This window comes from Heteronotia binoei, chromosome 19 (genome assembly GCF_032191835.1).
Source record: "Heteronotia binoei isolate CCM8104 ecotype False Entrance Well chromosome 19, APGP_CSIRO_Hbin_v1, whole genome shotgun sequence".
In the NCBI taxonomy this organism is placed as follows: domain Eukaryota; kingdom Metazoa; phylum Chordata; class Lepidosauria; order Squamata; family Gekkonidae; genus Heteronotia; species Heteronotia binoei.
The window spans coordinates 479,148-612,561 of record NC_083241.1 but is presented as its reverse complement, the minus strand read 5'-3'; the positions used below and the strand labels follow the sequence as shown (position 1 = coordinate 612,561).

Here is a 133,414-nt window from a genome sequence, read left to right as displayed (position 1 = left end):
TTAGATCAGGATAAGGTGTGAGCCCCCCTTCCTCCTCTCCCCAGGGCAGCCCCAGAGCAAAGTGTCCAGGGTGCAGTGCTTACTCACCTGGAGGGTGCCATGGCTGACGCTCCGGCCTCCTTTCCCATCTGGACTGCAAGCTCCCGTGGCTGGGGCAGAGTGGCCAGCTCTCTGGTGCAATTTCCAGATCGGTCACAAGGCCAGGGCTCTTTCGAAATCTTCCAAAGAAAGGGCAGGCCCAGCCCTCCTCTTCCTCCCCATCTTAACCCCTGGGCTGCTGGCCCCGCCAGAGACAGGCCCTGGACTCAGGAGGTGCTGGACTACAGGACGCCACTGGGACGCCCAGGGGAAGGAGGCCAAAACCGAGCAGCCCGCTGCGCCTTTGGGCCATCGCAGGCTCAGCCACTGGCTGGGCCTTCGGTGCTCTCTCTCTCTCATGTGCACACACCGACCTGGAAGGGCCGGATCCACCCACAGAGGCAGCAGCTGCCAGGGCAGCACATCTGGAAAGCATTTGGGGCGGAGGCTCAGCGGTGCACAGAGGACAGGCCTGGGAGAGGAAGGGGGAGGTGGGCCTGGCAGTCTCCAAGCCCCGAGCAAGCCTACCTCCCTGTGCTTGAGAGAGAGAGAGAGGCCGCCCCGTAGCAGCCCCAGATGCACATCTGGCTTCTCTCCTGCCCTGCTGGCACCCTTCTGCAGGACGCCCCAAGAGAGAAACGAGTCAGCAGGGCCTTCCGGTCAATCAGGGGAACAACCAAGCGGGCACCGTTCCTTGCCTGCACCAGACGAACTCTTGTCTGCGCTCCGTTGTTTCCGAATGTCCAGGGGCAGGTGCGTGAGAGGACTGCGGCTGCAGTGAAAGGCAGGTGTGTGGGGAAGAGAGGCTGTTACGCTGCTGCTCGCTGTAGGGATGATCTCCTTTGTGCTGCACTGGTTTGAAGTGGCTGTAATCCAAGGGCTGCCTTCTTCGCAGCCTATCTTGCCCGGTTTTCCTTATCCAGTTGTTTATTCTGATTTTGTAATCCAGTTGGCATCTCAGCCAGGAAGGGAGTCCAGGAGCACAATAGACAAAGAACAACCGTAACTCCAGACAGAGCAGCCGTCCTGGCAGGGAGGCAACCGAGGAGGCCGCTGCTGCCTCCACGCTCTCCAGGAGACACAGGCCGAGGAGTCGGGGGTCTTTGCCTTCCCTCTGCTCTGCAGCTTTGAGCCAGGAATCAGCCTCAGCCTCGGTGGCATCCATCCCCCGCCCCCAATAATCCTCTCCAGACTCTCTGTGGGGACATTTCTGAGGAGGAGCAGCAGTTGCAGCTTCAGCCCCGGGATCTCCCACAGCTGGGCCAGTTGGCTAAGCCCCCCCCCCCCATAGGTGTTCCTCAGTCCAGCCTCCCAAGCACCCTTGTCCCTCGGCTGGCAGCGCACCCGTGGGCTCCTCCATGACTGGGGACTCCCGCAGGTGGGCCTGGGCTCTCTGTCCATGGGCAGAAGCAGCTCTCTGCTAGTCTGGAGAGCCAGCAGTGGAAGGGTTAGTCTCCAGCCTCCGCAGGCAAGAGGACACGGAAGAGAAATTCCTTCCACACAGCGTCATGCCAGAACTGCAAGCAGGATGAGCCCCTGGAGGGAGGTCTCTGGCCTCTACGGCCAAGGCAGAAGGGGAGGCAAGGGGAAGAGAGGGGAGATGGGGACAGGGGGTGGCACGGACCAGGGCTCCCTTCCCAAAGACAAGGCCAGCAGGAGAGAAAAAGAGCAGCAGCAGCAGCACCCTGGGCTTGGGCCAAATGGGCCAGCACTTGGAGAAGCCTCTTGCCAGAAAAGGCCTTTTGAGGTTGCCAAGCCTCCAGGGGGTGCCTGAAGATCTCCTGGGATTACAGCTGAGCTGCAGGTGACAGAGGTCAGCTCCCTGGGAGAAAGTGGCCACCCTGAAGGTGCCCCACTGAAACCCCTTCCTCCCCACCCCCTGTCCTCCTCAGGTCCCACACCCCAGGCTCCTTTCCAGCCCTGGAGCTGGCCACCTAAGCCACCCTCTGCCGAAAGAGGCCAGGGGCCCCTCACGACTCCATCGACCAGCGGGATGAGCTGCCCAAGACCGAGGGTTGCCAGGCTGGGGACTTTGGGGGTGGGGCCAGGAGCTGGGTTGTGACAAGCATCAATGAACTCCAACGGGAGTTCTGGCCTTCACATTGAAAGAGACCGCACGCATTATTTCCTCCATTGGGAATAATGAAGGATAGGGGCACCTTCTTTTGGGGCTCATAGAATTGGACCCCCTGGTCCAATCCTTTTGAAACTTGGAGGGTATTTTGAGGAGAGGCACTGGATGCTATGCTGAAACTTTGGTGCATCTACAGCCCCACCAGAGCCCCAGATACCCGCAGATCAATTCTCCATTCATTATATCCTATGGGAATCGGTCTCCATAGGGAATAATGGAGTGTTCAGCAGAGATTTCTCTCCCTCCTCCCCGGTTTCTGATGACCCTGAAGTGGGAGGAGGACCTCCACACTGGGGATCTCCTGCCTCCACCTGGGGATTGGCAACCCTACCAAGACCTGGCGGGCAGCCACGAGCACTTCCAGGAAGGGAAGGGTCTCGTCCATGAATAAGAGCTGAAGGGACGAAGAAATGCCCCCCCCCCTCTGCTGAGCGAAAGGAGGCCGAAGTCCTCCGGTTCCAAGGGGCGAGGAAGGGGTGAAGGGCCCAAGGACCTTTGAGAGGCCCCAGTTTCCATCTGAGTTGGCCCAGGCAGGGAAGAAGGCCTCCGCTTCTGGGGCATTTGGCCAGGCTCAGCTGGGGATTCGGCCACTCACACCTGAGCAAGGAGAATTCATGGACAGTCTGACTGTGCTAAATGGAGACCCCATGTGGACTCTTCTGCTTCCTGCCCTTTGTGAGTGAGCAGCCAGGGACATCTTGCGGGTTGTAGCCAGAGAAGGAGAAACCTGAGCCCACTCTAGCTGGGCACCTCTGGCGCTCTCACATGCCTTTTGGTGCCATGGCTAGGTGTGCGGAGAGCCAGTTTGGTGTGGTGATTAAGTGTGCAGCCTCTTATCTGGGAGAACCAAGTTTGATTCCCCACTCCTCCACCTGCAGCTGCTGGAATGGCCTTGGGTCAGCCGTAGCTCTCACAGGAGTTGTCCTTGAAAGGGCAGCTTCTGTCAGAGCTCTCTCAACCCCACCTGCCTCACAGGGTGTCCGTTGTGGGGGGAGAAGATATTGGAGATTGTAAGCTACTCTGAGACTCCTTTGGGTAGTAAAGGGCAGGATATAGACCCAATCTCTTTCTCCTCCTCCTCTTCTTCTTCTGCAACAGGCAAAGTGGGCAGAACCTAATCAAAGGTCTGGGAGGATGCTGCGTTGCTTGGCAACAGCCCAGGGTGGAGGTCTGCAGGGGATAGGCCTTCCTCTGCGGGGGCAGGGCAGGGCAGCAGGAGCTTCGCCTTGTTCTCTAGCCCAGCTGGACAACTCCCAGGCAGCCCTTTGGAACTCTGGCAACGGAGGACTTTACCGTGACTGTGCATTTCCCATCCCCAGCTGCTGGCCCGTCTTGCGATGTGTGCCTGCTTTTTCGGAAGCATCACGGTTGGCATTCCTCTATTTCCAGTGCTCAGTTCACTGGTTCTCTCTCGTGTTGGTAATCCTCCCCCCACCACCTTGGCAGGCCTAGCAAAGTCCATCTTGGAGGGGGGGAGGAGAAGCCAGTTGGGTGCTGCTGAGCAGCTAAGGGGAGAGCCGGGTCAGGGCAAGCTCCCTCCCCCACCCCCACCCCCACTGGCACCACGGGGGCTTACCAGGGTCCGCCAGGATCCTCCCAAACTGATTCCAACTTGGGCCTCCAGACCTCGGCTCTGTCTCCGGGAGCTGCCTCCTTGGAGGGGACTCTGGCTTCACAACGGAGACTTTGCAAGCTGTGACAGGCAGACTCATCCAGGAGGGTGTTTAGCAGCGCCAGCTAATTTTTAATTACGTATTGTTTTTACTGCCATTGCAACCTGCCCTGGGTCTTGTTTTGCAGGTGGGTGGCCTGGAAACGGTATCAGTGGATAAATGAAGAAACATGCCGCTTACAGGGCAGCTTTTGGGGTTGCCACCGTAGAACTCCAAGAATGCCCCCAAAGAGGGGGAGAGGCCTTCTTTGTGCAGCAGGAACTCCTTTGCATATTAAGCCACACACCTCGATGTAACCAACCCTCCTGGAGCTTCCAGTGGGCCCTGAACTAAGAGCCCTCTAAGCTCCAGGAGGATTGGCTACGTCAGGGGTGTGTGGCCTAAGATGCAAAGGAGTTCCTGCTACAAAAAGCCCCGCCCACAACCTTAACCCACATCTGGTCCACATTGGCATCCTTTTGACCCCGTTACCATGATGGATGCCCAGGCTAGCCGGAGCTTGCAGGATCCTGGAAGCAAAGCAGGGTCGGCCTTGTCAGCAGTTGGATGGGGAACCCATCCCCCCCCTGGAAGTCCCGGGCTGCTCTGCCCAGGACTCGTCTTGGAGGTCGGTCGCCAGGCGTGACAGGTGGTGCTTCCTACCCCCCCTGGTGGATGCCCACACCATTGATCTCAAGGGCTGTGAAAGGCCTCCCTTGCAACTTGGACCCTTCCCTGCCCCGGCTACAGAGCAGGCAAAGAAGCCCCTGCTGCCCTTTCTACACCAAATGCTGCCCAGCCTTCTTCCTTGGCAGTCATTCGCCCCTCACATGGGGCCAGAGAACAGCCAGGTGGTGTTAAGAGTGCCTCTTGCCATGAATTGGGGGGGGGGGGGGACAGAATTACGCTTGTATGTAACCTGTAGTAACCTTTGGATCCTGCTTGCCTGCTGTCTCCTTCCTTCCTCTCCCACACTGGCCTGTCATGTCTGCAGCATCTCCTGTACCCATTTCCACCACTACTCACAGAGTGCCTCTGAGGCCAAGGGCGTTATCCAGCTCCCAGAGACTCTCATGGTTTTGCTTCTGCTTGATTAGGGGGGCTTGGACTGCTTATGAAATGAAGGAGGGCTGATTGATGAAGAATGTGCAGGACCTGACAGGCGGCTGACAAGTGTCTGGTCTCCAATCCGTCCAGCTCCTTTCTGGGCGAGGCAATGGAGGGAGTGGCGAATGAGACACCGGAGGTCTCCCTGGATGAGCAGGTCGTCCTGCTCTGGAGCCGCCAATCAGGCTTCAGGCCAGGCTGTGGGGCAGAGATGGGGCTGCTGCTGCTGCCGCCTTTAACTGATGAACTCCGTGTAAATGTTGAGGAGAGCAGTTCTTCTTTGCTGATATTGGCTCTATCAGGGCAAACAATTGGGTCATTCAACATCAGAGACTGTCAGGCTGCAATAATGCCAAGCAGGAAGTACGCAACAATTAAAGCTCCAAAGATACAATATCATAAAATAAAACATCGATTTAAAACTTCTAAAGTCTCTGCATCATTTCTTTTGTGTTTATGCAACCATTATCAAGTAAACTAGTTCAACAGATGCAGTCATAGAATTAGAGTTGGAAGGGACCTCCAGGGTCATCCAGTCCAACCCCCTGCACAATGCAGGAAACTCACAAACACCTCCCCCTAAATCCACAGGATCTTCATTACTGTCAGATGACCATCTAGCCTCTGTTTAAAACCTCCAAGGAAGGAGAGCCCACCACCTCCTGAGGAGGAAGCCTGTTCCACTGAGGAACCGCTCTAACCCTCAGGAAGTTCTTCATGTTGAGCCAGAAACTCTTTTGATTTAATTCTGACCCATTGGTTCTGGTCCTACCTTCTAGTGCCCTACCTTCAGTCTTTTGACGTTGGACTGGATCTGTTGAACTAGTGCCTGTGAGCATATGAACATATATATGAACCTATGAAGCTGCCTTCTACTGAATCAGACCCTCGGTCCATCAAAGTCAATATTGTCTACTCAGACTGGCAGCGGCTCTCCAGGGTCTCAAGCTGAGGATTTTCACACCGATTTGCCTGGACCCTTTTTTTTTTGGAGATGCCGGGGATTGAACCTGGGACCTTCTGCTTACCAAGCAGATGCTCTACCACTGAGCCACCGTCCCTCCCCAAGCACATCAAGTGTAGTTATGTTGTTAGTGTGGTCCAACGAGTTTGAATTATTTTAGAGTGCCTGCCTGCACCTAACGACAAAAGACTATATCTGTTGATCTAGAGCCTGCGGCACGTCCCTGTGACCTCTGACTCCTTATTTTCGTGTGTGGGGGTCAGTGAGTTCACTTGACATAGAGACTTTAGTAGTATTAAATCAGTGTTTTATTTTATGACGCAGAGAATCTTTGGAGCATTCGTGGTGACGGTCCCTTCCTTCCTGCTGGGTGTCACTTATTGGCTTTACCAGCAGCCTCATGAAGACCTGAAGCGGCCTTTGACTGAATCAGGCTCTCCGTCCATCGAAGTCAATCTTGCCTACTCGGACTGGCAGAGAAAGGTCTTTCCCATCCCCTCCTGCCTGGCCCTTTCACTGGAGGTGCTGCTGGGAATTGAACCTGGGACCTTCTGCATGCTGAGCCACGGCCCTTCACAGCCTCTGATATGGTGGGCCATGCGATGGCTGGAGTAGATCTAATGGGCTGTGCCCCAAACGGACTTCCTCATGGATCAGGCGGAGGGGAGGGCCCAAGCAGAAGTGACAGTTGCACCTACGGACACGGCCACCAGTCTAAAGCCTAATGAGGCAATCTGGAAATGCTGTGAGAAACCAGTCCTGACTGGGCCTGCAGGGTGGTGGAATGAGGCTCTTTTTTCACTACCCCCCCCCTTTCCAAGTGCCAAAAGGAGTGTGTTTCTGTCGTCACTTCTGGCCCTTGTGGCGTTTTGACCCCCCCCCCCAGGCTTTAAGGTTGCTGCGGCGTCTCTGGGTCACACAACACCGCCACATCCACGTTGGCAGTCCGAGGGAGGCTCCCGGCGATCCGATGTCACCTGTGCGGGTTCTTCAGGTTCTCCAGGTTCTACGAGGCTTTGTTCTCTCTGCCAGCCGTGTTGCTTCAGATAAATGTGAGGCCTTGGGGGAGATCACTTGCGGCTGGCTCCGGTGCTGCTGGGTGTCATCAAAATGCCAATGACACTCGTTGTGGCCCTCTTCCTCTAAACCACCAAGGGCTGGCTCCAGCCCCCGGGCTCAGCTGCTGCAGTGAAAGAGCTGAGGGCAGACAAGCTGCAACTGCAACCCAGGCCGGACAGAGGGAAACGACACCACGGGGGGGGGGGGGGGCTTGCCTCTCACAAGCCCATCCCAAGCAGGGCTCCTCAAGACCCAAGACGGGTCACTGCAGGGGAAATCCCTCCCCCCTCCTTCCCAGGACAAGGGCTGAGTCCAGCCACGCACCTGAAGACCAACGAAGGTTCATTCTGGGCAGAAGCTTTTCTGGGCATGCACAAAGCACCCAGAATTCAACTGTTGTTGGCTTTCAAGGGGCCTGGCTGGACTCAACTTTGTTCCGTTGCTTCAGACCAACATGGCTCCTGTTGCCGCCCTGGATCTCCCCCAGGCAGAGGGCCAGGAGAGCCACCTCCCTAAGCGAGGGGGGCTGGGGAAGAAAAGGTGGGGCACAGGAAGCGGTGGGGGCCTCCTCAGGTGGTGGCGGGGCGGGTGGGCCTCTCTCCAGCCCTGAAGGCACAAAGGCAACCCAGAAAGGACCATGATGTCAGCTATGCTTTCCACAGCTTTTGTGAGCAACTGAAGCCTGCAAACTGTATTCAAGGGGCACGCCATGTAATGTGCATGAAAGAATCTAACCTGGAGGTGACCAGGGCGGAATCCCACATTGCTCTGAGAAAGACCACAGAAAGAAGGGGATGACCCCCCAGCGGAAGCTCCTGCAGTCTTTCAGAGAGGCCGCCTCCTCCTCCTCCCCTTGAGGAATCCAGGCACTGTGGATCCATGTTTGCAAGGGCAGGGGGGCTTAGTCAGATAGGGGGCAGCTGGTCCCGGAAGAGCTCTCTGCCCTCCAACCCAGCAGGCCTGGAAGGAGGAACCCAAAGTGCTTTCCTGATTGAGGGGTCCACTTGAGGGAGGTGATTTCCTCCCCCTCCCCAGACCCCCAGGTGGGCCACCCAGGAAAGGAGGCGGAAGGGTCGGATCTCTGGAGTAGGCAGGCAGGCAGCCCCTGGGGTTCTGTGGGCAGGCAGGGCACCTGATGGGGCACCCCAAAAGCAGCCCAGACCGGAGCCTGCCTGCCATAGGGCCTTACCTGGCCTCGCCCAGGGCTGCGGCTGCCAACTCGGCCTGGAGATGGGGGGGTGGCAGAGGTGGGGAAGGGCGGAGGGCTCAGTGGGCGTGTGGCGGCCTACAGCCTGTCCTATCGCTACAACCCCAAGTGGGGGGGGGGGGGAGTCCGGGAGAACTGGAGTCTGTAACCCAAAGAAAGTAGAAAGCAGAGCAGGAAACGAAAGCTCCAAAGAGTCCCATGCAGCAGGGCGAGGCGCGCCATAAAAGGGGCCAAGGACTACCGGGGCGTGCCGGGGAAACAGCTGCCCTTCGAGCCCAGGGCTGTCGGGGCAGGGCGGGCTGCCAGGCGAGAGCAAGCGAGCGAGGGGGAGAGAGAGAGAGAGAGAGACAGCAACAGCGGCCGCTGCCGGCCGGGAAGGGAAGGGGCGAGGCGCCCTGCCCTGCCCTCTCCTCGCCTGGGCTCCGCCTTCGGGCCGCCCCAGCGCCTGGCCTCGCCGCCGTGAAGAGCCGCTGCTCGTGCCCCGAAGGGGAGGAGACCCCGGGACAGCAAGGGGGGGGGGGGGCGGGAGAACAAGGCAGCCGCGGGACTCGCCCCCGCCAGGCTGCATAGAGCCGGGGCCAGGGCGAGCGAGAGGCTGCGGGCTGCGGCGAGGAAGAGGAGGCGGCCGCGGGCTTGACGGGCTCGCCCGGAGCCTCCTGGATCGACGGCGCCACCACCCCCGACGCGCCTCCACCAGGGGATGCCTCCCCAGAGGAGAAAGGCGGCAGCCAAGGCCCGGAGGGCTGGGCCAGCTGGAACCCAAGGAAGCGGCCCCCCCCCCCGCCCCGCCCTGCCCAGCCCAGCCGACCTGCGTCTGGGACTTCCGACGGGGAGTCCTGCCCTTGCACCTCGCATCCTCAGGATCAGCAGGACCAAAGAGGAGGCAGGATGGGCGGCCCCTGTTCCCTGCAAGCTGAGTGTGAGCTAGCCCACAGTGTTTTAGCCTCAGGCTCACACAGGTTTGTCTCAGCTCAGGAAGAAGGGCCCCAGAGCACCTAATGGATGGGTGCAGCAGCTCCCCACTTCCATGCCAGGAGCTCACCAGACTCCACAGCCTGGAGGGAGCATCACCGCTGGCAACAGATTCATCCCCCCCTTCCCGAGCTTACCTGGATGTGAAGCAGCGCCTCCCCAGGCAGAGGGCCGGAGCGGAGCTGGCTGTCCCGTGGCCTCTGGCCCCTGTGATCCTCTGCTTGGGGGTGCAGCAGGAGACCGACCTGCTCAGCTGGTTCTGGATGAGGTCTGGCAGGGCAGGGAGCTGATAGGCCCAAGTGGTGCCAGATTAAGCGCACATGACAGGGCTTGTCAAAATAAGGCCTCCCCCACTCCCCTGCTGGGAAGGAGGGGTGGAGAAGGGCTCTGCCCAGAGGAGCCTGCAGTTCCTTCCCATGGGAGGCGATAAGACCCCTCCCCCGCCTTGCAGGGGCTGCTGCCACGGAGCAAAGTTTGGCAGTTGTGGCACCTGCCCTGTGGGAGCACACCCAGCCTGCCAGAGCGCAGCTCATTTGCAAGATCATTATAAAAAAGTTTGCAGGACCTGCGCAGCCGGCTGAGAGGAATGCCTGTTGACAACTCGAACGTGGGAGCACCCAGTGCAGTGCCTTGAGTCCCTGTGCCCCCCCCAAGCCCTGCTCAAAACACTTGGGGGCTTTGGGGCTCACCCCCAAGCTCCAGAAACAGCTGCAGGGCCTCCTGGGGCCGGCTACTTGAGGGACTGCAGCAGTTGTCCCAGGAGATCAGTTGACAGAGAGGGTGGCCTGAGGACTTCCATCCAGCATTCTTAGAAATCCCCCCCCCCCCGCTTCAAGGGAGGAAGCAAGTCTCCCCCCACCCCAGGGGTCAGGCCGTTCCAGGGAGACCGAAAGCCTGGGGGCCTCTGGCTGCAGCAGCTCCCACCTCATGGCACTTTAGCGTGGTCTCAAGGACGTGTCCCCTTGGCACTTTGCATTTCCTTCATTTAGGCACCCCCCTCCCCGCCCCGCTTCTCCCCAGGGAAGACCCAACGCGGCTTGTCTCCCTCTGCTCTCCTCCATTCTGTCTTCACAACTGGCCTGAGGCTGAGCATGTGTGACTGGCTGCCTGAGGAAGAATTTGAACCCGGGTCTCCCAGATTCTAGCCCAGTGCTCTAACCACTATGTGTTGCTGGCTGTCGAACAGGCAGCCTCCTAATCTCTGGCCACAGCAACCAACCACCTGCCAGAGGAGCAGATGGCAGGGCAGGGCCGGATGGCAGGGCAGGGAAAGGCAGAAATGGATGGTTTGTGGGCAGTAGTGTTTCATTCACAGCAGCCAGCCTCCTCTTCCACACAGTGGCCAACCAGCTGCCCTGGAGGGCCACCGGAGAAGGGAGAGAGGTCAAGGCCTTCCCTGAGGCACTGTTGCCTCCTACCTCTGGTATTCCGGGGCTGACTGCTCCTGACTGTGGAGGTTCCCTTCACTTACCCTGGTTGGTAGTCGCTGAGAGACTTCTCCTCTGGGAATCTGCCTACATCGTCTTTATAACCATGGCCACCACCCTTCCTCCACGGGCAGAAAATCCTTGACGTTACTCTTCAAGTAAAGTACGACTTCCTTCGGTCTGGTTGGAATCCTTCCATTTCATTGGCTACGCCTGCTCTGGTATGATAAGAAAACTCTCCCTGCTCCTTTTTGCCACTCATCCATCATGTGACGGATGCCTTGCCCATCCCCCTTAGTCATCTTCTAGACTGGAGACTCCCGGACTCATCAGCCTTTCCTCACAGGACGTAGATCCAGATGGGTGGCCCTGGGAGTCTGTCTGCAGCAGCACAGAAGAGCCAGAGCCCAGCAGCGCCTTCCAGACGAACACCATGGGTGGCTGCAGGGGAGGAGTTTTCAGGAATCACGGTCACGCCTTCAGCTACAGCTAGAATGTGAGCCCAGCTATATATTGGAAAGCAGAGTGATTTCAGATGCTAAATGACATTAGTAGGTAAATGACAATAACAGACACGATTGGATTAGGTGTGACACGCAGGGGGGTTGCAGGCATGGAGAAAGCAGCATTGGGAATGAGACAGGAAACCCAGGTCTCAATTCAGTCCAGGTGGATGCCTTGTTTTGAGCTTTGTTACCAGCTGTGATTCAGCAGTCTCTCTTTCTAATTTCCCTTTGAAATTCCTTTGTAAATGAACTAGCTACTCTTAGGTCAGCAACTGGATGTCCCTGGGAGGTTAAAATCCCCCCCATTGGTTTTTGAATGCTGCGGTTTCCACTGTCCAGTCATTCTTCATTGAATGGACTGGCCTGTTTGTCCAGTGTAGAGGGCGGAAGTGCATTGCTGACATGTGATGACATAAACCACATGGGAGCAGGAACCTGGGATGGTCTGGCTGATGTTGCTGGGTCCTTGGATGATGTTGCTAGGAGCTCTCAGTACCTGGGCTGGGACCAGAGTCCATGTGACTGTGAAGTCGTTTATCATTGCAGGTGAGAAGCTGCCTTAGGTGAGCAGGCGGTCTGTAAGAAAGACAAAGTCTCCCCCTCCCCTCCCCCCCACCCCGTGCCTGTGAGAAGGAAGGGTCGCTATCCAGCATGGGTGGTGGGTCATTCGTGGTGCTTCCAACTGACTTGGGAGCTGGAGGAGACCAGCAGTGGTGTTCTGTCGCCATTTTCTTTGGGCTAGTCCTTTAGTGAGCAGGCCCTGGGGGTCACTCTGGCCAAGAAGCACAACATTCAAAAACCTTCCAGGACATTCAGTTGCTGACCTCGGAGTGGCAGATGCTAATCTGGAGAACAGGGTTTGATTCCCCCCCTCCTCCTCCATACAGCCAGCTGGGGGACCTTGGGTCAGGCACAGTTCTCTCCAAACACTCTCAGCCCAACCTACCTCAAAGGGAGAGGAAGGCAGCCGTGAGCCGCTCTGAGTTTCCTTAAGGTAAAGGACAGCAGGACATAAAAGCCAGCTCTTCTACTACGAATTTGATCCTGCCTTTCTTCTGCAAAGCAGGACTGAGGATAGCTCACAGCAGGAAGACCACACTGACCAAACCATACTATACGCTAGAGCAGGGGTGTCAAACATGCAGCCCGGGGGTTGAATCAGGCCCCCAGAGGACTCCTATCAGGCCCCTGAGCAACTGGTCTGATAGGAGCAACTGGCTGTGGTCTGCTTCCTTCTCCCTCTCTCTTGCTTCCTTCTGCATCTCAGCTTGCTTTGCAAGGCTTGCTCAATTGCACAGCAGCTATGGAGCAAAGCCTCTAATCTCTCCAGTGACTAAGGCTCCTCTTTTGGGGAGGGAGGGGGAAGGAATAGCTTGCTTTGCCAGGCTATCTCAATTGCACAGCAGAGCTACTGAGCCAAGCCTCTCTTCTATTGGCTGAGGCTCCCCCCTGGTCCCCTGGGGAAGGAAGGAAAGAGCCAGAGCTTCCTTTGCCCAGTTCCCTGGATCCATGGGAGAAATGGGAGGGACGGTGGCTCAGCGGGTAGAACATCTGCTTGGGAAGCAGAAGGTCCCAGGTTCAATCCCTGGCATCTCCAAAAAAGGGTCCAGGCAAATAGGTGTGAAAAACCTCAGCTGGAGACCCTGGAGAGCTGCTGCCAGTCGGAGAAGACAATACTGACTTTGATGGACCAAGGGTCTGATTCAGTATAAGGCAGCTTCATATGTTCAAATACAAAGAAAGCACCTTTATGACCAACAAGTGCTAGTGTTTAAGCATGCTTTATTTTAAGGTTGTTTATAAAAAAAACTTTAGTCGTGTTTCTCTGTGTCCTTTAAAAAGTTTATATCTCTGCTACCTAATCTCAAATAGGTACACAAGGTCCCACTTATGTCAGATCCGGCCCTCATAACAGATGAGTTTGACAGCCCCCACTAGAGAACACCAGAAATCTCTTGTGACATGGATCCAGCGGATCCGCAGCCTTTCCCCCAGACAAAGGTTTCTTCCAGGGCTCAAACACAGAGGAGCACAAGGCTGAAGGAGCCGATCCCTCTCTATGCCGCCCCCCCCCCCTCAGCTTGAGATCCTGGAACTGGAATTGCAAGGGGTTTCCCCAAATAAGGAGCACTTGGTTGTCTTCCTTTCCTCCTAATCTCTGGAATAGAGTTTGCCCTTTTTACCTCACACCCTGAGGTGGCCTTTTATTCCACTACAGCCTCAAGACTTCCTTCCGTCCCTTTCAGTCGCTGCCAATTCAGACCACCTCAGCAAATATTTTAAAACTGGGCATTTTTGTTCCTGGGTGCATCGCCTTGCGTTTAATCTAAATCCACCTTCATTTACTATGTTGTTGCCAGATAGATTCAGGCGGGGAGCTGCGTTGGTCTGAAGCAACAGAACAAAGCTTGAGTCCAGAGGCAGCTTGAAGACCAACCAAGTTTAATTTGGGGAAAGTGTGCATTGCATACAAAAACTTATACCGAGAATTCAGCATGGTTGGTCTTAAAGGACCCCTGGACTGGAACTTGGTTGCCGGAAGCTCCCTCATCTCTTCACACTCAGCCAGCATCCTGAATCATTCAACTGCAATGCTGCTCACCCCAGTTCCAGATCATTCGTGAACAAATTCAACAGCAGATCTCTGCAGGGTTCCACTCCCCACCAGCTGCAAATCTGGCCCTGTGGCGGCTGCTTCACCCCTACGGGAAGCCAGTTTCCAGCAGCCTGAGGGGGCAGGGAAATTATCCAGGAAGGACCCTCTGGGAAGTCAACCAGTATTCCGGGAGAACTCTGGGTCTCCCCCAAGGGTTTGGGGCTCCTGTGTATTGGTAAAAGGTATAACATTAGCAGTGTCTCTGTCTCTGAAGGGCTTTGGATGGCACGTAAGCCCTCTGAGGGTACATTAGGGATGCTTGCATTGCCATCCTAAGCCCCGTCTCTGAGGGCTTTGGATCACAGAATCATAGAGTTGGAAGGGACCTGCAGGGTCATCTAGTTCAACCCCCCAGGGCAAGGCAGGGACTTCACAAATACCTCCCCCTCCCAGTACATATCCCCAATGGCCCCTGCAGGCCTCCACACCCAGGAGATGGCAAAACAACCCTCCAGGATCGCTGGCCAAAGGGGCCTGGAGAAAATTGCTTCCTGATCCCAGAGCGGCGATCAGCATTTCCCTGGGCGTGGCCAGAACGGCTGCCTTCTTTCTCAAGACCGGCCCAAGTTCACACAACAGCAAGGATACACCAGGGTGGGGCTGCGTGTCTAGGGCCGAGCAGGGCCGTGTGGGGTGTGTCGTGGGCAATGCTCCATCTAAACTGTGGAGTCTTGGGAGCAAAAATCCTACTTTGCCAGCTACTGGCTTTAAAGTTGTGAGCTGCTGCGTCCATTAGCTTGTTCTGGGGCCATCCATCCTGAGCTAAGACAAAAAGGTGTGAGCTGGAGGCTGCAGCACCTGGGAGCTAGCTCAGCTGAGGGGGAACACGCCCCCCCCGCAGGTTTCCGAGGGGCATTTGGAGCTCAGCGGAGGTGTGCTCCCCCCCGCCACCGCCACGCTTTCCTCCTCCTTCCCCCCCCCAGCAGAAGAGGAGCGGGGGGGGAGGGAGGCAGTCTCTGCAGCCGCCTTCTGCTCGGCCGTCTGGGCCCGACGGCTCCCCCCCGCCGCAAGGCAGCTCTGTCTCCTGCAGGGGGACTCGCTTCCCGGGCCCTGGCGCCCACAGCCCCCTGCCTGCCGCCCCGCACAAGGGCCGCCAGTCACGGGACGGCGCCAAGAAGCCCGGGCGGGTGCAGCCAGGAGGGTCGCCTCTGAGCACATGCAGAGTTCCCACTCGCGGGGAGGGGGCGGGGCCGTCGCAGGCCGGGCGGGGGGCGGGGCCGGACGAATCCCTGCGCTCGCGCTGATTGGCGGGCGCGGAAGAGGCGGGGCATGGCGGCAGCCGGCGGGCCAGCGGGGACTTGTGCGCGTGCGCGGCTGGCTGCACGACGGCCCCGCGAGGGAGGCCAGGCGGCGGAAGGGACGGGGCGGGCGGGCGCCCCAAGCACTTGGAGCCCTCGGGCCGCGGAAGCCGAGCAGCAGCAGGGCCTGGGAGGAGGAAGGGAGACTGCCGGCCGGGAATCCCCGCAGTGGGGAGGGCGAAGCAGGCACCCACGCAACACGCACCATTCGCACACACACAAAGCGGGGTTGCTGAAGAATAAAAACCAGTTGGAAGCTTTTCCGCTTGAAGACCAAAGAGGACATGGCAGACCCCTCCCTCTCCCTCCTGCTGCCCCTCCCGCCGAGCGACGGGAGACGCCCGGGGGGCACCCAGGTTCAGGTGCTTCTGGGGCTCCCTTTCCTCCCCCCCAAAAAAAAATCTCCAGGGATTTCCCAGCCCAGAGCTGGTAGCCCTAGATGACTCCCTTCGACTTGGCGTGGCTCCCCCTCCCCTTCACTAGAGATGCCAGAGACTGGACTGGGCGTCTTCTGGATGCGAGAGGGATGCTCTGCTGCTGAGCTTGGGGGCGGGGGGGGGGCTCCTCACACATAATGGCCCCCCAGGACATCACCAGGGGGCTGAAGCCCCCGATTCCCTGTGACCAAAGGCTTCCCTTCAGGAAAATACCAGAGAGGGAGAGATGCCTATTTTTTCCTCTCTCTTCCTCCCTGCTTCCCCCCACCCCACCCCACCCCCCAATACCCCAAGCTGACCAAAAGAAAAAATGTCTCATGGGAAGTCCACAGTAAGAACATAAGAGAAGCCATGTTGGATCAGGCCAATGGCCCATTCTGTCCAACATTCTGTGTCACATAGTGGCCAATATGTGTGTGTGTGTATGTATACACACACACACACACACACATATATATATACACTGTGGCTAATAGCCACTGATGGACTTCTCCATATTTTTATCCAATCCCCTCTTAAAGCTGGCTATGCTTGTAGCCGCCACCACCTCCTGTGGCAGTGAATTCCACATGTCAATCACCCTTTGGGTGAAGTACTTCCTTTTATCTGCTCAGCAATTTCATTAAATGCTCATGAGTTTTTGTATTGTGAGAAAGGGAGAAAAGTACGGTATTTCTTTCTCTCCTTTCTCCATCCCATGCATAATCTTGTAAACCTCTATCATGTCACCCAGCAGTCAACGTTTCTCCAAGCTAAATAGCCCCAAGCGTTTTAAACTTTCTTCATAGGAAAAGTATTCCAAACCTTTAATCATTCTAGTTGCCCTTTTCTGCACTTTTTCCAGTGCTATAATATCCTTTTTTGAAGTGCGGTGACCAGAATTGCATAGTACTCCAAATGAGACCGCACCATCGATTTATAAAGGGGCATTATGATACTGGCTTTGTTTTCAATTCCCTTCCTAATAATTCCCAGCATGGTGTTGGCCTTTTTTATTGCAATCGCACACTGTCTTGACATTTTCAGTGAGTTATCTACCACGACCCCAAGATCTTGGTCAGTCTCTGCAAGTTCACAACCCATCAACTTGTATTTGTAGCTGGGATTCTTGGCCCCAATGTGCATTACTTTGCACTTGGCCACACTGAACCTCATCTGCCACGTTGACGCCCACTCACCCAGCCTCAACAGATCCCTTTGGAGTGCCTCACAATCCTGTCTGATTCTCACCAACCTGCACAATTTAGTGTCATCTGCAAACTTGACCACTTCACTGCTTACTTCCAACTCCAGATCATTAATGAACAAATTAAAGAGCATGGGACCCAGTACTGACCCCTTCAGCACCCCATTGCTTACCGTCTTCCACTGTGAAGACTGCCCATTTATACTCATCTCCGCTTCCTATTCATTAGCCAGTTTTTGATCCACAAGAGGACCTGTCCTTTTAGTCCATGACTCTCGAGCTTACTAAGGAGCCTTTGATGAGTAACTTGTATTGTGGAAGCTTTCTGGAAGTCAAGGTAACATCTATTGGGTCCCCTTTGTCCACATGCTTGTTCACCCCCCCCCCCCAAAGAACTGTAACAGGTTAGTGAGGCAAGATCTTCCCTTACAGAACCAATGCTGAGTCTTCCTAAATAACTTGTGTTAATCAATGTGCCTATTCATTCTGTCCTTGATAATGGTTTCTACCAACTTTCCTGGTATTGAAGTTAGACTGACTGGCCTGTAATTTCCTGGATCTCCTCTGGAACCCTTTTTAAAGATGGGGGTGACATTTGCTACCTTCCAGTCCTCAGGAACAAAGGCAGATTTCAATGAAAGATTGCAGATTTTTGTCAGGAGATCCACAAGTTCAACTTTGAGTTCTTTCAGAACTCTTGGATGTATGCCATCTGGACCTGGTGACTTATTAGTTTTTAATTCATCAATCAGTTGTAGGACCTCCTCTCTTGTCACCTCAGTCTGACTCAGGTCTTTCAACACCCCTTCCAAAATTAGTGGTTCTGGAGCAGGCAAACACTTCTCATCTTCCACAGTGAAGACGGAGGCAAAAAATGCATTCAGCTTCTCAGCCATTTCCCTATCTTCCTTCAGTAATCATTTGACCCCTTGGTCATCCAAGGGCCCCACTGCCTCCCTGGCTGGTTTCCTGCTTCTAATATATTTGAAGAAATTTTTATTGTTGGTCTTTATGTTTTTTGCAGTATGCTCCTCATTGTCCCTTTTTGCCTGCCTGATCACAGTCTTGCATTTGATTTGCTACAGCCTGTGTTCCCTTTTATTAATCACACTTGGACTAGCTTTCCACCACTTTTACAGCTTCCATTACTATGTTCCTCATAGTCCCTTTTTGCCTGCCTGATCACAGTCTTGCATTTGATTTGCCACAGCCTGTGTTCCCTTTTATTCATCTCACTTGGATTAGCTTTCCACCGTTTTTACAGTTTCCATTACTTTGTTTGTTAACTATGCAGGCCTTCTCTTATACCTGTTTGTGCCTTTCCTAACTTGTGGTATATATTTTATCTGAGCTTCTAGGATTGTAGTTTTAAATAGCCTCCAAGCTTCCCCAAGGGTTTTGACTGTATTTACCTTTCCTTTCAGTTTCCTCTTCACATGCCTCCTCATCTCAGAGAATTTACCCCTTTTAAAGTTAAACGTGGTTGTGCTGATCTTTTGGGGCAACTCCCTATTTATACAAATGGTGAAATCAATAACGTTATGGTCACTGCTCCCAAGCGGTGCGATCTCTTTTACATCGCTCACCAAGTCTTGGGCATTACTTAGGACCAAATCCAGGATCGCCCCACCCCTGGTAGGTTCAGAGACCATCTGCTCTATAGCACAGTCATTGAGAGCATCTAGAAACTCAATCTCTTTCTCTCGACCTGAACACATACTGACCCAATCAATCTGCGGGTAGTTAAAATCACCTATTACGACACAGTTTTTACGTTTAGCCGCTATCTTTAAGGCTTCCATCATATTACAATCGTCCTCTCTCTTTTGATTTGGTGGGCGATAACAAACTCCCATAGTTAAATTTCCTTTTGGGCCCTCTATTTCGACCCAAAGCATTTCTAGAAGGGAATCTAATTCTTTGACCTCAGTCTTACGGGACTGTATACCCTCTCTGACATACAGAGCCACCCCACCTCCAACCCTTCCCTATCCTTCCAATATAATTTATATCCAGGAATCACCGTGTCCCACTGATTCTCCTCATTCCACCAAGTTTCTGAAATTCCCACAATGTCTATATTTCCCCCCAACACTAAACATTCCAACTCACCAATTTTACTTCAAACACTTCTAGTATTTGCATACAAACATCTATAATTTCCCAGACAAATTAGGCCCGCAACCTTCCTCCTGCTGCCTCGAGACTTTGGCAGACACTCCATACTGTTTGTCACCATCTCAGTGGACAACTGATCCATTACCCGGTAGAAAAGTAACAGCTAACCCTTCATCTCTTTGAGATGAGTCCTCCCGAACCAGAGACATTTCATCTCCTGTCGACTTTCCCCCAAGATTTAGTTTAAAAACTGCTCCGCCACCTTTTTGATTTTAAGCGCCAGCAGCTTGGTTCCATCTGGGGTCAAGTGGAGACCATCTCTTTTGTACAGCTCCCGCTTGTTCCAGAAAGCATCCCAGTGCCTAACAAACTTAAACCCTTCCTCCGTACACCATCGTCTCATCCACACATTGAGACTTCTAATTTGTGCCTGTCTCTCCAGGCCTGCACGTGGAACAGGTAGCACTTCTGAAAGGGTCTTAAGTCTCCTGCCTAGCAGCGTAAATTTTTCCTCCAGGACCTCACGACTGCATTTCCCCACATCACACTGTTAGTGCCAACATGCACCACGACCACTGGCTCCTCCCCAGTATTCCCACAGTATTCTAGTGTATTTCTCTTTTAGAATAGTGCATCAGAATAATTTTTTTTTGTATTGACATTCTCAAATAAGGGATATCTTATTACATATATGAACCGATATTTTAATGTATTCTTTTTTTCTAATTACAAACTAGAATGATGTTTATACCTGTGTTACATGTTTAAATTAAACCTTTGAGAAACTTATGCCTGCTTTTTAACCCAGAGCTAACATTACAACAGACTCTTATTTATTTGCAGGTCACAGGATACCTAATGACATAGACATCAATCTGCTATTCTGACCTATATTGCCTTGTTTTTGTTGCTTTAGCCCAGTCAACCCAAAACTAGCAATCACCAGACCCCAAGCTGTGATTCTTTTAATCTGCTAAAAAAACATTTCCACGATTTTGTGTACTAATTCACTGCCCTCTTTCTCTATATTAAAGACTGCTTGCCATTCCATCCTATTGTCTGAAGTGTACTTAGAGCACACGAAAGCTTCCATTGTGAATAAAACTTTGTTGGTCTTAAAGGCGCTCCTTGACTCCTGCTTTGTTCAACTGCTTCAGACCTGGATCTATCTGCAAGAAACCTTGCAGGCGACGTCTGTAGGAAGTCACCCGGCAGCAGCGCCCAAAGAAAGCCCGTGCATGCCAGAGAGCGACGTGGGAGTCCAGCCCGGTTTCGCTCTCGGCGGAAGGAGGCTTCCGCGCGCCCGCCCGCCCACTCCTCCCCGCCCGGCATGGAACTGGGTCGCTGCACTCCCGCGCCGCCCAAGGAGGCCCTGAAAGGTGGGTGCCGGGCGCAGGTCCCCCCTCTGGCCCCCAGGGGGCAGCAGCGCGCCCTCGCCCGGGCAGGCCCGTGACGTCACGGCGAGTCACATGACAGGAGCTGGAGTTGGGCCGGGGAGGGGCGGCGGCGGCGGCGAGCCAAGGGTTAATCCCGTGCAGGACCCCCCCCCCCCCCCCCATTGCAGCCCCTGCAGAAAGAGGCCCCTGGCGTCGTGCAGCCCAGGCACACTAGTTGGCCCTGGTGCAAAGCCCATTCAGAGCACGGGCCCGGCTGGGCTCCCGGCAAGAGGCACTGGGGAGAAAGGGCTCTCTCTTTCCCTTGTGCCGGAGCAGCGCTGCCCCCGCGGGAAGGAAAGGGCGCCCCCCTGCCCGACCTCGCTGTGCAAGGGGCAGGCTGCCCGGGGGGGGGAGGGAGGAAGTGGCGGGACAAAAGCGCCCGGATAAAAGGGCTGCGGCGCCTTCGCTTGCTCTCCCTCCCGCTCCCGCTCCCTTGTTCCTGCTGGCGCGAGGAGGGGCTGTTTTGCATCCCTTCGCGTCAGCCCTGCCTCGTTCCCTTCTTCCTGCCTGCCAGAGCGAGCGAGAGCGAGGAGGGAGGGAGGGAGCGCGCCCAGCCCAGCCCAGCCCACGCCGGCCTCCCCCTCCCCGGCCCTCCCCGACGGAGAGGCGCGCGGCCCCCTGGCCTGGCCGGGCCGGGCCCGCTGGCAGCACGGTGAGTGGGGCGGGCCGGGGCGCACGCAGAGGGGCGGCAGGGAGCGCCGTGGCGGCGGGGAGGGGGGGGCGGCCGGAGCGACTCGCGAGCCTGGCGGGCACGTGGGGGCGGCTGGAGGGGGCGAGGCCGACTTTCCCGGGGCAGGCGAGGGGAGGGGAGGGGAGGCAGCCCGACCGACGAGCCCCTGCAGCCGGCGGAGCGGGGTGTGCGCGGCGCGTCCGAGGGCGCCGGCGGGGGAAGGAGGCGCGGGGCTTGCCCGAGAGAGCGGCGGGGAGGCGGCCCAGCCTCCCTGCCTCCCTCCCTCCGGCGCGGAAGGGCCGCTTGTCTTCGGTGCTCGGCGCTGGCCCTTTGGCCTGCTTGGCGGCGTGCAGGCTTCCGAAGGCAGGAGGCGGCTGGAGCCTGGCCTGCTCTTTGCAGAGGGAGCCCCCCGCAGGCTGGCCCCCACCTCCGGCCTCTCCCGCGCAGGGCAACTCGCATGGCTCCCGAGAAGGGCTGCGATGGGAGAACCCCCCAGGAACACACACTGCTCATCCTCTCTTGCCCTGAGAAGCCGCCGCTGGGCCTGGCTGGGGTTGCAGTGCTGTTCGCTTAAGGCTTCCCCTTGGACTAGTGTGTCCCCACCACGCCTGCCTTGCTGCTCCTTTGGGGGTTCCCTCCCACCTGGCAGTCAAGCAGAGAGTGGCTGCAGTCCTTTCAGGTGGGAAGAGATGAGGCTGTGGGTTTGTTAGACCTGAAAATGTGTTTCTCTCTCTGTCTGAAGTCTACAAAGTGCTGTGAGCATAGTCATGCATAGTGCAGAGGGTGTCTGCGAGAGAGATGGGTCCCAAGCGGGGGGGGGGGGGGGGCATGAAAGGCTGGGGCATGGCCAGAGCAGGAGTGCTGCGGCAGCGGTGGGAACTGCCCCATTGACTGGGAGTAGCAGAGAGAGCAGTGGAAGCTACCCGGAACACCCTCTCCCCTTCCTGCCTCCTTTCCTGGATGGATGTGGGGAGGGGGGGAGCTGGAAGTGGCCCCTTTCTGACCTCAGCCTGCCAGGCCAAGTGGCCGGCATGCTTCTGTGCTTGGCTGCTGGACAGGTAGACGGTTGGGGAGGGAGGAACTGCCACAGCCAGAGGGGGAAAGTAGTTGCCATCGGTCTGGGCCTGGTGCCCTCTTGCCCTTCCTGTGTGACTTAGAGAGAGAGGGAAGCAGATGATGGAGTGGCCAGATTCAAGCTTGGCATGAAGCAGCAGAAACAAGTTTGAGGCGTCCAGTCAGTTGCCTTCAAGACCAACAAAATTTTATTCAAGGTATAAGCTTTCATGTGCATGCACGCGCCTGTATCTGAAGAAGTGTGTGTGTGCGCGTGCGCACACCAAAGCTTATACCTTGGATAAAACTTTGTTGGTCTTGAAGGTGCCTGACTGGACTTAACCCTGGTGGCCAGAGAGTTAATTGTGGCAGTCCCAGTGTGGGAGGCAGGAAACGAGGAAGGAAGGGCCTTGCATTTCTTTCCTCAAGGAAGGCATCTACTGACTGTGTGTTTTTTCTTCCGGTTTGCACAAGAAGAGGGTGGGGAGAATTCATTTCTTTTTAAATATTGTTTATTCTTTACATATAATTAACACAAATCTCCTCCAGCTGCTTCTTTCCTTCAATAGGAAGCTCATGTTTCCTGCTTTCAGCTTTTCCGGCCCCCTCCCCCCCTGCAGTTGGGATACATCCTCTGGGAATCCCCCCCCCCTTCCCATCATCTCCCAAAACCTCTCCCCTGCTTAGCTCCAGGCAGGCAGGACGGAGGAAGCTGCCCCTTCTGCCCAGGGAGGTGGGAGTGACCCTGCAGTCCTTTCTGATGATCTGGGGAGGGGGGGGAGAGGGAGGGAGGGAGTCTGTTTGCAAGTAAAAACAGAGCCCAGGTAAAGGGGGGCCACCCCCCCCCCCGCCATGCCAGTCTGCACTGTCAGAGTCAACAAGGCTAAGAGGCGGGAGGGGGGCAGGGCCTAGTTCCTTTTGCTCCATCCTTGTGTCACAACAGGCTGTTCACACACACACCATGAATGGAAAGACTGGTGCATAAACCCCCAAAGATTGGGCCCGTCTTCCCCTGTCCCGCAGAAGTCTGAGATTCCACATTGGTCTCCCATATAGAGAGATCTTAGATCTCCTTCACAGATCTCTCCTGCTGCCTCCTTTGGTTTGGCCCTTCTTTTTGTTTGAAGGGTTGAGGGGCTGGAGGTGTCCCGTCTCCTCTTGGGAGGTCCACCCGGGAAGGGGGCGGGGAGAAGGTGGCAGAGGCACCAGGCCTCCTTTCGTATGGGGGGCAGGAGGAGTTGGCATTCTCTGAGGAGGCCATGGAAGAACTCGTCCAGAGACCCCTGCAAGGGCCCTGGAAGCTAAAGGGAGAGGCGCTCCTTGCCCCCTGTCCACGTGTAGCCCTGTCAGCCCAGCATACCCAAGCTGAAGCCCCCCCCCACACACACACACACCAGGAGGCTTCATGTCTGAGAGTCCTGCGGAGGGCAGGATCGGGGAGGGCTGCAGGTCGCTTCTCCTCCCTCACCCCCAGCTCTCTCCCTGCCATTTGCTCTCCTGAGTGGGTCTGCCTAGTTCCTGTTGGCACTAAAGAGACAAGAGGGCTTCCCCTCCCTCCCTCCCGCTGGTCTGTAGCCTCTTGCCTGCTGCCTGCCTTCTAGGGGGCACCAGCAAAAGCGGGGCCTCAAGCGAAGTGTCCCCTCTGACAGGTACAGAGCTGCAAACAGAATATCAAGTAAACCCTGTTTCCTTTTGCTTGTGCAGAGTCAAGAAGGATGCTGCCCCCAAACTAGTGGGAGAAAGTGGCATTGCTGCCCATTGGGGCAATTCTCTTTGGTGGAGACATTGGCAAACTTCTCCGGTTGCAGGGTCCTCCTGTATCAGGTAGATGATCCAGGGGGTCTCCTGCCCCCCAAAAGCCCTTCCTTTGTGCAACAGTGAAAGCAGATGCTGAAACATGGGAACAATATCCAGCCCAAAGATTTCTAGAAATTACCTATTGCTGTTACTTATTTTTAGTGATTTCATTTGGTCTAGGCAAGGGAGGTTTACACAATTCCAACTTGCTTTAGCTGATATTTGGATGTGCGTCGCTGTTCTTTAAAGCTGGAAAAATAGATCCGGAGTTCAGAACGTAGAAGGTTTGCAATGCGTGTCGAGGGTCTTGCGGTAACTGGGAAGTGTGTGAAACTGCAGCTGCCCTTCTGGCCTCCCCAGCAAAATGTCCAGAATGCCCCTCCGGTCCCTCCCTCCCTGTGACCGAAGGAACCAGGCGGCAGTGGCCACCCCAGGCCATCAGAAGCCAAACTGCAGAGGGGAGGAAGGCGCTAGAAGGAGGGAAGGAAGGCTGCTTGCCTGTTCTCATTTTATCTTCCCTGCTCCGCTCTGCCCCTGTGTCCTCTATGAAGGGCAGTTTCTGCAGGTGCCTCTCCTCTGATCCTTTGCAGCGTTACCCCCCCCCCGCCCCTCCCACCAAATGTGTCCGCTGCCTTCTTGTCTTTTGTGCTTGTTGGTCAGCCGCCCCCTTTGCAGCCCTCCTGCTCCTTCTGGACCTTCCGCTTGGCCTGAGGGGGTGGGGTGATACCTATTGTGGGGGGTGGTAAGACGTTTGGAGCAGGACTCCTTCCTGGGAACTGTAGGGCAGCTTTGGGGTGGGGGAGAGACGCTTGGGGTTCTTCTGTGTTTTCCTGGGGACATCAGTGAAATTAAGAGGAGGACGGAGAAGGACCAAAAAGAGCAGTCTCTCCTTTGTGCTGCTTTCTTTCTCTCGGAGGCTGAGAGAGGGATGTTCTCTCCTCTTTCAGACTCAGCCCTCGTTTGTTCACTGTGTTCTGCAGTCCCTTTTGCAAAGGTTTCTTTCCCTAAGAATGTCCCCAGCTAATCTGTGAGTGGCAAATATTGGCCAGAGGGTGTCTCAACTCAAGCAGTGGCTGGCTGGCAGGCTCTCAGTTGGGTGCAGGTTGTCCTTCCATTTGGATTATCTTGGTTCTCACCTGTAAAGGGGGAAGGTGAGACAAGCCAGTGATGCTTTGTTCTACATGTTTAACAGTCCAGGGTGGTTCTGTCTGATGGAGCTGCTTTTCTTCCAGCTGCTCAGGCAGCAACGATGGTGAGGGGTCTGGAGACCAAGTCCTAGGAGAAAAGGTTGAAAGAGCTGGGCATGTTTAGCCTGGAGAGGAGGCGGCTGAGAGGTGATACGATCACCATCTTCAAGTACTTGAAGGGCTGTCCTAGAGAGAGAGAGGGGATGGGGCAGAGTTGTTTTCGGTGGCCCCAGAAGGTCAGATCAGAACCAACAGGTTGAAATTAAAAGAGTTTTCAACTAAACAGTCGGAAGAGCTTCCTGACACTTAAAGGCAGTGCTCCTTCTGAGCTGTGGAGTCTTGTAAACAGAAGTTCATTACATTTATACCCCGCCCTCCCCACCGAGGCAGGCTTGCTCAGGGCGGCTTCCTGAGCTACTAGCATTAAAGTTGTGAGTGTCCTCTGGGGCCATCCTTCCTGAGCCAGGACAAAAATGTGCGAGCCAGAGGCTAAAAACTGAACTAGCTCACACTAACTCAGCTTAGAGGGAACACTGGCTAGAGTGGTTCCTCAGTGGAGCAGGCTGACTGGGGAGATAGTGGTCTCTCGTTCCTTGGAGGTTTTTAAGCAGAGGCTGGATGGCCACCTGACAGCAAGGCTGATTCTGTGAACGGAGGCAGGTCATGAGAGGGAGGGCAGCATCCGGGCTTAGTTCTCAGGGCCCCTTTCTTACACACCCAGGGGAACAGTGTTTGCTGCTCTGCGGTCAGGCAGCAATTTTTCTCCAGCCCAGTTTTGCCAGGAATCCTGGAGAGGGGTTTTTTTGCCATCTTCTGGTCATGGAGCCTGCAGAGGTCTCTGTGTGTGTGTGTTTCCTGCATTGTGCAGAGGGTTGGACTAGATGACTCTGGAAGACCCTTCCAACTCTATGATTGTATAGTCCTTTGTTCTGTCTGCGCAAAGGTGAAGTCTTTCCTGTATGAGCTGTGATTTATTTATTCGTTTTTGCAGAGATGCTCTGGTGAACGTCTCAGGCACTTTTTTTGACAATGAGACGAGGTCATTCGGCTTTAAGCCTGAAAACCAGATTTCATGGTCTTTGCAAACTTCTAGATAAACATGACTTATGGAAGCCTGAACTTCCACCTTCCACTGTGATAGGAGCCAAGAGATTCCATTGCCTCCATGTCCTCTCTCCTACCTCTCAGCGATTAGACCTTATGTCTGTATTGGGTGTGGCACTGGCGAAGAGGCATTTTGAGGAGGGAAGTTCAGGATTTAGAAATGGATCTCCTTGGGTGGGGTGGGGGAAGAGGCTTTGTCTTGGCTGGCCTCAGGCATTTCTGGGTGGTGGGCTCCGCTTCTGGGACTTCTAATGCTGCCTCAAAGAATACTCTGGAAACATGAAGCCCAAGCAGCGCAAAAGACCAACAGACGTGAGCCTCATGGAATCAGGTTGTGTTGTGTTGGATCAGCTGTGTTGCTCTGAAGCAGGAGAGCAAGGTTTGAGTCCTGTTTAGGCACCTTAAAGACCAACCAAGTTTAAAGCACAGAAAAGCTCCCCAGAATGAAGCTTTGTGGGTTTTCAGGGTGGCTGACGGAAGCTCTGTTCTGTGGCCATGATGGAACAAAGTGAGCCAGATGTGATCCTTGCTAGAGCCAGCCCTCCTTTGGCGCAGGAGCTCACAGGGGCATTGTTTTGTGCTCTTTCTTTCTTACCCAAAAATACTTGCTTCTGGGCTCCGTTGTTCAACCCTCCTGTGAGAATTTTGCCGAACTCTTAAGATTTGACAAACTTTCTAATATTTTTCCCCACAAAAAAAGGGAAAATAACCAAAACATAGAAAGCAGACAGATGGAATTCTTCCTGATGCAACTGGGGCCACAGAGGAGAAAGTAATTTTAGAAGTATGATGGGAGTGAGGCCCTATCATATTATGATAATTCTAATTCGAGAAGCATTTTACGGGAGATGCTGAGCTGATATAATTTAGTATACCTTCTGGTGATGTCAGGTGGGTGTGGCGTTTGCAAATGAATGGTGCTAATGAGCTCTGGCACCTCTTTTTCTACAAAACGACCTCTTAGGTTATCCAAAGACCAGCGCCGCGCCCCCCCCCCCGTGGTTGCTTGGTGAGGCTTCATATTTGCCATTCAGACCAGCATGGGATGGGCGTGCAGGAGTGGAGGGGTAGCATCTGCTTGGTTCTGCTGCAAAAGGAAGGGGGTCTCACTCGCTCTGAGCGCCTTGAGGTGTATCCCTCTTGGCCAGTTATCTCACCCTCCTCTGAGATTTCTGTCCCACCTCCATTCCGCACAAGGCGGGTATTGCAGAATTCTGGCCTTTTTTGCCTCAGAGGCAGGCTGGGTGGGCTTTTGTTCTGGAGGTGACCCTGCTGGCCCACGTCATCGGACCGACCGGGGCTTCTCCAGCAGCCTCCTGAAGTCCGTGGGCCAAGGCTGGAGCCAGGGAGCGGCTCCACCAAGAGGTTCTCAAAGATGGCTGTGGAACAGCGGAGGGAGGGGAGAGGCGGAACAGAGGCTGGAGCCCCCCTGAAATGCAGCAGAGGCAGAAAGAGGCCAGAGAAGAAGAAGACTGCAGATTTATACCCCGCCCATCTCCCTGAATCAGAGTCTCAGAGTGGTCACAATCTCCTTTATCTTCTCCCCCACAACAGACACCTAGTGAGGTGGGTGGGGTTGAGAGAGCTCTTACAGCAGCTGCCCTTTCAAGGACAACTCTGCGAGAGGTATGGCTGACCCAAGGCCCTTCCAGCAGCTGCAGGTGGAGGAGTGGGGAATCAAATCCAGATCTCCCAGATAAGAGTCCGCCCACTTCACCACTGCACCAAACTGGCTCTGGTAGCCCTGGAAAACTGACCTGTCCATCCTGAGGGGGCAGGGAGCAAAACAGAAAACTTGGCCTAGAATAGAATGGATGTCCTGCTCTGTGTAAGGAATAATGGACCAGTATGTTATAAATAAGTGTGTGTGTGTGTGTGTGTGCTGTAGTGTAGGCAGACATTTGTAAAATAGTTTGTAAACTGTCCAGCATTTTATAAGCAATTTCATTTCAAGACAATCCCTGGTTTTCTCAAAGGCAAATGTATTGATTTAAAATATCCGTTAGCCCTCTTTCTCCCTTGCAGAACTCAAGGCAGCTTACAATATAAATAAAATGTTTTCAAAATAAATTGAAAACCATAATAAAACAGCAACTACAATAGTCCAATAAAAAGTTTTAAAGCTCCAGTTAAAAAACTCTAACTGAAATGGAGTCCTAAACAGAACACTGCATGTTCTGAATCCGTGTCGTCCTCCTGCCCCCCCACTCCCAAGTCAGTGGGACTCTCCCCAAAGCACTCTGTATGGAGGTGCCTTGGGCAGGGCACCAGCTCTCCTTTGCAGCCTAGCCCCCCTTGGAGGGGTCCAAAGGATTCAGGGCAGCAGCCTTCTTACCCCGCCCCCCTTGATCTGGTGCCCTGGCATCACCCCCCCTCCCAATTCACTAAGCCCTCTGTAGAGCACCAGAAGTCTTTCCTGAAGGTAGAGAGGACCTGAGAGGGGGGTGGGGGCTGCTGAGCCATTTATGGGGGTGGAACTTTTTCTTTCTTGCTTGTGTGAGTCCTTTTCTGGGGGGGGGGGTCATCAGGCAGAGGCCTCCCCCTTCTGACTGGGGAGTTCCAGGGGAAGCAGCCTGCTCTGAGCTCACCTAGATGTTTCTTTGATCCTTGAATCTCTGCCCAACTGTTTGTAAAGACAGAGCATTTCCCACAATTGGGAGCGAAGCTGTGTCCATTAAAGAAGCTTTTGTGGGGGGGGGTGTTATTCCCCTGTGATGAGGGTCCTTAAAAATGGCTTCCTCTCTCCTTTGGCCAGATTTATTTCCCTCCCTCCTTCTCCCCTTTTCTTCCTCCTCCCTCCCTGGAAAAAGAGGGGGAACGTAAGAAATAAGAAAGGGGGTTGAAAGAGTGGGGGGGTGGTGATTGGCAGACCCTGTGAGAGGCAGGGGTCACTGTGTGGGGCTGCTTGATCTTTTCAAGGGCTCTCCCTCCCTCGGTACAGGCTGGGAGCTTTCTTTCTTTCTTCCTTTCTTCCTTCCTTCCTTTCTTTTCAGAGCTGTTCTGCAGCTCTCTCCTTCTCTCCCTTCCCCCTCTCCCTTTATTTCTCATCCCTTTTCATTCTGTCTCTCTCCACCCCCTCCAGGCTCCAGCTCTCTCTCTTTCCTTGTTCCTCTATTCAGTTCCTCCCCCCCCCCCCTTTTGAATAGCTTTTCTATTTTCAGAGCGGACAGGGAATGAGAAGGAAGAGAAGTCATTTATGCAAGGGGGAACTTGAAGGTCTCTCTTTCTCTCTCTCTACCCCTTTCTTCCCATTTATTTCAGCAAAAAAAAAATCCTTTTTCAAGGCAAAGAACAAGCAGTCTTTGAGCAGAACCCTGCAAGATGGCAAAGGCCCTCTGCTCTCCTGCAGCTCCCCTCAAGGCAAACAGCAGCTCTGAGGGCGTTTACCCTGGGGGGGGAGAGTTCTGCCCCCCTCCCCACCACCTCCCCGACCCAATCCCATTGGGATCCGGTCAACCCCTTCTTCCATTGCTTTTCACAAATAAACTGCCACAAGTCCCATTTGTGGCTCTCTGTGCTGCCCTCCAAGTCGTCTCTTCCCCCAAATGGGGCTGCTTCTTGCAGCCGCTGCAGTGGGCCCTACACACACACACACACACCCCTCCACTTGCCCACTTCCTCTGCAGAACGCACGGGAGGAGGGGGAGGGGCTATCTTCAGGTTCCTTGGATGTCACAGTAGGTGTGGGGGTGTGTGGATGGTGGCATCGGAAGGGTGGGGGGGCACCAGCACTACAGAAAGTTGCCCTTTGAGCCTGCAGGATTTGTGATGTGTGTTGCAGAAAGGGCTGACTAGTCCTAGTTATTCCTCTTAATTAGAATTTAGTAATTAGGCAGTCTCTGGCAGAAAGCCACGATCTGTTATTTACAGGGACTACTTCTCAGCCAGTTCCCAGGGTTTGGATGTGTTCAACTTTTAGGGATGAGCAAAGTTTTGCCGTGTGCGCGTGGCCCGTCGGGGTGACAACCTCTGGGCCCGGTGCTGCCCGAGTCTCACCCGTGGCAAGTGGCTGCTTCGACCACCCGCCCTGCTCCCAAGCGTGTCCTTTGTGGCTCTTGGGCCCTTCACAAACACGCCAGCCCTTTGCTCCTGGGAGGGCTGCTCTGCTCAGCCAGCCAAAGCTGCTAAAGGGAGAGCCGTCTGGTCCCTGAGCCCACCCCCACCCCGGGGAGCATTGGAGAGGGCCAGGCCAGCAGGGTGGGGGCCACTCAGAGGTGCTGCTGTGGTGGTTGATGTGCAGCCCCCCCCCCCCCAGTGCTGTTGGGCACCCTTGCAGAGGCCTGTGGCTGGGGGGTGGGTGCTGTAAAACCAGCCCCAAGGGAAAAGTGCTTAAGTGAAGAAGGTGGGGCTACCCTGGGAGGTGGGAATGTGTTTGTGATGGGAGGCAGGAGGTAGGCAGTGGAGGTTTGGGGGATCAAAGGAGGCCCCGGCCCCATGCTGCCAGGAGACGGGGAGGGAAGGACGGCTTTCCTCTAGAGTAAGGGAGAAGAAGGGAGAGCCACGTGGTGAGGGAGGGAGAGAAGAGGCAGAGAGAAGGAGAGAACCACCCAGCAGAGGGGGGGGGGTTGCCAGGGAAACAGGAAGAATGAGAGAGGCAGGGAAGCGAAGGAGAGTGAAGGCTGGAGGGGGGGCCTCCGAGACAGAGTGTTTGGCGGGGGGGGGGGGGGCTGAGTCCGCTGGGGGCCAGGTTGATCTTTGGTTGGCTGCTGGGGTGGTGGTTTTCCTCTGCCAGGTGAGCTGTCTTGGGATAGGTGGGGGGTGGGGCTGTGCTTCCTGCCCTCTTTGTAGGAGGGGATCAGAGCCCCCCTGCCCTGCAGAGGTCCCAGGGCAAGGAGGGCAGGCCATGCCCCCCCCCCCCCCGCTGGTCCCCAGGGTGGCAGAGGGTGGCACCAGGGGGGGGGACGGGGGTGCTGCCACCATGAGCCCCAGGGTAGAGGCTCGGCTCCTTGGGGGTGGGAGTTGGGGGTTGACTAGCAGTCGCAACCCCCCTGTCAGCAATGTGCCTGTTTCAGCAGCTACCTGAAGTTCTCACCTGGAGCTGTGGGCTGGCTTGCTGGCTCACTTAGTGGCCACTGGAAGTTTTTCCTTCTGGGCCTTCTTGAGGGCTGGAAACTTGATGGGAAAAGCCAGAGGTTCTTGGGAGTAAGGTGGCTTCTGTAGGAGCCCAGCAGCAGCTGGAGTGGGTGGCCTTTATAGGAGGGCTTCTTTTTAGGAGAGGCCTTTGCTGGGGGGCAGATGAGGCCCCCCCTCAGGGTGGTGGTGGGTCAGACCCCAGCCACGCCCTGCCCAGCTCTGCCACCTAAGAGTTCCCCTTTTTCAAGGCCACGATCCTTGAAGTGATCCCATGTAAACTTAGCACTAATTCCTCAACCACAGGACACCACGAGATCGGAGGAAACTGAAGCGGGGGGGGGGGGAGGGCTTGGTGGTTTCCAGAAGGCCGTCAGGAGCAGAGCCATCTCTGACATTGGCTAGCCTAAAGATGGTCTGCTGCAGGTGGTTGGAGAAATGTCGACTGAGGGGTGACATGATAGATAAGATTATGCATGGGATAGAACAGGTAGAGGAAGAAGGACTTTTCTCCATTTCTCACATTACGAGAACTTGTGGACATTCAATGAAATTGAAGAAGACTTCAGATTTATACCCCGACCTTTTCTCTGAATCAGAGACTCAGAGCGGCTTACAATCTCCTATTGCTAAGCAGTCGGGTTAGAACGGATAAAAGGAAGTCCTTCACCCAAAGGGTGATTAACATGTGGAATTCACTGCCACAGGAGGTGGTGGTGGCTACAGGCATAGACAGCTTCAAGAGGGGACTGGATAAGCATATGGAGCAGAGGTCCATCAGTGGCTCTTAGCCACAGCTTATTGTTGGAACTCTCTGTCAGGGGCAGTGATGCTCTGTATTCTTGGTGCTTGGTGGGGGGGCAACGGTGGGAGGGCTTCTAGTGTCCTGGCCCCACTGATGGACCTGATGGCACCTGGTTTTTTGGCCATTGTGTGACACTGTGAGTGTTGGACTGGACGGGCCAGCATGGTTCCTCCTATGTGGTTCCGAGGGCCTGGTGAGAGGGTTTTCCTGAAGGCTGCACTTTGGGCTCTTCCATCATGCCTGGAAATCACACACACACTTTTAAAAGACTCTTTTGGGACCAAAGATGAGTTCTGGAGAACTCAAAGCTGGCTCGTGATTGGAAGTCTTTTTGTTGGCCTTCAAAAGGCCGGACTTTTAGGGTTTCAGAAGCTTCCCTGGGGGATTTGTGGTTTAACAATGCCTTCTTTGAAGCCCCTTTGGTGAGTGAGCCTGAGGCGAGTGTGGCCCAGGATGGGGCTCCAGCGAGAGGCTGACGGCTTCCCTTTCTCTGTTGTGCAGGAGCAGGAGCGGTGCTGGATGGTGTGCGAGATGGACCGGTTTGCTGACTCCGGGACGCAGACGGAGGCGGTGGTGGTCTTGTCGCTGGCCCAAGCCGCGGTCCTGGGCTTGGTGTCTGAGAATGAGCTGCTGGGGGCCACTGTGACTCCGGGAGGGTTTTTCCCGGGCCTGGCCGGGGAGCTGGAGGAGACGGCAGTGGTGGCTCCGGAGCAGCCGGGCGGAGAGTGTCCCCAGGAGAGCGAGGGCCGTGGCCAGGCGGAAGGGCCCGAGGAAGAGGGCTTGGAGGTGGAGGTGCTCTTTGGGAAGCACGCCCGCCGGAGGAAGCGGCCCCCCGTGAGGCTGGTGCCCAAGGTGAAGCATGAGAAGGGGGAGGGGGAGCAGAGCGAGGCGGAGGTGGCTGCCCTGAGCGAAGACCGGGGAGGAGAAGAGCAGCCCCCTTGCACTCCCCCAGCCCCACACATGGAGGAAGAGCCCAGCCCTGACCAGGCTGTCCAGAGCAGCGCCACCAAAATGATCGACCTCAGCGTGTTCAGCCGGAAGCCGCGGCGCCTCCGGCACCTGCGAAGGCCCCCCCGCCATGAACTCTCCCCCGGGGAGCCCAAGGAGAGCCTCCCCAGCCCCCCCGCAGAGAGCGTGGAGGCCCTGCCCGGCGACTACAACGGCTTCCCTGCTCCCGGCCCGGCCTCCTTGAGCCACGTGGAGCAGCACCTGCCAGACTCGCCCCCCGACCCAGACCAGAGCCAGGCGGCCTTTGGGTGGCCGGAGGCCCTGGATGCCGAGGGGGAGGCCCTGGGCGAGCACAGCAAGAAAGCCCAGCTGGACCGGCTGGACATCAACGTGCAGATCGACGACTCGTACCTGGTGGAGAAGCGCTGGCAGTGCCGCCTATGCGAGAAGTCCTACACCTCCAAGTACAACCTGGTGACCCACATCCTGGGCCACAACGGCGTCAAGCCCCACTCGTGCCCCCACTGCAACAAGCTCTTCAAGCAGCCCAGCCACCTGCAGACCCACCTGCTCACCCACCAGGGCACTCGGCCCCACAAATGCCAGGTGTGCCACAAGGCCTTCACCCAGACCAGCCACCTCAAGCGCCACATGCTCCTCCACTCCGACGTCAAGCCCTACAGCTGCCGCTTCTGCGGCCGGGGCTTCGCCTACCCCAGCGAGCTGAAGGCCCACGAGGGCAAGCACGAGAGCGGGCGCTGCCACGTCTGCGTGGAGTGCGGCCTGGACTTCTCCACCCTGCCCCAGCTCAAGCGCCACCTGGCCACCCACCAGGGGCCCACCCTCTACCCCTGCCCCGAGTGCAGCAGGGCCTTCCACTACCGCAGCCAGCTCCAGAACCACATGCTCAAGCACCAGAACGTGCGCCCCTTCGTCTGCACCGAGTGCGGCATGGAGTTCAGCCAGATCCACCACCTCAAGCAGCACTCGCTGACCCACAAGGTAGGCAGGCAGTGGCGGGGGGGGGGGGGCGCTGCATGGGAGGTGAGAGAGCTGGGGCAGCTTGGGAGAGTTGGGCAAAGCGCACCTCTGGCTTCATGTGTCGGGGAATGCTGGCTTTAGGGCCTGAGGTGTTCCTGGCTGCCCCATGGAAGTGCAGGAGGGCTGGAACAGGAGCCCTAGAGAAGGCAGAGCATCGGGGTCCTGAGTTCCCAGAAGGGCAGCAGCAGCAGCATCCCAAGCACAGTTGGCCATTTGGCGAAAGAGCTGCTCTTTGGAGCTGTGCCTCGAGCTGCCGTGGGGGGGCGACGTCTGCAGGGCTCCTGCTCTCTTCCTGCCGTGGGGCAGAGGCCAGCTTCTGTCTGTCGCCGCTTGCAGGGGGTGAAAGAGTTCAAGTGCGAGGTGTGCGGCCGAGAGTTCACCCTGCAGGCCAACATGAAGCGCCACATGCTGATCCACACCAGCGTTCGCCCCTACCAGTGCCACATCTGCTTCAAGACCTTCGTGCAGAAGCAGACCCTCAAGACCCACATGATTGTGCATTCGCCCGTCAAGCCCTTCAAGTGCAAGGTGGGGCTGGGCTGCCCTGGCCAGAAGGCCGGGAGGGAGGGAGGAGGACCATGACGGGCATATCCCACCTGCAGCCCTCGGTCTTGGGATCTCACCAGGGCTCAGACTGGCAGCGGAGGAGCCTCCTGGTGTGCTTCAGAGGCCAGCCTGGGCTCTCCTCTTCCGTTCTTCCCTCCCTCCCTCCCCCCTTGCAGGTGTGTGGGAAATCTTTCAACCGCATGTACAACCTCCTGGGCCACATGCACCTCCACGCGGGCAGCAAGCCCTTCAAGTGCCCTTACTGCTCCAGCAAGTTCAACCTGAAGGGCAACCTCAGTCGGCACATGAAGGTCAAGCACGGGGTGATGGACGTCAGCCTGGACAGCCAAGGTAGGCGGCCAGAGAGAGAGGGGAGGGGAGGGCCGGTGCCGCTGTGCTGCTGCTCCCCCTGCAGGCCATCCGGGGACTTGCCAGCCCAAGGCTAGCCGGGTTGTTGGGACTTCAAGCCCAGCTGCTGCCCCATAGCCTTTATATCCCTCCCCCCCCCCCTCCACAGATCCCATGCTAGAGCTGACCAGCGGTGGTGACCACACAGACCTGGACGGGCCGCAGGAGATAGACGACTACGAGGAGGAGGAGGAGAATCCGTATGAGTACGGAGGGGTCGGGGGGAACCCCCCAACCGAGTCGGCCTTGACGGAGCAGGCCATGAAGGAAATGGCCTACTACAGCATGCTGTAGGTGGAGGGGGCTGGGCGTGGCAGGAGCCACAAGTGCCCCCCCCCGTGTTGGCTTTGTTGAGCGGGGAGAGGGCTCCTGGGGGGGGGGGAGACACTGCCTATCTGGCTCCTGCTCTGCACAGCCCTTCCCCCCCCCCCAGGCTGTGTTCCAGGGGGCTCCTGGGGGGTCTTTTCTCCAGCTGGAAAGGGCCTCCTTTGTCCTGCAGGGAGCAGCCAGGACTCCCCTCTCCAGCTCCCCCCTTATAAACTACCTCTGCCCCACACCAAAAAAACCCAAACTTTATAATGGCAGGGGGCCTGCCCCAAAGACTTGTGGGGTGAGAGAGCGCCCCCCCATCCCTTTGCTGGCAGAACAGCCAAGGTGGCACAATTGCTCAGTTAAATTCCAGCGTTGTCTCCACAGAGTGGACTCTCTCTCCCCCCCCCCCCCACTGTGTGCATAGATCTACTGTGTTTATTTTTCCTGTTCTGAAGAAGTTCAGCAATAAATGAATATTCTTTGGCTGATGCGAGTGCCTGGGGTGGGGGGGGGGGCGGTGGAAGCGCTGCAGGACACAACGAAGGCATGAGGACTAGTTTTTAATGGCTACCACAGGGCCCAACAGACAGTACATAAATTACAGCACAAAACCATCCCCTTCATCACTGTCCAGCAATTGGGGCAGCCAGCCCTGAGCCCCCCCTTCCCTTGTCAGTAGCAGCAAGAGGCGTGTATGGGGAGGGGTCTTCTTGGGACAGCAACGATGGGTTTTTAAAAACGACCAAAACTAATGTTTTCCTGGTCGAAGGTCAGAGCGGCAGCAGCCAGAGCTGGTTCTGTTCAGAATGAGGTAAATGGCCTTCCTCTGTCGTGCCCCCCCTGCCCTGCACACGCTGGGAGTGTGCCCCCTACTGCTTGCCCAGGGCTTTGTCCAGGTTGTTCTTGATGGCGTCCAGGAAGTCTGTGGTGTTCACAAAGTGCTCGTTCAGCTTCACGCTGGAAGGACACAGAGGACAGGAGTGTTTGTCCGGGAGTGAGCGGACGAGCACTCCTCTGCCCCACAGCACCTCCCCCCTCTCTCCCCACACTCTTACTTGCTCAGTCCATGGATGCAGCCGGCCAAGTCCTTGGTCATGGACCCTGACTCCACCGTCTGAACGCAGACCTTCTCCAGGGTTTGGGCAAACCTAAGGAAAGGACAGGATCACCCATTGCTGGGATGGAAAGGGCTGTCCCCACACACAGTGGGCAACTGCTGCTCTCGGCAACTGGGCAGCTCTGGGCCCCCTCCTGCCTTCCTCTTCTGCTCCAGATGGCCAGAGAACTGCACAGTTCAGGTGTGGTTCTGTCCCGCTGCGGCATTTTGGTTCCTGCAAACCACACCACCCCCACCCCGCCCCTTCCTACAGCAAGCCTGCGCTCTGCTGGATCGCAGCTGTTCTTACTTCATGAGATCAGGATTGCTGTCCAGTTTGCCTCTGTGCTCCAGGCCCCGGGTCCAGGCAAAGATGCTGGCGATGGGGTTGGTGCTGGTGGGGTTGCCCTGCAACGAGAGAGAATCGGGCCTGAGTGCCTGGACAGCATCTCCTTCGTGGACCATCCGGCCCAACCGAGCAGAGCAGAAACAGGCAGTCTCCTGCTCGGCCACAATAGAAGATGATGATGATATCGGATTTATATCCCGCCCTCCACTCCAAAGAGTCTCAGAGCGGCTCACAATCTCCTTTCCCTTCCTCCCCCACAACAAACACCCTGTGAAGTGGGTGGGGCTGAGAGGGCTCTCACAGCAGCTGCCCTTTCAAGGACAACCTCTGCCAGAGCTCTGGCTGACCCAAGGCCATGCCAGCAGGTGCAAGTGGAAGAGTGGGGAATCAAACCCGGTTCTCCCAGATAAAGAGTCCGCACACTTAACCACTACACCAAACTGGCTCTCAATACACAGCACAAGCCCCTCTTTCCCCTCCCCTGCCTCAAGCTGCCCCTCAGCTCCCCCCCCCACCTTCTGGTGCTCCCGGTAATGGCGAGTGACTGTGCCGTGGGCAGCCTCTGCTTCAATGGTCTTTCCGTCCGGGCAGACAAGCACAGAAGTCATCAGGCCCAGCGAGCCAAATCCTAGGAAGAAAACCAGATTCTTTTGAGAGAACCCCACAACCCCGCTCTCCCCAGGGATCAGAAGCTCCTCAGCAGACAGGCTCACACCCACCCCACAGGCCAGCTCTCTTCCAAGCAAAAGCCAAATGTCTGCCCTGGGAAGTTACTGCATTCACTCTCCAGCATTGGTCACGAGGGAGCCACACAAGAACTCCACCTGGAGGAGGGGGTTATCAGTGGCTACTAGCCATGGTGGCCGAGGAGAACACCATCAGGGGCACTAAACCTCTGAATCCCCGACAGAGCAAGGAGGCAACGTCAGGGGAAGGCCTCAGCCTCTCTGCCCTTATTGGCCATGTGGAGGAACTGGCTGGCCACTGTGTGAGACAGGAGGCTGGACTAGATGGACCCTCCCTGATCTGATCCAGCAGGGCTCTTCTGATGCTCTTCTCAGGGGAAGGCCTCAGCCTCTCTGCCCTGTTGCTGGAACTCTAGAGGAACTGGTTGGCCCGTGTGAGACAGGAGGCTGGACTAGATGGACCCTCCCTTGTCTGATCCAGCAGGGCTCTTCTGATGTTCTTCTCAGGGGAAGGCCTCAGCCTCTCTGCCCTGTTGTTGGCCCTCCAGAGGAACTGGCTGGCCCTTGTGTGAGACAGGAGGCTGGACTAGATGGACCCTCCTTGGTCTGATCCAGCAAGGCTCTTCTGATGTTCTTCTCAGGGGAAGGCCTCAGCCTCTCTGCCCTGTTGTTGGCCCTCCAGAGGAACTGGCTGGCCCTTGTGTGAGACAGGAGGCTGGACTAGATGGACCCTCACTGGTCTGATCCAGCAGGGCTCTTCTGATGTTCTTCCCAGGGGAAGGCCTCAGCCTCTCTGCCCTGTTGTTGGCCCTCCAGAGGAACTGGCTGGCCCTTGTGTGAGACAGGAGGCTGGACTAGATGGACCCTCCCTGGTCTGACCCAGCAGGGCTCTTCTGATGTTCTTCTCAGGGGAAGGCCTCAGCCTCTCTGCCCTGTTGTTGGCCCTCCAGAGGAACTGGCTGGCCCTTGTGTGAGACAGGAGGCTGGACTAGATGGACCCTCCTTGGTCTGATCCAGCAAGGCTCTTCTGATGTTCTTCTCAGGGGAAGGCCTCAGCCTCTCTGCCCTGTTGTTGGCCCTCCAGAGGAACTGGCTGGCCCTTGTGTGAGACAGGAGGCTGGACTAGATGGACCCTCACTGGTCTGATCCAGCAGGGCTCTTCTGATGTTCTTCCCAGGGGAAGGCCTCAGCCTCTCTGCCCTGTTGTTGGCCCTCCAGAGGAACTGGTTGGTCACTGTGTGAGACAGGAGGCTGGACTAGATGGACCCTCCCTGGTCTGACTCAGCAGAGCTCTTCTGATGCTCTTCTCAGCGGAAGGCCTCGGCCTCTCTGCCCTGTTGTTGGCCCTCCAGAGGAACTGGTTGGCTGCTGTGTGAGACAGGAGGCTGGACTAGATGGACCCTCCCTGGTCTGACTCAGCAGAGCTCTTCTGATGCTCTTCTCAGCAGGGCTCTTCTGAGGTTCTTAATTGAGGAAGACTGAACACCAACTCCCTTTTGCTGAATTGGACCATCCAGGTCAGTTTGGTGTCGTGGTTAAGTGCACAGACTCTTATCTGGGAGAACCAGATTTTCCACTCTTCCAGCTGCACCTGCTGGTATGACCTTGGGTCAGCCACAAGTTCTCTCAGAGCTGTACTCTCAAGAGCAGTTTTCTGTCAGAGCTCTCTCAGCGCCACCTGCCTCACAGGATGTCTTGTGTGGAAGGGGAAAGAAAGGAGATTGTAAGCTGCTCTGAGATAAGGGTGGGAGATAGATCTAGTCTCTTTCTCTTGTCCCCTCAGAGGGGCAGCTGCTCTCTCTCCAGGGTCTCAGGCAGAAAGGTCTTTCAACATCCCCTCCTGCCTGGTCCTTTAAGCTGGAGGTGCTGCTGGGGATTGAACCAGGGACCTCCTGCATGCCAAGCAGAGGCTCCGCCCCTGAGCCACGGCCCCTCCCAAGATTCTCCAAGAGAAGACAACAAGGGGATCCTCTCCTTGGATGCTGCGGGAAGGGGCCACGTTGGTGTGGGAGGGGGAGGAAGATCTCTTGCATTGCATGAGGCACACATGTCATCCCCCCTTGGGGAAGGAAGCTGGGCTTACTCACTCGTCAGGGAGTTCTGGAATCGGACAGAGGGCGACGTGCTGCTAAGCCCCTGCCCTGGCAACAGCCCCCCCATCCACCCCTCCTCCCTCCTTCCAGAAGGGGGTCCCTCCAGCATCGTACCTTGGGCCAAAATATCGGACTGGACGTCCCCGTCGTAGTTCTTGCAAGCCCAGACAAAGCCCCCCACTGACTTCAGCACCTGGGCCACCATGTCATCGATCAGCCGGTGCTCGTACCAGATCCGCAGCTTGTCAAAGTCGGTCTTGTAATGCCTGCCGGGAGGAGGAAGGGAGGGAGAGGTTGGCTCCCAGGAATTCTGCCTTGCAGGCTTTCGGGCCTTACTTTTTGGCTTGTTTTATTGCAACCCGCCTGGAGTCCTTCCCAGGCAAGGTGTTGAATCGATACTGGGAGACTGGAAGGAAAGGGCGGGCCCAACCCCGCAGCAAGAGAAGGCGGGGGGAGTCCAGAAGCGCTCACTTGTCAAAGATCTCCTGGAAGATGTCCTTGAAGCGCCCGTCATAGGCCTTGAGGATGGTGTTCTTGGTGCTCATGTACAGCGGCCACTTCTTCTGGATGGCATACTGGAAGCAGCTGTGCGCAAAGCCTGCAATGGACTGCAAGGGGCAGGCGGGCAGAGCCTCAGTGCCAGAGGCTCCGAAAGCCAGGCAGCCCCTCCCAACTCAGAGCGGAGGGCCCCAGGGGGACGATTCCTCCCTTGTGCTCCTGAGTGGGGAAGAAGAAGCCCCCAACGCAAGACTCGGGTATGCTCCCCCCTCCCCGAAGGCCAGACATTTCATCGGGGGCCTCACCTCGTCAGTATTGTACATTCCCATGCCGACACCCCCACCAGGGAAGTTGTACACCTCCCACTCCTTCACTCCGCTGCCATCCTTGGGGGTGAACACCATCTTAAAGGCCCCAGGCCTGTCCACAACAAAGTCTGTGGCTTTGTACTGCAAAGTAAAGCCCCAAAGATTAGGAAAACCCACCCAGTCCAGAGGGCTCCGTCTACCCCAGCCCACCCCCCACAATAGAGCCAGTTTGGTGTAGTGGTTAAGTGGGCAGACTCCTATCTGGGAGAACCGGGTTTGATTCCCCACTCCTCCACTTGCACCTGCTGGAAGGGCCTTGGGTCAGCCAGAGCTCTCTTATCTGGGAGAACCGGGTTTGATTCCCCACTCCTCCACTTGCAGCTGCTGGAATGGCCTTGGGTCAGCCAGAGCTCTCTTATCTGGGAGAACCAGGTTGGATTCCCCACTCCTCCACTTGCACCTTCTGGAATGGCCTTGGGTCAGCCAGAGCTCTCTTATCTGGGAGAACCGGGTTTGATTCCCCACTCCTCCACTTGCAGCTGCTGGAATGGCCTTGGGTCAGCCAGAGCTCTCTTATCTGGGAGAACCGGGTTTGATTCCCCACTCCTCCACTTGCAGCTGCTGGAATGGCCTCGGGTCAGCCAGAGCTCTCTTATCTGGGAGAACCGGGTTTGATTCCCCACTCCTCCACTTGCAGCTGCTGGAATGGCCTTGGGTCAGCCAGAGCTCTCTTATCTGGGAGAACCGGGTTTGATTCCCCACTCCTCCACTTGCAGCTGCTGGAATGGCCTTGGGTCAGCCAGAGCTCTCTTATCTGGGAGAACCGGGTTTGATTCCCCACTCCTCCACTTGCACCTAATGGAATGGCCTCGGGTCAGCCAGAGCTCTCTTATCTGGGAGAACCGGGTTTGATTCCCCACTCCTCCACTTGCACCTAATGGAATGGCCTTGGGTCAGCCATAGCTCTGGCAGAGGTTGTCCTTGAAAGGGCAGCTGCTGTGAGAGCCCTCTCAGCCCCACCCACCTCACAGGGTGTCTGTTGTGGGGGAGGAAGGGAAAGGAGATTGTGAGCCGCTCTGAGACTCTTCGGAGTGGAGGGCGGGATATAAATCCAATATCTTCTAAATATCTTCTAATAGCCCCGTGGCTTGTTTTCTACGACCCCCCCCCCATCACTGCCCACCCCCCAAAAACTGTCTTCAGACCCAGAACTGATTCTCTTCTCCTTAGTCCTCCTGGGATATTGTGCTGAATGTGCGTGACCCTCAGATAATCTATCTCTGGGTCTATTAGACCACAAACCAGTCTCCGGCCTACACAGGTTTCTGCCCAGCCTCGCGGCCACCCCCCAGGCCGGATTGCAGCCGCTTTTCTTACCCTGCCAGCATTAATTCCAGTCCACCCCCCACCCCCTCCATCAGATGGTGCACAGGGAAGGTGGGAATGCCTTCTCACTCCATATCCCACCCTGTTCCCACTCAGGTATCAGCTGTCTCTGATAAACCACCCATCGTGGGCTCGCCCAGAGCAGAGGCTGCACTTTCCACCATTATGGGCGCTTCCCCTCCCCTCCTCCACCCACCTGGTCGCCATGGGCGTGTCTGCCAATGGTGATCGGCTTCCTCCAACCTGGGACCAGGCGAGGGATGTTCTTGCAGATGATTGGCTCTCTGAAGACGGTCCCGCCCAGGATGTTCCTGATGGTGCCGTTAGGGCTCTTCCACATCTTCTTCAGCTTGAACTCTGGGGGGAGAGGAGGGATGAGGAAGTGAGGCCAGAGGGAGTGAGGTTCCCTCACTCTGGAACCAGCCCTGGGTGGTCAGCAGCAGCAGCAGCAGCAGCAGCCGCCGCCCAACTCCGGTCCACTCTCTAGAGAACGCAGGAGCCTTTTTGCCAGCTCCAGGGAAGATGGCGCCTGCGTCCTTGAGAGGTCAGAGCTCTCCAAGCACCAGCACCACCACCACTTCGCTTTCTCTAGACTAGCTGGATCGCCCTGCTCTCTGGAGGGGTTGGCCAGGGCCCGGCTCTGCCTTCACCTACCTTCCACTCGTGCCTCGTCGGGGGTGATGGTGGCGCACTTGACGGCCACACTGTACTTCTGAGTGGCCAGGGCAGAGTCGATGGTGACTTGGTCGTCGGTCTGGTCCCGGTGGGGCAGGCCCAGGTCAAAGTACTTCAGCTGGACATCCACGTTGGGCAGGATCAACTGCAAGGGGAGCCGGAAGAGGCCCTCTGAGGATGAGGAGAAAGCGGCAGGCAGGCAGCCACCCACCCACGGCAGGGAGCGCTCACAGACCCACCGGTCTCAGGCCCTGTGACCGCACAGACGCCGCCCTGGACATTCCTGCCTGCCCCATCAGTTTGCCTACACAACAAGCGACTGGTGTGGATTTCTTGCACGATTCACACATTCCTTCCCCCGCCCCCTTAAGACGGCCTTTCTGTTGCAGGGTCTCAGGCAGAGCCCTCCCCCATTGCCTGCCCCACCAGGGCGCTCCTGCCGGGGATTGAACCCGACCCCTTCCGCATGCAAAGCAGAGGCTCTTCCACTGAGCTGCATGGAGAAAGGTGGCAATCAAGCTCCAGCACCACACAGTGGTTGGGGAGGCCACAGGGGGGCTGCACCTCTTCGATGTTCTGAAACGGCAACAAAAAAGCCCTTCTGCTTTCCCTCAAAGTGACCCTTCTCCTTCCCCAAACCTAGAGGGCACATTTTAAAGACTGCCACATTGTTAATTCTGTGCACTATCCCATGCAGGAGAAGAGATCTTGGAGTGTAGTGGCTAGCTCGGGGGGGGGGGGGGGGGGGCGGCGGCGGAAGAGCCACATAGAATAAATGTCAGATGTTTGAGAGGAGGAAGGAAGGAAGGAAGGAAGGAAGGAAGGAAGGAAGGAAGGAAATAGATAGGAGGAAGGAGAGGTAGAAAGAAAACAACTTTAACTTCAAATGCATTCTCCAACCTGCTGGCAGGCTTGCAGAAGTGCTTTAATGAGACAAATGTCTTCTCCAAGCTGGTTGAGGGGGTGGGGGGGCATCAAGAGTCGCACAATATGCCTGAAAGAGCCACATGCGTGGCCAGTTGGTGCAGGGTGGCCATGGCCACAGTTAGTTTCCAAAGACTGCTTCAGAGAGGGGAGGGTCCAGCCATGGTGGCTCAAGGGAATCTCCGAGGGAGGGAGAGAGAGAGAGCACAAGCCCTCTGCTTCCCTCCCAGCACTAGGCGGCAGCAGCAGCCGAAGGCCTTGCCCTCTGGGCCCTGTTTGTTTGACCCTCTGAGGTGGCTGATTGCAAAACTGCCGCCAGGCTGGATGGGCCTCTGGCTCTTCTCACAGTCGGGCTGTTTGTTTCCAGTCCCTCCTGGACTGAGCTAAGAGCCTCCCCCCCCCCCCAGTACCTTCTCCTTGATGAAAGCCCAAATGATGCGGGTCATCTCGTCGCCATCCATCTCCACCACCGGGTTGGAAACCTTGATCCTTTTATCGGCATCTGCGGAAGGAAGGAGATTCAGGGGGCTGAACTAGGAGGCCCCTCACCAGCCCCTGCTTCTTTGGAGCTTCCCCCAGCCGCTCAGAGCACCTTCTGCAAGGGGGGGGGGGTGAGATCAGAGTGCACAGCAACTTGGGGAGGGATGGTGGCTCAGTGGTAGAGCATCTGCTTGGTAAGCAGAAGGTCCCAGGTTCAATCCTTGGCATCTCCAACTAAAAACCTCAGCTGGTGACCCTGGAGAGCCGCTGCCAGTCTGAGCAGACAAGACTGACTTGGATGGATCCAGGGGGTCTGATTCTGGATAAGGCAGCTTCATACGTTCATAAATGTTCATATGTCTAAAGGGAGGGATGGTGGCTCAGTGGTAAGCAGAAGGTCCCAGGTTCAATCCCCGGCATCTCCAACTAAAAAGGGTCCAGGCAAGGAGGCCTGAGAAACCTCAGCTGGAGACCCTGGAGAGCCGCTGCTAGTCTGAGCAGACAAGACTGACTTTGATGGACCCAGGGGGTCTGATTCAGTAGAAGGCAGCTTCATATGTGGGAGGGGTGGTGGCTCAGTGGTAAGCCGAATGTCCCAGGTTCAATCCCCGGCATCTCCAGCTCAAAAGGGTCCAGGCAAGGAGGCATGGAAAACTTCAGCTGGAGACTGACTTTGATGGACTAAAGAGGGTCTGATTCAGTCGAAGGCAGCTTCAGAGGTTCCCAGGCAAACTTCCGGGGGGGGGGGCAACCGCCAGCCCCCCCTCCCCGCTTTTCCTTCCTAGGCTCCCCCCCCCCCCGCGCCCGGCCAGAAGTGCCTGAGCCAGGCCAGCCAGGCGGCGGGAGGCTTGTGCCCCCGGCCGGACTGCGGAGGTTTGCGGTGCCGCGGGCTGGCCAGGAGGGCAGGCGCAGGAAGGGCCAAGCGGCGGCCGGGGAGGGCCTCGCCTGGGCTGGCCAAGGTCACGTTAGAGGTCAGTGGGGGCGCCGGGCAGGACAGGCAGCGGCCTCCTTCCCCGCCACGACGCGCGGGCCGGCCGGCGCCTGGGAGCGGGGGGGGGGAGGGGGGTGGTCGCAGAGCCTCGCCTGCCGCAGCCCCCCCCTCGCCTCTCCCCTCCCCTCCCCTCCGCGGCCTGCGGGCTGGCGGGCTGGCGGGCGGACTCACAGTGGCGGCGGGGGGGCTGCAGGGGCGCGGGGGGCGGCGGGAGGAGCGGCTGCAGGGCGGCGGGCGAGCGGGCCCAGGCGGGCAGGAGCGCGGTGGCGCCGAGGCGGAGAGCCATGGTGGCGCGGCTGGCTGGCTGGCTGGCGGAGGAAGAGGCAGGCGAGCGCGCCGGCTGCAGGAGGAGGAGGAGGCGGCGCCGGGCGGGCGGGGGAGCCGGCCTGCCTGCCTGCCTCCTGCACGCTCCCCGCGCCCTCGGCCCTCCCCGGGGCGGAGCCGAGCCGAGCCCCGCGGGCCGGGGTGGGCAGCCGGGAGGAAGGCGGGCCGGGGGCGGCCACGTGCGCCTTTGTTCCCGGGCAGCCCCCTCCTGCCTGCCTGCCTGCCTGGCGCAGAGGTCCCGCCGCAGGGTTTGCGCAGCAGCAGCCGCCGCAGGGGCCGGAGCGAGGCAGGGCCAAGGCCGCCGCTGATAAGAAGCGGCGTCAAGCAAAGGGCAGCGGCCCCCGCGCTACTCCCCAGAGGAGGGAGGGGGGGGGCAGCCTCTGCAGGCCCTGCTTCAGCTCCCCGTGGATGCTTCGCGCATAGGGCGGCTGGCCTAGTGACTGTCGTCATATCTGTCTGGCAGATGGGTCACCGGGTGAGTCAGCCTCAGCAGGAGAAAAGAGACGGAGCTTTCCAGAGAGGAGAGCGGGGAGTGATTCCCCCAAGCCTCTTCCCCCCTGCCCCAGTTGTGCTGCTGCTGGCCTGACTCTCGGGGACCCCTGCAGGGCCCAGGCACAAAGCCCGGGAGCAATAGGGGCGGGGGGGGAGGGGCAGCAGGTCCCCGGTGTGGCTGGGGGCCTCCAGGTTTTCCATGCTGCTCAGGGCTTGGGGCATTTTGTGCACCTGCAGATCACAGGGCTTTGCCCTCCTGCCGTTGCTGCTGCCACCGCTGGTGCTGTGCCATGGGATGGCAGCCAGTGGGGTTGGGAGTCACACCTGAGTGAGTTGAATGCCCGCTGGCCGAGGGATGGCCGGGGTGCCCAAATCCATGTGCCCACTGGAGCAAAGGCAACCGTTCTCTTCTCCTGGGAGCTCTGGGTTGGGAAGGGAGAGCTTCCCCTTCAGTGGGCCTGTTCCAGCCCTCTGCCCCCCAGGCTACAGAGGACCCCTGGGCACAAAGCTCCATGTGGCTGAGGAGGGGATTCTGGGCACACACACACACCCCTTCACACACACACACACACACCCCACAGGCAGAAACTGACTGGGTGGAAGTTCACAGAGAGAAAAGCAGTTGTAAAACAGTTAGGTTTTAACAGATGCCTTTCAGTTTGCAGGGCCTCAGGGTGTGGAGTTGGAGGGATGACCCACCATCTCCGCTTGTCCTGAGAATCCACTTTCCTGCCCGAGGAGGAGGAGGCAGCTACCAGTGTGCAAGACCTCCTGGAGCAGAGACCCATCCTCGCCTCCGGTTTTGGAGGAGGACCGTGCTGTGCCCTAGTTTAAGAAGGCAGCTTTCTGTCTCTTTGCTTTCTACACGTACAGTCTGATTTGTTTCTGAAACAAACTGCTTGCAAGATTGGCAGGTTTTCCACCTCCAGGTATTTATGGATAAACTACGTTATCTCTGGATGGTTTTCTGTCTGGCCTCTGACCGAGTTCCAGCACAGAAAGGCCCTTTAGCTCCCTGCTGAAGAACCTGTGTGGGTCAAGTCACATTAGTGCCTCCCAGCTGATATCTCTGAAGCCTCCACACACACACCTGTCCCCCCCCCCAGTTGTTAATCCAGCTTCATATTAAACTAGGAGCCTTTGCCACTGGCAGGAGTCCCCACCCCGCCCCCGGACACTAGAGTGAGGGGCGCCCTTGGCTTTTGGAGCCCCTGGAGAGCATCTGTGCGGAGCTCCCACCCTGGCTGGGGGCCATTGACTCCAGCTTTTACTCTGCCCACCCCCTCTGCTCCCCACCTTGACCTGATCCGGCTCCTGGGCAGAACTCCAGCCGTTGCCAGCCTGAGGAGACCACCCTGGTTTCCCAGCAGCATCTCGTACCTCTGTCACCCTTCGTGACTCCATCCCTTTGTCAAGGCTCCCTGCCACAGCTACCAGGTCCGACCCCCCCCCCCCCATGGCAGAACAGAGCAGGCCCACAACTGTTCTCATGAGCCTTTGCCTCCATAAGGACAGAAGAGGAGCCCTGTTGGATCAGGCCAGTGGCCCCTCCAGTCCAACACTCTATGTCACATGGTGGCCAAAAAACCCAGGTTCCATCAGGAGGTCCACCAGTGGGGTCAGGACACTAAAAGTCGTCCTACTGTTACCCCCCAAGGACCAAGAAAACAGAGCATCACTGCCTCAGACAAAATCATAAGAGAAGCCCTGTTGGATCAGGCCAGTGGCCCCTCCAGTCCAACACTCTGTGTCACACGGTGGCCAAAAAACCCAGGTTCCATCAGGAGGTCCACCAGTGGGGTCAGGACACTAAAAGCCGTCCTGCTGTTGCCCCCCAAGGACCAAGAAGACAGAGCATCACTGTCTCAGACATAAAATCGTAAGAGAAGCCATGTTGGATCAGGCCAGTGGCCCATCCAGTCCAACACTCTGCGTCACACAGTGGCCAAAAAACCCAAGTGCCATCAAGAGGTCTACCAGTGGGGCCAGGACACTAGAAGCCCTCCCACTGTGCCCCCCTCAGCACCAAGAATACAGAGCATCACTGCCCCAGACAGAGAGTTCCATCTATACCCTGTGGCTAATAGCCACTGATGGACTCTGCTCCAGATGTTGATCCAATCCCCTCTTGAAGCTGGCTATGCTTGTAGCCACCACCACCTCCTGTGGCAGAGAATTCCATGTGCTAATCCCCCTTTGGGTGAAGGACTTCCTTTTATCACTTCTAACTTGACTGCTCAGCAATTTCATTGAATGTCCATGAGTTCTCGTATTGTGAGAAAGGGAGAAAAGGACTTCTTTCTCGACCTCCTCCCGCACAGCCTTAGCAGGTATTTTCACACTCTCCAAAACGCCATTTCAAGTTTTTACTCTGTGTCCGAACTGCAGCCCCAGCCAGGCCGCTGCCCACCTGCTGCCATAACGACAGGTGCATGGAACTCACCCTGCAGACCTCCTGCCTCTGCAGCTGCTCCCCCCCCCCCCCGTTGGATGAAACCCCTTCCCCTTCCTTTCGACCCTGGAGCTTCGTCTCTAGAAGACCTGCGTTTCATGTCCTGTCCCCAGACCAGACTCTTGGCCCTCCTGTCTGTTTTCTTCTTGCCCTTTATGCCCCCAAAGGCCTGCGGCTTGCCTCAACTGCTGGCCGGTCTCCTTCCCCCCCCCCCCCCAATTGACAACATCTCTCAGCCAGGTGGGCTCATGCAAAGGTTTCCTTATTGTATCCAGCTGTTCTGCCGTTTGCAGTTCAGTTTCCCACTCCATATGTTGTGGGGAGGGAATGAAGATTTTCCTTCTTTGCACTCTCGTTATTTTGGAGCACTGCCCGGGTGCCGAGCGGATGCCTCCTCTTTGCAGACCAGGTGCCGGCAGGCAGGGCCCTCTGGCCCAGAAGAACTCCAGGAACCATTGCTGTAGTCATGGCAGCAGCAGGAGGGCACGGCATTGGGAAGGGCCATTCCAAACGATGAGAAGGTGAGACAGCCAGTCTGCTCAGCATCCCAGCTTTTGTGCCTTTCAGGGCAGACTCCCCGCCCCCCCCCCCCCAGCCTGCCTGCCTGCCGCCTTCTGGCCCAAAGTGAGCTCTGCCATCTTGCTAGCCCCCCCCCCCCCAAAAAAAGTGGAAGCTGAGCCCCCAGAAGGCCTCCCCACAGGCAGGGCTCCTGGTGACCTGCTGGGGCAAGAGGGGGACTCCTGAAGCCTTCCCTTGTCTCTGGCCTGGGGCCTCCATCCGCCTTGCCTGGCAGGAGGCCAGCACTGCCCCCCATCTGAAGGGGGGAGGGGGACCGCCTCCTCACCTCATCTGTGCCTGGCGCTCAGCCTCCCTGCCCCTGTGTCAGCAGAGAGCCTCTTCTTCTGGCCTCCCAGGCAGAGGGGCTCGGCTGCTTGGATCTCCTGGCTGCGCCTCTCCTGATTTGGGCTTTTTCCTTTCTTCTGGCAGAGCCAGAGGTGTCGGGTGCCTCCTCCTCCCACGGCCTGTGGCCCTATCCCCCTTGTGGTGAGTGAGCCCACGTCAGCATCTGGAAAGCCAGCTGTGCACTCACACCGGGGGGGGGCATCCTGCAAAAACGTCCTGCTGCGGTGCCCCAGGCTCTGCCATAAAGGGTCCTGGCATGGCTGGGGTGCTGGTGCCCACCTTGCTGCCTGTGGGTCCTTTCACTGAAGGTGGTATCCTTGGACCGCTGCTTATGGACTTCCCACCATTCTGCTCACAACTGAGGGGGCTCTCTGCCAGCCACAGAATGGGGCAGGGTGTCCTTTCAGAAGTGGCGGAACCGCTGTGGTTTTCAGGCTGGCCCAGAAGACGCTTCGGGTTTGGCATCCAGGATAGAAGACGGGCTCCTTTGCACTTTCCGTAGCAGGTTTGAAAGGGGGGGCTAGTTTTGTTTTATATGGCAGGACTGCTTGCAAATAGCACTTCTCTGACCCAAGTCTCGGTGTGGGGGGAGGGGGCATGGCCTTCACTGGTGGCACAGGACAGCCTTTTCTGGGCTCCATCACATACCCTGGCGTTGCCACCTTTTTCGAAGCTGGCACACAGGTCTTGTAATTCCTATGGGGTCCCACTTGTTTAAAGACCTGGAAGGCTCCGTAGAGATGCTGTCGGCTTCCAGCCGTGGCCAGCTGAAGACAGACACTGGCACTGTTTCTTCTATGTTTAAAAGTTAGAATGCAGACATTTGGCAAGGACAGCAGTCTCTGAAAGGTTGTTGCAGCCCACACGATCCAAAAGACAATGAGGAAACGGGGCTGTCCAAGGGAGGGGCAAACTGTTTGTGCTTCTAGGACAGCGTTGAAGGAGAGGGTGGAGCCGCTCCTCGGAGCTTGCTTAGCTGCTGCTCTTGTGGTTCTGTCAGGTGCTTGCTGATGCGGCATGTCACTTCCTCTTCTGCTTACAGACAGATTGCAAGATATGAGAACGCTTGAGTCTTGCAGCAAGATTCCCAGGACAGAAGAAGATGGGCGGGTTTGTATACCCAGGACCGGCCCTAGACTCTCTTGCACCGTAGGCAAGGCTGACTTCTGTCACCCTCCCTGCACTGATAAGGTCACCGAGTCACATGCAGGGTGCCCAATTTGGAGACCCCAAAAGGCCAGCACCCTAGGCAGTCACCAAGTTTGCCTACTGGCAGAGCTGGCCCTGTGTGTACCCCACTTTTCTTTACCTGAAGGAGTTGCAAAGCGGCTTACAATCGCCTTTCCCTTCCTCTCCCCACAAGAGGCACCTTGAGAGGCAGGTGGGGCTGAGGGAGCTCAGAGAGAACCAGGACTGGCCCATCAGGGCATGTGGAGGAGGGGGGGGGGGAAGCAGCCCCCGTGAGAGTCTGCCGCTCTTAGCCATGATGCCACACTGGATCTCAACATCCCTTCAGCTGATCTGTTGCATCAGAGTTCTGGTCCCTAGTCAAGAATGCCGTCCTGAACAATTCTGTTTTTCACATTTTGTGAAATGAAGAAACGTGAGGGGCGGGGCTTCCTAACAGCCTCAGGAAGACCATCCCATAATGTGGGAGCCACCACAGCACTGTGTGAACTGCTGGGGTTACCTGTTTGGGAGGAGGGGAACCTTCAGAAGGTTTTGCTCTGATGAGTGCAGTTGTTACAGTGGAACACGCTGTTGGATATTGGCCCTCTGCACACAAGAGGATCCGGGAGGGAAAGGGTGAAGAGAATTCTCTCTCTCTCTCTCTCTTGGGTACACTTGGCCCCGCCCTCTCATCGGTTAGATTTTGGGCCTCTTTGCCCCTCATTTGTCTTTTTATTTCATCTTCCATAGGCCCTCCCTTCTCTCTCTTTCTGTGCTTGGAGCTGTAGCAAGTGAACCTTTCACAAATTAATCTGTTCACAATAAGTTAACCCATGTTCCTACATTAATATGTTTTGTAACATGTACTTCTATTTTTGTAAGTAAAATTTCTTTCTCTTGTTCCCACTGGAGTCAGATCATCAGCATCTTCCCCCTTCCCTGGGAAACATGGAGGATCGGGGATACTGTGGAAAGGTTCTGTGCTTCCAAGGCAAACTGTCTTTTTTCTTTTTTACATTTAACCCAGTCCATACCGGAAGAGGTACCTGGGGCTTCAGTGCCATGAGGGGCTTTGCATGTCCCCTCCCCAGCTACACAGAGTTGCTAGAACTTTTTTTGGGGAGGAGCTCCAAGCTTGCTTCTCTAGTAATAAAGTTGGACCCCGAATCACCCTAAGCCCTTAAGGGAGTCAATGCAAGACAGCTGGGCCCTCTCAAAAGGGGAGCCCCCTGCCCCTCCCAATCAACCCAACGCCTGCCTTGTCAACAGTCAGTTTCAGCTGGTTTGCCCTTGAGCCATTCAGCTACAGCAGTCGGGTTCAGAGGCTCTCTGGCGTCTGCAGGCAATCTGGATAAATGAGAATTTGTCTTAGTGTTAAGAGTTAAAGAACTCTAAAGAGCGTGAACAAACATGTGGACGAGTGACCCAGTGGATGTTGTTTACCTAGACTTCCAGAAAGCTCCGATAAAGTCTGTCATCAAAGGCTCCTGAGTAAACTCTGCAGTCGGGATGAGGAGACGGGTCCTCTGGTGGATGAAAAGCTGGTTAAAGAAAGCAAACTCTTGGATACAGCAGGCCCAAGGGGTGGGCCATTGGCCTGATCCAACACATTGTATCTGAAGCAGTGACCGCAGGGACTCATGAAAACTCCTCCCTTGTGGCCACCAACTGTGTTCATCTTGAAAGTGCTGCTGAGGCTCCTTTCTGCTGCTACAGACCAGGGGTCCCCAAACCCCAGGCTGTGGACCGGTACTGGTCCATGATCTGTTAGCAATCGTAATTATTTCATTATACATTACAGTGTAGTAATAAGAAGAATAAGAATAAGACATTGGATTTACATCCTGCCTTCCACTCCGAATTTCAGAGTGGCTCACAATCTCCTTTACCTTCCTCTCCCACAGCAAACACCCTGTGAGAGGGGTGGAGCTGAGAGAGAAGAAGAAGATAGAAGAAGATATTGGATTTATATCCCGCCCTCCACTCCGAAGAGTCTCAGAGCGGCTCACAATCTCCTTTACCTTCCTCCCCCACAACAGACACCCTGTGAGGTGGGTGGGGCTGGAGAGGGCTCTCACAGCAGCTGCCCTTTCAAGGACAACCTCTGTCAGAGCTATGGCTGACCCAAGGCCATGCTAGCAGGTGAAAGTGGAGGAGTGGGGAATCAAACCCGGTTCTCCCAGATAAGAGTCCGCACACTTAACCACTACACCAAACTGGCTCTCTCCCAGAAGCTGCCCTTTCAAAGACAGCTCTGCGATAGCTATGGCTGACCCAAGGCCATTCCAGCAGCTGCAAGTGGAGGAGTGGGGAATCCAACCCCGTTCTCCCAAATAAGAGTCTGCACACTTCACCACCACACCAAACACTTTAGAAATAAAGTACACAATTGTATCATCTTGTACCATCACACACACCCCCACCCCCCAGTCCATGGAAGAATTGTCTTCCACAAAACCAGTCCCTGGCGCCAGAAAGGTTGGGGACTGCTGCTATAGACAGACTATTATGGTTCCCCATCTTGACCTATGAGGAGGGGCATGAGAAATTAGGGCTCTTTGGCTTGGAGAAATGACAACTGAGGAGTGAAATGACAGAGGTTTGCAAAATGGGATAGAGAAGGTAGAACAAGAAGTACTTTTCTCCCTTTCTCACAATCCAAAAACTTGAGACCACTCAATGAAATTAGTGAACAGTAGATTTAGATCAAAGGAAGGCCTCCTTCAGCCTAGAGCTGTTAACTGGTGGAATTCGCTGCTGCAGGAAGTGGTGGCAGCCTTGAGCACAAACAGCTGCAAGAGGAGATCTGAAACATCTGGAGCAGAGGTCCCAGAGTGGCTGTTAGCCATCAGGTATAAAGGGAACGCACTATGTCGAGGACACTGATGCTCTGTCTTCTTGGCAACATAAATATATAAATATAATAAGCATAAAATTGTTTGTGTATATTTTTGAGCTTTGTTTTATTGGTATATTATTGAGCCATTGCTGTATTTTAACTGTTTCATTACGACTGTGATCAGCCCTGAGCCCATATGGGAAAGGGCGGAATATAAATCAACTGAATAAATAAAACAAAACAGTGGGAGGGCTTCTGGAGTTCTGGCTCCGCTGGTGGACCTCCTGATGGCCCACCTGGGTTTTGGCCCGCAGGCAACACAAGAGGGTGGACTGGAGGGCCCAGCTTGGCTTCTCTTCCGTTCTTCAGTGCAGAGCTGGGTGTCCTCAGCATATTGATGGCACCCCATCTGAAAGCTTCACACAGAGCCTAAACAACACGAAGGCACCAGGCAGGCCCTGCCCCACCCCACAGGAAACCTGTCCCCTTTCTGAGTCCTGCCCCCAGGGACTGGCACCACAGGCTTCTATTTGGGGTCCCCCGGGAACCCTAATATTCCTTTCCTCCGCCCCCCACTCAACAGCTCTCCCACCTCCTTATTCAGAGCATCTTCTCAACATAAAGCTACAGTCTTGCGGGGGGGGGGGGGGGGAGGCTGAACAGAACCTCTAAGGGCCGGAGGCAGTACAGGCCTCTTTGTTGGGAGCCGCCCTGAGCCACTTGTGGGAAGGGCGGGATACAAATCATAAATAAATAAATAATAAATACCGTAAATTTGTAAGGGGGGAAATGGTGGGGGTGGGATTTGGACTGCTTCAAGGCTTTGGGGGGGGGGGGGAGCAGATCGTTTCTTGAGCGGCCCCTCTCCTGGGGAGTCCAGCACTGAGGCTTCGGACCCTGCAGGGCAGAGACCTCTGGATGTGGGGGGTGCACGACTTGTGAGCCCCCACCCACAGCTTACATTGCGGTGCAGCGCTCTTATGTAGCGGAGGCTCTTCCACACGGGCGGCTGGCTGGGAAGCCCGCCCTCCCCCCAGCCCGGGAGACGCCGCTTGCACCTCGCCAGCCAGCCCGCGCCACCCGCTGCTGCCTGGCCGGCCAGCTGACTCTCGGGGCCCGGGGGCGGGGAGGCAGGGCAGGGCCGCCCTCTGGCCAAGCGAAGCCCGCGGGGCTGGGCTCCGGCGTTTCGCAGCTGAGCCGGGAGGGGGCGCTCGAGGAAAGAAAGAAGGAAGGAAAGGCTGCTGCGGTGCTGAGGGCAGGGCCTGGGCGGTGTTGGCGCCGGAGGAGAGGCTCGTTCTCGCAGGGGCTGCTGCTCCTTGGGGGCCCTCTTCTCACCGCCCAGCCGGTCGAGTTTGCTGCAGAGAGGATGGCGCCAAGGCTAAGGCCGGCAGCAGCCTGGAGAAAAACGCCCTGCCCTAATAATGGGGGGGGGGGGCTTCCGGGGATGATCTTTCTGGCCTTCAGGGGCCCCTTCGTGTGCCTGGGAGAGCCTGCTAGCAACCCCAGGTGCCCCCTCTCCAGGTGAAAGCAGCTCCCCCCACCCCGGACTCAGAAAGGTGCTGAAGGGGAGCTTGGGGGGAGGGGTTTCCAAGGCCATGCCAAATGCAGGGGAAGCTACAGCATATGACAAGGGGCTGTGAAGAGGGTCTGCAGAGCATGTGTGGCCAGCAGCCTGGCAGCTGCAGTGGCTGAGAGGGCCAGCTGGTTGGGACGCGGGGAGGCTGCGGCTCCCAGAAATGGCCTTTGAAGAAGATATTGGCTTTATAGCCTGCCCTATACTCAGAATCTCAGTGCCTCAGAGCAGTCACGATCTCCTTTTCCTTCCCCTCCCACAACAGGCACCCTGTGAGGTGGGTGGGGCTGAGAGAGCTTTTACAGCAGCTGCCCTTTCAAGGACAACTCTGTGAGAGGTATGGCTGACCCAAGCCCATTCCAGCAGCTGCAAGCGGAGGAGTGGGGAATCCAACCCGGTTCTCCCAGATAAGAGAGCTGTGGCTGACCCAAGTCCATTCCAGCAGCTGCAAGCGGAGGAGTGGGGAATCCAACCCGGTTCTCCCAGATAAGAGAGCTCTGGCTGACCCAAGGCCATTCCAGCAGCTGCAAGTGGAGGAGTGGGGAATCAAACCCGGTTCTCCCAGATAAGAGAGCTCTGGCTGACCCAAGGCCATTCCAGCAGCTGCAAGTGGAGGAGTGGGGAATCAAACCAGGTTCTCCCAGATAAGAGAGCTATGGCTGACCCAAGGCCATTCCAGCAGCTGCAAGTGGAGGAGTGCGGAATCAAACCCAGTTCTTCCAGGTAAGAGAGCTCTGGCTGATCCAAGGCCATTCCAGCAGCTGCAAGTGGAGGAGGGGGGAATCAAACCCGGTTCTCCCAGATAAGAGAGCTCTGGCTGACCCAAGGCCATTCCAGCAGCTGCAAGCGGAGGAGTGGGGAATCAAACCAGGTTCTCCCAGATAAGAGAGCTCTGGCTGACCCAAGGCCATTCCTGCAGCTGCAAGCAGAGGAGTGGGGAATCAAACCCAGTTCTCCCAGATAGAGCTCTGGCTGACCCAAGGCCATTCCAGCAGCTGCAAGTGGAGGAGTGGGGAATCAAACCCGGTTCTCCCAGATAAGAGAGCTCTGGCTGACCCAAGGCCATTCCAGCAGCTGCAAGTGGAGGAGTGGGGAATCAAACCAGGTTCTCCCAGATAAGAGAGCTCTGGCTGACCCAAGGCCATTCCTGCAACTGCAATCAGAGGAGTGGGGAATCAAACCCAGTTCTCCCAGATAAGAGAGCTCTGGCTGACCCAAGACCATTCCAGCAGGTGCAAGTGGAGGAGTGGGGAATCAAACCCAGTTCTTCCAGGTAAGAGAGCTCTGGCTGATCCAAGGCCATTCCAGCAGCTGCAAGTGGAGGAGGGGGGAATCAAACCCGGTTCTCCCAGATAAGAGAGCTCTGGCTGATCCAAGGCCATTCCAGCAGCTGCAAGTGGAGGAGGGGGGAATCAAACCCAGTTCTCCCAGATAAGAGAGCTCTGGCTGATCCAAGGCCATTCCAGCAGCTGCAAGTGGAGGAGGGGGGAATCAAACCCGGTTCTCCCAGATAAGAGAGCTCTGGCTGACCCAAGGCCATTCCAGCAGCTGCAAGTGGAGGAGTGGGGAATCAAACCCGATTCTCCCAGATAAGAGAGCTCTGGCTGACCGAAGGCCATTCCAGCAGCTGCAAGTGGAGGAGTGGGGAATCGAACCCGGTTCTCCCAGATAAGAGAGCTCTGGCTGACCGAAGGCCATTCCAGCAGGTGCAAGTGGAGGGGTGGGGAATCAAACCCGGTTCTCCCAGATAAGAGACCTCTGGCTGACCCAAGGCCATTCCAGCAGCTGCAAGTGGAAGAGGGGGGAATCAAACCCGGTTCTCCCAGATAAGAGAGCTCTGGCTGACCCAAGGCCATTCCAGCAGCTGCAAGTGGAGGAGTGGGGAATCAAACCCGGTTCTCCCAGATAAGAGAGCTCTGGCTGACCCAAGGCCATTCCAGCAGCTGCAAGCAGAGGAGTGGGGAATCAAACCTGGTTCTCCCTGATAAGAGAGCTCTGGCTGACCCAAGGCCATTCCAGCAGCTGCAAGTGGAAGAGGGGGGAATCAAACCCGGTTCTCCCCGATAAGAGAGCTCTGGCTGACCCAAGGCCATTCCAGCAGCTGCAAGTGGAAGAGGGGGGAATCAAACCTGGTTCTCCCCGATAAGAGAGCTCTGGCTGACCCAAGGCCATTCCAGCAGCTGCAAGTGGAGGAGTGGGGAATCAAACCCGGTTCTCCCAGATAAGAGAGCTCTGGCTGACCCAAGGCCATTCCAGCAGCTGCAAGTGGAGGAGTGGGGAATCAAACCAGGTTCTCCCAGATAAGAGAGCTCTGGCTGACCCAAGGCCATTCCTGCAACTGCAATCAGAGGAGTGGGGAATCAAACCCAGTTCTCCCAGATAAGAGAGCTCTGGCTGACCCAAGACCATTCCAGCAGGTGCAAGTGGAGGAGTGGGGAATCAAACCCAGTTCTTCCAGGTAAGAGAGCTCTGGCTGATCCAAGGCCATTCCAGCAGCTGCAAGTGGAGGAGGGGGGAATCAAACCCGGTTCTCCCAGATAAGAGAGCTCTGGCTGATCCAAGGCCATTCCAGCAGCTGCAAGTGGAGGAGGGGGGAATCAAACCCAGTTCTCCCAGATAAGAGAGCTCTGGCTGATCCAAGGCCATTCCAGCAGCTGCAAGTGGAGGAGGGGGGAATCAAACCCGGTTCTCCCAGATAAGAGAGCTCTGGCTGACCCAAGGCCATTCCAGCAGCTGCAAGTGGAGGAGTGGGGAATCAAACCCGATTCTCCCAGATAAGAGAGCTCTGGCTGACCGAAGGCCATTCCAGCAGCTGCAAGTGGAGGAGTGGGGAATCGAACCCGGTTCTCCCAGATAAGAGAGCTCTGGCTGACCGAAGGCCATTCCAGCAGGTGCAAGTGGAGGGGTGGGGAATCAAACCCGGTTCTCCCAGATAAGAGACCTCTGGCTGACCCAAGGCCATTCCAGCAGCTGCAAGTGGAAGAGGGGGGAATCAAACCCGGTTCTCCCAGATAAGAGAGCTCTGGCTGACCCAAGGCCATTCCAGCAGCTGCAAGTGGAGGAGTGGGGAATCAAACCCGGTTCTCCCAGATAAGAGAGCTCTGGCTGACCCAAGGCCATTCCAGCAGCTGCAAGCAGAGGAGTGGGGAATCAAACCTGGTTCTCCCCGATAAGAGAGCTCTGGCTGACCCAAGGCCATTCCAGCAGCTGCAAGTGGAAGAGGGGGGAATCAAACCCGGTTCTCCCCGATAAGAGAGCTCTGGCTGACCCAAGGCCATTCCAGCAGCTGCAAGTGGAAGAGGGGGGAATCAAACCTGGTTCTCCCCGATAAGAGAGCTCTGGCTGACCCAAGGCCATTACAGCAGCTGCAAGTGGAGGAGGGGGGAACCAAACCCGGTTCTCCCAGATAAGAGAGCTCTGGCTGACCCAAGGCCATTCCAGCAGCTGCAAGTGGAGGAGTGGGGAATCCAACCCGGTTCTCCCAGATAAGAGAGCTCTGGCTGACCCAAGGCCCTTCCAGCAGCTGCAAGCAGAGGAGTGGGGAATCAAACCCGGTTCTCCCAGTCTGCACACTTAACCACTGCACCAAAGAGCTCTTGACTGGTGCAAGAGCTGCCTGCCTGGCTGAGGAAGGTCTGTCCGGTTTGCCGCAGTGGCCTGTAGCAGCACGGAGGTCAGAGGGCACGCTTGGCCCAGAGGAGGCCCCGGGATCATGAGCGGGAGAGTCCGATCCAAATCCCTGCCGGCTGGCTTGTCTATTGGCTCATTGTCCCAGCAGCAGGACATCTTAAATCCAGGCTGCCATCCAGTGTGCACTTCCTGGGAGGGAGCTCCTTCCAACAGAGCACAAAGTTTCAGTCCAGGGGCAGCTTCAAGACCAACCACATTTCATTCTGGGCCCGCCCTTTGGGTGTGCAGATGTCAGCTTCTAGCCCCAACGGACTTCGGAGCCCCCCTGCTGCTGGCCGCCTTGGGGATTCCTTTGTGTGAGCAGATCTCCTTTGCTCCGTTGCCCACCTATGTCAGGCTCCCAGCCCTGCGGTCTCCTGCTGCCACCCTCCTTGTCCTTAAAGCGTTTTCTGAGGAAGGGTCTCTTTGCTTCACAGCCTCTGTGTCCCCGAAGGGGAGGGGAGGGGAGGGCTGGGCTGACAGCTGCACTGTCCGTGAGGCAGGAAGGAGTCCTCTCTCTCCGCGGCTTGCCCCTTGGGGGGAAGAGGAACAGGAGCAGAGCTGGATTAACAAGTAGACACCAGCCTATGGGCTCCCAGGCCAGCTTCCCCCCCTGCTTGCAGCCCTCCCAGCCTGCACACGCAGCCAGCAACTGAGCCGCTCTTTGCCCGACTTGCCTGGTGGGGCTGCCGCTGTTGTCCTCGCCAAGTTTGCCTCTCTCCGCCTCTCCCCTGCAGCTTCGGCAGAGGGGCTTTGGAGAAGGGGCCTGCAGGCTGCAGCGGGGTCCTGGGCGGTGGGGCGGGCACTTAGACTCCCTGAGATTTGGTCTGCCCAGGGGCCTCCCTCCTTAGGGTTTAATCCGGCACTGAACAGGACGCCTCCCGAGAGCCTCTGGCCTGGCTGGGAAAGGGCCCTTTGAGCTGCTGCTGCTTCCAAGGGGAGGGGGCGCTCTTGCCTCAGCGTGTCACTCCCACCCACTGCAGGTCATTTCCCCCATCCCCATTCCAGGAGGGTCTGGAAACACCCACAGTGCCCTTCTGTGTCCCCCGCCCTGCCACGATGGGCTCTCTGGCCAGTCCTGGGCTCATGCCCGTCTGCCTGGGACTGCCCAAGGATCCACTCCTGGAGATGGGCAGAGCACAAGTGGACCCCCCCCCCTGCCACCCATTGGCTGCTTCCAAAGCCTCTGGAGGAGGTTCCAAGGTTTCTGGTCTCCCTGCCGCTGAGCCTCTTGCTTGGGAGCTGGCCAGCCTGGGGGGGCTCCCCTCCCCTCTCCGGCTGGCCTCCAGGATGTTCAGTGACCCGCAGGCAGGCTCTCCGCAGCCACCGGCCAGGGCCATTCTCTCCTGCTCCCGTTGCCATGGCAAAAGGAGGGTCCCACACCAGTAGCAGGTTGCCGTGGCAACTGAGGCTGGTCTGGCAGGGGCTCTGTGCTCTCCTCTCCCCAGGGAACAGGAGGGCCTGCCTGCCTAGTCTGAGCTGCTGCTGCTTCCTGAGGTGGGAAGGCTGAAGGGGGCATGTCTGAAGTGAGAACTGAAGCTGAACAGCCAGCAGCCCCCACAGAAAGGGAGGGCATGTAGGAGAGCCTGCAGCCAGCTACACAGCCATTGCCCCTTGGTCTGGGGTTGGCTCCGTTCCTTGGCCTCCCACACGTACTTCTTAGGCCCATTGAGGGAAAAGGCTTGCCAAGGGAGACTCAGGATGGCTTCCACAAAGGGAAGCCCCCCTTCACCGCCCTCCTGGAGGGTTCTCCGGCATGTGGGCAAGGGCGATCCAGAAGACGGCATCTACTTGGAATTCCAAAAGTTTGGGGTTGTTTACAAAGTTCCTGGCTCCTGAGGAAGTTTAGCAGTCATGTGATAAAAGTCCTCCTTTGGTTTAAAAGTCGGTGAATTGAGAGGAGGGAAGTGAGCGGTGAGGTCCCACAAGGGTCAGGAACTGAGACGTCACAATTTCATTTCTTTCTAAATTATCTGGACTTGGGGTGAGCAGGACAGCAGGCAAGTCTGCCCGTTATACCAAATCATTCAGGATGGTGAAAAGCCAGTCAGATTGCGAAGAGCTCCTGGAGGGTCTCTTTAAATTGGGTGGGCTCCAGTGTGGCAGGTGAAGTTCAGTGCAGGAAGGTGTAAGCTGCTGCATGTTGGAAGAAAGCACCAGAACTTTCTGACAGTCGAGGGAAGGAAAGAGATCTTGGAGCTGTGGTGGGCGACAGCACAACAAAGAAAATGCCAATCCAGCATGCAAAATGCGAACTCCATGCTGGGGGTTGTTAGGAAAGGGACTGGAGGTGAAATGGCCCATATTGTAATGCTCTTGTATAGCTCTACGGGACAACATTGTGTGGAACGCTGAGTGCCATCCTGGTCTTTCCACCAACCATGCTCTAGAGGTCACCCGACCCTCTTCAGTGCCTGCTATGCGGGGATCCATTCAGGGCCCTGTTTGTGGAAGGGAGAGGGCCGCAGGGAGACACTGGACTTTTTCTCACCTCTCCTGCCACGGCTTCGAAGGAGGGGCCAGCCAGGTTCTTAAGACCCACAAGGGCATTCTGCAGTCTTTTTGGATGTGTTGAAGACTAATTTAATCTGGTTCCTTTCCTTGCAGATGAGGAGATGGGATATCCCAGCTGTGCCCTTCCTACGTGTGTCTCTGATCTTGTTGAGCTGCTGGACACTTGACAGAATTAACTGGGCCCTGCCACAAAAATGACTGCTGCTGCCCTGGAGAGCCCACCTGCAAGCCCAGGGACCTCATCAGATCTCGGAAGCCCAGCAGGGCTGACTCTGGCAAAGACTTGGATGGGAGACCTCCTGGGAATACCAGCAGTCAGGAGGGCTGGGCAGGCTCTATTCAGCCACCTCTCTGAATATCCTCCAGGCCCCCAGGGAGGTCAGTCGCCAGAGGCCGTCATGACTTCCAGGCGCATCTGCACGTGCACACACACAGTTTTAAAAGTGAGTGCTGGGGGGGTGGGGAGGCTGCAGCCCAGATATTGGGGAGGTTTCAGGAAGTGGCTGTCTCTCAGGAGGTGGCCTCTGAGGAGTGATGCCCCCTGGCCTCTTCTGAAGCACCTCCAGCCTTGGTGAGGAGAAGGAAATCCATCTGGCCCGAGGATGTTTATGCTACAGCCTGGCTGGTACCACTTTCAAGTCGCCTCTCCCACAGGTTCACACAGACAGCTCTTATCTTCTGCTAGAGAAGTGTGAGAATGGAAGATGTTTTTAGTAGCCCAAATTCCTTAGTAAGAAAAGAGATAATGTTTAGCAGCCTTTGAACCCGTGACTCAAGTATGCATCTGTGATGTAACCTTTGAAGATATCCTATATAGCAGCTGTGTAACACTGTATACGTCATTACTCCCAAGGCTTGTACAGCTTCTGAGTTTCTAAAATAAAATAGCTTTGAACTAAAACAAAAGACTACTTATTGAGAAATATCGATGCTTGACAATCACACCCCCAGTGCCCTGAGTGGAGACATCTTGGCAGGGCATCATCTCATAGCGTTTTGAAACTGGCAGGTCTCCAACTCCCTGTTCTTCTTTGGAAGGGCTTCCAGATACCAAGGGAACTTGCTGGTTTAGGATTCCTTCCCAAATTCAGCCTGGGAGGCCTCGCTTGTTTTGTCCAGAAGGTCATCAGAGGACCCTCAGAAAGGCGCTCCTTCGTCTCTCAACCCCCCACCCACAGGTGCTCCTCCTGACTTCAGCTGTTCCCTCGGATCTTTCTATCTTATCTGCTTATCTGATTTCATCCCACATTCACCTTTACATTCTACCTATTTTAAAAAACAAACACCCACAACCCTTGGGAGCGTCACGCCCATTCCAAGGGAATGGATTACTCTTTGACTCCAGTGGCTCCTTGAAGACCAACATTTTCTGCACAGTGTGAGCTGTTGTGAGTTTGCACACACAAGACAACTTGGTTGGTTTTCAAGGTGGCTGACTTTGTTCTGCTGCTTCAAACCAGGACGGCTGCACACCTGAGCCAGATCCCACTTTGGTTTGGATCTTGTTTTGAACTGGCCTCTCTTTGCAACACCCTTCTTCCCACCCCCCCACCCCCACACATACCTGTCAGTTGCGTCCATAGATCGTTGGGTCTGATGCAGTGAGTTCTTGTGGAGGCTCGCGTTGGAATAAATTTAAGAAGTTCATTTTGCTTCAAGTTGCGCCATTGTCAACCCCGGCCCCTGTCCTGCTGGTGCTCCAAGCTGCGGCAAAACCTGGTGGCACCCTGAGCCCTGCCCCCATCACCCAGGAAGGCCTGAGGCTGTCTGCGGAGGCCAGGGCTTGCAGCCAGCACCAAGGCAGGGGCGGGGGGGGAGGCTGGGGCCAGGATTCCGCAAGCCCTCCTTGTGGGTTTGGGTTGTCCCAAGTCTCCTCGTGGGAGGAGGAGAGCTGCCAGGCCTCCAACCAGGCCATCTGCCACCAAACCTTTACTCAGGGGCTCCTCTTGGGGTGCCCATTTACTCCCTGGCAAAGGGTGGGCTTTGCCAAGGGGCTCTTCTGTGACCTCCCTGCCCAGTTCTTGTTCATAAGCTGGGAGCCCAAGGGCCCAGGAGCTGGCGGGGGGGTGGGGTCTGCTGGGATGGTGAGCTCCATGGAGTGGACCACCACAACCTCCTCACCCAACAAGCAGAGGACTTGTTTGGCTCGGCCCTGACAGCGACTAGTGAGTGGGGTCCAGATTTATGACGTGGGCCTAGGGCGGGGGGGGGGGGGAGTCTGGGATAAACGCCAGGGCCACCCATCACTTGCTTGAAACTCTGGCAGGCAGCAGGCATGGGGCCATTGATGTGGGGCTGGGGAGCCTCTCTTCTTTTGGGACTGGACACATCTGTAGGAGATTGCTCGACCTTGAAGAAATGAGGTCAGGCACCCAGATTGCCCCAGGACCATCCGGAGAGGAGGCAACAGCCGGGTCACCAAGGTCACAGAGGGAGCCTCCCACATTCTGTGGCTCTGAGGAGGGACTCTGCCCAAGCTCTTCTTTCTTATTATTATTATTACTCTTTTCCTGTCTGTCTTAGCTGTGTTTACTTACCTGCAGGGCCTGGACTGCCGACTTAGTTTGTATTGCGTGTGTGTGTGTGTGAGCACGCACACATGCACCTGGAAGCCATGGCAACCTCTGGTGACTGACCCCTATTGGGAGCGTGAAGGATATTCAGGGAAGTGGCTGAAGAGAGCCTGCCTCTGCCTTCCCGACTGCTGGTATTCCTCGGAGGTCTCCCCTCCAAGTCCTTGCCAGAGCTGGCCCTGCTTGGCTTCTGGGATCGGAGGTGATCAGGCTGGCCTGGCCTGTTGCCTTCCACACAGAGGATGCGCACAGCGGGGGGGGGGGGGCAAACTTGCTCAACTTAAGAGCCATATAGAATAAATGTCAGAAGTTTGAGAGCCAAAAAAAAGAGAAGACGTCTGAGAGCCACAAGACATGAATGTCAGATGTTTGAGAGCCCCGAGACAGGAAGGAAGGCAGGCAGGCAGGCAAATGGTTTCGGGGGGGGGGGGGAGAGGTGGGAAGAAAGCAACTTTAAATGCCACTGATTTAAAGAGACAAATGCTTTCTCCAAGCTGGCTGACAGGGTACTGGGGGCTTCAAGAGCCACACAAGAGGTGTGAAAGAGCCAGTTTGGCCACCATGTTCCAGAGCTAGAGCTTAGGTGGGACCTCACCCCCCCTCAGAAACGCAGCATTGGCCTGGCCATGCAGAAAGGGGCAGGATTGCGCCTCCCGCCATGGCCCTGGGTCTGCCCTCCCCCACAGCAGCCTCCTCCACTGGGGGAACTTTTCTGGGGACAACTTTGCTCGGGGGCTGATCCGTGCCTCACGGCTGCTTTCGGTTTGCCTATTGTCTTCCTGCATATAGTTTGCCATGGCAAATTTATTGTTCCCAGTATAGTTAATTAGCGCGTGCGCCTGGGTGTGCCCTGCACTTATGGTGCAGCCCGTTATTTTTAAAATGCATAGATCCCGTAGAGGAATAATTCCCTCTCCAGATGGCCCTGATTCACGCCTGCCAGCTGTGCCTGAGAAGCCCATGAGCACTTGTTGGGGTTTCTGCTCAAGTCCAGGCCTGCCTTGGAGACCCTGATCCCCTGCTAGATAGGGAGGCCTCTCCGTGCAGAGACCCCCCCCACAGCCCCCCCAAGTGACCACCTTGGCAGGCTGTGTCCAGAGCACGTCCCTCTTGGCAGCCCTATGGGGTGCATGATGGATCAGCTGGCGCTGCAGCTCACCCAACTGACCAACAGAACCGGCCGGCCAGTCAACCTCCGCAGGAGGAGGTGGCCAGCGAGTCTTTTCCTCTTGGGGGGTGGTGCTGTGATGCTCCTGGCAGCTGGCTTCGGGGGGGGGGGGATTCAAGGCAAGAGACGTTATTCGGAGGGGGCTCTGCAGAGCAATCCCAGACTCCCCTGCTGCCCACAAGAGCTAGCCGGGGCTGACCTGCCTGCCCAGCTTCTGAGAGCGAGCGGAGGAGGAGGAGGTGAGGACAGGGCCTGGCCAGGTGGGGGCAAGGGCTGCTCACAAGACGGAAACCCTGGATTCTCTCTAGAAGGTCCTGGACGGCTGCTGCGCCAAGTGCAAAGGCCAGAGGTGCCAATGCCCAAAGAACAGCCCTTTCCCTCTCCTCTGGCTCCCACCACGGGAAGGCAGCCTTGCCCCCTGGATTCACTCCCTGCAGGGGGTGCCCTCAGGAAGAAGGAGGCGTGTCCATAAACGGGGAGACGGAAGGGCGGGCAGGCAGGCAAGTCTGAGGGAGACAAAGATGGCTTTGCGAGGTGAGCAAGCACCTGCATGGGTCTCCTCTAAAACCAAGGCAATGCGATGCTGTTGTAAGTTTGAGTCCAGCCAGGTACCTTGAAGACCGACCAAGGTGAAAGTTGGGCCTGACCTTCTGTGTGCCTGCAGCCCCCCCCCCCCTTTCGGTCTTCAAGGTGCCTGGCTGGACTCGCTTCTGCTGCTTCAGACCACCCCGGGGACCCCCTCCCCCCTGAATCTATACTGCTCTGCAGCTCCTCTGCTTAGTAGTAGCTGCAATGCGAGACTGGGATAGGTGAGTCCCAGGTTCGAATCCCTGCTCTGCTATGGAGAATCACTAGGAGGCCTTGATCCACTTGCACGTTCTCAGCCTGAGAGAGAGAGCAGCAGGAGGCCTGCAGCTGCTGTGGTGCCCTGCTGGGGAGGCGGGTGAGGACGAACCCAGGAAGCAGGAAGGTCCGGAGCCCCTCCCCCCCCACGCCCTTGGGGTGCCAGCAGGCCTGGCCCTAGACTGTCTGCACCCTAGGCGAGGCTCACACCAGGCAGCCTCCCCCCATGAGAGTGCCCCGAAGGCCGGCGCCCTAGGCAGCCACCTAGTTTGCCTCGTAGCAGGGCCAGCGGGGGGGGGCGGGTTTGGGGTCTGGCTCAGGCCAGGGGGTGTTGAGGGCAGGGCAGGGCAGGGCTTTGCTGCTGCGGGGTGGGGCGGGGCAGGGCAGGGCAGATCAACCCCGCGCGCCTGCCTCGGCCTGCCCAGGCTGCGGAGAAAGGGCCGGGCGCGGCGGAGCCAGCTTTGCCAGTCGAGCGTGCCAGCAGCTGCCCGGCCCCGCCCCGCCAGTGAGAAAGAGCCGGGCCCTGAAAGGCGGGGCGGGGCGGGGGCTCCTCGGCTGGCAGCACCAGGGCGCAACTCGGGGCTGCTCCGGGGCGCAAGCCCTGCTGCGGGGGGGGGGGGGGGGCGGTGCCTCCTAGCAGTGCCGTCGGGGGGCGGGGAGGTGGCGCGGGGCTCCCTGGGGCCGCCGGGGGGGGGCGGGCGAGAACAAGAGAGCCCCGCCCCTCGAGAGGCCAGGGAGGGAGGGAGGCAGAGCGAGCGGGCGGCTGCAGACGGGGAGGCCGGGCCGGGAGGAGCCGCGGTGGAAGCCAGCGCCGCGCCATGGGGCCGCCCCGCCACCCCCCCGGGACCCCCGGCGCGCTCTTCTGGGCGGCGGCGCCGCTGCTCGTGCTCGTGCTCGTGCTGGCGGGGGCGGCTGAGGAGGAGGCGGAGGCGGCGGCGAGGGGCCCGCGGCTGAGCCTGGGCTACGGTGAGCGGCCGCGCGGGCGGGGAGGGGGGCTCCCAGCTGCTTCGACGCCCCTCCCGCAGCCTTCCCTGCTTGGCCCGGCCAGGTCTGCCTCGGGGAAGGGGAGAAGCAGCGAGGGAGGGGGCCTTTCCGAAATACAGGAGTTGGAAGGGGACCCGTGAGGGCATCTAGACTGACACCCTTTGCCTATGGAGCTGCGAGATGGTCCTGCCCTGCCGGGCACAGGAGAGGGGAAGTGGCCCCCGCTGAGCAGATGGGCCAGGAGCCTGGAGGGGGGTGCAGATGCTCTCTTGGCAGCCCCTCTCTGCCTGGACGCTATGGGGGGGGGGCTTGGCTCTCCTCGCTGGCCTTTGGGGGTCCCAAAAGCAGCTCTTGGCCACCTGTCTTGCTGGGAGTGGAGACCCCTTTCCCTCTTCCGGGGGTCCCACTTCTTGGGAGCTGCAGATGTCTGGTGCAGCCAAACAGGAGATTTTGTGGCAGAGCTGTCTGACCGGCCCTTTCTGACTCTGGTGTATTTTGGTTGGGCCCTTCTAAGACTCCGCTTTCTGGCAAAGGAATCTGTTTGTTGAAAATGTGCTTGTCTAACCTCTCCCAAAAGGCAGCTCAAAACTTACTGCAGCAAGACAGAAAAAACATACAAAAACAGAAAAAAACCCAAATCCTGTATTCCTTAAAACAGCCCAATGCACAAAGCTCTTTCACGGTTTACCCCTTTGAACAAATTTTGAGTCCGGGGAAACCTGCCTAAATAGACAGAATCTTCGAGCTGGGAGGTTAGAGCTGCAGGACTCTGAACGGAGCCAGCAAATGCCCTCTGGGGCCGCTTGTCAGCAGCACCCGGTTGAGCCTGAGCCCGGCTCATCTAGTCCCCCTGCACAAGGCAGAAAACTCACAGATACCTCCACCTGACCCCAGAGTGGCAATCAGCATTTCCCCTCCCAGAACTAAACCCTGATGCAGCCAGCCCTTCCTGCCCTCCTTCTCTTGGTCTGCCAATATGCGTGAAACATTAACTTCCATTTCAGTGTGTCTGAGGAAGTGACACAAAAGCTCATCCCTTGGAAAAACTTTTATTGGCTTTAAAGGTGCCCGACTGGACTCAGACTTTGTTCCACTCTTTCAGACCAGCCTGGTGACTTGCCTGAGTTTATGCCTCTGTTAGCTGTATTCCTGGGCCCCTCTCTCTTGCTGCGCCCGGCCGTTCCGCTGCATTCCCAGCCCCTTGCAGGACAATTCAGTCGCCCAGTTTATGGCACTGCTTACTCACACAGTGTGGCCACATGACTGCTGGCTTTGTCCTGTGTTGTCCTCCTGCTCCACTTGCATTATTTCTCCCGTGTCCCATACTGTCCCATGACTTTGTCTCCCTGTACTCCAGAAGTCTGTGGGGAAGGCAGGCTATGCATAAGCCTGCTAAAATAAATAAATAGATAAAGTAGTCACAGAGCCGGAGACGTCCCGTGAGCAGTGCAGTTGGACCAGGATTACAGGAGGAAAAGACAATGCAAACCACCAACTGCCTAAGCAGAGCCCAGTCGGCCGAAGTAGAAAGCAAAGTTGCAAAGCGAGTTCCTGCCAGTGGACTACAATCCTAATTCCATTACAAAAGAGTTCCCCCCCACAATGGTTCCAGTTCTAATCCCTTGGCCACAATGCTGCCTGAATCTTTCTGTTGTGCACTTGCTGGGAAAGGCTAGAAGCAGGCAGCCCCTCCCCAAGGAAGGACAGAGTATAGGGGCAAGTGAAGGCTCTTCTCCAACGAGTGAAGAAGCTGCCCTGGTAGAGCTTGGGCCCAGCAGCTCTGCAGGTCTCAGACCACAGAGGGCTTGGTAGGTGAGGACAGTCGCCTTGGACTGAACCTGGTAATTGATCAGTAACCGGTGGAGTGGCTACCAAATGGGAGCTGTGTTCATGTTCCACCTGGCTCCCAGCAGCAACCACGCTGTGGCGTTCAGTACAGGCTGGAGTCTCCAAGACGACCTTAAGGGCAGGCCCACGTAGAGTGCATGGCAGTAGAGCAGCCTCAGGACCACAGAGCCAAGGATCCACATGGCGAGACAGACGGAGTCAAGGTTGAGAGCCTGAGAGCCCTTTTCCCCGTGGGATGAAGCTGGAAGAAAGCCTTTCTTGTGACTCCCTCTCCAGTCGCAACTCTGCCTCCAGGACAGCTCCAGGGCTCTGAACTAAGCCAGCCAGTGTCAACTGGAGTCTGTCCAATTTGGGGGCGGGGGGGGGGGGAGAAGCGCAGCATCCTTCAAGGCCTTCCAGCTCCACCCCCATCTGGTCAGGATTCAGATCCAGGTTGTTCATCCTTTGCCATTTGAACGGGCCCCCCAGAAGCCTTCTGGTGAAAGCAGTGCGCAGGAGAGGGGGGGGGGGTCAACAGCATGCAGATCACAAGTGGCTCCGGAACCCTGATGGATTTCTGAGAAGGACACAGAGAGGGTAGGGGACAGCAGAAGCCTGCGTGGAACCCCACAAGGCAGGTCTTTCCTTCCCCCCCACCGGATAACAGCCACCACCTTCTGTGCCCCTCCCTGAATCCCTCCTCTCCCCTCCCAGCAAGAACCCCGGTGGGGGGTGGCCCTGAGGTTCAGGCGTCATGGATGGATCCAGAAAGAGCGACGAGGGGCCACAGCCACCTGCCCAGGCCCACAGCTCTGTCTCTGGCCTGCAGGCAGGCTGAAAGGGGTGCAGGGCAGGGGAGCTACTGGTCTGGCTGCCTGCCTTGCTCTTCTCCAGCGCTGGTGTTTAAAGTGGCAGAAAGAAGACCCATCCTTTAGTGCAGGGGTGTCAGAAGTGTGGCCGGGGGATGGATCAGGCCCTTGGGCAACCGGCTGTCACCTGCTTCCTTCTCCCTCTCTCTTGCTTCCTTCTGCATCACAGCTTGCTTTGCAAGGCTTGCTCAATTGCACAGCAGCTACAGAGCAAAGCCTCTCTATGAGGCTTCTCTCTTGGGGAGGAAGTGGGGGGGGGGGAGGAAATTGCTTTGAAACTGACCACAATATTGCAAGAGTGCTAATACTTTAAGCATGTTTTATTTCAAGTGGGTTTTCTTAAAGCTTTGTGTTTGTCTGTGTCCTTTATAAAGTTTATATCTTTGCTATGCGGCATGACATTTTATGACACACCCAGGGTCTCATTTATGTCAGATCCGGCCCTCATAACTAATGAGTTTGACAGGCCTGCTCTAGAGCCCTAGGAAAGGTCGCCTGAGTGCAGGTGGTTGATTCATGACAGACAACGGGGAGGGGGGGGGCCTGGCTGCCGCCACCAGGACAGACAGGGATCCTGAAGACCCTCGGGGGCCTCCCAGCTATCTCTCAGCAGGCCGAGCAGCACCCTGAGGTGAAGAGAGCAAAGGGCGGGGGTCTGCTGCAGCTGACGGGGGCTGTCCTTGCAGGGTGGGCGTGTCCCCGGCCTCTGCTTCAGCTGGGGAGAAGGAGCCAGCCCAGTGACGAAGCAGGTAGTCACCAGCACTCCCCAGTGACGTCGGCCAGCACCTGCCGTGGGTGAATCAGTGGCTCGCCCAGCCCGGCAGGTGTGGCAGGGTTCAGCTCCGCCGCAGCTTCCTTCCTGCTGGGCCCGCCCCACTCTGCTCTGTTTCTGGGAACGCAGCTGTGGCAAGGAGGCGAGGGTGTTTTTGTGCCCAGGAGTTCCCGGGAGCAGTTGTGCTGGGTCACCCGCTCTCTACAGCCAGGAGGGAAGGCGCAGTTAGGTGCCAGCTGCCTCCAGACACAGCCCGGCTCTGGTTCCGCCTGCTCTCTCTCTCTCACACACACACACACACACACATTGTGAAGACGACAACAACCCAGCAAGCGTGCTGACGTGGCAGAGGCCCCCTGGGGCTCTCAGCTGGTGGAGCTCTTGCTGCTGCATTTGTGGCCACCCGGAAGAACTGCGGAGGAGGCTGCTTGTCTGAAGGCTGGCTGGGGTGGAACTAGGCCGGCCGCGACCCTCCCCCATCCCGGAGTTCCGGCAGGGAGCGGGAAGCAAAGCCTCCTTCTGCCTGATGTCCCCACGAGGTCTCTCCTTGGGCCATGCTGGCCCAGAGGTGCTGAGCAGGGAAGCTCTTGAGTGGCTGTGCCCTGGGGGGGGGGCATCCAGGCCTCTGGGGCTCCAGTCCCTGAGCCAGCTCTGCGCCCCACAAGTCTCCTGCCAGCAGCCTGGCCCAGTGCTGGCTCCCCATGCCCATCCGTGTGCCCCCTGCAGAACCTGAGTGGCGCCCTTGGCCGACAGATCTTGGGTGCCGGATGACGCCTGCTCTTGGGAACTTCCTTTGCGGTGCCCTGGGAGAAGAGAGGGCTGGCTGAGACTTTTGCCTCCCCCAGGGGCTGCCCACATCTCCCACCTCTGCTCCTCCACGTTGTGCTTGCAGAAGTGGCAGGTCAGGCCTGGGCCCCCGGGCCAGCTTCCCTGGCAGGGTGGGCATGCTGACCTGGCAACCCCAGACCCTAGTTTGGCACCCTGTGCCCTGCTGTTCCCCTTGGGGGGCCAGTGGGTGGGCTGGGGGGCCTGCCCCTTCCAGAGGGCAAAGGCTCGCTCTGCCTACTCCAAGACTGGCACTGGCCTGGCATTCCTGGCTGCCCATGTTCCTTTTTTGGGGGGAGCTGCTTGCCCTGGAGGGACAGACCAATGGAGGGGAGGGGAGTCTCTGCCAAAGTGGCCCAAAGAGAAGCCTGTTTAGCCTGGCGAGGAGGCGGCTGAGAGGTGATGGGACTTGAAGGGCTGTCCTAGAGAGCAGGTGCAGAGTTTTTTGTTGCCTCAGAAAGTAGGACCAGAACCAGTAGGTTGAAATTAAATTAGAATTGTTTCTGGCTCAACATGAGGAAGAACTTCCTGACCGTTAGAGCGGTTCCTCAGTAGAAGAGGCTTCTTCCTCGGGAAGTGGTGGGCTCTCCTTCTTTGGAGGTTTTAAACAGAAGTTTGATGGGCATCTGACAGCAATGTGGATCCTGTGAATTGAAAGGGAGGTGTTTGTGAGTTTCCTGCATTGCACAGGGGGTTGGACTAGATGACCCTGGAAGTCCCTTCCAATTCTGTTACTCTATGATTCTAAGTAGGCAGGGTAAAGGGGGGGGCGTCAGAGCTGACCTCGCCCAGAGTGCTTCTGTGTGTGGAAGCCGAGATGGGGGGGCAGTTGACTGACTGCTGGCCAGCTTGAGGGAGAGGGCAGAATGTGTGGCTGGATGCCAAGGGAGTTGGCTTCATGCAGGGAAGAGAAGGAGGAGGAGGGTTCCCCCTCTCTGGGCACAGGCCCCAGGGGGAGGGGGAGACGGGGCCCTCCCTCCCAGTCTGGCTTGGGGCCAAGGGCAGAGTTGGCAGTCCTGGCCCAGCAAGCCTCTGTCCTGCACTCCGGCTGCTTTTGTGCCGGGAAGCAGAAGAGACTCTCCTGTTGGTGCTGAGCTCCCCCCAGCAGGCGCTTTCTCCCAGGCAGGCAGCCCTGGTGCTCCGGAGCCCCCCTCCCGCAGCCAGTCTCAGGTGTCCCCTGCCTGGAGCGCTGCTGAGAACCAGCTCTGCCCCCCCTGCCAGGAAGGAGGGCCTCATGGTGCCTGCTTGCCCCCCCTCCCCGAAAGCAGGCTGCCATCCGCTGGGCGGGAAGCCAAGCTCTCCCTGGCTGGTGGGGGGAACCTCCCAGAAGCCTCCCTCCCCCCCACTTCTGGCCTGCCTCACATTTGCCCCACCCCAGAGGGTTTTCCGGGGGGGGGGCTCTTGTCACAGCATGTGGTGGGGTGTGGAAGCAGGAGGCAGTGCACGGGGAGGGGGAGGGAGAGGGGTGTGTGTGCTGCTGAGGCTGTGGGGCAGAGCCTGGGCTGGGGGGGGGCGTCCATGGCTGCTGCAGGAAGCTGCCTGCTCCTTTCTTGGGCAGAGGAGGGGGGGCCAGCAGGGTCTTCCGGGCTTTGCCTGGGGTGGGGCTTCCCCCCCAGTGGCCAGCTCCTTTGACGTGGGCAAGTCTGGCTCTGGGGGGGAGAAGGTGTGCTTTGCCTGGAGTGCTGGAGAGTCGCTGCCGGCAGGGCAGATTCCTGGGTCAGGTGCAGGCTTGCCGAGAACTACCAGAACAGGCTTTCCACCTGGCAGGGAGGGTCAGCCCAGGTCGCTGGTGCCAGGCAGTGCCCAGGAGGCTCCTCTGGGAAACGCCCAGTGGGTGGGGGGGCCTCTGCCTGGCCTCCTTGCTGCACTTTCATGGGGGGGCCTCCCTCCTTCCCTGCTCCCGTGGCTGCATGGGGGGGCAGCATCTTAGCAACTCCCCCCTAAACAGGCTGGCTTTCCCCAAGGAGAGGCCCGAGTTCGAGTGAGGAGCCGCGCAGGCTGGCACAGCAATTCCAGGGCTCGACTAGGACCTGGGAGGGCCAGGTTCGAATCTCCACCCTGTCAGGGAAGCTGGCTGGGGGATTCCGGGGGGGGGGCAGTCTCAGCCTTGCCTACCTCACAGGTGGGTTGTTGTGAGGATAAAATGGGGCAGAGGGAGAAGAGTGGAAGCTGCTTTGGATTCCCACTGAGGAGAAAAACGGGGGAATCAATGAAGTGAATAAAGTGCTGGGGGCAGGATGGGCAAGGGGGCTTCCTGCCCTTCCCCAGACCCAAGGCAGAAGCCAGCTGGCCAGCGGGTGAGGCTGGAGGGCAGGACTGGATGCCAGAACCCCCTCAGACGGGGGGGGGGGAGGGATTGCCAACAGGAAGAGCCCAAGGCGAGTTTCCTGCCCCTTGCGGGCATGTGCTTTCCCTGTCCAATGAGGATGCAAGACTGGCACACAACCCCCCCCCCCCACGGTGCCCACTCCAGGCCCTCCTGGGGCCACTCAGGCCCAGGGGCTGTCAGCCAAGGGGGGGTCTGCTCCCATCACTCCCCTCCCTCCTTGTGGGGCCCCAGAGGGCAGGGCGGGCTTGGGGGGCAGAGGTCCTTCTTGCTTACAGGGAAGCAGTCATGGGGGGGGGGGTTGCCCCTGGCATTCTGCTGGCCCCCAAAGCGCTCAGGGAGGAGGAGCAGGGCTGCAGCGTTGTCTCTGCCATGGGAGCCCATGAAGGCACTCTGGGGCGGGCAAGGGACTCTCTGGGCCACCTGTGCTCCAACAGGCCTCTTTGCCTGCCTCTTCTCAGACTTCCCCAGCCGGCTGGCCCACCGCTTTGAACTGCCCGGTGTCACCAACTACACCGTCCTGCTGCTGAGTCCGGATGGGGGCACCTTGTATGTGGGGGCCCGCGAGACCCTCCTCGCCCTCAACACCAGCGCCTTCTCTCCTGGGCCGCAGCATCGCAGCGTGAGTGCCCGCCCCCCCTTCTCTGCCTCCCCTGCCGCTCTCCGTCTGCTGGAGGGACGCTCCTCCTGCCGAGGCTGGGTCTCTTCCAAAGGCTTGTGCTCTCCTTGCAAGAACAAGCCCCGGGGGGGGGGGCTCTCTGGCCCCTGCTCTCTGCTGTGCCCACCTCTTGGCTTCAGACCAGGACTTGGTTTTGAGCCCCACAGCCAGAGAGCGCAAGCAGGGGCAGAGCCCACAGCCTGCAGGTCGGGGCACCTTGGGCAGTTGTGCAGGGAGGGAGGGAGGGGCGCCAGGGCAGCGGGCAGGTGCATAGAGCCCCCCTCCCCCCTCCGTCAGCGTGGCTCCCTGTCTGTTGCAGCTGCTGTGGGCTGCCGAGGAGGAGAAGAAGCAGCAGTGCGTCTTCAAGGGCAAGGACCCCCAGGTGAGTGCCCATCCTCCTGCCCAGCTGGGGTGGGGGCAAGGCGGACTGACTGGTGCAGAGGGCAGGGTGAGGGGAGGTTGGGGAGCCACCCGGCTGGATGCCAGTGCCCTGCCGCCCCCTCCAGAGAGACTGCCACAACTACATCAAGATCCTGCTGCAGCTGAATGACACCCACCTCTACACCTGTGGAACCAGCGCCTTCAGCCCCACCTGCACCTACCTGGTAAGCACTGGGATTGGGGAGAGGGCCGCCTGAGTGGGAGGGTGGCTGGATTGGGTGGCCACCCGCACACCTGCTTTGCTGGGGCTTCCCGGAGCATCCTTGCTGGGGAGTGGCATTCGGGGAGGCTGGTGCTGGCGGACGGGCAGTGCTGTCCATGGCATTCTTGCCAAGGGGAGCGCAGTGCTGCTGGCTGGGGGAGAGGCGCTGTTCCAAGGCCCATTTCTGGGCAGATGCTCTCTGCTGTCCCTGGCTGGCTGGCTGGCTTTGCGTCTGGCGGGGGAGGTATACCCCTTCCCCAAGGTGTAGTGTTTGCCTTGCAAAGGGAGAATGAAGGGAAGGGCTTTCCCTGGCCTCATCCCTTCATGGTTCTGCCTGTGCTGGGACTTGCCTCCAGCCGCTCTCAGTCCCTAGAAGTGCAAAGAAAGAAGCAGGCAGGGCCTCTGAGCACGTGCAGACAGCCTTAGTGCTGGGGGAAGGGCTTCCAGGCTAGAGGGAGCCCCACCCGATTGTCCCTCCCCCCTCCCATCTCTCTCTCCCTTGCAGAGCATCCCAGACTTCAGCCTGCAGCGGGACGCGTCGGGGCGGCTGGTGCTGGAGGATGGGAAAGGCCGCTGCCCCTTTGACCCAGAGTACAGATCCACGGCCCTTCTTGTTGGTAAGGGGGCTGGGGAAGACTGGCCCATGAGCACGAGGAGGAGGAGAGAAGGCAGCCGGGGCGGGGCTGAGGCCAAGGGTTTGGAGAGGGAGGACCTGGTCTCAGGTGGGTCAGAGGCCCAGGAGCTGGTTCTGCTTGCTGTGAGGGGGGGCTCTGTTTTGCAGACGGGGAGCTGTACACGGGGACGGTGAGCAACTTCCAGGGCAATGAGCCGACCATCTCGCGCAGTCACAGCAGCAGCCGTGGGGCTGTCAAGACAGAGAACTCCCTCAGCTGGCTGCAAGGTACATTGGGGGAGGGGAGGAGAACTGGCAGCATAGCCTGCTGGGGTGGGGTGGGGGGTTCTTCACTGCATTCAGAGCTTGGGCTGGGCTGATCAGGCACAGGGAGCAAGGCTCTGCAGCTCTTCCGCTGGCCCCCTCTCAGCTTCCCCTTCGGCAAGCGACTCCAGGGTGGGGCTCTCTTGGGGGCAGGGGGCTGTTGGCACTTACTGGCCTGTCTTTGGTGTGGCCGTGGCACAGACCCTTCCTTCGTGGGCTCCGCTGTCCTCCGGGAAAGTCTCCCCCCCAGCAACCCCCAGGGAGATGACGACAAGGTGTACTTCTTCTTCAGCGAGAGCGGCAAGGAGTTTGACTTCTTTGAGGACACCGTTGTGTCACGCATCGCACGAGTGTGCAAGGTGAGAGCCACGTGTGCTGCACTGTGGAACTTGGCCAGGGTAACCGGGTGGGGGGTGGGGAGAGGAGGCTTTCCCCCTGAAACTGCGTCCTGCTGAGCACGGTCAGGTGGCAGACCAGTTCTTCAGGAACGCAGAGGTCCCAAAGGATCTCTCCAAAGAGGGAGAGCCAGCGATGACCTAGGAATGAGGAGGAGGTGGAGCGTGAGTAACTTTAGGAGGTCTGGCCCTGGGCTCACGGTGGCCAGCCCCAGAAGATTTCCCTGAGCCCCAGCTGTGGAAAGGTGGGGGGGTTTCTGTGCTAGCAGAGCAGCCAGGATTGCAGCGTTCTTGCCCAGATCTTGGGAACACTGCGTAGAGTTCAGGTTGCCATATCCCAGAAGCCACACTACAGTGCAGAAGAGAGAACCATCATGACGATTGCAGGGTCTGTAAGGAAAGGCTGAGAATCAGACGTTTCAAGGATCAGGAATATAAGAGAGTGACTGTGTGGAGAATGTGGATAGCGAGGGCTGCTTCTCCCTCTCCCATAAAAGTCAGACTGGCAGCTGGCTGCAGAAGCTGAAGGCCAGAAGAAGAGGACGGGAGAAGTGCTTCCTGCGCAGTTGGGACTCACGGCTGGAGGATGTAGCTGTGGCCGCACGTCCTGTGGCCTTGCAAAGGGCCTCCTGCTCTAGACCAGGCTGGCAGGTGGGGGGACTGGGGAGCCTCCTTGTGGCCAGAGGGCATAAGAACATAAGAGAAGCCATGTTGGATCAGGCCAACGGCCCATCAAGTCCAACACTCTGTGTCACACAGTGGCAAAAAATGTTATATACACACATACACTGTGGCTAATAGCCACTGATGGACCTGTGCTCCATATTTTTATCTAAACCCCTCTTGAAGGTGGCTATACTTGTGGCCGCCACCACCTCCTGTGGCAGTGAATTCCACATGTTAATCACCCTTTGGGTGAAGAAGTACTTCCTTTTATCCATCCATCAGGGCAGGATCCGCATGGAGTCCCCCCCCCCAGCACTCCCATAAGAGCCTCTCAGCCCCTGCTGTGGGCCCTCTGGGGAAGAGGATGCCCCCAAGTGAGCGTGTCTGCACCGTTTCACCCAGGGCATCCCTGCCCTTTGCTGGGTGTGTGTGTGTGTGTGTGAATGGGCAGCTGCCAGATAGGGTCCCCTCATAAGGCTGGCACTACAGGCTCTCTCCAGGATCCCAGGCAGAGACCCTTTCCTCTGAACTCAGAGGGGATGGCTCAGGGAACGGCCTCCACCCCAAGGAAGTCCTCCCCAAGGAAGGAGAGATCCTGTTGAGGTGCTCTGGGCGGGTTGCTGAAGCTCTAGACCCCCTGGCTGAAACGTGGTCTCCACCCTGGGTACAAGTTTGTTTAAAATGCCCTTTGCTGCTGAATGCAGAAGTGGGAAGAGCTTCTGTCTAAGTCCCGCCGGGGCCAGGCCGTTCCCAGTCACCAGTGAAACACTGATTGTTTTGCCTGACTTTGGGCTGTTTCTGCTTTGCCCTCCTTCCTGCAAGGGAGATGTGGGCGGAAAGATAGGACTTTAATTTGGTGTTTGCTCTCAGCTGCTAAGACATTGTATGCGCAGTTGTGGAAGCAAGAAAAAATACATTGGACAATTTTTTAATGTGAATGGGAGAAAAGAAAGACATTGATTTTTGATTGGTTAGGGGTGCCTTTTTAATTGAACTTAAGTATATAACTTCGGCGGAAGTCTAGTAATGGAGGGAGGGGGGTTTGAAAATATCATGGGTTAGAGATAGTAAGGACATAATTAAATATTGTAACCATATGTTATTAATAAAATTGTTTAAAACCAGGGAGATGTGGGGGGAGAGCGAGTGCTCCAGAGGCGCTGGACAACCTTTCTGAAAGCCCAGCTGCTGTGCTCCCGCCCCGGGGACGGCTTCCCCTTCAACGTGCTGCAGGACATGTTCACGCTGACGCCAGGAGAGGGCTGGCAGGAGACCATCTTCTACGGGGTCTTCTCCTCTCAGTGGTGAGCTGCAGGAGTGGGGGAGGAGACCACATCCACTCCAGCAGGAGGGGGGGCAGGGAGAGCTGACGGGGGAGGGGGAGAGGCCAGCCCTGCAGGCATTCAGGGCATCTCAGAACACTGGCTCCCAGGCCTCCTTGGTTCCTGGCTGGTGCGTTGGGGTTTGGGGTCCACGCCTCCTTCTCGCTTTGCTGCTTGCCCACTCAGGACTTCTCTTCCTCTCCGCCAGGGATAAGAAGGGCAGTGTGGGGACAGCAGTCTGCGCCTTCTCCATGCCTGCCGTGACGGAAGTCTTCAATGGCCTCTACAAGGAAATCAACCGAGAGACGCAGCAGTGGTACACAGACACCCACCCTGTGCCAGAGCCCCGCCCTGGAGCGGTAGGTACTTGGGGGCGGGGGGAGACACTGAAGTGGGTGGCTCTTGCTGCAGCTTCGTCCCACCTGTGCCATGGATGCTGGAGACCCGGGAGAGCTTGCAGGGGGTGATGGGGGAGGGCTCCTGCCCCTGCTGGTGGAGCTCCTGGTGGCACCGGGGGGGGGGGGGGTTGGCCCCTGTGTGACACAGCGTTGGTCTGATCCAGGGCTTCCCTTTAGTCCTTATCAGCAGCTGCTGGTCCAATCCTCTCCCTCCCCTCTCCAGTGCATCACCAGCCAGACACGCCACATGAAGATCACCTCTTCGCTCCAGATGCCCGACCGGGTGCTCAACTACCTGAAGGACCACTTCCTGATGGACAGCGCCGTGCGCAGCCAGCCCCTCCTGCCGCAGAGCCAGGCTCACTACCAGCAGATCAGTGTGCAGCGTGTCCAGGGCCTGCACTACGCCTACGACGTCCTCTTCCTGGGGACAGGTGGGCGGCCAGCGGGGGAAAGGGGGTCTGGGGGTGAGGGGTGGAATGAGTGGACCAGCCCCCCAGTCTTGCTTGGAAAGGGCCCCAGAGGTCCTGTGCACCATTCGCATGAGAGCTGGCACTAGGATAGCTGAAGGCAACACCGGGGTGACTGCCAGGGGGCCAGGGCTTTCCAAGACACAGGACGGAGTCTGAAGAGGAGGAGGAGGAGTCATTGCTCAGTGTCACGTTCTTAGGGTGCAGGCAGGCAGGAGTCCAAAGCCAGTCCAGGAAGTCAAGCAGGAGCCAAGTCACCAATGCAGAATCACAAACCGGAGTCAGAAGTCAATGTCCAAAAGCCAAAAGGTCAGGGTGCCAAGGAAATCAAGCAGGTCAGGAGCAGGAAGAGCGTGGATGCAAGCCAGAGAATAGACTTGTTGCTTCCAGGAGGTTACCAGGACCTGGGTGGCAGCTATATGGGATTCTCAATCAGCCTGCTCCCTGGGTGGCAGAGACTCTGCTAGAACTTAGGGCTGAGAGATCTGAAGCAGTGTGCCTCATGTCTTCGCTCTGAAAGTTCTTTCCGGAGCCTGCTTCGAACTCTTGAGATGGGAGGAGGAGAGCTTGGAGGAGATTGATCCTCAACAGCTGACACTGGTGCCTGGAGAGTGATTGATGGGCCAGCTGCTGTTTGTTCAGCTGAGGAACTGGCTGGAAACTCTTCCAGGTCTATTAACCCTTCCAGCTCCTCCTTGTCAGGGCTCATGACACCCAGTGGCAGTCTTTGGCCTCTCTGGTTAGTGGAGCTGTTGGGAAAGCCCACGGGCTGCCCAAGATGGCTGATGCTGGCTGCTGGGCGGAAGAGATGCTGCTGAGCTGAATGGCCCCCAGGGCTGGCCTGCTGGGGGGGGGGGGGGGGCTTAGTCTTAAGTGCTGGGCAGCTCCCCCCCTCATTCTGTCAGCCCATAACAGGAAAGGGTGGGCTTCCAAGGGGGCTTTTCTGCAGCAAGCTGGGTTCTGGCTGGTATTGCCAACCAAACGTCCCCCGTGGAAGTTAGGCTGCCTGTCATCTGAAGCAATGGCATCCCCTTTCCTTCTCCCCTCCCCCCCACTTGCGCTGGTGCCTTTAGCCCCTCCTTTTCCAGGAAGTCACATCTGTCCTGGCTTCCTTTTTCTAAGAAATAATGGAGTTGCGACACCTTCCAGGTTTCCTGCAGGCCAAGGACCAAAGAGGGGAGAGCCTGGCTGGTGAAGAAGCCGCTGCTGCCTCCTCCTCTTTGGGACCTGTCTCTCTTTCACTTGGCTCAGTTGTGCAGGGGGCTCCGTGTGGAGCAGGTCTGGGCACACTCCGTGACTCAGAGGCACCCAGCGGTGTTCAGTGCCTGCTCCACCGGAGAGGATTGTTCGCTTTGACTTGCAGAGGAGGGGCCGCAGCCCTTTCAGAATGTCGTTCTTCTGCATTGGGGGGGGGGGCAGCGTAAAAGTTTGCTTGCTGTCAGGGAGCATTTTCCTGTGCCCTGCTGCCAGGAGGCCTGTGTGTGGGTCCCTTCTGAGGCTGGCTCCTGTGCCCTTCATTATCTGCTGCTTCCAGAGTTCAGCAGAGAAACGGATTGGCTGTGCTGCCCCCTCCCTGTTCGCGGATGTTGAGGGGGGTGGGGTGTCTCTGTACTGGGAGGCTGTGCTGAGGGACCAGTGTCAGATCTTGGGCTGGTGAGCTCTGGGTTCAAGTCCACACCCAAGCCTGAAGTTCAGTGATTCATCTTAGGCCAGGCACACACTCTCTGCCCAGCCTGGGGCTAAAGTGGAAGGCAGAAAGTCCTCTCTGTGGGGCTGAATTCCTGGGAATGGGAACGGCTGCTGGCTACAAAAGCAGCAGCCTTTGGAGGTGGAGAAGCAGGGCTGGGAAGAAGAGAAGAGGGGAGTCTGTGGAAGGCGGCCTTCAGTGTGCAGCCGCTTGGCTCCGGCTGGGGAAGAGCTTTCAGCAGCTGCCCTTGTGCTTTGCAGGTGACGGGCGGCTCCACAAGGCAGTGGTGAGGGGCCAGGGGGTGCACCTGGTCGAGGAGCTACAACTCTTCCCTGCAGGGCAGCCGGTCCTCAAGCTGCTGCTGGACCCCACCCAGGCAAGGCAGGAGGGCAGGGCGGGTGGGGAGGGAGGGAGGGGCAGCCCATGCTGAAGGGCCAGCTGGGACAAGCGTCCGACGGAGGGAGGGCAGCCGGGCTGCTGCTGTCGTTGCCTCCCAGGGCTGGGCTCTCTGCTGGGTGCTGCATGCAGAGGCATCCCCTCTCAGCCCAGCCCCTCCTCCCCCCCCCGCAGGGCTTGCTCTACGCAGCCTCTTCTTCCATGCTGGTGCAGTTGCCGGTCGCCAACTGCAGCCTGCACCAGAGTTGTGGGGAATGCATCCTGGCCCGGGACCCCTACTGTGCCTGGAGCGGAGAAGCCTGCCGGCCTGTGGCCCAGCGCCACCAGCAGCCCCCCACAGTGTAAGCGCTCCCGTTTCCTGGGGGGCTGGGGAGACTGAGCCGGGCCTCCTTCAAGCGCTGGTGCCCCCGGTGCCCTTTGCGCCCCATACCCATCTCCGCTTCCCTCCTCTCCCCCCAGGCCCTGGGCCCAGGACATTGAGACTGCGGCCGTGAAGCGGCTGTGCCAGACCAGCAGCCTGCAGCCGGACCACTCGACAGGTACAGAAGCACCAGTGGTGGGCGGGGGGCAGCAGCCTTTTGGAGAGAGGGAGCCCCACCCCTTCACCTTTGCCTTCTCTCCCCCCAGCTGCCAAGTGCCAGCCCGTGTGGCTGACCGCCAACGCCGTGAAGCCGCTGCCCTGCCCCCGCCTCTCCAACCTGGCCTCCCGCCAGTGGGTGAGGGAGGGGGCTGCCCTCAACACCTCCTTCCTGGTGCTGCCCACAGGTGAGCTGGTGCTGGTGGGCAGCCGCGAGCAGGCTGGGCACTACGAGTGCTGGTCCCAGGAGGGGGGGTTCCGCCGGCTGATGGGCAGCTACTGCGTGAGGGTGGAGCCGGAGGGGCCGGGCTGGCTGGTGCCCCTCCCGGACCCCCTGGACACCATCAGCACTTCCCGGAGCACCTCCCCCGCGGCGGTGGCAGCAGGGGGCATCACGGCCCTGCTGGAGGCCAAGACCTACTGGACCGAGTTCCTGGTGATGTGCGGGCTCTTCGGCCTGACCGCCACCCTCCTGACCCTCTTTGTGCTGCGCCGGCACCAGAGCACCATGAAGGCCTTCCTCCAGCAGGGCAAGTGCACCAGCGCTCCAGCCAAAAAACTGCACAAGGCGGGGCTGCCCACGGAGACCCTGCCCCTCAACGGTGCCTCCGCCCCCAGCGCCCCTCTCGACCACAGGGGTTACCAGACGCTGGACGACAGGCACGTGGCCAGCACTCCGCTGCGGGACACCCCGGCTCCTCCCCCCGGCACAGCCTTCCTCGAGGCCGATCTGCGGGCGCTGAGCGTGCACGAAAGCTTTGTGGAGATGCCGGCTCCCTCCCAGCGGCCCCGCGTGCGCCTGGGCTCCGAGATCCGGGACTCAGTTGTGTGAGCGAGCTGCTCTTAGCCAATGCCAATGGCTCATGCTGGGTTGTCCGGGGGGGGGCAGTGCCCCCAGACTGCCGTAGTGCAGGTTTCAGTACTGCTGCCACCAAAGGACCAGAAGCCATGCAGCCCGTGGACACCTTTGCTCAGAGGGGAAGCTGGGCGTGCAGAGTCAGGCTGCAAGACTTTGTGACCAGTCCCCGGAGCTGCAGCAACAGGAGGAACGGCCCAGCCAGCCCCGTTTCCCGGCAGGAAAGACCAAACATGGCAGCTGCCTGGCAAGAGCTCTGTCCAGCTGCTATCTGCAGAGGAGCAGAGAGAGAGGAGCAGGTGCTGAAGTCGGCAGGTCGTCCACCCATCCCTTGGACGAGAGAAAACTTTCGTTGCTTTGTGGGGCGGGGGAAGTGTGTCTGGTACTGTTGAATGCTGTACGCGTCTTTCACATGCCACGTTGTGCAAGTGTCTCAAAATGTGAATTCTTCCCAGCTGGAACCGCTCTGCGGTTGCAGTTGTACCCCTTTCCCCATGTTCTTGCACAAGAGGTTTCTTTGTTGAGTGCATTTTACATAAAGTGAAGATGTTTTCTTTGGTGGGGGCATTGGCCTGGCTTCTGTTTTGGCCTGGTGCCTTGTGGGTGGAGGGGACAGGTCTCCCTCACTCCTTCTCAGTGTCCTGCCCTGCTCGCCACAATTGACAGTCTTTCTCTCAAGCAGCCCCCCCCCCCCCGCAATGACCTGAACTAATTTTGGTTTTGCCAGAAAAGGAAGTGATCTCTCTGGCCCTGCCCCCTCCCATTTTGGTGAAGTGAGCCAGTTTGGTGTGGTGGTGAAGTGCGCAGACTCTTCTCTGGGTTTGATTCCCCACTTGCAGCTGCTGGAATGGCCTTGGGTCAGCCAGAGCTCTTGCAGAAGTTGTCCTTGAAAGGGCAGTTTCTGAGAGAGCTCTTTCAGCCCCACCCACCTCACAGGGTGTCTGGTGGGGGGAGAATATATAAGAGATTGTAAGCCGCTCTGAGCCTCTAATTCTTTCTTATCAGACAAGTCAAGGCAGGCTCCCTGCAGTTCACTGTAGCTGCTGGACTGGCTGCAAAGGGAGGGGGGTGGGGAAGCTGGAGACACAATTAAATGGCTTTTGACTCAACAGGTTTCGCTCCTGAGCTTTATTAGTACTCCAGGCAGAGACCAGCCAGGGCCATGACTGAGGTTGTAAGACAAGTTTCAGAGGCACCAGTGTTTCTCCTTCTACAAAAAGCGCCCCCCTCCCCCATCCAACAAAGGGTGGCCAGAATTCCCCCCCTCCCACTCCAGCTATGGGAAGGGGCAGGGCGGACTCTGCTTGTGCGGGATCCTCCCCCTGTGGAAGGAAGAGCAGGCAGGACCAGAGAGGACAGGGGAGGCCAAGGCACAGCGTGGCCAAAGCCCTGAGAGGAGCGGGATCCTCCAACAGCGACTCTCCTGGGGGAGGGACACTGGCTCACAGGCCCCGGGGGAGGGGGAAAGATGTGTCCTGCCGGCCTGCCACCCAGACAGAGCAGTTTTCAAGGGCCACTTGGCTCAGAGGAGGAGGGGCCATCCAGAGCCACAGGAGGAGCTCACAGCACAATTCTGAAGGAGCTGAAAGAGAAGGGAGGCGAGAGCTGCTCAGGCTCGGGCGGGCTGGGGGCCCTCAGCCCCAGCCCCAGGAGCAGAACAGCAGGAGCTACCTTGGGAAGTCGGGCGAGCGCGAGATGATGTGCTGGAACTCAGAGAGGTTGATGGTCCCATCCTTGTCGATATCAGATTCTTCTAGGATCTGCAGGAAATGAGGCAGCCACGGAGAGAGCCACGGGTCAGAGCAGTGGGAGCCCCCACCCCCGCCAGGCCAGAACCAACACCCCCCCCCACCCGAGCCCTTACGTTCTGGAGGAGCTGGCCCATCTCCGTGGGGCTCAGCCGGCTCTCCTCTCCTTCTCCAGTCAGGCATTTCACCAGATTCTCCAGGTCTCTCTTGTCCAGAGTTCCATCATCATCGAAATCTCAAGGAAGGAAAAGGAGGAGAGAGTTTGCTTGTGTGGGAAAGGCTGCTGCACCTGAAGGACTCCCAGCTGGAGGCCGGACTCTGCTCAGGGCCTAGGCAACCCGCCTGCTCAGGTGGGAAGGGGCAGAGTCCAGAGGCCTGTCCCCTTCCTGGGACACACCGCAGCAGGCAACAGGCGAGGGACGGAGTAGCAACCGAGCTGCCGATGCAAGCGGGGCTAGATCCACGCGGCAGCTCCTTCAGTGGCATCTACAGATGATGGGGGGGTTTCTGCTATGCTGGAAAGGCCCCGCCCCACCAAAGTGACGCCACTTTGCTTTGGCTTTTCCTGAAAGAAGCTTAAGCTACTTCAGCCTCACAACAGCCCTGGGAGGCAGTCTGCCCTCTGGCCGGGGGTGAGGTGGCTTTCTGGTCCTTTGGAGAGAGACGGAGCCCCTGGATGTGTGCTTGTCTGTCCGCCCTGGCACCTGGGGGCCTCCTCACCAAAGATGCGGAAGGCGTAGTGGGACTTGATCTCTGGGGTGGCGGCATCACTGAAGACACTCAGCATGTCCAGGAAGTCCTCAAAGGACAGGCCGCCTTCCCCATCAGCGGCCGTGGAGAAGACCTGGCAGATCCGGTGGCAGAAGGGGTTTGCCTGCCAACACAAGAGGAGCCAGTGAGCGGCCCTTGGGCTCAAGGCTGCCACCCTCCCCCCCCCAGCCCAAGGGGGCAGCCTCACTAAAGCTGCGGAGGGGGTGGGGAGTGGACTGTTTTTCCTCCTAGAGGTAATACCGATGACAATGGAGGTGTTTCTGTCCCCCCAGAAATGAAGGGAAAGGTGTTTGTTCTCTGCTAGGGGTGCGCCCCTCCTTCCCCTGAGCCCCCGCGGTGGTGGTGGTGGTGACGGGGGAGAGCCCCAGTCCTGGCAGCTCCATGGGCGCAAGTGGCCCTTCTGCCCCTGGGGTTCTGCACCCCCCTCCCCCAAGGCCCAAAGCAACCTGGAGGGCATCCCCCCCTCCGAGAGGGGCCTCCCCACCCGCCCGGACCCCGCCCTACCCGCAACTCGGGCAGCGTCAGCATCTTGCTGGGGGGGAGCCGGGTGAGGAAGGCGCGGTCCCGCCCCTCCTTGGGCAGCAGCTCGCAGAAGCGCCGGTGAGCCCTGCAAAAGAACCAGAGACGCCTGCTTGCCTGGGCGGGGGGGCGCAGAGAGGCCCTCCACGCCCGGCCCGAGCAGAGCAGAGCTCCAGCCCCCCCCCCCGCCTCCCGCTCCCCGCGGGGCGCTACTCACAGCAAGATCTCCTGCTTGCTCAGGAAAGTCAGCTCCTGGGGGGGGGGGGGGAGAGTGTGAGTGAGGGAGCGATGGGGGGGGGGCTTCAGTCCGCCTCCCGGGAGCCCCCTCCACTCCACCGCACCCCCGTACCTGGTACTCGCTGAGCAAATCCCGCGGCAGGCGGCTTCCCGAGCCCCCCATGGCGGCGGAACCCCCGTCGGGTCTGCTTCCTCCTCCGCCCCCTCGACTGCCTGCGCCACCTCCCCGCCGCCGCCAAGTGCCCGGCCCTCCAGGGAGGCGGGACCGCCTTGCCCGCCCGCCCTCCCTCCGGCTTCAGCCCGGGCAGCGCCGGCGCCAGGCCGCGGAGGTCCCGTTGCCGCCTCTTCCTCCCTCGGGGCGGGACTTGGGTGGCGAGCGCGGCCTCCTCCTTCCCTCGAGGGGCTCTCGGGCGGCCTGATGGAGGCGGAGGCGGCAGCAGGAGCAGGCCCGGCCGAAGGGGCCCCCCGGCCGCTGCAAGAGGAGCAGGAGGCGGCGGCGGTCTTCGCCTACCGGCCGGCGGAGGACTTGGTGTGGGCGGCGGCGGGCCAGGCGTCGCCCTTCGACCGAGCGCTGCAGCGGGGCTGGGAGGAGCGGCTGGCGCGGGGCCTCTTCCGCTACCGGCTGGGGGAGCTGCAGACGCGGCGCCTGCCCGGGCCGCTGGGGCTGGTGGCGCAGCTGAACGTGCCGCGGGGCTCGGAGCGGCGGCGGCCGCAGGAGGTGCGCAGCGTCCGGCAGAGCTTCGACCCGGCGCAGTTCAACTTCACGCACATCCGGCCGGGCGAGGTGCTCTTCGCCCTGCAGCGGGTGGCGGCGGCCTCGTCGTCGCGGGTGCTGGTGGCCATCAACGTGAGCCCGCTGGAGTTCGGCCACGTGCTGCTGCTGCCGGAGCCGTCGCTGGGGCTGCCGCAGGTGCTGAGCGCCGAGGCCTTGCGCGCCGGCCTGGAGGCGCTGCTGCTGAGCGGCCAGCCGGGCTTCCGCGTGGGCTTCAACAGCCTGGGCGCCTTTGCCTCCGTCAACCACCTCCACCTGCACGCCTACTACCTGCCCTGGCAGCTGCCCGTCGAGGAGGCGCCCGCCCGGCCCCTGCGCCCCGAGGCCGGCCTCTACGTGCTGGAGCGCGGCGTCCCGGCCCCCGGCCTCCTCTTCTACAGCCCCGCCGGCCGGCCCCCGGGCCCCCTGGCGCGCCGCGTCTGCCGCCTCACCGACCACCTGGCCCGCGGCGACGTGGCCCACAACCTCTTCGCCACGCGGGGCGCCGCGCCCGAGGGGGGGCCGCCGGGCGCTCGGCCGGGCCTCCGCGTCCTCCTGTGGCCCCGCCAGGCTTCCTTCGGCGCCAAGCAGGAGGCCGCCTTCAACGTGGCCCTCTGCGAACTGGCCGGCCACCTGCCCGTCAAGACGGCCCAAGACTTCCACGCCCTCTCCGAGGCCGCGGCCCTCCGCCTCATCCGCCGCTGCCTCCTGCCCCCGCCCCGCTGGGCCCGCCTGCAGCAGGAGCTGGCCGACCTCCTCCCCCCGCCCTGCGACGGCGCCCAAGACGACTGACCCCAGCCCGCCCGCCCGCCCCGCGTGTGTTGGACATTCGAGTGCATGGGCCCATCCGTGTCCCGGGGGCTGCAGGGGGAAGCGCCAGGCCGTCGAGGCGCACGGGACGCAGCAGCTCGACCCGTCCATGTCCCCGAGCGGGGCGCAGGAAGGGTCGGCTTTGCAGCGGGGCGCCCACGCCTCCTCCGAGGCCCTTCTGGGCAGCCGAGAGCGGAACCTCCACGTCACGTGGCGGAAAGCCCGCCCCCCCCGCCGGACGTCCGGCTTCCGTGCAGGGGAGGGGCCTGCGCGCGGAGGGCGAGCCAATGAGGAGCGCGAGAGCGCCTTCGTCACAGAGGAGGCGCCGCATTGTCTCGCGAAGGGGCGGGGCCGGGCGTCACCATGGCGACAGCGTCCGGGCCCGAGGCCCAGGCGCCGCCGCCCCCTCAGAGAAGCCGCGCGGGGCCGGTGAGGGGGCGGAGCCGGGGCCGGCGGGTGGGGCCAAGGGGCGGCCGGCCTCTCTGCGCCGAGGGGGCGGGGCGCTGCTCCGGGCAGGCCGGGGGACCCCCTCCACACAGCCCCTCCCTCCCGGCGGGACCGGGAGACCTCCCGGAATCGAGCCCCACCCCCGAATCTCCACCTGGAGTTGGCACCCCCGCAAGCATCCAGCTGCCCTGCCCTGGGCCGAGCCAGTGCTTCACAGAGGAGCCTCGCGGAATGCTTGAGAGCCACGAGACAGGCAGGCAGGGAGGGAGAGGTGGGAAGAAAGCAACTTGTATTTAGTACATTCTCCAAGCTGCTGCTGGCTTAGATTGGAAAAGTGATTTAAAGAGAGAAATGCCTTCTCCAGGCTGGCTGATGGGAGAGCCACGCAATATGTGTGAAAGAGCCACCTTGGCCACCCCTGCTCTAAGCTGAGTTAGCGTGAGCCCCCTCACAGACTTTTAGCCTCCAGCTCACACATTCTTGCCTTAGCTCAGGAAGGATGACCCCGGAGCATGCTAATTTCTGCAGCAGCTCACAACTTTAATGGCAGTAGCTCACAAAGCAGACTTTTTGCTCCCAAGACTCTGCAGCTTAGAGGGCACATTGCCCCCAACCTTCTTGGCCGAGAGGGGGAGGAAGAGGACGGAGGGGTTCTGCAAGGCTGGCTGGGCCCCTCTCTGAGTCTTCCCCCGTCTGCCCTTTGCTCCCCCGTCTGCCAGAGCGCCTGAGAGGATGAAGATCAGCGCAGAAGAAAGCAGTGAGTCTGAGAACGAAACAGACGAGGATGAAGATGAAGAGGAGGAAGAGGAGGAGGCAGCGGCCGGGGGCCTCTCGGATGACTTTGCCAAGGCATGTCTGAAGGAGGAGGTGGAGGAGGAGGAGAAAGCTTCCGCCAGCAAGCCACCAGACCTCACTCCAGGGCACAAAAGCAAGGCAGACGGCATGAATGACCAGCCAGGGGTGTCCCTGATAGACCTGGAGGAGGAGGTGCCCGAGGAGTGGGATGTGGAACACGCAAGAAGGAAGAAAAAGAAAAAGTGCAGGCGAGTCTCCCCATCCCCTGTGCCCCAGATTCTCACGCAGGCGCCCCAGCATGCAGGCTGCAGTCTCCCTTCTCTTCAGGTTTGGAGGAGGGCTGGGGATGCAGCCCTCCTTCCTGTGCCTTTGGAGAGGGGGGGTGGGTAGCCTTGAAGTCTGCTGTTCCTTTGCTGCACTGAACCCTTGCTTTCTGGATTCCAGGATCCTGTCCATCAACTTGTCTTGCTGCAAGTATGAAAGTGGTAAGTTAAGAGCTGCAGTTTGGCACTTTCCCCTCTAGCCAGGCAGCCTTGTGCAGGGACAGACTGGGGAGCCACCACTGGGCAACCAGGACTAGGAGGCCTGGGGTTCATACCCTAGAGGAGCGGCTTTTTGGGCCCCGCTAGCAACGTTTCTTGCCGCCCTGTTGTGTTGGCTCCAGTTCTGTAGCCCTCTCTGTGACCACGAGTCCCAACCCTTCTGCACTCCTTCCCCTCCTGCTTTTGCTGCAGTGCGGCGTGCAGCTCGGCGTTGCGGCCTCAAAGAAGTAGGCGAAGATGAGGAGTGGACAGTGTACTGGACTGACTGCTCCGTCTCACTGGAGCGTGTCATGGACATGAAGAGGTTCCAGGTACTTCAGAGAAGGAGCAGGCCGGCTGCGTCTCCCTTAGCCTGCGAGCCTGGAGAGGACAGGGCACCTCTGTTCCTTTTGCTGCCGCCCCCCGCCCTTAGAAATCCCTGATGCAAATCTGCACACTCATTAGAGGCACCCCCTCCACCCCCTGCTTGGACTGTCTGCGCTGTTGCTCTTGCCAGAAGTGAGGGGCCTCCATCTTGGAGTCTGCAAAACGAAACCACACTGGCATCCTACATATTAACAAATTCATTAAGACATGCATTGTCTGCCTTCTTCCCAGGGGCTCAAGGCAGATTATGCATAGAGAATCAATACAGTCAACACAGTGGGACATTCAATACACAGCACCTTAGGATTTCAGGTGTCTGGAACCACCCAGAAATCTAAAAGAAACACTGAAACATATTGACATGACAGTAAAGCAGTGCAAAAATTAGGCAGTGCCATCCCACTTGGAGTAGGTTAGAGGCTGCAATTCCTAATCCTTTATCCAAGGAAGTCTGAGCACCATTTAGTACCATGTGACCCTCTTACCTTTGCAGAAAAGGCCTCTTGGGTCATTGTTTTTCCTGATTTGCAGAAATCCAGGAAAGTGGGAGGCCACCTGACCTCCTTGGGTGGAGAGGAGAGGAGAGTCCATCAGAGCCATGCAGATGCAAGGGGGAAATGGAAACTGACTCAACAGACCCAGGATGCAAAATGCAAATGCATACAAACAACCTATTTATAGCTGTAGGCCATATTTGCCCAGTTCATTTAAGACGCAGTGTAAAAATGCCAACTCAACTCTAATTGAATGTTAAGTTTGCTGATAAGTTTCTTGACAGAGTCTCCTTTTTTAGTTATTCCTCTATGCATTACAGACATCTAGGGTTGCCAACCTCCAGGTGGGGCCTGGAGATCTCCCCCTTTTACAACCGATCTCCAGCTGGCAGAGATCAGCTCCCCTGGAAAAAATGGCTGCTTGGAAGAGCCCCTCCCCTCCACAAACCCCGCCCTCTCCCAGATCCACCCCCAAAGTCTCCAGGTATTTTCGGCACAAACCTTTTGTTCGCTCCGTGGGTAGTCCCACTCCACGTGGTCGCTCTCCTGCTCTCACTTTCTTTCAGAAGATCAACCATTTCCCAGGCATGGCCGAGATCTGCCGCAAAGACCTCCTGGCCCGCAACCTCAACCGCATGCTCAAGCTCTTCCCCAAGGAGTACTGTATCTTCCCTCGCACCTGGTGCTTGCCCGCAGAGTGAGTGTCCCCCCAGGGAATCCCGCAGGAACGGGGAGGGGGATTGCCTGGGCAGCAAAGACATGCCTGTGATTGGGTTGGCTTCTCACTGGGCAGCTACGGGGACTTCCAAGCCTATGGGCGAATGCGGAAGAACAGGACATACATCTGCAAGCCAGACAGCGGCTGCCAAGGGCGGGGCATCTTCATGACACGCAACCCCAAGGAGATCAAGCACGGCGAGCACATGATCTGCCAGCAGTACATCAACAAGGTGGGCTCTGGGCCCCCTTCCCTGCCCTCCTAGCAGGCCTCAGATTCAGCTCCTGATGCTCCCCCTCTCCTCCTCCCCACCTTGCCCATGGAATAGTAGGGGCAGCTGCATAACAATCCCTGGATGAGCACCACCTTTTCCTACAAAGCGACCCCTGCCTCCTCGCTTAGCTCAGCTGGTGCAGCTCCCACCCACCCTCGCCCACAGTCCCTCCTCGGCTTGTCTCCTTGCAGCCCTTCCTCATTGACGGCTTCAAGTTTGACATGCGCATCTACGTTCTGGTCACTTCCTGTGACCCGCTGAAAATTTTTATTTATGAGGAGGGGCTGGCCCGCTTTGCCACCATGAGGTACATCGAGCCCAGCAGCAGCAACCTGGTAAAGAAGGAGCGTTCCCCAGGAGCGGCATAGGTTTGGGAGGGCAGTTACCTAACTGGCGGTGCTGTCTGGCTGGGAGTGCCACGTGCCACCCACGGGTGGTTCAGAGCAGAGCACCCGGGATCCGCAGGCTTCTCGGCTTCCAGGGCCTCCCTCTCCTTCCTGGGAAGAGGCTGAGCTGGCTGGGCCATGCACCCACCACAGCACCAAGCAGCTGCCGCCCCGGGCAGGGCTAGAACAGGCCCCCCAGAGGGGGTGGATGGGGAGGTGGGCAAAGGCTGCTGTCCTGGGAGAGGAGTAGCCCTTCCTGCCATCTGTCCCTCAGGATGACATCTGCATGCACCTGACCAACTACGCCATCAACAAGCACAATGAGAACTTTGTTCGGGATGAGAACACAGGCAGTAAGAGGTATTGCCACTGGCCGAGGCACTGCAGAGAAGAAAGGAGACATTTGCAAGCGATCGATCAGCGCCTGGCTGCTGCGCTCCTTCTGGGGGAGCGGGGTGGGAGGGCATCACTGGGCAAGGAAATGGAGCCCAGGCTCCAGCAGATGTGGGTTCTGGCTCCTAGCTTGGCTCATGGGCCTCTGCATTTACTCCCCCCCCCCCCAGAGGAGGCTGGGCACAGCCATCGTAGCCACCTCCGTCTCCCGTTCAGGGCCCTCTGGGGCAGGCGCCATCACGCAAGGCACCCAAGGCTGCAATGCTAGCAAGGCCCACAGAGACAGATTGGGGATGGGGCTTGGTAGGTCTGAGCTGGGGCTGCTCCACTAGCAGGCAGCTTTGACACCTACCCCCATTTGCTTCCCCCCCACACACACACACAGGAAGCTGTCCACGCTGAAGGCCTGGATGCGGGAGCACGGCTACGACACGGCCGAGTTGTGGCATGACATCGAAGACATCATCATCAAGACCCTGATTGCTGCCCACCCGGTGCTGAAGCACAACTACCGCACCTGCTTCCCCAACCACATCTCGGGCTGCGCCTGCTTCGAGATCCTCGGCTTCGATATCCTCTTGGACAGGAAGCTTAAGCCCTGGCTCTTGGAGGTGAATGGGGCCCCCTCTGTCCTCTCGCCCAGCCAAGCACCTGCCCGCCCTCCCACCCCCAGGCAGGCCTCCCTGGCAGGCCTCTCTCTGCTCCTCCCTTGCATGCAACATCTGGGCCCCTGCTCCTTCCTTGCATGCAACATCTGGGCCCCTGCTCCTTCCTTGCATGCAACATCTGGGCCTCTGCTCCTTCCTTGCATGCAACATCTGGGCCCCTGCTCCTTCCTTGCATGCAACATCTGGGCCTCTGCTCCTTCCTTGCATGCAACATTTGGGCCCCTGCTCCTTCCTTGCATGCAACATCTGGGCCTCTGCTCCTTCCTTGCATGCAACATTTGGGCTCCTGCTCCTTCCTTGCATGCAACATCTGGGCCTCTGCTCCTTCCTTGCATGCAACATCTGGGCCTCTCTGCTCCTTGGAGAGCCAGTTTGGTGTAGTGGTTAAGTGTGCAGACTCTTATCTGGGAGAACTGGGTTTGATTCCCCACTCCTCCACTTGGAACTGCTGGAATGGCCTTGGGTTAGCCATAGCTCTCTTGTCTGGGAGAACCGAGTTGGATTCCCCACTCCTTCACTTGCACCTGCTGGCATGGCCTTGGGTCACCCAGAGCTCTGGCAGAGGTTGTCCTTGAAAGGGCAGCTGCTGTGAGAGCCCTCTCCAGGCCCACCCACCTCACAGGGTGCCTGTTGTGGGGGAGGAAGGTAAAGGAGATTGTGAGCTGCTCTGAGACTCTTCGGAGTGGAGGGTGGGATATAAATCCAATATCTTCTTCCTTGCGTGCAACATCTGGGCCTCTCTGCTCCTTCCTTGCATGCAACATCTGGGCCTCTGCTCCTTCCTTGCATGCAACATCTGGGCCTCTCTGCTCCTTCCTTGCACACAACATCTGGGCCCCTGCTCCTTCCTTGCATGCAACATCTGGGCCCCTGCTCCTTCCTTGCACACAACATCTGGGCTCTGCTCCTTCCTTGCACACAACATCTGGGCCCCTGCTCCTTCCTTGCACGCAACATCTGGGCCTCTGCTCCTTCCTTGCATGCAACATCTGGGCCTCTCTGCTCCTTGGAGAGCCAGTTTGGTGTAGTGGTTAAGTGTGCAGACTCTTATCTGGGAGAACTGGGTTTGATTCCCCACTCCTCCACTTGGAACTGCTAGCATGGCCTTGGGTCAGCCAGAGCTCTCTTGTCTGGGAGAACCGAGTTGGATTCCCCACTCCTCCACTTGCAGTTGCTGGAATGGCCTTGGGTCACCCAGAGCTCTGGCAGAGGTTGTCCTTGAAAGGGCAGCTGCTGGGAGAGCCCTCTCCAGCCCCACCCACCTCACAGGGTGTCTGTTATGGGGGAGGAAGGTAAAGGAGATTGTGAGCTGCTCTGAGACTCTTCGGAGTGGAGGGTGGGATATAAATCCAATATCTTCTTCCTTGCGTGCAACATCTGGGCCTCTCTGCGCCTTCCTTGCACTCAGCATCGAGGCCTCTTCTCCTTTCTTGCACGCAACATCTGGGCCTCTCTGCTCCTCCCTCGCATACAGCAGCTGGGCACTCTTCTTCCCTGTACACAACATCTGGGCCTCTGCCCCTCTCCCGCACGCAACATCTACGCCTCTTCTTCCTTGTGTGCAACATCTGGGCCTCAGCCTCCCCTGCATGCAACATCTGTGCCCCCTTGCGCACATCTGTGCCTCTCCACCCTCCCTCACATGCAACATCTGGGCTTCCTCCGTGCAACATCTGTGCCTCTTCATTGCGCACGTGACATCTGGGCCTCTCTCTGCTCCTTCCTTGCGTACAACTTCTGGGCCTCCCTGCTCATTCCTTGTGCGCAACATCTGGGTTTCCCTGCTCGTTCCTTTCACACATCTGCCTCCCCGCTCTCCCTTGCATGCAACATCTGGGCCTCTCTGCTCCTTCCTTGCACACATCTGTGCCTCTGCTTTCCCCTGCATGCAACATCTGGGCCTCTCTCTGCTCCTTCCTTTCATGCAACATCTGCGCCTCTCTGCTCCTTCCTTGCACACATCTGGGCCTCTCTGCTTTTCCCCTGCATGCAACATCTAGGGCTCCCTGTCTTCCTTGCATGCAACATCTGGACCTCCCTGCTCCTCCCTTGCACACATCTGTGCTTCCCTGCTCTTCCTTGCATGCAACATCTGGGCATCTCTGCTCCTTCCTTGCATGCAACATCTGGGCCTCTGCTCCTTCCTTGCACACATCTGTGCCTCCCCGCTCTTCCTTGCATGCAACATCTGGGCCTCTCTGCTCCTTGAGTGCTGAGCTGGAGCTGCAGAATGTCCTCAGGCCCCCACAGGTTAGCGAAGCAGTCGCAGCACACCCATTGGGGGCCACCTGGTGGGTTCCACATTTTGCAGCACCTCCCTCCCCCTGCCCCACCCTGTTTCAGGCCCTGCAGTCCCCAAGGAAGATGCTCCTGAGCCCCTTCTGCGCGACCCCCCTGCTTGTGCAGCATCTGGTCAGGCAGAGCAGGTTCTGTGGCTGGGAGTGCAAGCACCAGTCCTGCCGTCCCAGATGCCAGGACAAGGACGGGGGGTGGGGCTGAGCTGCTCTTCCCTTCCAGGTCAACCACTCTCCCAGCTTCACCACCGACTCCCGGCTGGACCGAGAAGTGAAAGACGCCCTGCTCTGCGATGCCATCAATCTGGTCAACTTGCGGGCTTGTGACAAGAAGAAGGTCCTGGAGGAGGAGAAGAGGCGGGTCAAGGAGCGCCTGCTCCAAGCTCACCAGCCTCCGCGGGAAGCCAGGTGAGGCCGCAGGGAAGGAGGAGGAGCTGCCTGGCTGGCCTGGGGAAGCAGCAGCAGCGAAGAGGGGCTGACTATGGCTCTTCCCTAGCCCAGAGAGAGGCTGGGCCTTAGGGCAAATGGGGGGAAGAGGGCACTTTTGGGCTAGCCCACCAGAGATGGGGAGGAAGCCAACCGCAGCACTCGCAAGACTCTGGAGGCATCTCCCTTGCTGAACCTTTGCTCTGCCCCTCCCTGCCCCAGACGCGAACAGCTGGAGAGCAGCCAGGCTGCCTGGCTGGCCCAGGCAGAAAAGTATGAGGACAGCCACCTGGGGGGCTACCGACGCATCTTCCCAGCACGTGGCACGGAGAAGTACACACCTTTCTTCAAGCACAGCGGATCCCTCTTCCAGGAGACAGTGGCCTCCAAGGCCAGGGAAGAATGCGCCAGGTATCTGGGCGGCAGCAGCAGCGGTGGGGGGGGGGGGGCAGGGGGAGCAAGCCCTCCCTCTGCTCCTGCCTCCCCACGCACACACTGCACGATGGTGTCCCTGGCAGGCAACAGCTGGAGGAGATCCGCCAGAAGCAAGAGCAGAAGGACAGCCCAGCTGGGAAGAAGAAAAGGGAGGCGAAGGAGACCCTGCAAGGCGAATCTGCTGGGGAGAAGCCCCACGAGAAGGGCAGGGCAAAGCCTGCTCTCTCGCGGGTGGCTGGCAGCCACAGCAAGACCTGGAACCCAAAGGTGCACAGCCAGAGGGAGGGAGGGGGGCCCAGGCCCCATGTGGTTTCGGGCCTCACCCAGGACACAAACTCCTTGCTGCCATCCATTTCCACTGGCTGGATCCTTCCCCTGCCTTGCTGTTTTCCCGCTTTCTCCTGCCTGCTGATCTGGTCTGGGAGGCCCTGTAGAGTGCTTGGGCTGAGCTGTGCCCACGACCAGGCCGGGGCAGGGCCTCTTGCCTGCTCAGGTGTGGCTTCCCCACAACTGCCTTGCTCTAGGCCAGAGGGGAGAGCAGGGAATCCTTGGCTGGCAGGTACAGGGATGGGAGAGCAGTGCCAAGTGGTGGAAGTTCTACTCTGCAGGACTGACTGAGAGGCAGCTTTGACCTGGGGTGTTCCTCCCCCCCCCCCAGATGTCCTCTTTGCCGTATGACATCATGACTCCCCAACCGATCGTGGAGGAAGAGGAAGTGGAGAGGGTGAAAGCCCTTTTGCGGCGTGAGAACCTCATCCGGGGTCTGGGCATCGTCGAACAGCTGACCCGCCTGCTCCGGAACGCAGAACCCCCGCCCATGGAGCTCCAGAAGCCCCACATCAAGATCTCTGAAATCCAGGTGGGAACAGAAGAACGAGAGAAGCCATGTTGGATCAGGATGGACCATTGGCCATGTTGGATCAGGCCAATGCTCCATCCAGTCCAACACTCTGTGTCACACAGTGGCCAAAATTGGAAAATTGGAGTTGGAAAATTCAGATAGCATCTCTTCTAGTTCCTTCCCCCACCCAAAGACAACAATCTCTCCCCTGATCCATTGACACAAACCAGATAATTTCAAACTATCACACATATATATGTGTGTGTGTGTATGTGTGTATATATATATATATATATATATATATATATATATACACACACACACACACACTGTGGCTAATAGCCACTGATGGACCTCTACTCCATATTTTTATCTAACCTCCTCTTGAAGCTGGCTATGCTTGTAGCCGCCACCACCTCCTGTGGCAGTGAATTCCACATATTAATCACCCTTTGGGTGAAGAAGTACTTCCTTTTATCCGTTCCAACCAGACTGATCAGCAATTTCATCGAATGCGCACGAGTTCTTGTATTGTGAGAAAGGGAGAAAAGGACTTCTTTCTCTACCTTCTCCATCCCATGCATAATCTTGTAAATCTCTATCATGTCACCCCGCAGTCGATGTTTCTCCAAGCTAAAGAGCCCCAAGTATTTTAACCTTTCTTCATAGGGAAAGTGTTCCAAACCTTTAATCATTCTAGTTGCCCTTTTCTGCACATTTTCCAATGCTATAATATCCTTTTTGAGGTGCGGTGACCAGAACTGCACACAGTACTCCAAATGAGACCACACCATCGATCTATACAGGGGCATTATGATACTGGCTGATTGGTTTTCAATTCCCTTCCTAATAATTCCCAGCATGGCGTTGGCCTTTTTTATTGCAATCGCACACTGTCTTGACATTTTCAGTGAGTTATCTACCACGACCCCAAGATCTCTCTCTTGGTCAGTCTCTGCCAGTTCACACCCCATCAACTTGTATTTGTAGCTGGGATTCTTGGCCCCAATGTGCATTACTTTGCACTTGGCCACATTGAACCGCATCTGCCACGTTGACGCCCACTCACCCAGCCTCAACAGATCCCTTTGGAGTGCCTCACAATCCTCTCTGGTTCTCACCACCCTGAAGCGGCAGCCTTTGGAGAACCCCTGACTCATGTCAGGCGGTCTCCACCAGGGCCAGGATCAGAAGAGCCTTGCAGGAGGGCAGCAACAGGGCCCAGAGGTTGCCGCCCTTCCCAGAGATGGCTTCCGAGCACTGGCATTCGGAGGCTGACTGCCCCTGGCTATGGAGGATCTCCTAACTCCCCTTGGCTGGACTCTCCTCCAGGAACCAGCTGAACCCCTCCCCTTTCAGAGCAGCCTGTGGCTTCTGTCCAGCAGCAAGGCCTCTAGGAAAGGCAAGGTGGGCATCTGCCTGCTCTAGCAGCATCCTGGCTGATGTGGGGCTGAGCGGGACATCTCCCCTGGGCTGGGGCACTCTCCACACCTGTCTCCTCAGAGCCTGACCTCCCAGGAAGGACGGGGGACGCAGTGCTGTGAGAGAGCTTTCAGGGGCCTCAGCAGTGCTAAAGGGGTTGTAAGCGAGGAAGGGGGATACAGCCAGGAGGAGAGCGATCCTCTAGCCCCTTTCTGGCCTTTCCCCCCAGCCTCACTTTCTGCAGGAGCACTTCAGCAGCCGGGACCCGCAGCCCCTGATGACCCTCATCCCCCTCTCCTTCCAAGAGCTGGGGAAGCAGATCATGCAGCCGCCACCCCTGGAGCGGGTCCAGCTGCTGGGCAACCAAGGCTTCATCCCCACCCTCCTCAGTGCCCTGTCTGGCCCGGAGGCCTCCTACACCTCCCACTACAAGCCGCAGCTCCACCTCCAGCACCCCAAGAACATGAGCTGGCTGGGCACGGCCATGGGGGGTGAGCCCTGCACTGTGGCCCGCATGCTGAAGGTGGGGGGCCGGCGGTTCACCAGTGCCAAGAACAAGGCTGAAGGCAGTGAGTACCACGGGCAGCCCCACCCCCCTGCTGCTAGCCTGGCCAGGCGGCTCAGGAACTGCAGGGCTGGGGTGGGGGGAGGGTGGCTGGTTGGCTGCCTGCAAGCATCTGGCCAGGTGGGAGGGAGGGAGGGGGGCACCAGCCTGGATCTGAGGGCATTCCCTGCCCGCCCGTCCCCCTGCTGCACCCAGAGAGAGCCCAGCGGCCAGTCCTCAGAGCCAGGCGGAGGAGATGATAGCTGCGCTCAGCCGTCTCGCTTCTCTCTTGCAGGCAGCCCGGCCAGCAGGAGGCCGCTGTACCTGAGCGCGGGCTCGCTGAGCTGCCTCTCTCAGGCCGGCAGAGCCCCCGCCGGCCACTTGTACAGCACCTTCCCCTTCCCGTCCGGCTCGGCCCCCTTCAACCGCACCGATGCACTCGGCCTGGCCATCAACTCTGCCTCAGCCCCACTCCTCCGGCGCACCACCCCGCTCCGCTCCAGCCACACGGCCGCGCTGAACCTCAGCCAGCCCAGGTAACCCCCTCTGCAGCCCGGGGCGACAGCGGGAAGGGCAGGGCACTCCCCAATCCTGCCCCAGCGTCAGCCGGGTGGTTCTGCGCAGCCCTTCTGGCGCAGCAGAGAGCAGCTCCGGCCCCTCCGGTGGCTGAAGCCGTCGCTCCTCTCCCCCCTCCTCCCCGCAGGAAGGGCACCTGAGCGACCTCTCGGGGGCAGAGCGGCGGGGCCAGGGGCCAGAGGAGGCAGCGGAGCGGAGCAGCGAGGCCGTGCCGGCCCCAGCGCTGATCCCACCACCCTGCCGGCGACACACGAGGAAGAGGCGGCTGCGGCCCGGCTGCCCAGCGCGACAGACCCAGGGAGGGCAGCTGGCTCGGCGCAGAGGCTTTGGCGAGGGGGGCGCTGTGCTGCCCCTCCGCCTGCCGCGCCCTGCAGGGCTGCACCGGCCACGCGGCCGCGCCCTTTTGTAACCAGCTTTGTATTAAAACTTTATACGGTTCTTCCTGTTGCCCTTGCCTGCTCTTTTCTCCCCGGCCGGGGCTGCAGCCAGCACTGTTCCGGGGGCGAGCGGCAGGAGGCGGGCTGCTGCAGAAGCGGCTGCTCTTTGGCGTGTTCCTCCCTCCTGGCCGGCTGCAGAAGGCCCGCCCCGCGCCAGTGACAGGGCCCCGGCCAGCCTGTGCTCCTCCTCGTGCTCCTCGCCTGGCGAGATGGCGGCGCGCTGGGGGCGGCTGCTGGGCCCGGGCTTGCGGGCAGGCCGGGCCGGGCCCCGGGAGCTGCTGGAGACGGAGGAGGAGGCGGCCGCCAGGTAGGGCCGGGCAGGGCAGGGCTGGCGGGCGGCCGCGGGGTCGTGGCTGCTCACTGGGCTTCCCTCCCCCCCTTAGGCTGGAGCAGGAGCGGCGGGCGAAGGCGGCCCGGCTGCGCCGAGTGCGGCGGCTGATGGAGGCGCCGGCGGGCCCCCCGGAGCGCACGCTGAGCTGCATGGCCATGGAGCAGATGCGGTGAGTGGAGGGCGCGGGGAGGGCCCCTGGGTGCTGCGCGCGCAGCTCTCTCTCTTTTTTTATAAAAATTATTTTATTTAGAATATGTTTTTGATACAATAGAACAAGTGAGAGTAATTTAGAAACCTCGAAGTATAGAGTAACCAGGAACAAATTCAAGCACGCCACAGGCCATGTTCCCTCTAAGCTGCAGCGTCTTGAGAGCAAAAATTCTTCTTTGTGAGCTGCTGGCGTCAAAGTCCTGAGCTCCTGCGTGAATTAGTGTGCTCAGGGGTCCTCCTTCCTGAGAAGACAAAAATGTGAGCTGGAGGCAAAAAATCTGTGAGCTAGCTCACACTCAGAGGGGACACTCACCACAGGTACAACAAAGAATAGATATCATTTTACAACCAGTAAATGTGGGTAATAGCATAAATGCTTTTAACAAAAAGAATTTACATTAATAACTAACTGATGCACCAGAGCGATAAGTAAGCACTAATTCCAACTGGAGATCACATAAGGTAAGTAGAACACCAATCTGGTCTAATAAATAAAACAAGAAATATTACAAAGTAATTAAGGACCATGGTACAGTTCCATTCTCTTCCATATGAGCTATCATAGGAAACCATTTAACTTCAAAAGAGGTCCAATCAGTACAATTTTTGAGAGGTTTCCAGTTTTCAAACATAAAGAGATTCCAAACGTTTTTGTGCCAATGATGGGCCTTTGTCATCCTTCCATTTTGTAGCTCAAGCCGGCTTTGCAGCTATTAGTAGGGTGGTGCGCACTGCTCTCTCTGACTGCCTGCCTGCCTGTCTTGTGCGTGTGTGCCTGCGCAGGTTCCTCCGCCAAGAGGCGCCAGATGAGTGGCCCATCTCCCGCCTGGCGCGCAGCTTCGAGGTGAGCCCAGAGGTGGTCGGAAGGGTACTGCGGAGCCGCTTCTCGCCTTCCCCAGAGCGGGCAGCCAAGCAGGACAGCCGCCTGCCGCAGCCGCCTCCTCCGCAGCCTCGTCTCGTGGGTCCTCCGCCTCCCGGCCCATTGCTGCCCCCGCCACCCCACGTGGCACCCAAGAAGAGAGCCCCGCCGCCACCCGCCAGCAGCAGCAGAAGCCGCCGCTCGCAGGGGTGCAGCCCCCAGCTGCAGATCGTACAGAAGGGCCGGGAAGTGGTGGATGAGGACGGAAACTTCCTCTACAGGATCCCCAACTAGGAGCCCAGGCCACAAGACCCCCCTGCGCCTGGCCCAGGTCCAGGCAGACTCCTTTTGCAATCCCCACCCCCACCAGTCCTGGTTGCTGATCAGAGGCCCTGCTGGGGGGAGGGGAGAAATCTTTGGTCTCAGCTCGGTCTTTTGACTTGGAATTTCTGGGCTGCTCTCTGGTCCCAGGGTGGGGGGGGGGGGACCGCACACTTGCTCAGAGGTGTGGCTCAGTTTCTCTGCTCTATGGGGTTCAAAGGGACCCTGAACCAGAAGGCAAAAAGAGCTCCGGGGAGAGATCCACGCTGTTGGGGGACTGGCCAGACCTTGCCTGAGGTGGGAGAGAAAACGGAATAAAACCTCTTGGAAATAAAATTGGCAGATGGAGAACTTGGCCCATTTGGGGACCTTCCACCTCTGAGGAGGTGCCTGCTTGCTGCTGCTTATTAAAAGTGCCATTTAAAGGATTTCAGGGCAGATGACTGGAATTCTCTGTTGAGACAGAGAAGGGTTTGGATACAGCGCCTGAAATGCAGGAGCAGGCCAGAGCAAAAATCTTCTTCCTCACCCACTACATTTAGGGGGCATTACTATATCAAGGCTCAGTCTGTTCCTGCAGCCCTGTTGATGCTAAATGATACTCGCTACCTTTTTTTTAGAATTTCCATCCACCCCTCAATAGTAACAAATTTGTAATTCTACCTCTGCAAGAACCAGGGGACACACACAGGGTGGACTTTTAAAATAACGCCGGTTCCTTCGATATCAGCCATCCTCTCACAGTTGTGTCTGACTCCTCAGGGAAGGCCCTTGGCCTCTTAGGGCCGCCAGCTCTGAAGCTCTTTGTCCGGCCTTGTTGGGGCTCCCTCACTCCACCCCACCCAACTTGGACCCAGAGGTCCTGCCAGGAAAGAAACAAGATTTGAAGGACTCTGGAGGCTTCTGCATTATTTGTTGGCGGGGGAGGGATGGCAGCTTTTTAATTAAATAAGTCATACCTTGCTGAAGTTTGGCCATAAGAATAAGCTAAGGCTCCATAGAATGATACTTCCTGAATGTAGAGAAAGAGAAAGCGGATTTTGGGTCTGCACAGATGTTTCTAGGAAGCCCACAGATAGGTGAGGGAGAATACAGGCTCCCCCTGCTGCTGCATTTCACCAGCTGAGCCCCTGAATATGGAGGTTCCGTTTGTCAGGAGACATGTAGCTGCTGGCACCCTGGAGGGCTTCTTGAAGGGGTCAAAGACTGTTTTATTCCTGCTCTGAGAACTCAAGGAGTGCTAACTGGCCACATTGTCAGCATCTGCACACAAGTATTCTGATAAATGCTCTTGGGCTGCTTCGACACCATCATGTTAAAATAAGGATGACAAATGGAGGAGTCAGGAGGGAGTAAAAGACTTCCTTTTAGGGAGAAGAAATCTTCAGCAATTCTCCTGCCATTTGAGCCAGGTGGGGGGCAGCAGTCTTCTCCATCGATTTGTAATGTGCTAGTGGAAGTAACTCCTTAATGTTGTTCATTATGAAAAATGATCTGTACTTTTGTAAAGATCAGAAAATACATATTCTAAATAAATAGTTTTATTTGTGTTCCAATTTATTTGGCTTAGAACCCAAAAGAATTTTGGCGGGGTCAGAGGGCAAGTGGGGAAAGAGCATTGCGGCATCCTCAGAACCTGCACCACAGGGCTGAACTCCACCCACCTGCTCTGAATGCGAATCCAGACGATGATGCCACTGTGCCCCCTCCCCCCAGCCGCTGGAAGAGTTGTCTGCTCACCAGGACTTGTGGCTCACTACGAAAAGTCACCTTGTGGCCACTACCACCAACCTCGTTGGCACAAAACCAGGAGTGGGCAGAACTAGAGGCCAGAGGGCACCCAGCACCGCTGGGTCTTCAGTGGCTGAAGTGTGCAGCAGCAGCCCTGAAACCAGCCCGAGCCTGCCTGCCTCCCTGCCCTTTCTTCTAGCCCCCTGCTGTAGCCGCTGCCACAACCATGCAAGCCCCACCTCGGCTGGCAGGGCTTCTGTCCCTCTCTGCCCCCTCCCCTGGCATGCTGCCATTGTGGACTGCGATGGCCACCCAAAGCCCGGGCGGGGGCGGGGTTCTGTGGACTTCTAGTTGCGGGGGAGGGGTGACCTTTGGGGACTGGCCTTGGCTGCTGCGTAGGGGGCTGTGGGTCGCTGTGGCCAATGGCACCAGGGCCTGGAATTTCCCCTGCCCCCCCCCCGCCCTTGCGTCTTCAGTTTGGAAAGATGGGCAAGGCAGGAGGGGAAGCGGGAGAACTTCCCTCGGCCGGAGTTCCGGGGCGGAGAGCGGCTGCCTCCCCTCTGGAGGTCTGGGCTTGAGTGGCAGGCCTCCGTCGGGGCCCCTCCCCGCTGGCTGCAGACGGGCCTCGAGGGGAGGGGGCAGGGCAGGGCCAGGCGCGCGGTGGCCCCGCGGGGAGGAGGAGGGAGAGGGCCTCTGCGGGGCTAGCTTCTGCCGGCGCCATGAGCCCCTCCTCGGAGGCCGCCCGCCTGCTGGAGGCCGCCGACTTCGCCGCCCGCAAGCACAAGGAGCAGCGGCGCAAGGACCCGGAGGGCACCCCCTACATCAACCACCCCATCGGTGGGTCAGACCCCCATAGGGCGGGAGGGCAGCTCCCCCCCCCCCGGCCGCCGCTCACCCCTCCCCTCCCCTGTGCCCCTGCAGGTGTGGCCTGCATCCTGGCCCAGGAAGGCGGAGTCACCGACGTGGCGGTGCTGCAGGTAAGACCCCCCCCCCGCCCCACCAGCCAGCCAGCCGGAGGAGAGCGCCTCTGAGCGCGTGCAGAGGGCCCGACGCTGCCGCCGCTTCTCCCCCGCAGGCGGCGCTGCTGCACGACACGCTGGAGGACACCGACACCTCCCCGGCCGAGCTGGAGGAGCGCTTCGGGGCGGAGGTGCGGCGCCTGGTGCAGGAGGTGACCGACGACAAGGCCTTGCCCAAGGCCCAGCGCAAGCGCCTGCAGGTGCAACGGGCCGCCAGCAAAAGCCCCTCCGCCCGGCTGGTCGCTCTGGCCGACAAGCTCCACAACCTGCGCGACCTCCAGCGCTGCACCCCCGCAGGTCAGGCACGATTCACCCCCACCTCCAAAGGCCCAAGCCAGAAGACACCTCAACCACAGACCATCGCCATCCAAACCCTCAGCACTAGCAAAGAAAAGGCAGCTCTCCAGCCTTGTCCCAGAAAAGATGGGTCCAGGACAGGAGACCAGGGCCCCAAAGCCCCTCCCCCCCAATCTGGGCCCAAGACAAGGGAGCAAGTGCATAGGCAGGCAGGGCTTTACAGGAAAGTTCCAGCACTTGAACCCAGAAAGAAACAGGTAGCCCTACTGCTCTAAAGGTACCTGGCCCCATTCCGGACTCAGGGAAGGCTGTGGGGGCTGCCATACATTACAATAATCCCACCTAGAGATGACCAAAGAGCACTCCCAAACTCTTGTGCGCAACGTGAATGAATACGTTCCTCTTGGGTTGCCAGATCATTTCATACTAGAAGGTCAATTAAATGTAACAATCCATTACTTAGGGTCATCTCTAGGACTCAGGTCAGGACGCCGTATGTTTAAAAGGGCACTGTAGAAAATAAAAACATGGACTCTGTACAAAAACTCCAGCCATAGACCAAGTTTGTAGCGTTTCCAAATTAGGCTCTTGGAAGCCTCGCTGCTCTCAGGTACAGAAGCGAAGGCCAGTAGCGGATTTGGGAAAGAGGCTGGGAGGGAGGTCCTTGCTCTGGTTGAGCTGGCAGCCTGGATCAGTGAGGCTGCTGTTGACAGCTGGAAAGAGCAGCTGAGTACAGCACCTGCCTCCCTGTCAGTGTTCTGGCCTCCACCCCAGGGGAACGTAGAGGAGCCTGAGACCCATGGTGGTGGGGTTTACCAGCCAGAGCCTGGCTGGAGTGTGACAAAACAAAGCACGTGGGCGCAAACGGGTTGGCCTTCCACCCGAAGAAAAGGAGTAAATCAGTCTGGTCACCTGCAGGGTTCCTTGCACAAGCCCCATTGGTTGTGATGGCTGCAATGGAGGCAGAGGCCTCACCTGCCTGCTGGAGACTGGCTGGCACTTGAAGGCAGTGAGCTAGTCCTGCTGCTGAAGAGCACAGAGCAGAGGAGCAGCTGCCCACGTGCCAGAACTGCCTGCGCTGCTGGTCTGTGAGGGGTGTCTGCGTGTGTCGCAGCCCGGTTTCTAACTGGCCGGTTTCCTTTGGCAGGTTGGTCAGAGGAGCGGGTCCAGGAGTACTTCCTTTGGGCCTTGGAGGTGGTGAAGGGCTTGAGAGGGACCAACGCGGTGCTGGAAGAGAAGCTGCAGCAGCTGTTCCAAGCAAGAGGCCTCCTCCTGGTGTGACCTGCCCCCCCCTCATCCCCACCTGGGAGACCACTGACTCAGCTTGACTCCTGGATGGGAAATGTTCTGTTGCCCCCGGACCTCTGGCCCCAAGTGACGTACCCCCAGTGTGATTGAGAGAGCTCATTATTATCACAGTCGCTAGAACAGCCATATACATGCAGTTGAAATTAAAAAATTGTATACAAAATACAAGACATGCAAAATAAAAAGTAAAACACTGGAACCTCGTTTCTGTGACCTAAGTGTATCCGGGCACAAAATCCAGCAACTTGCTAAGTGATCTTGGGATTCTTATCCGATAAAGGGCAGTGGAGCCTGGCTTGATTTATTTCTGCACGCGGGAACCTCCAGCAACTGGGGGTCGTCATGATAGGATTGCCAATCCCCAGGTGGGGGCAGGGGATCCCCCGGTTTGGAGGCCTTCCCCCCGCTTCAGGGTCATCAGAAAGCGGGGGGGGGGGGAGGGGAGGGAAATGTCTGCTGGGAACTCTATTATTCTCTATGGAGATTTATTCCCATATAAAATCATGGAGAATTGATCCGCGGGTATCTGGGGCTCTGGGGGAGCTGTTTTTGGGGGTAGAAGCACCAAATTTTCAGTACAGAATCTAGTGCCTCTCCCCAAAATACCCCCCAAGTTTCAAAAAGATTGGACCAGGGGGTCCAATTCTATGAGCCCCAAAAGAAGGTGCCCCTTTCCTTCATTATTTCCTGTGGAAGGAAGGCATTGAAAAGGTGTGCCATCCCTTTAAATGTGAGGGCCAGAACTCCCTTTGGAGTTCAATTATGCTTGTCACAGCCTTGCTCCTGGCTCCGCCCCAGTGTCTCCTGGCTCCACCCCCAAACTCCCCAGATATTTCTTGAATTGGACTTGGCAACCCTACGTCGTGATGATAATAGCCCCTCCCCAAGCAACCAAAGGGGTGGGGGGCTGCATGCGGCTCAGCCCAGGAGGAACCGGGGGGCGTGGGGGGAGTTCCTTGTGCAGCTCCCGCGGCCCCCTTCCCCCCGCCCCAGAGGGAAAGGAAAGCCGTTGCGCGCGCTCTCAGCACCCATTTGGCCTCACCCGGCCTCCGTCGCTACTGCGGCGGCGGAAGTAAATGGGCCGCGCTGCCATGGCGCCGCTCAGCCACTTCCGGCGGGCGCTTCCGGGTCGCCTGCGAGTCGTTTGGCCGGGCCATGGCCTCCCCCGGGCACCGGGACGCGCCGGAGCTGCCGGACTTCGGGCTGCTGAAGCGGCTGGCGCGGGACGAGCTGGTCTACCTGCTCGAGCAGGTGAGGCGGGGGCGGGGAGGGGGCTGCGTGGCCGGGCCGGGCGCTGACCTCTGACCTCCTCCTCCTGCAGCTGCCCGGGAAGAAGGACCTGTTCCTCGAGGCCGACCTGATGAGCCCGCTGGACCGCATCGCCAACGTCTCCCTCCTCAAGGTAAGGATGGCGAGGGGAGGGAGGGAGGGAGGGAGGGGAAGGGGCCGCCGGGCTCACTCCTCTTCCTCCTCCTCTCCCCGAGCAGCAGCACGAAGTGGACAAGCTCTACCGCGTGGAGACCAGGCCGGCCCTCAGCACCAGCGACCAGTGAGTCCCGCTTGCGGGGTGGGGGGAGGAGCCCCCTTCAGGGGGAGGAGCCCCCCTCACCCGCCTGCCTTCTCCCCCCCCCCCCCCAGGTTGTGCTTCCTAGTCCGCCCGCGCATCAGGAGCGTCAAGTACGTGGCAGGTGAGTCGGAGGGAGGCGTCCTGATGGCCCCACCTGGCGGGTTGCAGGTCGGAAATGCTGGGAGGCTGCGCTTGAATCCTCCCACCCCTTCACGCCATGGAAGCTCGCTGGGGGACCCAGGCACTCCCTCTCACAGCCTCACCTACCAAACAGGGCTGTTGGGAGGATGGAAAGGAGAAGGATGTAAGCTGCTTGACAGGGTCCCCAAGCCAGCCACCAGCCAACATTTGAACATATGAACATATGAAGCTGCCTTATACTGAATCAGACCCTTGGTCCATCAAAGTCAGTATTGTCTTCTCAGACTGGCAGCGGCTCTCCAGGGTCTCAAGCTGAGGTTTTTCACACCTATTTGCCTGGACCCTTTTTTGGAGATGCCAGGGATTGAACCTGGGACCTTCTGCTTCCCAAGCAGATGCTCTACCACTGAGCCACCGTCCCTACTGAGCACACTCCCAACAAAAAAAAAAACTGGGAAGGAAAGTGGCTTATAAATGGATAATTAAAAATCCCACCGGCTGTGCTTGTCTGGGTGCTAGCAGGCTGTTGGACAGGTGTCCTTTGAGTGGTCAGACCAGAGCACTGCCCTCAAGTGGAGCAAGATAATACCCCCATCCAGTGGAGTAGCAGAGGTGGCGGGCATGGGCACTGCCTGCTCCTGAGCCAGACCCATGCTCTGCCAAGGTCAGCGTTGCCTCCTCCAACGGGCAGTGGTCTCAGGTCAAGGGTTTGCACATCACCCCCCTCAGCTATTGGACTAGAGATGCTGCCCCCTCAGCAGCCTCCCCTCCTCTCAAGCGCAGTCTTTTCTTGCCCCACCTTTGATGAGCACCAGTATACATGGAGTGTGCTAGGAAACAATTGAGGGAGTCTGCCTTAGTTCTTGCCACCCATTCCAACTGTGCAGTGTAGTCATTATTTTGTGAGTCTCCCTTCTCATCAGGGGTGGGGGACAACTTCACAGAAAACAGAATCTGCTTTCTCACAGACCCTAAACTTTTTACTGCTCTCTCCTTGACGAGCACTGGAGGGAATGTTGGTTGGTGGCTGGCTTGGGGACCCTGGTGGTGGCTTGCAGGCCTACCTCCTGTTCCATTGCATGCTGGTCATGGCCAAAGCCTTGCAGGAGGAAAGGTGGAGCCTGCCCTGTCTGAGCAGCTCTCTTGCCGCCCTGCGCCTCTTTCCAGACATCGTCAATGCTGATAAGGCTGCTGGGAGGATCCGCAAGTACAAGATCATCTTCACCCCTCAGAAGGTGAGGGGCTTTATTAGGTTAGAAATGGCACGTGCTGCTTTTAGAGAGTCTTCCTCAAGGCAGCAAGAATACGAAAATACAATCCCCTGCCTCCACCTGGAGATTGGTAACCTTAGCTTTCATCCAGAGAACTGTGTTTTGGATATTATTTTATGCTGCTGAATCTTGTTTTGTGCTATTTTTATGGCTTTTTCACATTATTTTGCTGTTTGTATTGTTTTGGCTTTGTGAGCCCGCTTGAGCAGGTATCTGGAGTGGCAGCGTGTATGTTTTCTAAAGAACACACACACACGGCTTGGGAGCAAAATCTTTAGTCTGACTGGGCGGGATCAGAGGCAATTTGCCTTGTGAGAGGTCTTGTGGGGGGCGAAGGGTGTCTGTTGTGGTCACTTCTCTTCCTCTGTAAACAGGAGTTTGGGAGAGTCTCCATCTTGCTTCATGGGCTTGTGCAGGTTCTGGTCTATGTCTGCCTAGGCATCCAGTGTGTCAGGAATGGGCGGAGGGGGGCTGCTAAGGCCCCCCGGAGGGACTGACTGCTGGCTTCCTCCCTTGCAGTTCTACAAGTGTGAGATGGTCCTGGAGGAAGAGGGGATCTATGGGGGTAAGTCTGGCGCGTGTCAGTAGAGGGCTCTCCCAAGTCTGCTGCAGAGGATGTAGGAAGAAGACGTAGCACCTTTGATCTGCCCATGACCTGGGGAGTTGGCATGCCTGGCTTCCCAGAATCCCGTTCCCCAAGCTCAGAGATTTCTGGGCAGTTCCTGCGGTGGTGACAGGCCATGGACTGGAGTACAGTTACCATCAAAGCCCCTCCCTGCTCCTCTCCCTCTCCAGATGTGACCTGGGATGAGTGGTCCTTCTACCTGCTGCCTTTGGATGATGACATCATCAGCATGGAGCTGCCCGAGTTCTTCCGGGACTACTTCCTGGTCAGTCTTTCACACTCCCTTCCCCTGCCCCCATTTCCCCCTGGCAGCTGAGCCGTGGCAGCAGCAGGAGCCGAGAGGCTTCTCGGAGAGGCCCCCTGATGGCTGGCTGGGGCTTCTGGCTGTCACTGCTTTGGGTATGAGGGCTCTGCAGGGTTGACCTTCCCAGCAAGGGAGGTGGGGCTGGTGGCTGGCTGCTGAGACTGAACCCGCTGCTTGTTGTTCTTGTGTTGTGCAGGAAGGGAATCAGTGCTGGATCAGCACCGTGGCCCAGGCTTTGCAGCTCATGAGCTCCCTCTTTGGACCGCTTTCCAGAACTTACGGAATTGGCCGGTGTGCCAAGGTGCAGCCTAACAAAAGGGGAGGGGTGGGGGCCTGAGAAGCTTTTGTGGGTGGGTGGGGGCACAGTCCAGCTTCTGGGCAGCTGAGAAATGCAGTAAGGGACTTTGAAGTGCATTTTGGACGGTTCGTTTGCCTTTCTCCGTGTGGTCACTGCAGAGCTGGGACGGGGAGGCGGTTCAGCACTGCAAGTGGTGGAGGCAGGATTGTGCAGCGGGGCTTGGTGGTGGGACCCTGGGCTTGAGATAACGGGCAGGGTGTGCTCTTCTTCCAGATGGTCCACGAAATCTGGCGCGAGGTAGCGGAGGAGAGTGAAGGGGACAGCCTGGGCCGGAAGCCAGAGATTGGTCAAGTGTTCCTCCTGGACAGAGGTGGGGGCTCATGGAGTGGCTCTGAGCTGAAGGCTCGTCTCCCAGCCTGGCACACTGCCAGATCACAGGAGCTTTTCCTTCCCCACTTTAGTGACTGAATGGATGGCAAATGAGACCCCTCTGCTGACCCGCTGACACAGCAGACCCCTTGATGGTCGGCTTTGGTGGGTCCCCCTGGGGCTGAGGTGCCTCCCCATAGGGCCCTGAAGGAGGCTGCAGGCATTGGGGCACCCACTGGGGGCTTACTCTCTTTGCAGATGTGGATTACGTCACAGCCCTCTGCTCCCAGGTTGTGTACGAAGGCCTGGTCGATGACACCTTCCGCATCAAGTGTGGTAAGTTCCCCAGCCCTGAGGGCTGCTTTCCCATTGGCCAGCCTGACTCTTTGGGGCCAGCTGGGGGTTGAGCTGCCTCCTGGAATGAACACTTAGCAGCTAATGGGCCACCTGCAAGCCAAGAATATGCGTGTGTGGTGGGGGGAGCACCCTGGCTCATTTCTGTCCTCTGTAGGGAGTGTGGACTTTGGCCCAGACGTCACCTCCTCTGAGCGGAGCATCAAAGTCCTGCTGAATGCCCAGGATAAGGTACGTCTGGCTGCTGCAGCAAGCTTGGCCAGAAAGCTGCAGGGCTTCTAAGAGGCCAAACGGCTGCCTGGTGATGCAAGGAGCCCCCCGGGGGCAGGGGGAGGAGGAGTCCTGAGGGCCTGCATGCCCCATAACATTTGCAGCGGCTGGAGGGGTCAGTGAGGCCAGCCCCCCGCCCCACACTCCTCCAAGCACCCTTCGGCTCCCTCTGCTGCTGAAGGCATGGTGGCTGCTCCCCCCTGCGAGAGACTCCTGGCACAGCAGTGTTGGAGATGCCCCTTCGTTGGGTCTTGCCAGAAGCAGACAGAATGGATTCCGAAATGGATAAGAAGTGCCTTGTTGGGACTTCCGGGGTTGGAAAATGCCAAGCTGAACTGCTTCTCAGAAGGGGAGCAGGCTGGAACTTCTGTTCGGGGTAGTGGAAGGCAATTTAATGCCTACTTTTCTCAGTCAGAGATCAGTCCAAGATGTACACAGGAAACTTTGAGGAGATTTACCTTGGCTAAAAGGGAGTCCCGGAGGGGGCGAGCTCCTTTGAGGGGTCTCCGGAGACGAGTTGCATTTTCATCATCTGCAGAAGTTTCCAGAGTCATAAGCTTGACAGGATCTTAATTTTTTTGATACTACTAAACATCTAAAGCTACACAAGACCGGTGTTGATCTGGATAACTACAGAAAATGTACAGATCACTATCTTTCATTCCAGGACTAATTAAAGTTAAACAAAATAAAATCAGAAGGTGGGAAATTGAAATCTAGAAAGCTTGGAAGAAAAAGAGAAGGGGCGAAATTTGGACTTTGTAAATTTAAAGGACAGTGCTAAAAAGTGGAAAGGAATTTATTGTTTGGTCTACTTGCGGTTTCTGAGAAAAAGCCCCATCGTCATAGAATTGCAGCTCCCACAGTCAACACAGGAAATACGTCAAGTATCGAGATCTCTCTACCAGCGAAAACGGGATTTGGTGCCAAGTAAAGCAGGAAGCATTGGATGGAAAAGGGAAATCATCGAAGCAGACAGCCTACTCTAGGGCTATAATATCATAGAAAAACATCGGCGGCCATTGCAAGGAGGCTAAAGTTTAAATAACATTTTTAAAGTGTTCGGGACATTAAAAATTGGGGAGCCGACAGAGGTAACGTTTATAAGGTAAATGCTATTGGACCTTATTGTTAATAACTATTTTAGAAGCCTCTAAAGAAAAAAGATTTTTTTTTTTTAAAGTGAGGCAGAAAGTCGCAACTTCCATTTTGGAGAGAATAAAAACTTTAATATCTGAGCCCAGGAGGCTCTGAGGACGGCGGACTTAGGCTTATTGAAGAAAGCAAGCTTCACTCTTTTAAACCTGATAGTTGAAATTTAATTTGGTGAGGTCAACATTTTCGGTGTTTTTACATGTCAGACCACAAGCAAACCCGAGCAAGGACTTCTTCATTGGAGAAAGTGTAGGACCAATTAGATGCAATGGAAGCCAGGATAATGAAAGGGGTGAAGGAGATAACTGCTTCCAAAAAAGAAATTAGAAAAGATATTGAAGAGCTAATAAAGATATAGAAGATCTCAGAAATAAGACTGTGGTAACAGCAAAGAAAGTGCAAGAGGTGGAAGGGAGAGTGAAAGTACATGATTCCACCTTGTTAAAAATACAAGAAAAAGTGGCAATTCATGACTGCAAATTGATGGAGACCCAGAGCCGTCTGAGAGGAGTACTTGAGGATGAAGAAACTGATTTGAAAGAATATTTAATAAAAATAATTGCGGAATTTTTGGAGGAAGATCCTGAAGGGACTAGAAATATGTATGACTATATGTATAGAGTGAACTCACTTTATGCCAAAAAAAATAATCTACCAAGAGATGTGGTTATAAGATATATGACAAAAGAAATGGTGGGAAAGATCATGAATAAAAACTTTGAAAAGACATTGATAGTGGGAGGCAGCAGAGTAAGAATTATGAAGGAGTTACCACGACAAGTGATAAATGACAGAAGAGCATACAAAAACCTGACAGAAAAATTACAGGACAATGAAATGAGGTATAGATGGATAATACCTGAAAGTTTGAGCTTTGAACTTCAAGGAAAAAGGATTACAGTTACAAACACACAGGAACTGCGTAGATTTTGTGAAGAACATAAAGAATTTGCACCACGATGGATTACAAATTATTATCTTGGAATGTAAATGGACTAAATTCACCACAAAAAAGAAAGACAACGTTTCATTGGATTAAAAAGCAAAATTATAATATCATTTGTTTACAAGAAGTACATATCAAACAAAAGGATTATAAATTTTTATGGAATAAGCAATTGAACATATGAACATATGAAGCTGCCTTATACTGAATCAGACCTTTGGTCCATCAAAGTCAGTATTGTCTTCTCAGACTGGCAGTGGCTCTCCAGGGTCTCCAGCTGAGGTTTTTCACACCTATTTGCCTGGACCTTTTTTTTTTGGAGATGCCAGGGATTGAACCTGGGACCTTCTGCTTCCCAAGCAGATGCTCTACCACTGAGCCACAGTCCCTTCCCAGGGACTAGAATTGGGACTAGAATTTCATTCATTGGCTGAACAGAAGAAAAGGGGAGTGATTTTTTTTATTAAACAAGAATTGGAGCCAAAATTAGTGTTTAAAAACAAAAATGGAAAATGGTCCATCAAAGTCAGTATTGTCTTCTCAGACTGGCAGTGGCTCTCCAGGGTCTCCAGCTGAGGTTTTTCACACCTATTTGCCTGGACCCTTTTTTTTTTGGAGATGCCAGGGATTGAACCTGGGTCCTTCTGCTTCCCAAGCAGATGCTCTACCACTGAGCCACAGTCCCTCCCCAGGGACTAGAAATTGGGACTAGAATTTCATTCATTGGCTGAACAGAAGAAAAGGGGAGTGATTTTTTTTTTATTAAACAAGAACTGGAGCCGAAATTAGTGTTTAAAGACAAAAATGGAAGATTTGTAGCAGTAGAAATAATATTAAATGCAAAAAAAAGTTGTTATTGGAGCTGTATGCACCAAATGGAGCAAAGGATGTTTTTTTAAAAGACATTATACAACAATTTGATGAAGTGACATATGATCAAATTTTGATAATGGGGGGTTTTAATGGAACAATCCAGAATACACTGGATAGGTCTGGGGAAAAAAGAATAAGGAAGGAAAATTGCCAGAGTCTTTTTTTGAACTGGTCAAACAAGAAAACCTGGAAGATATATGGAGAAAATTTAACCCTGAAGTATGGGACTATACCTTTTTTTCAGCAAGACATAATACTTTTTCCAGAATTGACATGTTGTGGGGCACTAAGGATTTAGGCCTTATAACAAAAAAATAGAGATTTTACCTAAAATAGGGGCTGATTATAACCCAATAATGTGGATTACAAAATTGTCTAAAAAGTCGAGAAGATGGAGATTAAATGAAGATTTACTACAGAATAAAGAAATAGTGACATCTCTAGAAAATGAAACTAAAGTTTTCTTCCAAATAAACGATAAAGAAGATATAGAATTTCAGATGGTGTGGGATGCTTATAAAGCAGTAATGAGAGGAACACTGATTGAATAATAAAGACAAGAGGGCAAAAGACAAACAGATGTTGGACATTCAAAATGAAATAAAGAAAAAAGGGGAACTGAGAAAAAGACCAGGGAAAAAGAAAATTATGAGAGAGATTACAATATTACAAACACAAATGGAGACATTTGTTAAATAAAGAACTGGAATGGAATATGGAAAGATTACAGCAGAAATCTTTTGAGGGAGCAAACAAACCTGGAAAATATTTGGCCTGGCAACTGAAAAAAAGAGAGAAAGTAAAATTATTAATAAAATTGTGGTTGATGGAAGAGAGTTGGTAGATCAGGAAGGAATAAAAAGAGAATTTTTTAAAGTACTATGCCAAATTATCTAAGGGTGTTAAAATAAAGAAAGAAAAAATGGAAACGTATTTACAAAATATTAAAATAGCACCCTTAACAGAAAATATGAAAAAAGCTTTGAATGATCTAATTGAAAAAATAGAAATTGAAGCAGTGATTAATGCAATGAAAAATGGAAAGGCACCTGGGCCAGATGGATATACTGCTAAATTTTATAAAATCTTCAAAGAGGAATTAATACCGAAACTTCAGAAATTGATGAACATTATAAAAATAAAAGGGGAAATACCAAATACATGGAAGGAAGCTGTTATTTCATTGATCCCGAAAGAAGATAGAGATGTCACGAATGTAAAAAATTATAGACCAATTTCACTATTAAATAATGATTATAAAATATATACAAGAATATTGGCAGAATGGCTTAAACATCATTTGATAAATTTTATTAAGGAGGATCAAGCAGGGTTTCTTCCCAAAAGGCAAATAAGAGACAATATTAGAACTGTTGTAAATATCGTGGAATATTATGAAAGACATCCAGAAAAGGAAGTAGCATTATTCTTTGTGGATGCAGAGAAAGCATTTGATAATTTAAACTGGGACTTTATGTTTGCAGTAATGGAGAAAATGGAGTTGGGGGAAAACTTTATAAGGATGATAAAAACAATATATACTGAACAACGTGCAAGGTTATGTATAAATGCAGATCTTACAGAAGATATGACAATTAGCAAAGGTACAAGACAATGCTGTCCGCTTTTCCCACTGTTGTTTATAATTACTCTTGAATTCTTACTGATGCAAATCCAAGAAGACAAAGTAATAGAAGGATTAAAAGTAAAAGGATTTACTTACAAATATAGGGCATTTGCAGATGATATAATGTTTATAAATGAAAATCCCATACAAGTAACACCTTTGTTGTTAGTTAAAATACAAGAATATGGAGAACTGGCGGGACTTTATATTAATAAAGAAAAATAAAAACTGCTATGTAAAAATATGCAAGTAAGTAAATGAAAGGAACTGCAGAAGCAAACGAGTTGTGAAGTTACCTCTAAGGTAAAATATTTGGGTGTGGAGATAGCAATAAAGAATATTGATTTGTTTAAAAACAGTTATGAGAAGCTATGGCGTAAAATGGATGAAGATATGATAAAATGGAATAAACTTAATTTGTCATTGCTTGGTAGAATAGCTGCAATTGAGATGAATATTCTGCCAAGAATAATGTATTTGTTTCAAACTATTCCGATTGTGAAAGACAGTAAACAGTTTAATAAATGACAAAGGAAAATTTCAGAGTTTGTGTGGGCTGGGAAGAAACCAAGGATCAAAATGAAAATTTTAACAGATGCAAAAGAGAGAGGAGGATTCCAATTACCAGATTTAAAACTATATCATGAAGCAGTTTGTTTAGTGTGGATAAAAGAATGGGTGACGCTGTTAAACAAAAAACTCTTAGCGTTGGAAGGTCATGGAAATAAATTTGGCTGGCACGCTTATATGTACTATGGGAAACAAAAGATGGATGGTTTTTTCTCTCACCATTATATAAGAAACAATTTGCTAAATACATGGATGAAATATAAGAAATATGGGGATGAGAGAAAACCGTTATGGATTGTGCCAGCAGAAGTAATAAAAATAACAGCTGAGACGGGTGAAGAAAAGTGGTTGTCATATAACCAACTATTAAAAATACTAAGTGGCAAAATAGAGTTGAAAACTGCTGAAGAGCTGAATAATAAATATGATTGTTCCAAATGCAACAAATAAAGAGCTTGGTGGAAAATAATATTAAAACTGAAGGAATAAGAAAAGAGCAAACAGAAATGGAAAAACTTCTGCTTGGAGACAATGAAAAATTAATTTCAAAATTATATAAATTACTCTTAAAATGGTCTACGGAAGATGAAGTAGTGAAATCTCAAATGATTAAGTGGGCAATTAATGTAAATAAAGAAATACAGATGGATACTTGGGAATATTTGTGGAAGAATTCTATAAAGCTTTCGACGTGTCATAGTATTAAAGAGAACTGTTTTAAAATGATGTATAGATGGTATATGACTCCTAAAAAGTTGGCAAAGATGAACAATAAGATGCCAGATAGATGTTGGAAATGTAAAAAACATGAAGGTTCTTTCTACCATATGTGGTGGACTTGTGAAAGAGCAAAAAAGTATTGGCAGATGATTCAACAAGAAATTTCTAGGATCTTGGAATACGAATTTAAGAAAGTTGCAGAGACTTTTCTGTTGGGATCACAAATGGAAAAATTTCCAAAAGAAGATAGAACTATAATTTGGTACTTGCTTTCAGCTGCTAGGACATTGTATGCGCAGTTGTGGAAGCAAGAAAAAATACCAGAAAAATGGGATTGGATTGTAAAAGTTATGACATGGAGTGAAATGGACAAATTAACAAGAATTTTAAGAGACTATGACTTAGAAGTTTTTAAGATGGAGTGGAAAAAGTTTAGAAGATACGTAAAAAAAGAGTGGAAAATAAAAGGACATTGGACAATTTTTGATAATGATTAAGTCTTAGAAGGAAAAAGAATATTAATCTTTGTTTTTATTAGTTAAGGGTACCTTTAAATATTAGTATTTTAAGTAAATAACACCGGTGGGGGTCAAGTAACGGGGGGAGGGGTGGTTAGAAAGTAATATATGGGATAGATAAAAAGAAGTTATTAATGATGCAAGAAATAGATAGTTACCATATGTTACTAAATAAAATTGTTTTAAAAGAAGAAGTGCCTTGTTTGTTCATAAATATTGGTTTGTCTTTTCCCTTCTGTAAGGCAAATACTGAAATGGTTTCTTCCTTGAAAATTTGTTCAGTATGTTTTTCTTTTAATAAATCATGAATACCTTGGAACAAGTTTCTCGCTCTCTCTCAAATTATGGGGTTCCTACAGTTTCAACCCCCCCCCCCCCCCCCGTTGAGCTGGTTGGGCTGGGAGTCCTTCAGAATTCCCAACACTTCATTGATGCAGGCAAAAGCCAGAATCCCCAGAATAAAACTCTGTTGGTCTCAGAGGTGCCCCTGCTGCTTCAGAGCAAGAGGGCAACCCCCCCCCCTCGACTCTACTTCATTCATACTTTGTCTTTCTTCCCGGGGAGGGGGGCTTCCCCCATCCTCCTGCTCTCCATCTGATCCTCCCAGCAACTTTGCGTGATCAGTTGGTGGCTGTGAGGGTGTGGCAGCAGGCCAGCTAAGTGGCAGAGCAGATCTCAGATGCCCGTCCCACCGCTCACTGGCTCGCATGTGTCTCCCCTTCCCAGGTGTTCTGCAAGATCCGCAACGAGCACTTCTCCGGCGTGTTTGGCTTCCTGAGCCAAAAGGCACGGAACTTGCAGGCGCAGTATGATGTAAGCGGGCGGGGAGACGGGCCATGGCGGGGTGGGGAAGCAGTCTGGGGCGGGGGACGTTGGCCACCTGGTAGCATGATGCCCTCTTGCCTTGCAGCGACGCCGTGGGATGGACATCAAGCAGATGAAGAACTTTGTGTCCCAGGAGCTGAAGGGCTTGAAGCAAGAGCATCGCCTGCTCAGCCTGCGTAGGTCCCTCCCTCCCTCCCCTGGACGGCTGGGTATGGGGCGGGGGTGGGGGGTTAGGCTGCATTTAAGGTGGATGAAGAGGAGCAGCCGTGGGGGGGGGGAGGGAGGCAGGGATCGAGGCATTTGCAGATCTCTTTGCACAGTCCTTGTTGTGCCTCCAGATATAGGGGCCTGTGAGTCCATCATGAAGAAGAAGACCAAGCAAGATTTCCAGGAGCTGCTGAAGACGGAGCACGGTGAGCCCAGCTCCCCTCCCCTCCCCTCCCCTGGCTGGAGCCTCGCTTGTTCCCAGGCAGGCAGAATTCCTGATGCCAGAGCGGAGAGCCGGGTGACTGGCACCTCATGCTTCACCTTCCCTCTTCCACCAGGGGGGGGAATGGGCACCTTTCCTGATGCCCCTCAGGACTTTGTGGCATCCCTGCTTGCTTCTTGGACTGGCAGGCTTGGTGCTTGATCTCAACGTGAAGGGTGCCTGGAGTAGTGGAGGGGGCAGAGACAGATTATTCCCCTCCCTGGCCCCTCCAGCCTCTGCAGATGTTTCAGGACTTGCCTTCGGATGGCTCCCCACAGAATGCTGCAGGTCTCCAGGATACCTTTGTGGAATTTCTGCCCAGCAGTGCTTCACCAAGTACTGCAGAACAGAACGAACGGGCACTTTGGCTGTGTGAGTCTGTCCGCAGCAGACATTGTGGCCACAGGGAGGGGGGAGCTTTCAGGAGGCACTGCTGACTCCAGACCCTGACGTGAGCTTGGAAGTACCTTCAGTATCTGAAGCAGGGACTCCCACAAGCTCTTCCCCTGCGGCCACCAATGGTGTTACTTGTTCAGCTGCTGCTGGACTCCGGCTCTTTCCTGCTGCTGCTGCAGACAGAGCCACACAGCCCCCCATCTGGATATGAAGAGCTGAGTAGCGACTCCCCCCCAGTTGCCTGTGTCTTGGAGGGGCTGCTGGGCTCCGGCTCTTCCCTTCTTGCTGTGCTCCCCCTCCCCATAGAAGTGGGCGGCCGGAGTGTTCTGAGGAGCAGCTGGAGAGGGAATGGGGCAGATGCTGGCTTGGGCACGGAGAGCGAGAAGCCAGGATTTGGAGTTCATGGCCTCGGCTGCAGCAGTGCTGGCCATAGGGAAGTTGTGCCCCAGAGCAGAGCTTTGAGTGCTGGCCCCACAGAACCCTGTGGCTGGCTAATACGGGGGTCTGCCCAGCCCTCTCCTCTGGGCTCTGCCAGGTGCAGTCCTTTGGGCAGATGCCAGCTGATTCAGCCGAGAGTGCCGACCAAGGACCATGGAGTAGTTGCCCCACCCTGAGAGGAGGGGTCCGGTGCCCTCGGATGGTGCAGATGATTTGGCTGCAGGAGGCCTGAAGTGGCCATGGCCAGGTTTTCCCAGGAGGGAGACGGAGAAATCTCCTTGGCCCCTCAGCAGCTGTGGTGTCTCCTTCTAGGCTGGGGGGGAGAGATTTGAGCCGCTGCACTTTTTAATTTTGAGGTGCCTTGAAGCATTCTTGCCATGCCCCGATACTAGAAACACTAAGCTGGAAAAAGTGTCAGTGAAATGGGGAATATTGAGTACCGTCCCATCACACAAGGCATTCATTGTGCATAGCTGCGCACTGAGAAGACTGGTGCATGACCCCATTTTTTGAGGACTTTCTTTCAAAAATTCTGTACGGAGTCAACCTTTAGGAGTGCATCTCATCCTGAGGAATCTTAATTGAAATATTGTTGGAAATCATTCCTTATTTGTTATATTTCTATTTGTAAAATCTATGTCAAAATTCTATTATTTCTGATCATTTGAGGCTGGTTATCACGGAACCTTTGTTCCGTGAGAGCCAGTTTGGTGTAGTGGTTAAGTGTGCAGACACTTATCTGGGAGAACCGGGTTTGATTCCCCACTCCTCCACTTGCAGTTGCTGGAATGGCCTTGGGTCAGCCAGAGCTCTCTTATCTGGGAGAACCGGGTTGGATTCCCCACTCCTCCACTTGCAGCTGCTGGAATGGCCTTGGGTCAGCCAGAGCTCTCTTATCTGGGAGAACCGGGTTGGATTCCCCACTCCTCCACTTGCACCTGCTGGAATGGCCTTGGGTCAGCCAGAGCTCTCTTATCTGGGAGAACCGGGTTGGATTCCCCACTCCTCCACTTGCAGCTGCTGGAATGGCCTTGGGTCAGCCAGAGCTCTCTTATCTGGGAGAACCGGGTTTGATTCCCCACTCCTCCACTTGCAGCTGCTGGAATGGCCTTGGGTCAGCCAGAGCTCTGGCAGAGGTTGTCCTTGAAAGGGCAGCTGCTGTGAAAGTCCCCTCAGCCCTACCCACCTCACAGGGTGTTTGTTGTGGGGGAGGAAGGGAAAGGAGATAGTGAGCCGCTCTGAGACTCTTGAGTGGAGGGCGGAATATAAATCCAATGTCTTCTCGTGCCTGTGTTTGTGGCTGGACTAGATTCCCAAAGCAGCCGTTCTCCTGGGGAGCGGGAAGAATCCTGCGAAGGAGGCAGACTCACCACAGGGCTTTTGCTGCCCCTCCAGACTGAGGAGCAGCCCGGAGCTGCTTCCGGTCTCTTCAGGAGGGGGCCCCTGCTGCCACCTCCCGCCCCCCAGGTGCTGCTGGCAGGCAGATCGGGGCAGGTTGCCCTGCCTTGGCCCCTGGCCCGAGTCCTGCTCCTCATCTCTGGAGGGGATGGATGGAAGGTGCTGAAGTAGGGAGCCCCAACTCTGACCTCAGCTCCCCTCTGCAGCGCTTCTGGAAGGGTTCGATGTCCGGGAAAGCATTTGCTTCATTGAAGAGCACATCGACCGGCAGGTGAGGACGGGCCGGTGGGAGAGCTGGGGGCTTGGGGGCCAGCGAGTGGCCACTCACCTCCCCTCCCCTCCCTGCTGTTGGGCAGGTCTCCCCCATTGAGAGCCTGCGTCTGCTGTGCCTGCTGTCCATCACAGAGAACGGTAGGTGCCATTTTGCAGGGGGGTGGGGGGTGCCTCGAGAGTAGACCGACTGTGCCTTGACCTCTGCATGTGTCCGGCTGCTCTAGGACTGGCCCCCAAGGACTACCGCTCCCTCAAGACCCAGTACCTGCAGGTGAGGGCCCTGGGGGTGGGGACGGCAGCGGGCCACCTTCTGGGGTGAGGAGTTGCTGGGGCTGGGCCTGTCTGGCGTCCCCCTCCTGCGCTTGAGCCATTACCCGCCCTCAAGGGCTCTCCCACAGCCCGCCCTTCCCGTGTGCTGCTCTCCTTCTCCGAGTTCCCCTGGGAGGCCTGCATTCGGCCCTTACACCCCCTCTGCCTGCCCACCAGAGCTACGGGCCAGAGCACTTGCTGACCTTTCACAACCTGAAGCGCATGGGGCTGCTGACGGAGCAGGTCCCCGGGGAGACCCTGACGGCTGTGGAGAGCAAAGTCAGCAAGCTGGTGACTGACCGAGCTGCAGGTGAGGAGGGGGAGGGCAGCTAAAGGCAGCTCCTCCTGAAGGGGGGGGGGGGCTCCACCCTCAGCCTCTGCTGACTCCCTTCCCCTATGCTCTGGTCTTGCAGGGAAGCTCTCCGACGCCTTCAGCTCTCTGGCCAGGAAAAGCAATTTCCGAGCCATAAGCAAGAAGTTGGGGCTGGTAGGTGTGCGCTGGGGGGAGGGCCTGATGGGAGGGGACAATGCGGAACACTGCTCCTCTTCTCCCCCCCCCCCCAGATCCCGCGTGTGGCCGGAGAGTACGACCTGAAAGCGCCCCCGGACATGGCCTACGTCTTCAGCGGAGCCTACACGCCCCTGAGCTGCAAGCTGGTGGAGCAGGTGCCTGTGGGCGAGAGGGGGGCTGGGGGGGGGCGGAGGCTGAAGGGCCCGTCTGACCCCTGCCTGCCTGCAGGTGCTGGAGCGGAAGAGCTGGCAGGGCCTGGAGGAGGCGGTGCGTCTGCTGAGCGGGAACGAGTTTGTGGCCACAGGCAAGTGTCCTGCTGCCTCTGCCTGCCCCTCCCAGTGGCAACAGCTCAGGAAGGGTTTCTTTCATTGCTTTCACAGTAATGGAAGCGCACTTAATACAGTTGAAATGCACAGAAAGTCCATACCAAACAGAAGAGTAGCTCAAAATGAACACAAGCCCAGTTTCAAATCAGGCCTGGACTCCCCCCGAATCGTTGCTCACTCTCAACACCTGCCCTGCCTGGGCCAGGCTTCTGGTTTCCCCCAGGGGGAGGCTCCTGAGGCTTCACCTCCAAAAGGGAACTCGCGTGGCCCCCCCCCGGCATTGAGAAGGGGGCTGACCTGATCCCAAGGGATAGTCTCTGGAGGCCCCCGCCCCCCCGTGAGGGTCTTGGGCCCTTCAGGAGGAGTGTTTGCCGCTTCCTCTGTTTCACGGGCGTTTTGTGCTGCTCTGTTCTTGGGGGGCCCCTCCAGACACCGCAGCAGAGGAGAACTCTTGGGAGTCGCAGCGCATCATCCTGGCGGTCTTCTTAGGGGGCTGCACCTTCTCGGAAATCTCGGCCCTGCGCTTCCTGGGCAAAGAAAGAGGTACTGAGCCAAGCGGGGCCTGGGTGGGGGTGGGGGGAACGGCAGTTTTCCCAAGGAGCACAAAACCTTTGTGGCCCCCTCAGGCTGCCTCTGGAAGGGTGTTTGATGTGCATGCCCCTCTCTCCCCCCTTGGTCCTTCTAGGGCTCAGGTTCGTGTTCCTGACCACGGCCATCATGAACAGTGCGCGCCTGCTGGAAGCCATGATGGAGAGCAGAACATGAAGGAGGGGGCCAGGGGGCTGATCTTCCTCCCTAGGGGAGCTGCCTTGCCCGTGACACCCTGCCCCTGAAGGGGGTGTTTCCAGGTGGAGGCCCCACCTTCTCCTGGGGGGAGTGCGTGCTTCTGTCTGCCTCTGGTGGGGGGGGAGAGACTCTGTGCCCCCTGCTCTAGTTTCCCAGCTGGCTGGGGGGGGAGGGGTGTTTTCTGAAGCTTCTCTTTTGGTTTGTCATCAGAATAAACCGTTGTCGAGGGGGCAGCCCATGCTCGCGTGTGTGTCCCTTATTCAGTGGGGGTGGGGAGAGTGAACCCCTGACCTGGGAAACGGAGGCAGAATTGCTCCCTCTGCTGCGGCCCTTGTGAGTGAGTGGGGGAGAGGGGGGCAGCTGTAGTGAAGGCCACGAAAGAGTCTTTTGAGCTCCAGGCCTGGTATGAAGATGAGGCTGCAGCAGCAGGGAGGTGCCCAAAACTTCCTCTGGCTCCACCTGGGAGGGGGGAGGAGGCCTGCCTTCCAGTTGCCCTGCTCCGGGGCTGGCTAAGAAGAGGCGGGCTGCTCCTGGGGGTGTTTCCTTTCTCTGAAGCCCAAGTTGCTCAGGTTGCTGAGCTCTCACAGGGAGTGAAGCTGTGGCTGCCCCCCCCCCACCAGCCCAGCCCACAGGTTCTTGGGCTTGCCCCCAGGACTGCAGGGTTCGAGTGCCCCAGAGCCGTAGAAGGTGCTGCGACTTGGGGGGTCTCAGGGAAAGACAAGGTGTTTGTTGCCTGCGTTGGGCGCTTTGCCTTTGGGGGTAGAACTGTGGCTCACAAGCTGCGCAGGAGGGGGGGATCCCAGGAGGGAACAAAATGGGGTGCTGAGGATGGATCCAGTAGTGGGCTCCTCCCCTGCTACCGCCAGGGCATTTGTGCCCCTGTCCCCACCACCACCACCATCTCAGGAGTGCCACAAGGGGGGGCGGCTTCCCCTCCGGGGCCAGCGCTTGGCTTTTCTGCCCGTTGTGGTTAATATGCCCAGGCGTCTCTTGGGAGGGGGGGTCCCCCATGTGGAGCAGGCCCCGCGCACTGGGCGATCTCCTGCCTGGGGCACTTGTGGGCTCCTCCCTTTCTCCTCTGTGGCTGAGACTGCCTCCCTCTGACTGGGGCAGGCTTCTTCCCTGAGAGGCTGGGCGGGCTCATGGCTTCCAGCATTCCCCCCCCCCCCAGAAGCCTGAGGGAGTGCCTGTGCCCCCGTGGCAGGGCCAGCAATGGCTGTGTGCCCCTTGCTGCTGGAAAGCTTCCTGGGGGAAGAAAAGCCACTTGTGCAGCGGCTGAGCTTGCTGCGGGGGGTAGGGGGAGGGGGACCCACCTGACACATTGTCCTGTTGCAAAAGAGGAGCAGTTCCCTGTTCTAACCATGGAGGGAAATCAGGCCTTTGCTGTTCAAAAGCAACAGCTGTGCCTCAGCAACAGTGCCTGGGTGGAGGTGATAAAGCAGGCGGGTTAGAGACTTTACAAGTCTCGTGAAGGAGGAAAGGGGCGGGATTTCTAAATGGCCGCTTTGGCTGCTGAGCTGTAGATGTCAAGACAGATGGGGGGGGGGAGCTGCACCTGGGTCTGGTCTCAGACACTCCCTGAGTTGCACACCCCATAAAGCAAAACAACTTTATTGAAATTCAGGGGAAAGGATTAAAAATAAGGCCTGTAGTCCAGTGGCAATTAAAATGCACAGAAAACAGAACAAAATGTTTCTAGCTGTCTCTTGGTGACCCAGCTGGTTCTGGAAGCAAAGAGCCCTTGAGCATAGTAACACAGACTGTCTCCTTGCCTTGGAGGCCTGGAGAAGAAAAGTGCAAAAGCAAACTATGAGATGAGAGCTCTTCTCATTCGACTACTTTTGTAGAACCCTGTGGAATCTTCCAGGTGAGAGTGAGTCCCCCCATCAGATCCACAGGTGAGCCCAGAGAGCCAACCTAGATGGGGGGCCTTACGGAGCTCCCCAGCAGCCCCCGTCACAGCACATCCAGGCAGCATGCAGAAGAGGGAGTTCCCTCGGGGAAGCCCGTGGCTTGAGCTGGAGCAGACGAGGGAGAGGCCCTCTGCTTTTCCTGCCCCCTGGCAGGGGGGCTATAGAGTGGGCCAGAAGACAGGAGGGCAGCAAAGAGGAGCTGAAGGGCCCTGGGGGGAAATAGGCGGGTGATTGGCCACACTGCATGGGAATGGGTCGAGGAAAGCACAGCCATGGGGGGAGCATCAATGAGCACCATCGCTGCAGAGGTGCCACTGGCCCCCGGGAAGGGAAGGAGGGGGGCACAAACTGCAGATGGGCTCCAACCCCTTGCCAGGCAGCGACACCTGCCACCCTTTGGCCACGATGACTTGCAAACGAGAAGGTGCACATGTCCCAAACAGAGCATGGAGGGGGGCCAGGAGAGGGTCACATAAGGATGCATGGGGGGGTGGAGGGAGTGCACAGTGGGAGCAGTTCCCAGCCCCCCAGAAGACTAGAACCTGTGTGTGCATGGGGGCTGCCAACCACCAGGTAGTGCCTGGAGATCCTGACAATTACAACCGATCTCCAGGCGACAGAGAAGAGGAGGAGATGAGACTTGGTGCCCCCGCCTTTCTCTCCCAGTCTCCTTCCCTTCCTCTCCCCACAACAGGAAGGGCAGGTGAGGCTAAGAGAGCTCCCAGAGAACCGGGACTGGCCCAAGGTCGCCCAGCTGGATGCATGTGGAGGAGGGTGGAGTCGAACCCAAATCAGAGTCCAGACAGCAGTTAGCCGGAGGAAACGGCCGCTGTGGGAGGCGGGCTCTACAGCCTCGTGCCGCATTGAAGTCCCTTCCGTCCCCACCCCCAAGAAAAAGCCACCTGCTGATGGCGGCGAGGACGCCGAGGGGCAGGGCTTTCCAAGGTGTCCGGCAGAGGGGAGCTCTGCGCGCCCGAGGCATCCAGAAGCGCCGCTTCGGCGGGCAGGGACTCAGCCAGGGGGGCGACAGACAGCGCCGGCGCAGCGAAACACAACGGGAGATCTTTGCCGCTAGGGGGCGCCGGGAGCGGCGATTCGAGGCGTGGCGCATGCGCTGTCGGAGCTGGATTCCGCGGGGGGGGGGAGAGAGCGGAACCCAAGACGCATGCGCTTCGTGCAACGCAGGGTCGTCCGTCCCGCCCCCTCCTTCCCCCTGATTGGCCGCGGCAGAAGGGCCGGTGGCTCCCGATTGGGCGGGACGGACGCAAACCCCGCGAGAGTCCGGCAGCGGCGTAGCCGTTGTGGGCGGGGCGGCGCGTTGCTCTGCAGCCAATCGGGGCGCGGCGGGGCGCGATTTGAATCCGAGGGAGCGTCAGAGTCGCCCGACGAGAGCGAAGGAGGGAGCGGCGGCGGCAGCGACGGAGCCAGCGGCCGAGCCGAGGGCGGGCAGGAGGGGCAGGCATGCGGAAGAGGTAGGGGCCGGGGGTCGGGCTGGGGGGCGGTGGCCGCTCCCTCCTCCCGCGACTGACGGGCTCCCCTCTCTCCCGTCCCGTCGGGGCTGCAGCGAGGGCGTGGCGGACGAGTCGGTGTCGTGCCTGCGGGAGGCGCTGGGGCAGCTGCGCGACATCTGGGAGGAGATCGGCATCCCCGAGGAGCAGCGCCTCGAGCGCACCCAGGTCGTCCGCAACTACGTCAAGGTGAGCGGGACCCTTCCTGCAGAGGGCGGGAGGAGGAAGGAAGGAAGCCCACCTGCGCCTTGCTCCCTGCAAGGACTGAAGTGCCCTCTGAGACCTTTAAACCCTGGCTAGGGGCCTGGGGTGGGGGCGGCTGCTCCCAGCTGACTCCCCTCCCCTCCTCTCCCGGTCCGCCGCAGGAGCTGCTGGCCAAGATGATCGCTGAGGAGCAGAGCCTGAAGAGCCGCCTCCTGCGGAGCATCCAGGTGTGGCGCGGCCAGCTGGCCACCCTCTGCCGGGAGCTGCACTTGCCGCCCTTCCAGGTGAGGGGGGGAGGGTTGGGGGCTGGGCTGGGTCGGGTGGGGGGCTGCGGCAGCACAGCCTCCGTTCTGTGGCCCTTCTTCTCCTCCTTCCCCCCCCCCCCGCAGGAGGACAGGGAGGCGAGTATCCTGGAGCTGGAGAAGGTGCTGCGCACCCAAGTGGAGGCCTTGCTGAGGGAGCGGCAGGAGCGCAAGGAGGCCTTGCAGGCCCTGCGGGAGCAGGAGCTGGAGATGTGCGACTTGCTCTCCATCACACCCGCCAGCATCTGTGCCAACACGGTGCCTACTCCGGAGGAGCTGGACTGCTTCCGTCACCACTTGGCAGCGCTGGGGGCAGAAAAGGTCTGCTGGGGGGGCTGTGTAGGTGGGAGGGGGGCAGAGGGAGGGAAGGAGGGGGCAGGCAGTGGGGTTGACTCCTTACTCTGCCCCCCAGGAGCGCCGGCAAGCTGAGTTTGTGGGCACAAGGCAGAAGATCGTCGTGTGCATGCAGGAGCTGGAGCATGTCCCTGACACCAGCTTTGAGCGGGATGTGGTGTGCGAAGAGGAGGATGCCTTCTGCCTCTCGGAAGACAACATTGCTGCCTTGAAAGAGCTGCTGCAACAGGTGTGGGAGGGGGACTGGGCTGGGCCGAGCTGCCTCTCACTCTGCACTCGGTTCCACCCTGGCTGATTTCTCCCTGCCATTCTTTCAGCTGGAGAGCAGGAAAGCTCAGAATGAGGCTTTGTGCGAAGAGCTGCGCTCCAAGATCCTGGTGCTTTGGGATCGGCTGCGGGGTGCCTGCGGAAGAAAGGGAGTCCTTTGTCCCCTGCATGGCAGGATCAAGGAGCCAGACCCTCAATGCCGTAAGGGTCCTGGGTGGTGCCTGCAGGCACAGGGAGGAAGTGCTTTTGCCTTGGGGGGGGGAGGCTCCCTGAGTCTCTTCTGCAGCTTCTCTGGTGGCGGCGGGGGGGGGGAGGGGGGTGCCATTCAGGGGAGGCTGCTTCCCTGCAGGGAGAACAAAATCACTTCAGAAGTTTTGCTTCAAGCTCTGCAAACACTGGGTTCCCCTGCATAACGCAGGAAGCCTGGCGGAGACAAGAGACTGGGGGAGGGGCAGGATGATCACACACCTCCCTGCTTGGCTCCTGAGCAAACTCCAAACTTGTCCATCTGTAGCTGCAGTTGGAACTGAATCGCCTGGAAACGCTGAAGCTTCAGAACATCAGGAACATGGTGGAGGCCGTCCGGGTGGAGCTGGCGGATTACTGGGACAAGTGTTTTTACGGCAAGGAGCAGAGGGAGTCCTTCAGTCCCTATTATCAGGGTGAGTCCCTGCCTGAGAGCCGGCTCGCTCTCTTCTCCCACCCCTCCCTCTGGGGCTTCTATCATCTCCCGCTTTCTCCTCCTTGGCAGACCATTTTACTGAGGAGTTGCTGCAGCAACACGAGGAGGAGATGGCACGAATCAAGCGTTTCTTTGAGACCCACCAGGAACTTTTTGAAGCCGTCCGCAAGTGGGAGGGGAACTGGCACCTCTTCCAGGAGCTGGAGGTAGCTTGGAGCCCTGCAGAGTGGGCTTGCAGCCCTGGGAGGGGAGGTGTGAGGAGCTTCCTTTGACTGGCCATCCTTTTCCAGAGGAAGGCGACAGACCCAAGCCGCTTCACCAACCGAGGGGGCAACCTCTTGAAAGAGGAGAAGCTGCGGGCCAAGCTGCAGAAGGCCCTTCCCAAGGTCTGTGGGAGGGGGAGAAAGGGGGTGGGGTGGGGTGGGCAGGCCAGCCATGCGGCATCGGCTTGACTGGTGGCTGGCGTGTGTTCCAGCTGGAGGAGGAGCTGCGGGGCCGGCTGGAGCTGTGGGAGCAGGAGCACGGCCAGGCCTTCCTCGTGAACGGGCAGCACTTCATGGAGCACGTGGCCGAGCAGTGGCAGCTGCACCACCTGGAGAAGGAGCGGGAGAAGCAGGAGCGGGTGAGGGAGCCAGTGGAGGCGGGGCTTCTCTTCCCACTCCCCCCCGCAGGTCTGATTGCTGCAGCCACCTGCATTGAGCGGGACTGGCCGAGCGCTGCAGTTCAGGCTGGGCTTTCTGTCAAAGCACAAGCAGCTCTTGCTGGTTGCCTGCTGCTCACATGGGTGGCCTTTGGTGTCTTCCCTTCCTGCATCCTGGGCACAGGACTTCCTTTTCTCTCTCTTCCAGCAACTCAAAAAGTCCCGACAAATTGAGGAGGAAATGCTGTTTGGCAGCACCCCCTGCACGCCCAGCAAGCGTCGGGTCTTAGGCGCCGCCACCCCAGTGAAAGTGCGGAAGGTAGGCATGTGGCACCAATGGGATCCGGGCCACAGCTGCTCACTTGCCACAGGGGAATAAACGGCACATCCCTGCTTAGAATACTTCCCATGCCCCCTTCCCGCGAGGACACAGGCCTTCTGGACTCCAGGGAGAGTGAAGAGCACCTTGATGCAGGGTCCTCCTCAGCTGCACAGCAGGGGGGTGGGGGGGCTGGCCCACTCACCTCTAGGCACCCTGGGCCTTCCTTACTCTTCCAGCGTACAGTCACGGGCGGCACTCCGTTGAGATGCAGATGCTGAAGCCACACAAATATGCCGCGTTTTTTCCCTGAGCTATGAGCTCCCTGGGAGGGTGTTGTGCTCCAGATGGGCACAAAGAGAACACGAAGGCATCTCAAGCAGAGAGCGGCAGGTGGCTTTTCTCTAGAGAAGGTGCACCATCCTAAACAGCTCTTGCTTGGATTTTCTTGATATCTGGAAAAATCGTTTTGATTGCAGAGCTGCCAGGATGGGTGGTAGCATCTGCTTGGTGAGCAGAAGGTCCCAGGTTCAATCCCCGGCATCTCCAACTAAAAAGGGTCCAGGCAAATAGGCGTGAAAAACCTCAGCTGAGACCCTGGAGAGCCGCTGCCAGTCTGAGCTGACAAGACTGACTTGGCTGGACCTTTGAGGGTCTGATTCAATATAAGGCAGCTTCATATGTTCAGGATTCAGGCACTGAACCAGAGCAGAATGCCCTTGATCTGGCATTGAGCAGGTGGGGGAGAAGCAGCTGGCAGTCCCAGCACGAAGAAGGCTGATATCGGGCCCTCCAGGCTGCAGAGCCTGACCACAGCTTCTCTCTCGAGCAGGGGGCGGGGCTCAAGGGCCTTCGGTGGGAGTAACTCTGTGTTTCTTGCAGCTGAACGCCACGGCCTCCACCCCCAACAGCACCATCCGCTCAGCCCTGGGGGGCTCCGTGTTCCACTCCCCAGCATCCCGTCCAGGAAGCAAGGTATCTGCCCCCACCCACCGTGAGACGTAGCCTGGCTGCAGCCCTGCCCCTCAAGGGCTGCTTTCCTCACTGAGGCCCACCTGTTAGGGAGGTGACCAGCAAAAGGATTGCTGTCCCGCTGTGCACCCCCAGGGGGCATGAAGAACCCCCTTCCAAATTCTCCCACCCAAGTCCGGCTGCCTGCCACGACTGTTCTAACGGCTGCTGTCCCCCTCAGCCTCCACAGTCTGTCCGGACTCCCTGCCGCACGGCTGCCAAAGCCTCCCGGCCAGCCCGCCTAGAGCACAACAAGGAGAACGTCTCCCAGAGGCTCAACGGAACTGCTCTGAGCGGTGGGTGCACCTCCACAGCCCCTGCCCAGCGCACTCACAGCATTAATTCTGTTGCCAGCACCTATTCTGAGTTTGCGGTAATTCCTCTCTTCTCTCCCTGCTCCGCTCTGTCCTGCCTCTTGGGGCCTGCACAGACTGGGCCCCCGAGTCCTGCAAGCCAGGGTCAAGTGCCCCCCCCCCCATTCCACCTGAAGTTGGGCCTGGCCGCTGCCTGCTGGAGAAAGCAGATTGCGGCCTCCGGAGCTTTGCTCTGCCTGCCTGTGTGTGCCGCACGGCACCATCCTGTGCATCAAGCAACTGTGGGCAGGGGGATCTGGCCTCTTCCCAACTCCCCGTTTCCCTTTGAACATCCTTGCCCAACTTCCCTACTCTAGACGGGGGGTGGGGGTGGCACAGGGCCACTCCTGCCTCCTGGAGCCCCTGGGTGGGCTGGCAGCACTTTTGCACTTGGTTACATCACCCGGTCTTTCTCTTTTCACAGCACGGACTTTCCGAGGCTTCCAGGTCTGAGAGCAGGCCTCGTGTTCTGAACTCCACCATTTCAGCTGCTCACAGCTGAAGGGGAAGGAAGAGGGGCCCCCCCCACAAGGAAGCAGCTCCCCCTCCAGCTCAGCTGCCCCCTCCCCAACCAAACTCGAAACCAGGCCTAGGCGCAGGGGCCGCTGCCGTTGTTTTAATTCCAGGGCAAAGATTTGGGTGTTTTAAAAAACGACAATACAGTCCTCTTGGTTCCCCCGGCTGGGCTGCAGGGAGTTGGAGTCTCTCTCGCTGCGAGCCTGAGCAGCCTGCAGGGCCTTCCTTTGCTATGGCTTATCATGGCCTGATATGCACTTTTGTGTTCACTACAGCCCCTCATTATTTATTAGTATGTCCCTTTATTGGTATGCCTTTTTTGTTTCCTCCCTCCCACATCGCTTGCTAAAGCAACGGACCCTGCATCCGCTGTAAAGAAGACTAAAGACTTTATTAATAAAATGAATTATTAGACAGTGTTTTGTAGCTTCTCTCTGCATAAAATAAAGCAAGAATGGCTCTATTGCTGATCTGGGTATGCACTGTCTTTTTTGGGGGGGGGGGGGTGGCTTTCCAGCTGCTGCATCCGTTCCGACTCTGGTCAGGGTGCCCCTGCTGGCAAGAAGGCTCCGCTGGCATCTTCTGGAGGGCAGGCTGAGGATTCCTCTGGGTGCTCTGCCCTTTGGCAGCTGTGCCTTTGTGGGTGAGAGAGAGGCAGGGCAAGAACAAAGGTGGTCCAGGGCCCACACACCACCTCTGCCACCCCAAGGCCCCAGGCCTCAAAGCAGCAGACTTTCGTGGGCCTGTCGCAAGTAGCTGTGTTCCTGTGGCCCAGTTGCCCATATTTACCTAGAAAGAACAAGCAGCAGCACTGGATTTATACCCCACCCCACCCTACCCTCAGAGTGGCTCCCCGTCACCTTCCCTTCCTCTCCCCACAACAGACACCCTGTGAGGCAGGAGATCTGACTGACCCAAGGGCACCCAGATGGCTGCACAGGGAGGAGTGGGGAATTGAACCTGGTTCTCCCAGATGAGAGTCCACTACTCTTAATCCCTACCCCAAACTGGTTCTCTCAAGAAAAGCCACCAGCCCCTTCTCGGGGAGATGGGAGAGCAGCACCAAAAAGCCGGCAGGCCTTACCCCAGCCCCATGTGTAGAGCTCCCCAGTTCCTAAAAGAGAGACAAGAATGGTCCAAGGATGAGGACTAAACATGGATGAAGCTCTGGAAGAGAAAGGGAAGGGAGGGGGGAACCCTGGGGCTCCAGACTGGAGACTTCCACGGCTCAAACATCCCCCCAGCTGGGCAGCCCTTTCCCCTTCCTTCTTGAGGCCCAGGCCCTGGGGAGGATTGGTGCAGTGCAGCTGCATCTTACGTGTCAGGGCTGCTGTGTGACGGGATCCGCAGCTGACCTTGCTGACGTCTGCCTCTTCAGGCATATCCAGCAGAGCAGGGAAGGCCTGGATGGAAATGAAGGCAGCCGGGGGGCTCTCCTGCGGTGCCTGCAACCCTAAGAGGAGGCTGCCTTTCACCACACAGTCCACAAGAATGCTCTCCCCGTCACCCTTCTCAGTGTTGGCCAGGCTTACCGCCAGACGGTCTTCTGCTGCACTGGGCCTCAGCCGTGGTGGCCCCGCCAGGGCTTCCCATCATCCCTTTGGCAGGCAGCCCCAGCTGACCGGACTCGTTCCAGCCCCACAAGTAGAGCTCCCCGGCCTCTGCCAGACAAAACCCCAGAGCAGGAGCGGCAAATTGTGGAGACTGGACAATGGGATGCGGGGCAGAGAAAGCCTGCCTCCTCCCCAGGGCCTGGGCATCAAGGGAAGGGAAAAGGGCTACCAGCTGGGGCGGGTGTTTGAGCTGTGGAACTCTCCAGGCTGGAGCCAAGCTGCCGGCTGGGTGGGTGGGGAGTCCCCCCCCCGGGGGGGTTTCAGAGGGCGGCCGCCCTGGTCTGCTCTGCCATCGGTTGCCCGTCAGTGCCACCCTAGAGGCTGAAGGGCAAAAAGCTCCCCTCTGCTCGGTTACCTCGGAGGCTTCCAAGGGAGTGGAGGGCTGCGCTTCCTCCTCCTAGAGTTGCCCCCTTCTGCCCCCTCCCGGGGATTCCTTCCCAGTCGGGGGGCGAGGGCGGCTGCTCCCCCTGGCGAATAAGACCCCCGGCCGCCCCAGAGCTGCTTACCCCCGACGGCGGCGGAATGCCAGCCTCCGGCCGCCACCTGGCCCAGGGGCACCCCCTGCAAGGCCTCCACCAGCCGGGGCTCTGCGGCGCTCGCGAGGTCTCCGTGGCCCAGCTGCCCGTGCCTGCGGAGAGCGAGAGGGGGGAGCTGGAGCGGGCCGAGGCCGGAGCCGCCCTCTCCGCCCCCCCCGCCCCGCCGTCCCCGCTGACCTGCCGGCGCCCCAGGCGAAGAGGTGCCCGGCGTCGGGGGCTGCTGCGGCCAGGAGGAGCGCGTGTTCGTGGCCCAGAGCCAGCTGGCGCGCTCGCAGGGCCGGCGACAGGGGCCGGAAGAAGGAGGCCGCCCGCGGCTCCACGTACCCGCCCGCCACCAGCGGCAGCTCTGCGGGGAGGAGAGAGCGAGGAAGAGGAGAGGCCGGCGAGGAGCAGCGGCCGTCGGGGCAGCGGCGCCTCCCTCCCTGCCCGCCCGCCCGCGAGGCTCACCTGCGGCCGCCGCCTCGTGGGCGCTGAGCTGCCGCCGCCAGACGGGCTGTTGGGCGCGCAAGGCCGCGCCGGGCCCCTCCACTCGCCAGGCCTCCAGCGCCGCCTCCCGCAGCACCACCACGTGCCGCTCCGACGCCACCAAGTCCCGGCACGCCCCGCCCGGCACCGCCGCCGACGCCGCCCCGCTCCCCCGCCGCGCCACCAGCCGCGCGCCCCCTGCCCGGGAAAGAGGAGCAAGGGTTGGCCGGCCCCCCCACCGCCGACGGCAGCCCCCCGCCCCGCCTGCCTCGCCTCACCCACCCGCCGCCTCCACGAGCCCCACGAAGCTCCAGCTGGGCCGCAGCGCCCGGATCGTTTCTGGCGGGGCCCCCAGCAGCACCGGCTCCGGCCCCACGCCCTCCGCCGCCCCGAAGCCCACCCAGAACCAGCCGCCCGCCGCCGCCGCCATCCCCGCCAGGGAAGGAGGCAAGAAGCGCCGCCCCGCCCTGCCCTCCCCTCCCCGGAACAGCCAGCGGGGGCGCAGCGGCACCTCTCCGCCAGCCGCCGGCCATTGGGGACTTCAGGCGCGGGTGGGGACGGGAACTGGGCCTTGGCCCAAACGCAGAGCCGAAGGGCCCCTCGGCGTCTCCCTTGGGAGCGCCTGGCAGC

General features: G+C 57.4%; 11 protein-coding genes across 12 annotated transcripts; 8 read left to right on the top strand and 3 right to left on the bottom strand.

The window, feature by feature from the left end:
- The first annotated feature begins 32,412 nt into the window (after positions 1–32,412).
- Positions 32,413–35,661, top strand: ZNF710 (zinc finger protein 710). The gene is made up of 4 exons (XM_060260223.1): positions 32,413–33,873; positions 34,249–34,440; positions 34,635–34,809; positions 34,976–35,661. The coding sequence occupies exons 1-4, from the start codon at positions 32,443–32,445 to the stop codon at positions 35,158–35,160; spliced, it is 1,983 nt and encodes a 660-aa protein (XP_060116206.1). The 5' UTR covers positions 32,413–32,442; the 3' UTR covers positions 35,161–35,661.
- Positions 35,662–35,722: 61 nt separating this feature from the next.
- Positions 35,723–43,738, bottom strand: IDH2 (isocitrate dehydrogenase (NADP(+)) 2). The gene is made up of 10 exons (XM_060259890.1): positions 43,604–43,738; positions 42,249–42,414; positions 41,791–41,951; positions 40,206–40,349; positions 39,874–40,010; positions 39,517–39,668; positions 37,139–37,251; positions 36,585–36,682; positions 36,234–36,326; positions 35,723–36,135 (listed from the first exon to the last, which is right to left on the bottom strand). Exons 1-10 carry the CDS (start codon positions 43,652–43,654, stop codon positions 36,048–36,050), a joined length of 1,203 nt encoding a protein of 400 aa, XP_060115873.1. The 5' UTR covers positions 43,655–43,738; the 3' UTR covers positions 35,723–36,047.
- A 22,264-nt stretch (positions 43,739–66,002) lies between these two features.
- Positions 66,003–82,351, top strand: SEMA4B (semaphorin 4B). The gene is made up of 14 exons (XM_060260353.1): positions 66,003–66,150; positions 73,249–73,409; positions 73,765–73,827; positions 73,952–74,050; positions 74,594–74,705; positions 74,870–74,989; positions 75,227–75,384; positions 77,212–77,390; positions 77,617–77,767; positions 78,030–78,240; positions 80,224–80,339; positions 80,534–80,700; positions 80,819–80,898; positions 80,987–82,351. Exons 1-14 carry the CDS (start codon positions 66,003–66,005, stop codon positions 81,766–81,768), a joined length of 2,547 nt encoding a protein of 848 aa, XP_060116336.1. The 3' UTR covers positions 81,769–82,351.
- Positions 82,352–82,905: 554 nt separating this feature from the next.
- On the bottom strand, positions 82,906–85,358 carry CIB1 (calcium and integrin binding 1). Its single transcript, XM_060259955.1, has 7 exons — positions 85,180–85,358; positions 85,048–85,082; positions 84,816–84,918; positions 84,261–84,414; positions 83,657–83,775; positions 83,464–83,552; positions 82,906–83,374 (listed from the first exon to the last, which is right to left on the bottom strand). The coding sequence occupies exons 1-7, from the start codon at positions 85,228–85,230 to the stop codon at positions 83,353–83,355; spliced, it is 573 nt and encodes a 190-aa protein (XP_060115938.1). The 5' UTR covers positions 85,231–85,358; the 3' UTR covers positions 82,906–83,352.
- Positions 85,359–85,485: 127 nt separating this feature from the next.
- On the top strand, positions 85,486–86,610 carry GDPGP1 (GDP-D-glucose phosphorylase 1). The gene has a single exon (XM_060260352.1). It carries the CDS (start codon positions 85,486–85,488, stop codon positions 86,608–86,610), a length of 1,125 nt encoding a protein of 374 aa, XP_060116335.1.
- A 1,707-nt stretch (positions 86,611–88,317) lies between these two features.
- TTLL13 (tubulin tyrosine ligase like 13) lies at positions 88,318–98,213 on the top strand. The gene is made up of 13 exons (XM_060260269.1): positions 88,318–88,355; positions 88,605–88,723; positions 89,839–89,969; positions 90,066–90,222; positions 90,456–90,599; positions 90,925–91,010; positions 91,429–91,654; positions 94,229–94,413; positions 94,654–94,842; positions 94,950–95,133; positions 95,525–95,725; positions 97,359–97,698; positions 97,969–98,213. Exons 2-13 carry the CDS (start codon positions 88,703–88,705, stop codon positions 98,211–98,213), a joined length of 2,109 nt encoding a protein of 702 aa, XP_060116252.1. The 5' UTR covers positions 88,318–88,355; positions 88,605–88,702.
- Positions 98,214–98,895: 682 nt separating this feature from the next.
- Positions 98,896–100,380, top strand: NGRN (neugrin, neurite outgrowth associated). The gene is made up of 3 exons (XM_060260351.1): positions 98,896–98,993; positions 99,070–99,186; positions 100,011–100,380. The coding sequence occupies exons 1-3, from the start codon at positions 98,896–98,898 to the stop codon at positions 100,378–100,380; spliced, it is 585 nt and encodes a 194-aa protein (XP_060116334.1).
- A 2,232-nt stretch (positions 100,381–102,612) lies between these two features.
- On the top strand, positions 102,613–104,961 carry HDDC3 (HD domain containing 3). Its single transcript, XM_060259938.1, has 4 exons — positions 102,613–102,975; positions 103,060–103,115; positions 103,214–103,454; positions 104,602–104,961. Exons 1-4 carry the CDS (start codon positions 102,858–102,860, stop codon positions 104,733–104,735), a joined length of 549 nt encoding a protein of 182 aa, XP_060115921.1. The 5' UTR covers positions 102,613–102,857; the 3' UTR covers positions 104,736–104,961.
- Positions 104,962–105,874: 913 nt separating this feature from the next.
- VPS33B (VPS33B late endosome and lysosome associated) lies at positions 105,875–122,339 on the top strand. Of its 2 annotated transcripts, XM_060260216.1 has the most exons (23): positions 105,875–106,013; positions 106,084–106,164; positions 106,250–106,311; positions 106,401–106,450; positions 107,638–107,705; positions 108,261–108,306; positions 108,537–108,631; positions 108,867–108,971; positions 109,242–109,338; positions 109,596–109,673; positions 109,849–109,922; positions 117,097–117,183; positions 117,281–117,371; positions 117,534–117,608; positions 120,103–120,167; positions 120,253–120,307; positions 120,394–120,440; positions 120,656–120,788; positions 120,892–120,965; positions 121,043–121,144; positions 121,218–121,299; positions 121,745–121,858; positions 122,001–122,339. In XM_060260216.1, exons 1-23 carry the CDS (start codon positions 105,918–105,920, stop codon positions 122,078–122,080), a joined length of 1,857 nt encoding a protein of 618 aa, XP_060116199.1. In that variant the 5' UTR covers positions 105,875–105,917; the 3' UTR covers positions 122,081–122,339. The 2 variants fall into 2 exon arrangements, with proteins under 2 accessions (XP_060116199.1, XP_060116200.1); XM_060260217.1 differs by lacking the exon at positions 120,892–120,965 and having other exon boundaries at positions 105,915–106,013.
- A 3,065-nt stretch (positions 122,340–125,404) lies between these two features.
- On the top strand, positions 125,405–130,640 carry PRC1 (protein regulator of cytokinesis 1). The gene is given in 15 exon segments (XM_060260071.1): positions 125,405–125,486; positions 125,579–125,711; positions 125,888–126,010; positions 126,116–126,349; positions 126,441–126,611; positions 126,700–126,780; positions 126,782–126,850; positions 127,164–127,311; positions 127,401–127,537; positions 127,622–127,717; positions 127,807–127,953; positions 128,180–128,290; positions 129,173–129,265; positions 129,483–129,674; positions 130,079–130,640. Coding segments are annotated over 15 exon segments (1,824 nt in total). The 5' UTR covers positions 125,405–125,475; the 3' UTR covers positions 130,157–130,640.
- RCCD1 (RCC1 domain containing 1) lies at positions 130,543–133,214 on the bottom strand. Its single transcript, XM_060260350.1, is given in 8 exon segments — positions 130,543–130,959; positions 131,255–131,284; positions 131,489–131,623; positions 131,703–131,831; positions 132,290–132,411; positions 132,497–132,759; positions 132,762–132,982; positions 133,067–133,214. Coding segments are annotated over 8 exon segments (1,296 nt in total). The 3' UTR covers positions 130,543–130,711.
- Between the last annotated feature and the right edge of the window lie 200 nt (positions 133,215–133,414).

Bases quoted from the DNA above. Each gene is read 5' to 3' on its own strand.
- HDDC3 (XM_060259938.1), top strand. From the start codon at position 102,858: ATGAGCCCCTCCTCGGAGGCCGCCCGCCTGCTGGAGGCCGCCGACTTC. The intron at 102,976-103,059 runs GTGGGTCAGACC...GTGCCCCTGCAG, and splicing joins CTACATCAACCACCCCATCG to GTGTGGCCTGCATCCTGGCC. The intron at 103,116-103,213 runs GTAAGACCCCCC...TCTCCCCCGCAG, and splicing joins CCGACGTGGCGGTGCTGCAG to GCGGCGCTGCTGCACGACAC.
- VPS33B (XM_060260216.1), top strand. From the start codon at position 105,918: ATGGCCTCCCCCGGGCACCGGGACGCGCCGGAGCTGCCGGACTTCGGG. The intron at 109,923-117,096 runs GTACGTCTGGCT...TCCCCTTCCCAG, and splicing joins TGCTGAATGCCCAGGATAAG to GTGTTCTGCAAGATCCGCAA. The intron at 117,609-120,102 runs GTGAGCCCAGCT...TCCCCTCTGCAG, and splicing joins GCTGCTGAAGACGGAGCACG to CGCTTCTGGAAGGGTTCGAT.
- IDH2 (XM_060259890.1), bottom strand. From the start codon at position 43,654: ATGGATGGCGACGAGATGACCCGCATCATTTGGGCTTTCATCAAGGAG. The intron at 40,350-41,790 runs GTGGGTGGAGGA...TTTACTTTGCAG, and splicing joins GACACGCCCATGGCGACCAG to TACAAAGCCACAGACTTTGT. The intron at 36,327-36,584 runs GTAAGAACAGCT...TCCTTTCCTTAG, and splicing joins AGCAATCCTGATCTCATGAA to GTTTGCCCAAACCCTGGAGA.
- SEMA4B (XM_060260353.1), top strand. From the start codon at position 66,003: ATGGGGCCGCCCCGCCACCCCCCCGGGACCCCCGGCGCGCTCTTCTGG. The intron at 74,990-75,226 runs GTACATTGGGGG...GCCGTGGCACAG, and splicing joins CTCCCTCAGCTGGCTGCAAG to ACCCTTCCTTCGTGGGCTCC. The intron at 80,701-80,818 runs GTAAGCGCTCCC...CTCTCCCCCCAG, and splicing joins CACCAGCAGCCCCCCACAGT to GCCCTGGGCCCAGGACATTG.
- TTLL13 (XM_060260269.1), top strand. From the start codon at position 88,703: ATGGACATGAAGAGGTTCCAG. The intron at 88,724-89,838 runs GTACTTCAGAGA...ACTTTCTTTCAG, and splicing joins TGGACATGAAGAGGTTCCAG to AAGATCAACCATTTCCCAGG. The intron at 95,134-95,524 runs GTGCACAGCCAG...CCCCCCCCCCAG, and splicing joins GCAAGACCTGGAACCCAAAG to ATGTCCTCTTTGCCGTATGA.
- ZNF710 (XM_060260223.1), top strand. From the start codon at position 32,443: ATGGTGTGCGAGATGGACCGGTTTGCTGACTCCGGGACGCAGACGGAG. The intron at 33,874-34,248 runs GTAGGCAGGCAG...CGCCGCTTGCAG, and splicing joins AGCACTCGCTGACCCACAAG to GGGGTGAAAGAGTTCAAGTG. The intron at 34,810-34,975 runs GTAGGCGGCCAG...CCCCCTCCACAG, and splicing joins CGTCAGCCTGGACAGCCAAG to ATCCCATGCTAGAGCTGACC.
- CIB1 (XM_060259955.1), bottom strand. From the start codon at position 85,230: ATGGGGGGCTCGGGAAGCCGCCTGCCGCGGGATTTGCTCAGCGAGTAC. The intron at 84,415-84,815 runs GTAGGGCGGGGT...TTGTGTTGGCAG, and splicing joins TGACGCTGCCCGAGTTGCGG to GCAAACCCCTTCTGCCACCG. The intron at 83,553-83,656 runs GTAAGGGCTCGG...CATTTCCTGCAG, and splicing joins TGGGCCAGCTCCTCCAGAAC to ATCCTAGAAGAATCTGATAT.
- NGRN (XM_060260351.1), top strand. From the start codon at position 98,896: ATGGCGGCGCGCTGGGGGCGGCTGCTGGGCCCGGGCTTGCGGGCAGGC. The intron at 98,994-99,069 runs GTAGGGCCGGGC...TCCCCCCCTTAG, and splicing joins GAGGAGGAGGCGGCCGCCAG to GCTGGAGCAGGAGCGGCGGG. The intron at 99,187-100,010 runs GTGAGTGGAGGG...GTGCCTGCGCAG, and splicing joins ATGGCCATGGAGCAGATGCG to GTTCCTCCGCCAAGAGGCGC.
- GDPGP1 (XM_060260352.1), top strand. From the start codon at position 85,486: ATGGAGGCGGAGGCGGCAGCAGGAGCAGGCCCGGCCGAAGGGGCCCCC.